General features: G+C 43.1%; 8 protein-coding genes, 1 long non-coding RNA gene and 1 other non-coding gene across 20 annotated transcripts; 6 read left to right on the plus strand and 4 right to left on the minus strand.

Moving 5' to 3' along the window:
• Positions 1–19075: 19075 nt before the first annotated feature.
• On the minus strand, positions 19076–26003 carry LOC127761169 (uncharacterized). Of its 3 annotated transcripts, none has more exons than XM_052285417.1 (8): positions 25469–26003; positions 25239–25319; positions 25083–25142; positions 22389–22432; positions 22168–22210; positions 19648–19670; positions 19419–19540; positions 19076–19345 (listed from the first exon to the last, which is right to left on the minus strand). In XM_052285417.1, the coding sequence occupies exons 1-8, from the start codon at positions 25790–25792 to the stop codon at positions 19281–19283; spliced, it is 762 nt and encodes a 253-aa protein (XP_052141377.1). In that variant the 5' UTR covers positions 25793–26003; the 3' UTR covers positions 19076–19280. The 3 variants fall into 3 exon arrangements, with proteins under 3 accessions (XP_052141377.1, XP_052141375.1, XP_052141376.1); XM_052285415.1 differs by having other exon boundaries at positions 19419–19520; positions 19599–19670; positions 25469–26000; XM_052285416.1 differs by lacking the exon at positions 19648–19670 and having other exon boundaries at positions 19419–19520; positions 25469–26001.
• Positions 26004–26008: 5 nt separating this feature from the next.
• On the plus strand, positions 26009–31753 carry LOC127761170 (uncharacterized). The gene is given in 4 exon segments (XM_052285418.1): positions 26009–26571; positions 28583–28784; positions 31212–31317; positions 31319–31753. Coding segments are annotated over 4 exon segments (810 nt in total). The 5' UTR covers positions 26009–26105; the 3' UTR covers positions 31355–31753.
• Positions 31754–32139: 386 nt separating this feature from the next.
• Positions 32140–35388, plus strand: LOC127761171 (uncharacterized). The gene is made up of 2 exons (XR_008015210.1): positions 32140–32684; positions 33691–35388. It is a non-coding gene; the product is annotated as an uncharacterized LOC127761171 (long non-coding RNA).
• A 3635-nt stretch (positions 35389–39023) lies between these two features.
• On the plus strand, positions 39024–44146 carry LOC127761934 (ARF guanine-nucleotide exchange factor GNOM-like). The gene is made up of 2 exons (XM_052286269.1): positions 39024–39920; positions 40247–44146. Exons 1-2 carry the CDS (start codon positions 39195–39197, stop codon positions 43793–43795), a joined length of 4275 nt encoding a protein of 1424 aa, XP_052142229.1. The 5' UTR covers positions 39024–39194; the 3' UTR covers positions 43796–44146.
• Positions 44147–50786: 6640 nt separating this feature from the next.
• LOC127763579 (RHOMBOID-like protein 9, chloroplastic) lies at positions 50787–57661 on the plus strand. 5 transcript variants are annotated; one of them, XM_052288325.1, is made up of 8 exons: positions 50846–50958; positions 51028–51165; positions 51689–52206; positions 52311–52425; positions 54080–54245; positions 55414–55584; positions 56043–56197; positions 57302–57661. In XM_052288325.1, exons 3-8 carry the CDS (start codon positions 51696–51698, stop codon positions 57504–57506), a joined length of 1323 nt encoding a protein of 440 aa, XP_052144285.1. In that variant the 5' UTR covers positions 50846–50958; positions 51028–51165; positions 51689–51695; the 3' UTR covers positions 57507–57661. The 5 variants fall into 5 exon arrangements, with proteins under 5 accessions (XP_052144287.1, XP_052144283.1, XP_052144286.1 ...); XM_052288323.1 differs by lacking the exon at positions 51028–51165 and having other exon boundaries at positions 50792–50962; XM_052288326.1 differs by lacking the exon at positions 51028–51165 and having other exon boundaries at positions 50827–50958.
• Positions 57662–67597: 9936 nt separating this feature from the next.
• LOC127764696 (GTPase activating protein 1) lies at positions 67598–70163 on the plus strand. Its single transcript, XM_052289609.1, has 3 exons — positions 67598–68029; positions 68364–68459; positions 69492–70163. Exons 1-3 carry the CDS (start codon positions 67916–67918, stop codon positions 69777–69779), a joined length of 498 nt encoding a protein of 165 aa, XP_052145569.1. The 5' UTR covers positions 67598–67915; the 3' UTR covers positions 69780–70163.
• Positions 70164–72887: 2724 nt separating this feature from the next.
• On the minus strand, positions 72888–78574 carry LOC127764181 (ADP-ribosylation factor-like protein 2). 4 transcript variants are annotated; one of them, XM_052289016.1, is made up of 6 exons: positions 77869–78574; positions 77146–77312; positions 76877–76987; positions 75809–75971; positions 75266–75346; positions 72888–73200 (listed from the first exon to the last, which is right to left on the minus strand). In XM_052289016.1, the coding sequence occupies exons 2-6, from the start codon at positions 77208–77210 to the stop codon at positions 73063–73065; spliced, it is 558 nt and encodes a 185-aa protein (XP_052144976.1). In that variant the 5' UTR covers positions 77211–77312; positions 77869–78574; the 3' UTR covers positions 72888–73062. The 4 variants fall into 4 exon arrangements, with proteins under 4 accessions (XP_052144976.1, XP_052144977.1, XP_052144978.1 ...); XM_052289017.1 differs by having other exon boundaries at positions 77146–77315; XM_052289018.1 differs by lacking the exon at positions 77869–78574 and adding an exon at positions 77626–77862.
• A 4383-nt stretch (positions 78575–82957) lies between these two features.
• Positions 82958–93606, plus strand: LOC127761307 (glycosyltransferase BC10-like). The gene is made up of 3 exons (XM_052285579.1): positions 82958–83164; positions 90268–91518; positions 92723–93606. The coding sequence occupies exons 2-3, from the start codon at positions 90850–90852 to the stop codon at positions 93371–93373; spliced, it is 1320 nt and encodes a 439-aa protein (XP_052141539.1). The 5' UTR covers positions 82958–83164; positions 90268–90849; the 3' UTR covers positions 93374–93606.
• A 5969-nt stretch (positions 93607–99575) lies between these two features.
• On the minus strand, positions 99576–99682 carry LOC127764881 (small nucleolar RNA R71). Its single transcript, XR_008016019.1, has one exon. It is a non-coding gene; the product is annotated as a small nucleolar RNA R71 (small nucleolar RNA).
• Positions 99683–112635: 12953 nt separating this feature from the next.
• On the minus strand, positions 112636–116887 carry LOC127763874 (beta-1,2-xylosyltransferase XYXT1-like). Of its 2 annotated transcripts, none has more exons than XM_052288674.1 (7): positions 116560–116887; positions 116361–116438; positions 116203–116262; positions 115991–116086; positions 115838–115882; positions 115676–115738; positions 112636–114028 (listed from the first exon to the last, which is right to left on the minus strand). In XM_052288674.1, the coding sequence occupies exons 1-7, from the start codon at positions 116699–116701 to the stop codon at positions 112848–112850; spliced, it is 1665 nt and encodes a 554-aa protein (XP_052144634.1). In that variant the 5' UTR covers positions 116702–116887; the 3' UTR covers positions 112636–112847. The 2 variants fall into 2 exon arrangements, with proteins under 2 accessions (XP_052144634.1, XP_052144633.1); XM_052288673.1 differs by having other exon boundaries at positions 115991–116092.
• Between the last annotated feature and the right edge of the window lie 26706 nt (positions 116888–143593).

Raw genomic sequence — 143593 nt, forward strand, 5'->3', positions numbered from 1 at the left:
TAGGTCCTCACGGGGGTCCCTTTTATATCGCAGGTCAATTGGTCTCTAAGTAGGACTCGAAGACATCGGACTCGGCACGATACAATGACGACCCAGTCTTGTCCGAGTAGGACTCCTTCCATCTGTGAACTCCATGGCGAATTTCCTTAACGTGTACCGAAGACGTCCGTATATGCGCAAGTATACCATATCGATATGTGACGTATATCGAAGGGTAGAGGGTATACCTTACCCCGTAACCCTGACAGTAGCCCCTGACTTCTGCTTAAATGAACTCGTGTAACCGATCGTGACTTCTGATGTCGAGGTTGTTGTCATTCTCGATGTGAGGACCGAGAGACGAGGAGTAATCGACAACGCCTAGTGAAGCTCAACGGTCATAAGTGAATTTAAATTGAAGTCTGAAAAACTGCCGCGTGTAACGGACCCAGAAATTTCCGGCGGCTATCTCTCTCCTTTCCTTGGAATTCGCACCGTCGGAAGTGCGACTATTTAAGGGAGTTTTGGGGATCTATTTCGAAGTCCGCCTGTTGTGAAAAGACTCTCCAGCCTCCAAGCGTTCCTCGTCTTCTCCGCTCCCGCAAGAAGCCTAGCTAGTTCATCTTGGTCCCTTCTCCGGTGGTCTCCGGTGGCAATGGATCTTGACAAGTCCACCTCTACCAGTGCGTCGCTGAAGAAACTGCAGGAGGATGGCGCCCTTCCCGGTCGCGGGACCATGGAGAGAGAAGCAGGAGGTACTGAACCCTAGCCTATCCTGGGTCGCATGGTTGCGATCGAGGACTTTATTCTCTGTGGTTTTCTTCCTCCGCCTTCTGAATTTCTTCTCTTGGTCTTGAATTTCTACGGCCTTTCCTTGCTCTATTTGAACACCAACTCCATCGCCTTCCTCAGTATCTTTTCGCATCTTTGTGAGGCCTACATTGGGGTAGAGCCGTTTCTTGACCTCTTCCGCTTTTACTATGAGTTACGCTGGATGGAACCTAAAAAGGTGTCCGGATGTGCCGGTTTCCGACTTCGGGATGGCTTGAAGTCGCGATACCTCCCCTTCCAGTGCCCCTCATCTCGCAGCAAGTGGCGAGGGAGGTGGTTCTATCTTCAGATAGAAAATTCGGATCCAGTCTCCATTGTTCCTATGGAGCAACCAGACAAGATTTCATCTTGGACCGCCAAACCCGCCTTTGACCCCGTCCCTCCAATCTTTCATCGATATCATTGATGACCTCTGAGTGCGGGGGTTGTCAGGGTATGAAGTCGCTGCCGACTTCATTGGTAGGCGGATCCAGCCGCTCCAGGCTCGATCCCACCCAGCCTTTGACTATTCTGGGCCAGAGGACGCGACCCGGGTTTCTCCTCGGGGTATTTTTCTTGTATTTGAATTGACTTCCTTGTGTGTATGTTCCTCCTGACTTATCGAATTATGGTTCTCGATCTACAGGTTTGAGCAGTGAAGCCATGGAGCGCCGCGTCGGCCAATTGATGATCAGTGGCCCGACAACAGCGAGCAACGTCCCTGTCCCCCTTTGCGAGAAAGGGGCAGACGAATGCAAAGCTGCCATCAACGTAAGTGTACTCAGCAGCCCTTTTGCATTTTTCTTTCGGGATCGCATTGCAACTTCATGAAGCGTAGGCTTTCCCTCTGACTGATATCATCGGGCCGCTCGTGGATCATCAGGCGACGGCGTCGCTGAAGGAGGACGTCGCCAAGGAGGCGTCCGATGTTGCTGCCGCTGCTGCCACAACAAGTGGCGAAGCGTCCCGAAAAGGGGGAGGAAATTCTCCTCCGTGATCGGAAATAGGCGGAAGACACCCACCCCCTCGGTAAGCTCTCCTGTTCCTTCATCACGTAGTCGGAAAACTTCCACCTCACATCATACCCGTCATACTCCAGGCTTCGGACGCGTCTCCCCCGCCTCCGCGACGGCAGCGGCTTGTGATGCTTGGCGAGAAGTAAGTGGATGAATTTGAGGTTTCGTCACTTCGTCGAACTCTTGCAGCCTGTCTCAGCTGCAGCTTTTCACAGGGCGACACGGGCGAAGGCGGCGCAAGACGGGTCTGGGGGGACCTCCAGCGCGTCTCCTGCTGTGGCCTCGACGGATGTCGTGGTCGTGCCCAGGAGCCGCGAGGCGACACCTAGCGGCCCAGCTAGCGATCTCGCGGCTGGTCGGGGTCCGCCGGCTGTCGTCCTCACCTGGGGAGAGCTCCAGGTCGAGATGGGGCGTCTCCTCGAGGCCGGTTCTCGCGGCATTAGCCGCGAGATTGCGGAGGTGAGGGCGGCGGCGGCATCGTCGGTGAATGAGCGCGCCGACCAGCTAGCGCGCGATTTGGCGGAGGTTCGCGAGGACCTCCAGAAGATGAGGGAGCTGGTGACCGGCAATGAGCGACAACGGCAAGGGCTCAAGCATCGTATGTCGGAGCTTGAAAACCACTTGTCGGAGATCCGTGGCTCGCTGCGGGTCACCTACACTGGTCTGCACCAGCTCGCCGGGGAGTGCAGCGTCAAGCCCACCATCCCGACGAATCCCGACGAGTTCTCGCTGACGTCTTCGCTTGCGGAACTGGCGACGGCGATGGAGGCGATCCCCTCCAAGCACGCGGCTAGGATCGGAGAGGAGACGTCCAACGGGATCTATACCAGGGCGTGCCATGTCGCGTGTGTGAGGCTGGCGCACCCTGAACTTGATCTGCGGAAGATCTTGGATCAGGGGGCGGCTAGCGACGCGCGCAAGGACGTGATGGAGGAAGTCGGCGATCTGGGGGAGTCCGTTCTCCTGCTTTTTGAAGAGTAGGATTTTGGCTCCCTTGTACTCTTTAGTCATGCTTTGTGTGTGTAGTCATCACCTTAGTTTTCTTTAGCATTTTGATCTCGAGTACTTTGTTGTCGTTTGTAGAGATGTTGATGTCGAGGATGTCCAGCAGTGCGGGCAGCCTAAGTTGCCAGTGATCGTTCCGGCACTTGCGTTCGAGACACATGTGCCGGAGGGCGATGTAGATCAAAGTTCGCCTGTGGAAACGAGCATGGCGACGATTCCCTTAGGTTGGTTGTCTTGTTATCATCTCCTTTACTCTTCCGTCTGGATCGACTTGATTTGCTGTATTCTCGAGAGAGAAGAGCAGCTTGACTTAGTTGTTTCCATGCTGAGTAGACCTCGAGAGTGCGCTTGCTGACCAGGATCGTCGCATCCAGTATTGGAGGACGGAGTTTGAGGTCGCGGAACTCGAGAGGACTATGCTGGAAGTAAGGAAGGACCAGGCCGTAGAGACACTCCGGGGTCGCGAGGTGTGGTTCAACTCGTATCTGAAGAGTTGCTGCACCTCCATGTCAAGAGTTTGTAGAGAGCTCCGAGTACCCCGTGGGGATCCCGAGGAATCAGCGGCTGGATACATCTCGTGGCTGAATGGGGCATGCGCCCAGCTCGAAGGCATCGGCCAGCGTATCGATGAAGCCCTGAAGCAGGAGTGTCGTCGATCGAGCCGATATGCCGGGGGGCATGTATTGGCTTGCATACGAGATCATCGTCCGCAGCTGCACCTCGAGTTCCTCCACGAAGGGTTTTCTCGTTCTTGGAGAACTCCTACGGAGATAGATGGCCTGGCGAAGTCGATGGCGCCGCTGGCGGAGAAGGTCTTCCAGTCCATGGACTGGCGTTGGCCTTTCTGGTAGTCTCCGTGTTCTGTGACAAATGTCTTAGGAAAAAGTGTAATATAATTTTGGATTTTTGTGGAATTGTAAGAAGTACTTGTGAAATAGAAAAGAAATCTATCTAACTAAGCTTCCTTACTCTAGATGTAGCGTGTATGAGTGTCTTCTCACTTCGCGACTTCGATCAGTCGTTTGAGTTATACACTCTCCCTAGCCCCCAGCCTTGTCATCGGAGAATTCTTCTCGAAAGATAAGACTCTTAGACCTTTGACCTGCCTCGGTTCAACAAGCACTGATCCTAGCCCCCAGCCATGAAGTTGGAAAGTTAATTTCTGATTACACGGCTGGGTTAATACGCACGGCGAGAACTCTGACATGACCAGATCTTACATGGTCTTTCGTCTCTACAGGATCTGACAAGGCCTTATCGGCTCTGGGCGTCCCTAACCGAAGTTCCCTTAGGTTCCTTGGAGGCCTTGTCAAGACGGCGTAAAGGGACATGAGGATAGGTTTCAACGCTAGGTGTCATCTGGGTAAGGGATCATCAGGAATGAACACTTTGATTGTGATCTGTACTTGAAAACAGGCTTTATTGGAGCTGTAAGATGTCTTACAAGTATGGATACTATTGACTTATACATATAATTTACGTAATTGATCAATGTTCTAGGAATTTGCCAACTCGCGACCATCGTCGTCTGCAATTTTGAATGCGCCTGGCCGCAAGACTTGTGTGATCTTGTACGGTCCTTCCCATTTGGGTGAGAGCTTGTTTCGCCCTGCTTGGCTTTGAACCCGTCGGAGGACGTAGTCACCGATCGAAAGCGTGCGTGCTCGGATGCGCTTCTCGTGGTATCGGCGAAGGGCCTGTTGGTAGCTGGCTGCTCGAACGGCAACTCGTTCGCGATGTTCCTCGAGTATATTCACATCGTCGTTTCGCTGCTCCTCCTGATCCTCATCGGATATTTCTGTACTTGTGTACTTTGATGTCGTAGCTCGGTGGGGAGCATGGCCTCTGAGCCGTACACGAGGAAGAAGGGTGTTTCCTTGTTAGACGTTGTCGGTGTGGTACGCACGGTCCATAGTACTGACGGGAGTTCTTCGACCCACTTCTTGTCATGTGACATGAGCCTGTCGTAGACGCGGGTCTTGATTCCTTGCAGTACTATGCCGTTTGCCCTCTCGACTTGTCCATTGCTCTGAGGGTGAGAAATCGAGGCGAAGCAGATCTTGACTCCCAGCCTGATGCAGTAATCCAAGAAATCGGCACTGATGAACTGGGAGCCGTTGTCCGTTATGATACGGTGAGGCAATCCGAATCTACAAAATATCCCTTTGATGAATTTGATGGCGTTGTCGGCCTTGATTTCCCCCGTGGGTGTCGCTTCAATCCACTTAGTGAATTTGTCGATCGCCACGAGTAGGAACCTGTAGCTGCCCTGTCCTCGTGGGAATGGCCCGAGTATATCTAGCCCCCAGCACGAGAACGGCTAAGTAAGAGGGATAGTCTAGAGTCTTGCGCTGGTAGCTTTGTGTGTTTACTGTGGAATTGACAGGCTTCACACCACTGAACCATGTCGCAAGCGTCTTTGAGGGCGGTTGGCCAGAAAAACCCTTGTCGAAAAGCTTTTACGACTAATGTCCGACCAGCGGCGTGTGACCTACAGATCCCTTCATGTACGTCGAGGAGGAGATGTCTGCCGTCGTCGGACGAGACACATTTTAGGAGTACCCCGGTTGACGTCTTCTTGTATAGATCGTTGCCGATCATACAGTAGACTTTTGCTTTACGGGATATTTTCTCGGCTTCTGCGTCGTCCTCGGGCAACTCTTCGCTACCTATGAATTTAATGAGTGGGGTGCGCCAGTCGTCTGTGGTCTCGATATCGGCAATGGCGCGCTCTGCCTCTGTAGCCCCCGAGTTGTTGTTGAGGGAAACCGGGCTATCTTCGCAGCTTGCGTCTTTCACTGATGGTCTTGTCAGGACATCCAGAAAGGTGCCAGGTTCGAGTGGCTCTCATCTGGACGCACGCCGTGCTAGATCACCCGGTTCGATATTGTCCTTGCAGTATACATGTCGGACCTCGATCCCATCGAACCTTTTTTCCAGCTTCCTGACTTCTGCGAGATACTTAGATAACTCGAGGCTAGAGCACTTGTAATCTTTATGCACCTGGTTCGCGACTAGTTCGGAATCTCCTTTCACGATCAGTCGCCTAACTCCGAGTGCAGCTGCAGCTCTTATCCCGGAGTAGTCCTTCGTACTCGGCTGTGTTATTGGTTGCCCTGAAGTTGAGGTGAATTGCATGCTTGAATTGATCTCCCGAAGGTGATGTCAAGATGAATCCTGCCCCTGCTCCTTGGCTGTTGAGTGCGCCGTCGAACGCCATTGTCCATGTTTTGTTGTCGATTTGGTTGTCTGACCTGTTATCAGGCATAGTCCAATCGGCTACGAAGTCGGCGAGTACCTGGGACTTGATGGTTGTTCGTGGCACGAAGTGGACATCAAATTGGCTTAGCTCGATTACCCATTTCGCAATGCGGCCGACAACGTCTTTGTTTCTCACGACTTCACCGAGAGGGAAGGAGGATACAACTGTGACCCTGTGGGCTTGGAAGTAGTGGCGTAGCTTTCTTGATGTCATGATTACCGCGTAGAGCAGTTTTTGGATCTGTGGATATCTTGTCTTTGCGTCGTGGAGAGCTTCGCTGACGTAGTAAACCGGTTGTTGCACCTTCTCTCTCTCGACAACAATGACAGTGCTAACGGAATATGGCGTGGCGGCAATATAGAGGAATAATTCTTCATTAGGTTGGGGGGCAACAAGTACAGGGGGATTTGATAGGTAGCGCTTGAGTGCAATGAATGCCTCTTCGGCTTCCTGTGTCCATACAAATTTGTCTTGCTTCTTCAGCAGAGCGAAGAAATGTTGTCCTCGTTCTCCCATCCTAGCGCCGAACCTGCTTAGTGCCGCCATGCATCCGGTTAGCTTCTGTACTTCCTTGAGTCTTATAGGCGACTTCATGTTCTCGATTGCCTTGATCTTCTCGGGATTTGCTTCTATTCCTCTACCAGAGACGAGGAAACCGAGCAGCTTGCCCGATGGTACTCCGAACGTGCACTTCTCTGGATTGAGCATGAGGCGATATCGTCGGAGGTTGTCGAACGTTTCCCGCAGATCATCAATCAATGAGTCGCTTGTCTTGGTCTTGACAACAATGTCATCGACGTAGGCCTCGACATTGTTTCCGAGTTGGTTGCTAAGTGCGCCCTGGACCGTGCGCTGGAAAGTGTTTCCTGCGGTTATTAGTCCGAACGGCATCTTAACATAGCAGAATACCCCGAACGACGTGATGAATGATGTCTTCTCCTCGTCCTCTTTCGCCATACTGATTTGGTGGTAGCTGGAGTAAGCGTCGAGAAAGCTCAACAACTCACAACCGGCTGTTGAGTCCACCAGTTGGTCTATTCGAGGGAGAGGGAAGTGATCCTTGGGACACGCCTTGTTGAGGTCGGTGAAATCGACACACATTCTCCATTTCCCGTTGGCCTTCCGCACCATGACTGGGTTGGCTAGCCACTCTGGATGGAGTACCTCTCTGATGAAACCAGCTTTGAGAAGCTTGTTGAGCTCTTCTCGTATGGCTTGTTTTCGGTCTGGTGCAAATCTCCGCAGTTTTTGCTTTACTGGCTTGGCATCGGGTCGTACCATGAGTTTGTGCTCAATCACCTCCCTAGGTACTCCCGGCATGTCGGACGGCTGCCAAGCGAACACTTCAGCATTGTCTCGGAGGAAGGTGATGAGCGCGAGTTCCTATTTCTCGTTTAGTGATGCCCCGATCTTAACGGTCTTGTCGGGGTTGGCACTGGAGAGTGGAACAATCTTAATTGCACCATCCGGTTTCGGCGTCTTGGTTGTTTTGCTCACTTTCTTGGGTGGCTCAGCTGTGGCATAAGGGCTGGGCGTGTGCTCGACCATGTCGAGGCTCCGCTTGTCGCATTGCACTGCCAGCTTAGCATTCCCTTGAATAGTGATTGTTCCTTTCGGTCCCGGCATCTTGAGCACTTGATACGCGTAGTGAGATGCGGATATAAAATTCACGAGTGCAGTTCTCCCAATGATGGCATTGTATGCTGTATTGAATTCAGCGACATCAAAGGTGATCTGCTCCGTTCGGAAGTTATTTGCTTGGCCGAAAGTCACAGGCAACGTAATTTTGCCTAATGGTTTGGACGATGACTGAGGAGTGATTCCATGGAAGGGTTTATCGGTGGGAGTCAACTCGCTTTGTGGAATCCCTATCGCGTCCAAGGTGCTGGCGAAGAGAAGGTTGATTGAGCTGCCGCCGTCGATCAGAACTCGCGCGACCTTGATATTCTGAATAGTGGGTTCGACCACGATCAGATATCGCCCTGAGATGACAGCAGTGTTGGGGTGGTCCTCTTCAGAGAATTCTATCTTCTGTTCAGACCACTTCATCTTGGGCGCAGCTCCTTGCCACGTCGAACAGACTTTGCGTTCCACTTTCTTGTATTCTCGCTTTGAGGAGTATGCCGTGGAACCTCCGAAGATGTGCGAGACATGGAGATCGGAGTCTGGGTATGCTGAGTCCGATTCCTGAGTAGCCGCCTCAGCGTCCTTCTCGACCACGCGTACTCGCTTGCCTTTTTCCAATGCCATGTGTTTTGCGAGCGACTTTTTGAAAACAAGGCAATCTTCTAGAGAGTGTCTGTCCGACTTGTGTATAGGGCACCATGTTTTCTTCGTGTCACTGCCTTGTGGGTCTGGGCGCTTGGGAGGGTCCGCGTATTCTGTTGCGAGCACTTCCGCTTAAGCTTTCCTTTTCCCACTTTTGCGATTTTTCTTCTTGCTTGACTCCGGTGCGTCGTTGGCTGATTTCTTCTCTCCTCCGGTCTTCGGTTTGTCGTTCTTGCGTCTCAGTGCGTCGTCCGCATGGGCGCATCGATCGACAATTTCGAATAATCTCCAAGTAGTCGTGACGCGTCTCGTTGCCAACTCCTGGGTAGTATATCGATCTGTGACACCGGACTTGAAGGCGCGGATTACAGAAGCGTCGGTGATTTCAGGGATTGTATTTCTGCACTCATTAAAGCGCCGAACATAATCCCTCAAGGATTCACCCGGGTTCTGTGTCAACGCATGTAGGTCGTCTTCGATCGCGTGGCGCTTGTAAGTTCCTTGGAAGTTGGCGACGAACTGCTGCCACAGGTCTGCCCACGAAGAAATCGAGTAGGGGGGAGATGCATCAGCCATGAACGCGCAGAGCCCTTCAATGCAGTTGGCAAGTAATTCGCCAATGCGTTGTCGTCCGCTCCGGCAGCGTAGAGTACCGTGGAGTAAACCTGGAGGAATTCTTCTGGGTCGGTACTCCCATCGTACTTCTCTATTGCTTCTGGTCGGAATCTCTCAGGCCATCGGACATCACGCAGCGAACGACCGAAAGCTCTACACCCAGCGCTGGGGGCGGTGGGCTGTCGGCGATCGTACGTCCTTCGTGGATGTCTATCTGATGATGAGGATGAGGAAGACGACGACGATGACGATGGGTCACTTGGTTCCGGTGTACGATTACGAGGACGTCAGCCGGGTTCTCGAGAATCCTGTCGTCGTCTCCCGTTGTTGTCCCGGCGCCGATCCCCATCGTCGTCGTCATTATGGCGGCAGCCTCGACCAGTATCGCCCAGCACCCGCCGTTCGCGATCGTCATGATCGTGGCGATTGTGGCGGTTATCACGGTCTCGGTCTTCGCTCGAACGGCCTCCTCGTTCTTCGTTATCGTGACGCCGTGAAGAGACGCGATGTCGGGAACGGTTCTTGTTGTGTCGTGCGCGTCGCGCCTCTCGGCGGCCATTCAAGTGATCGCGGAGATCGCCGGTGCCGCGAGGTGGAGGGGTGGCTCGATGAGGCGATTCCCGCTGTTCAGGATTTTCACCATTAGCATCGCCAGTTGGTGGCTGTTCTGGGTGCGCTGCAGCAGCGGCCTCTTCAAACACGTTGCTGTGGTTGGTCACTGATTCCCGTAACCGTTCTGTCCATCGTGCGAGATCGTCGCTCAGAACGGGATCGTAGGGGTTTCCCTTAGTATTGCGTTGACGGCCCTGATGTGCTGGGCCGGTGTAGTCACTTGATTCTCCGCTTCCGCATTGGCGCGCGCTGACGTGCCGGTCTCGTCGATGGCCAATACCTCGCGCGGCGTACTCGTTGACGATGAGCCATAGTCTTCGAGCAGGTGCAAGACTGATGGTTCGTGGGGATCGATGTCGATTACCCCAACAAATCGATCTGAAATCAGTGTCGCTCCTTGTTCCTTGTCCTCATCCCTGAGGGGGATGCGTGACTGCTGGACCTTAGGAGGTGACATCTTCATGGCGCTGAGAAAGACCTTGCAGCTTGAGAGGTCGTGATTCTTTGTCTTGTGAATAGGAAAATAGACAACACGGGTTGAGAAGTACGCTGGATTCCACGCTCTTTGCAGGCACGAATTTCAGCGTGGACGTTGAGAAAAACCCAGCAGGCTTGCAAGGTGTGTTTTCTGGTTTTGTGGATAGGACACCAGGACCTTGTCACCTCAGAATTCATCCTCGTCGGCTCGTGATTCTTCTCGGAAAGACAATGTTTGGCTGCACTAGGATCCTTCTCGGGCTCGGATGTCGTCGACGTTTCGTTCTCCGCTTCGGCGGGAGGATCCTTCGACATGGAGTCGTCCTGGGTTGTAGCCACTGCGTTCTCGCTTCCGGTCATTGATGGACCGGCCGAGAGCGGCACCGTGATCTAAACCGGGAAGACGATTTCGCCGACTTGAGTCCACACCAGCATTGTTGAAGTGGGAACTCCTAGGTTGAGGTTGGTGTTGACGCTCTTGTCGACGAAGTTGGATGACATAGTAGTAGAACCTTGAGCACCAAGTCCCCCTACCTGGCGCGCCACTGTCGACGGGGGATACCCGTAGACCAGATATAGAGGGTATTGGGGTACGCTGGTACGAGGATCTACGTAATACGACATCCAGCAGGCAGAAAACAAAGATTATACTGGTTCAGGCCCCTTGATAGGTAATAGCCCTACTCTAGTTGATATGGGATTATATGATGGAAACCACAGATTACAAAGGGAAAGCGGAACTCGATGATACCGCCGAGATCGTAATCGAGAAGGTCCGATTAGATCTCCCGGCGACTTGGCTCCTGTAGGCTTCAACTCCGTAGGTTGTGGTGGATGTGTTGGCTATGAGATTCGATGCCTTAGGTCCTCCCGGGGGGTCCCTTTTATATCGCAGGTCAACTGGTCTCCAAGTAGGACTCGAAGACATCGGACTCGGCACGATACAATGACGACCTAGTCTTGTCCGAGTAGGACTCCTTCCATCTGTGAACTCCATGGCGAATTTCCTTAACGTGTACCGAAGATGTCCATATATGCGCAAGTATACCATATCGATATGTGACGTATATCGAAGGGCAGAGGGTATACCTTACTGTCACGCCCAGAAATTCCCGAATAGAATTCGAAGCAGAATGTGCATTAAAATCCCCGTCCAGGACCGGTTGGGGTACACAAACAACAATGTTGACATTCAGATCCACGTCTTACAAACATCATAAAAGTCTTACATAAATGCGGCGGAAAAACGAAAGATAACTGGCGCTAAGCCTTGACTTGATCTGCAGCGGGAACACCACTCCACAGGCATCCTCGACGGCACGGACGAAGCCTACTCCTCAGAGAAACCACCCTCTAACACATACACGTACTCTGGGGTTGGGGAAAATAGAGCAAGACTGAGTACTACCCACTGTACTCAGCAAGTCATACCGGAATAGGGGTATGATGCAGGGATTTATCAAAGGAGAGCTAGAGTGGTTCATTTGCATAAAGCGAGCATTTATAAACAGAAGTTTAAAGAAGAAAACAGTCGTGATAATTAATCAATATTATTCATCCACTGTCCAACGCTATACCATGTTGCGACAGGCCCAACCATCCACCTATACTATCCAATTTCATTAGACTAAACTAGGGTGAGACTAATCACGGTGAATCTGGTTGACCGCCCATAACCGCGGGCACGGCTATTCGAATAGTTTTACTCTGATCAGAGGTGTACAACTATACCCACAAGACATAGCCCCACGACACGTTTCCGTGCGCCGACATGCCACCACGACATACCGGAAAGAGGCCGTGACAGGACCCTTCACATAACCCCCTCTAGCCAAGCACACCACACCTCAGGTTTCACCCCCGTCCCCAGCGGGCGACGGGCAGTCCCCTCTCGTGCCTAGGTGAATCCGGAAGCGACAGAGGCCGTCGCAGGGCCCGCCCCGCTCCATCACGCCCACCCTTGCCTGGATGCGTCAGCTAGAGAAAAGCTACACTACAAGCCCAGCCGTTGCCCACGCTGGCTTGTGGTAAGTACGCTAAGTTCTTCTAGGGAATCCCGCGAACCGGTCCTTAACTGCCATGGGTGCGACCAGCAAAACCATGCACCCACAGCCCACCATGTGATTCATTTTAATTAACCAACACCAAAGCGGTGGCACTAATCCAACAATACCATTAGAACCAACAGTCTAAACATTAATAGGGTTTTCCCCATTGTGTACTAGTTGAACTAAGCATGGCTAAGCAATCCCTAGTCCAATCTCTAGTCATGTTATAACCCAAGCTAACAAAGGAACATGGTACAACAATAGCATGGCTATGACAATAGGTAAACATCCCATAGTAATATTATAAAACGATGCAGTATTTGAAGAAAAACAATAGAGCATTTGCAATATAGGATCAACATGTTCAAGTGACAAGCATGACTTGCCTTGCTCTGCTGCTGGAGGAACCTCGGCGACTATTTCGAAGTACACCGGAGCGTCGAAAGAACCAGAATCTAAGTGACATACAAAGCAAACAATACAAACAGGCTATAAGACTACTGAAACAGACAACAAAACCATTTTTAATGGATTCTAAACATTTTTCTTGATTTACTGAGACTTGAATGGGCTTAAACGGAGCACGGATGAATTAGATATGAATTTTAGAAGATTCGCTCTATTTATTACTATAACAAAAGTCCTTAAATCATTTATTGCGCAATAAATCCCAGGGCTGACGTCATCAAGGGGGGGCGGCGCCGACAGGCGGGCCCGCATGTCAGTGGCGCATGGGGGCCGGTCTACCGTGGATCGGGACCACGCGGGTGGTCCACCGCCGGTCCACGGGATCGACGGCCCGGATCGGCCCGGGGCCGATCGGACGGTGCGGCGGCGGCCTGGCTCGGCTCGGCTCGGCACAAAGCCGGCCGCCCGGCCATGGCAAGGGCGGCGGCGCGCGCGCGTTTTGCCGGCGACGGCAACCGGCGGCGGGAGGCGGCGGCGCACGACCGGGGCGGCGGCTCGACCCAGCGCGGCTAGGAGGGAGAGAGAGGGGAATAGAGGAGGAGGGATGCCTCACCGAGAGTGGCCGGCGCGGAGGAGAACGACGGTGAACGGCGACGGCGAGCCACGGGAGGACAACGGCGGCGGGCGGACGAGCTCCGGGAGGCCCTAAGAGAGGAAAAGAGAGAGATTAGGGGGACGGAGATGGACCACGGCGATCGGAAACCATGGCCGAAGGCGGCGGACATGGCGGCTCTCATCGTCGCACGGCGGGAATGATGCTCCGGCGGCGAACCTCGACGGAGGAGGGGTGGACGGGGTGGATCTCGGCCACTCGAACCCAACGGCGGCGACGGCACGGTGCGGCGGCGAGCCTAGCAGCGGCTAGAGGCGGCTGGAGTGGCGGGAAAGGCGGCGGCGGGTGGATGCACGGTGCGGGAGCGATGGAGAGCTCAGGAGAGTTCGGCGAAATGGGGAAAAAGAGAGAGGGGGTGGCAGCGGAGCTTAAATAGGGAGAGAGGGGACCGGACGTGGCCGGGAGAGGCGGGAATCGCCGGCCGACGTGGGTGAGTGGGAGAGGAGAGAGAGGCGGGATTCGAAAATCGAATCCCGGCCGTCTCGGGAGCGCGGATGAGCGGGAGAGAGGGGGAAGTGGGCGCGGGAGACGCGGCGCACGATCGGGGCAGCCGACGTGGCCCGGAGGGGGCGGGACGTGGGCGCGACGGCGGTTTCGGCGGTGGTGGCGACATGGGGACGGGCGGCCGGAGGAAGGGGACGACCCCGACAGGTGGGGCCCACCTGTCGGCGTCCCGGGGAGAGAGGGGAGGCGGCCGGCCGGCCCGCGCGGCTTAGCTGGGCCTCGGCCTTCGGCCGGCCCAGCGGGAGGAGGAGGAGAAAAAGGAGGAATGGGCCGGCGGCCCATTCAAGGGAAAAAAAGAAAAGAAAAGAAAGAAAAAGGAAAAAGAAGGAAAAAGGATTTTTCCTAGGATTAAAATTGCATGTGCTCAATTTTAATTGGTTAAAATTATTTCAAGAGCTCTGAAAATTCCACTAAAAATCTTGTTAGCGTATTTCGGCATGTAAAACTCAAGAAAAATTCCACATGCCAATTCCGATTATTATTTGCATTAATTTATTAAGGTTTACTCTTACTTGACACAGGTATTTTCTTGAGACCATTTAAAACTCCAATTTAGGCTTGGGAAAGAACTTCGGGGTGTGACACTTACCCTCACTTAGTTTATATTATTTTTCTCTTCTCTCATTAAATCATATCATATCAATTGTTTTTCTAATTTTTTTATAATTTGATCCTTTTAAAAAACTTATCCGAGAAATAATCCTTTTGAGATGCCAGAGTTGCTAGTGTCGTGGTCTAACGAAACGACACCAGCATCCTTGCCGTCGTACCCCTATCACCATGACACAATGTGGCAGGGGGAGCGTGCAAATGAACCCCCCCTCCCCCCAAAACCCACCCACCCACCCACAGCTCCGTCCCTCCCCGAGCCCGAGCGCTGCGCTTGCTCCTCTCTCCCCACTCCTCAAATCCACTTAAGATATATCGGTAAGAGAACTTTATGTTCTTCATTGTTTTTTTTTCTTATAATCTAAAAAACCAAAAAAAAACTCCCTCCATTCCAAAATATAACAACTTTTCGGTAGCACTAATCCGTGCGCTACAGCGCAGAATATTAGTTCGAGCGTCGCACAACGCACTCTCCTTCTGGTTTTCCCATTTTTTTACCACCCCACCTTTTCTCCGTATCCCACCTTTTCTCGGTTCGTTTTTTTTGTTTTTTTACCACCCCACCTTCCGTATTTCTCTTTTCTCTTTCCATCTCATCCGTGCTTTATCGATAGGCCCAGTAAAATATTAACGATCCATATTTTTCTGTTTTTGTTCCTTCTACGTAGTTTTTCTGTTTTCGCGTTTTAGTAAACTATTTACCGTCTAGTTTTTCTTTCCAAGTTTTCCGTTTCTCTAGTATCTCCGCCCATTACAAAAGTAACGAATTTACTCTGTGGAGTTTTTCATTTACTCCCAGCCTTCCACATCTGCTCATTCAAAAGTAATAAATTTACTCGCATGAATGCCTCCACATCGTATGACGCTATACCTAAATGATCGTAAAAGAATTACTACCAGCTTATAACGCTAATAATTCTTTTACCAATATTATAAATATTGTTTATATTTCGTGGTCTGTGAGTAAAACAATTACTACCTTCCTCTCGATATAGCCCACGATCTCGTAGCCATCGTGTAGTAATATGTTTACTGATGTGTTCAATACACAGTATAAGAGTATAAATTGAGATTTCGTGGTCTGCGAGTAAAACAATTACCACCTTCCTCTCGATATAGCCATGATCTCGTAGCCACCGTGTAGTAATATGTTTACTAATGTGTTCAATATACAGTATAATAGTAAAAACTGGTACTAAGAGTATTGTTGATCTGTATCACAAAATAGCCGTATGAATAAAAAAATTACAGGCTCAATCACACAAGCGATAAAATTACTCACAGGTGAATCAAACTAGAAATGAAAAAAAATGGTTCAGTCAAAAATCTTTCTGGTGGCTTTGCTGGATCTTGCTATAAGGATGAAGAGAGTGGTCTGTGTCTTGTGACTGGTAGTGGAGAGGGCAACCAGGTGGCGAGCAGTAGTCGACGATGGAATCATGGAAGGATGTAGCGGTGTGGTCTAGAGATGAGCTCGACGCTGCGCATTAGCAGCCATCCATCATCTAGCAAGCAAAAAAAAAATGCAAAAACATTCTCGTTCATGTTAATAGAGATGACGAGCAAAAGAAAAATAGCAAACATCCTCCATCACCGGTGGATTCCACCCTATCCTATGTGGCCAGCCACATGGAGCACGATGTGCAAATGTAGGACCTGTGCAGCCCATCAATTAAGATCAGGTAATATTTGAGATTGCACGTTAATTTGATTTGCAAAAAAAATTAGGGCTTCATGCGTGAAGTTGAAGGAAAATATGCAGATGCAAATCATAGTATCATTTCCTTACTTGCTTGTTCTATCAATATCGCCAATGTGGAGCAGCCGTTGGTTGTTGCTATTGGCCTAGGTGAAAACCTCCTTGCTGGTTAAGGTGCTGCCCAGCGTCCGGCAGCGAGGGCTGAAGCAGTGCCGTCGCCTCAACCGCCGCCGGCCACCGCCATCAACCGACACGGTGTCATCGTCCTCCTCCATGGTGTATTGCCGATCCGTGGGCTAGGATGGTGGATTGATTCAGATCCGAAAAAAAAGGAAAAAAATGAAGTGGGGGCGAGAGTGGTTGGTTGGGTATGGAAAAAATAGAATATACACCGGAAGTAGAGAAGTTGTTTTTATCGAAGTAAATCATTTACTCCGATAATGGTAGGAGCACATGCGGAACGTGGGGTGGGATCGGAAGCACGGAAGTTGTTTTTATTATCGAAGTAAATCGTTTACTCGAAAAAAGGTGGGTGGTAGAGGCGCGCGATATGAGTAGATCTTTACTCCGACAACGGTAGGAGTGGGATGACGGGACATGGGGTGAGGTGGGCCTAGGCTAATGTATGTTTGGCGCTCAGAATAAATAGTAGTTCTAACAACTTTTAGCCCTCAGAATTTGTCCTAAAATATTAAAAAAATTGATTATTGAAGGAGGTACTATTTTGGAAAGCGTACTTAAAAATACGAAAGGGAGAGGATGAGAGAAGCGAGAAACGAACGCACCCACGTTGCTAAACAACCTAAAATTCTTAAATTTTGCTAAGGGCCGGTTTAGATCCCTAAAAAAAAATTTTACACCGTCACATCGAACGTTTGAACACCTGCATGAAGTATTAAATATAAACTAAAAAAATAACTAATTACACAGATTACGACTAATTTAGAAGACAAATCTTTTAAGCCTAATTGCGACATGATTTGACAATATGGTGCTACAGTAAACATTTGCTAATGATGGATTAATTAGTATTAATAAATTCGTCTCGCAGTTTACTGACTGATTCTGTAATTAGTTTTTTATATTAGTACCCGAACACCTCATGCGACGTCCTATATAATATCTAATGTGAGACGCTAAAACTTTACACTCGTGGATATAAACACCCCCTAAATGACATGATAGAATCTCCTGTGTTTATGGACGGGTGCAATACTGCTCTGTTTATCGGTCTGAACTCTGGAGCGATGTCCGTTGGCCCTTCGTGGGGGCCAAGAGCCAAGGTTTTAGCATGTAGATTTGGGTCACTTTATATGATGACCAGAACAGAGGATTCGGATGAGTTAAAGTATCAATGTACTCCCTCCGAAAAAAAAAAAAGGCAAACCCTAGGTTTCCGTGCCAAACGTTTGACTGTCCGTTTTATATGAATTTTTTTATAATTAGTATTTTCATTGTTGTTAGATGATAAAACATGATTAATACTTTATGCGTGACTTATGTTTTTAATTTTTTTATAATTTTTTTAAATAAAACGGACGGTCAAACATTGGACACGAAAACCAGGTTTATCTTTTTTTTCTTTTTTTTTTTTGACGGAGCTGAGTATAATACTACTCCAAAGGTGATCAGTCAGGATGCAGGATATCCCAATCTTGATTCTTCGGGTTTGTTGTAGATTTAAGTGCCCGAGGTATCCTCTTTGGCTGATTCCTGCATTGCTCTACCGTTTCTTTAAAGATGCTCGTACTAGGCAATTTCAGGCAAAGAAAATTGGAGGGAAGAAAAAAATCTGGACAACTCAAACTGTGGTTTGTACTTGGAAAAATTGTTCAAGAATACTATTCCCGTACGTTCAAAAAGTACTGGAGTTTTTTTTTCACAAAAATTAGGAAGAAATGTAAAATTGAATAGAAGATTAGAGAAGAAACAGTGATGTGATTATGGAGTCGTGGGTCTATGACTCCATCAATTAGGGTACAATCCTAACTATCATGAATATATATTCACATAATTGGGCCTTTAACATAAATTTAGTGAGATCATAAATGTATCGACGATTTCCGTCTCTTTGAGTGTGCTTTCAAGAGAAACTTATGAGAACAGGCCCTGGTTTTGTCTCTTTAAACATATGTTAGGGGACATATTCGTAGTTATGTGCATGTGGTATCGCGTGTGTAGTGGGTTCGTGTACGTGTTTGTGTCATATAATCAGAAAAATAAATAAGTGACGGATTATTGAGATTAGTTGAGATGGAAAAGTAGATAGAGAAACTAGATAAACATTTTTTTAATGGTTGAAGTAAGTATGAAAAAAGTTGCTATATTTAAACTAAAATTTTAATACTATAAGTTACTATATTATAAGTTACTATATTTTGAAGGGGATGGAGTATTACATTACATAGAAATGCACAAATGGTAAAATAAAAACCGTTATTGTCTTGCTTGTTTTCACGTTAACCTCAACAAGATAACAAATTTCAAGATATCTCAAGAATTTTGACAAATCTAAAACAAAATTCGATACAAACCGAGCGTTCTGGGGGTGGTTCGAGATTTCGGTATTTCGTTCGAATATCAATCGAAAATGTGAAACCCGGTTACCGCTAATCCGCCATTAGGACATTCGAGTTCGATTGGCGAGACCAGAGATTGACCCATTCGGCCTCCATATCGCCATATACTTCTTCCCTTTCATGGAACCAGTGGAACCAGTTAACCAGAGTTGCCTCCGGCCTGGGACGTGCACAATGTATATACGGATCTCCTCTCACGTTATCACTACAATCCCTTCCCTTTGCGTATTTGCTGTAACTCAATGACATGCATGGTGTTCTTTACTGATTAAGACACATTTTACTTGTTTTTCTTAGCTCGCGTTTTACTGTACTAAACGGTGTGTTTCGTACAATATTCTATATATATTTTGCTTTAAAATATCAAACAAATCTATTTTTCAAGTTAGTAAAAATTAAACTCAATTAATCATGTAGTAACAGTGATCTTTCTTGCTTTACGTATCCTAACTTTTAGCTTGATCTTCGTTAGAAAAGAAGACCTACAGATCTAGGATGTACCATGGCCAAAGAAAAAGGACACTAATTATCATTTTGCAGGGGACGAATTCAGCGCTGACACTCTGCGGAATCTACATTAGGAAGCATTGTGACACTGAATGCTCCGGTTTCAGTCAGCGCACAAGGTACAAAGGAGTAAGTTGCCACTCTACCTGTAAACTCAAATTGCTTTGTCCAGCCATCTTGGAGATCTCAATGAAGGCTTTATTCCGAGCTTAGTCAGGAATATTGTATACATTATATGTAGTAGGAAGATAAAGAATCCACAGTTGAGTAGAAGCTGCAACAGAAAACAAAGTTACAACAAGAAAAAAAATGGCTCGCTTAATAAGCACAATTTGTCATAACATTACCAGCGTTCCAAAGAGTACATAAATTGCATCCATGGAAGGAATCGTGTTCACCCCAGCTGCCGCCAGAATGTATGTCAGGGAAGCATGTATATTGACTGTTATCTGAAATTGAGCAAAAGTTACTGAACACAAATATTATCTTTCCGTCAATCTTAATGTTGAATAGATAAGTGAAGATACCAATCCAAGAATATTCTCTCTTATCAGAAATGACGACAATAAAACGTACCCACAAGCCCCTAGAGCCCGGGTCTGCATAACAAAATTGACAGCTTAGATTAAATTCTAATAAAAAATTGACAGCTTAGATTAAATTCTATCCACACAGTAAAAGAATAACAAAGGCATAGGTCATGTCAGCTGAATACTACCTCCCTCCCAAAATATTAGGGATCCTGGCTGTGTAACTGGACAAATACTTGGGACAGAGGTGGTATATCACTAGGAAAATTCCCATCCAGAATTGGATATAGTGCCACTGTCAACCAAAACTACATGTATGTTTATTTCTACTTAATGATCCTGGATCCTGATATTATTTGGACCTTGGATTATCCCCTTCCTCCACAAACACGAGCTGTTGTCACAGCAGCTCTTATCTGTTCTCTCTGTTCTTACACTTGCAAATTTTCTCTTTGTCAAATTAGATACGCATTAAAAAAACAGCGATGTGCTGCTTCAGAACAGATGGTAAATTCAATATGCAAATTCATTCCCTGGAACTAAAAATAACACAAGATTTTCTGTTGCCAGTAGGAATTTGCCCAGTAATTTTGTGCGAAGAACTAGCACCAAGATACTATCTGTTAACTGTGCCAAAAGAGGAAAGCTCTTCAGAAAGATATATTGGAGGTGTGAAATATAGAACAAGATCTGCATTTATATAACAAAGCTTTTTATCTAGACAGTTTGATTTAGCGTAAATGTATAGACTAAAATTAAATTAAGTACTCCATCCCAAAATAAGTGACCACTTTGGATTCAAAATTTGTCCCAAAATAAGTGACCACTTTAGAGTAGTACTAGTCTCATCAACTACTTCTAATTCAAATTTCTTACAATCTTATCCCCAACTACCCTCTCACTCCCAAACAACACTCATTTAATAGGGGCCATCTAGGTCATTTACCTCCCCCTCATAATTTGGCCATAAGTAGTAAAGCGGTCACTTTTTCTGGGACAGAGGAAGTAAAAGTAAAAATAACTAGCAATTTGACCCTATTTTCTAAACTTCGCTTATTTGACCCCGCTTTTCAAAAATGAACATTAGCTATGACCCTATTCTATCAAGCCAACCTAATGGTGTTAACTTAGGGGCCAAATACCGTTTATATCCTTGCTCATTTTGAGTATACTCTCTGAGTTTTTATTTATTTGGTTCAGTTTTGTGTACTCGTTCTATGTGATGAAAGTTTTGACAAATTTGACTTGGAATTGACAAATTGTGTGTGAATTTGAGTTAGATTTGATAGAGTTAAGGAAATATGACTGAATTTTAACTTTGGAAATATATTATCCATAAAATTGCACGCTGAAGAAAAAAAGCATATATGTTATTTCACGTCCAACAATTACCCAAAGCAAATCACGAAGCTCAAATTTGTGTCCACCCCAAAGCAAAAAAAAAAAAAAAAACGTTTGAAATTAGTACATGTAAAACAAGAGAGATTATTAAATTAGATCAGCAAAACAAGAGCAAAGCAGCTTCCAGATCTAGTAGAACAAGGTATAGAGAGGAGGTGTGGGTAGAGTGAGAGAACGAGCAAGGATGTGGGCCGCACGAGCGCCTCACTTAGGATCCACCCCTCTGCGTGCCTCCGACCGAGCCAGGCAAGGACTGCACGCCTCCGTCCACACGGCTGTGCGCTCCATCCACACGGCAAGTGCTGGCCTGTGCGTTTCCCCATCCGCGCCGCACCATCCGCTGCTCATCCACACACCGCCACCACCGCCCCTACACTCGCTGGCGCCGCTGCTCCTCCTCCCTCCGCGCGTCGGCGTCGCCGCTCCTCCTTCCGAGCGCCAGAGCTGGCCCTCCCTCCCTTCCTCCCTCCGCGCGGCAGCAGCCAGTGCCACCAGCCCTCCGTGCGTGGAGCCGCCCATCCCTCCCTCCGTGTGGCAACAGCAGGCGCCGGCCCCACCGCTCCTCCTACCACCACGCGCTGGAGCTGCCCCTCCCTCCCTCTGCGCGGCAACAGCTGGCGCGCTACTCCTCCGCGCACCGGCGCCGCCACCCATCTGCGCGCCGGTGCTGCCCCTTCCTCTCTCCGCGTGGCAGCAGCCGCTGCCGCTGCTCCTCCATGCGCTGGCGCCGACCGTCGTCCCTCTCTTCGCTCGTCAGCGCCGCTGCTGGCCCGCTCCTGGTCCCTCCACGCGCCGGCCAGCCAATAAGATTTGGATGAGGTTATTTATATAATCAGGGGTATTTTGGTCAGTTCATGCAAGTAAATCTATTTTTTTCTTTTTCTAATGGAAACCCTAACCACCTAACGGACTAGTGAAAACAAGGTCAGACGGTGGCTTCGATTTTGAAAACGAGGTCAAATGAGCAAACCTGAAAATGTATGGTCAATTTGGTCGTTAGGCTTCAAAATAAGGTCGAATAAGTAATTATCCCAATCTTTTAATACGTTTATCTTGAGTTGTCAAGTACATATCCAAAGCATATGAGATGGATGATAGATTCCACATATTGGGTCAATAAAACATCTAAAGAGAAGGAAATACCAGTTTAGAAAAGAGAATTTACAATTGAGCAGAGTATGATGGAAACAATCCAGTTGGTCTCCAACCTGAGGATAGAGGAGAAAAAAAATGATTATTCTTAAATGCAATGTAACATTGAGTCATTGTTGTGAAGCAACAGTTGCATACATGTATGTCATATACACAAACATAAGTTGAGATTTCTAGTGAAAAGAGCCCATAATAAAAGAAAGTGCCTCAATCTTTGACCTTCGCATTCCTCACCTCCACATAGTACCCATGGCCAGACCTACTACTCCATGCATGAGCTGCAGAAAACACAAGTGCAAGGGACGAGAGAATGTGTTCAGTCAGGTAATGGATTAAAGAATGCAAATAAAAGCCTAATTTCATAAAAAATGCATAGTCACTTAAATCTTTGAGATCTCATAGATGATAAGCAACCCTATATAAACCATATGAGTGACTCTTATTGAGTACAGGCATTAGTTCTCTCTTGTTGGTGATGACATAGCTATGGATGCATAGTAGAAAGAGCATGTTACTTGGATTACAGTACGCCTAAAAACATGGATTCGAACAAGCATATGCACACATGTTACAACTTTTTGCATGATTATCAAGTGTTAGGTTGTAGCATGAGGTTGCTGGTTATCCCAGCACTCAGTGTCTCAGTTGTTTTTTCACCGGAGTTTCAAAGGTACCACTTGTCAACTGGAGGGGGTGATAGAGAGTAGTGACAAATAAGCCATCACCATCAACTGTTTTATTTACTACGGTACACCTTGGAGTTATGTGTATCTAAAGCCCAGGCTGGCAGCCTCACAAGCCAGATTCACCTTGCACCCAGAGTTAACCATTTTGACATGCTGACATTCTGTAGCAATGTAGACTGTCTCAATTCCTGCACAACTGTGCAGCTGAACCCAGAGCTAACTTCAACCAACACTCTTCTCTTCTCGCAATGTGTGACATCATCCTAATAATTTAAATAGCTACCTCCAAAGTCCTAGATTTGTTCAAATTATCCTAGGTCAAATCTAGAGTCTAAAATCGACACTAGAATGTCAAACATATGTACATCAACTAAAACAGGACTTCTACCATGATTTAAGAACAACAAAGGCACGCAAGTTATGAATCTTTTATGAAAAATCATATATCCTTTTCAGTACCAAACCTGTAAATATCTTTGCGACTTTTCCACAGCTTTTGATCTCCATAATCCCTGCTGTAGGCACATATTGTCTTTATTGGTTTCTTTTCAACTCTTTTTTAAGCTACAGTAAATACATCAAACATGATTTGTACTTCTATCTGATGTTTGTTTGCTGATATTTTGACATAACACACAAATTTAGTTTATAAATTTCCCCTTTTTCTTCTTTTTACGAAGTCCCTTGTTGATGGCTGATAACTCTACCATTGATCACCACAGCCTGTGAACTCTACTAGGAACATTGTTTTCCTTTAGTGACAATCATATGATTGTAGTCCAGGAATACAACACTTCAATATGTTTGAATGGAGTCCACATGACACATACACGATTGACTGTGACAGCCTATTATTTGGCCATTTGCCTGTAGGAGACCTGGTGCTAAATCAGGTAACTTTTAAGTTGAAGCTTAACTGCATATTGATGTAGCCATGCCAGTACTACTATGGTCGCCTTAAGAGTGTGAGAGGGTGTATTGTCAAGGAGCAAATGAGGTAGACTCAGGCACATCAAGCAAAGTATAGGAAGGCTTTACTGCGAAGGGGTAAATCCATGAATTGGTACGATGCAAGCGCAGGGAAAGAATGACTAGCCCTTGACATAGCAAAGATATAGGTAATCGTTTCTAAGAATTATTGATTCAAGCTTGCCCATGATAACACACAAAAGAACTGTGGCATGCCAGTTCATCGAGGATCCGTTGAGAGTGCCCCTTGTCAGAACAGGAAACAGTAAGTATCGTCTTGAAAAAGAATGTTCTTTTTTCTATTGTCCCTATTGTTTGATCCAGCGGCAGAGCCACCTCCTAGGCAGGTCAGGTGGCTGGACACATACACGATTGACTGTGACAGCCTATTATTTGGCCATTTGCCTGTAGGAGACCTGGTGCTAAATCAGGTAACTTTTAAGTTGAAGCTTAACTGCATATTGATGTAGCTATGCCAGTACTACTATGGTTGCCTTAAGAGTGTGAGAGGGTGTATTGTCAAGGAGCAAATGAGGTAGACTCAGGCACATCAAGCAAAGTATAGGAAGGCTTTACTGCGAAGGGGTAAATCCATGAATTGGTACGATGCAAGCGCAGGGAAAGAATGACTAGCCCTTGACATAGCAAAGATATAGGTAATCGTTTCTAAGAATTATTGATTCAAGCTTGCCCATGATAACACACAAAAGAACTGTGGCATGCCAGTTCATCGAGGATCCGTTGAGAGTGCCCCTTGTTAGAACAGGAAACAGTAAGTATCGTCTTGAAAAAGAATGTTCTTTTTTCTATTGTCCCTATTGTTTGATCCAGCGGCAGAGCCACCTCCTAGGCAGGTCAGGTGGCTGCCCGGGCTCCACCGCTGCCGTCTCCTCTTTTGATAGCCATTGACACTTATAAAATTTAGTCGATCACCGGAAAACGCTATTCTAGGCTTGATGATGCCCCTGGCTCCACCACTAGTTTGATCCTTAAACACAGGGCATCAAATATATCACTCTTTTACTTCCTCCAATACATAACTACTTCAAGGTGTAAATATATTCCACTCTTTGCCCTAGCGCTGTCTTAATGACAGAATCGAAATTTCCACTTTGACCTTGTAAGGCAACAAAGTCTCCATGTTAATAGTAACATCAATAGCTGTTAATTTCAAGATAAATATGCAGTTTGATAGGTTTTTGAAGCTTTGAAGAGAAAGATGGAATCGCCTCCCACTGACACATGAATCAAAATGCAGAATAGAGGTACTTGCCAGATAAGTTGATGCTTTTACAGGGCCAGACAATGTGAATAGCAGTAAAACAGTAGCCACCTGGTGAGACAACACAAACAGTAAGTGTATCAGTGATTCAGAATGTAGCAAAAACAGAAGATACTGAGACTAAGTGAACTATTTGAATGGATTTACCGCAGTTTTCCTGCCAGCTTCTAGTCCCCATCTTAAGGAGGAGATAACAATCGGCAATGGAAAAAAGCAGCTAAAGTAATTCTGCATCAAACAAAAAGAGACATTAGCTTATACAGATTATAAATAATTTGGAGGCTTAGAAATTTCCAGTACAAGAAGGAAAAAATGGATAATACACCCCAATATACTTATTATTGTATTTGGGTACAGAATGGCAGAAGGCAGCGGACCTCGATGGCGAGGGAGTTGCTGAGGAAGTACGCGAGGCCAGCGACGGATGCGAACATCGCGCACTCGACAAGTTGCCGCGTTCTCTCGAGAGCCTGTCCCAAGTCCTCTTCCTCTTCATCATAATCGTCACCCACGCGCCGTCGCTCGGCTCCACCGACGGCGGCCAGACGCGGAGGGTTTCTAGCTCGAGCCGCGGCGGCGCCGGATCGGAAGGAGGATTTCGGGATCGAATAGACGGCCAGCTGGCGGCGGAGATGTGGGTGCGGTGGCGGCGGCGGAAAGAGGAGAGGGCAGGGATGAAGGCGAAGAAGCATAGCCGCCATGGCTATCCAAAGTTACGCCCCGATCGAGTAGCATGTGAGCCCTGGTTCCCCTCGTGCTACCACAGGGGAGGCGGCGACGGAGTTGGCACCTCACAGCGGCGGGGATGAGGGAGAAGGGCGCGGGGCGACGGCGGCAGCGGCGGCGCGGCCGGCGGCGTGGGGAAGAGGAGGCAGAGGACGCGATGCTGTTTTGATAAGGATCGAACGGACGGTGGCAGTTCACTCTCCCTCCCTCTCGATGATAAAATAGGACCGTCACCGAAGTTTTTTTTAAAAAAGAAAAGGGGAAAAAAAGGCAAAAAGGGAACACGAAATGCCACTGCTGCTGCTACTGTCGCCGCCGACCGCCGCGGCGGCTGGGCCGGCACCGGCGCCAGCGCCAGCGCCCGTCGCCGTCTCGCTGCCCCCGCCTTCTCGGCTACGCGCGTCCCACCTCCTCTTCGCCTTCCCTCGCCTGCGGAAATACGGCCGCCGGGACCGCGAACCCGTGGCGACCAGCTTGGGCGAGTTAGAGGAGGAGGATGAGGATGACGAGGAGGAGGAGGAGGAGGAGGAAGACGATGAGGAAGTGGAGGTGGAGGTGGAGGTTGATGAGGATGAATTTCTGAAGAACCGGCCGAAGCCGGTTGGATTCGGCGCCGGGAAGACGTACTCCACCGACATCGAGGAGCAGCTTCTCCGGGAGATGGGTTTGGGCGGCAGGCGGCGCAGCAGCGGAAGCGGGCCGACGCCGGCGAAGAACCGCGCGGCGGCCAACTCGGCCAAGGGAACGGGTGAAGGTTAGCGCTTGTTTTTTTTTTTCTTTTCATTTCCCTTATCTATAATTTGTATATAGTTGGTACCCACTAACTGACTAACTTCTTAAGCTCAACATGCAAGTGTGCCACATCATCATCCACTAGCAATTATTATCTAGAGTATTTTAGATCTCATGCAAATATGATATATCATTTATAATTTAGTTGTATTTTTATAACTTAGCACACAAGCAATGTTAAATCACCATCTCTGAATTATTTAAACATATGTCTATCATTTTTATAATATATAACATACATTCATCTACATATCTCGCAGCAAAGCACGGGGTATCAACTAGTTTGTTTAGGAATCATCAACCATAATACTACTAGTAATTCTCTGTTGCTGCACATTACATGAAGTTCGGAGATTCCACTATGACTTAGTATCCTTAGTGAATTGGAATATTGGATGCAGCGAGCTAGCAAAATACAGTACTTATGTCAGATGAATATCCAATTATCCATTTGTGTCCTTGTGGGTACTGAGTAAATCGATAAAGAAGGAATTTTCGCTCAACAATATATCGCAAAGAAGCAAAAAAAAAAAAGATAAATAACATTCCACAAATCCAGCTGCTTATGACTTGTCCTCTGCCCAGTGCCCACTCCTCAACACTTTGACGTTATCTACCACCACTAATGCACCGGAGACTCATATAGTCTCTGCTCCTCAGTCGTTGTTTCTTTGATAATCTGCAGCAGCGTAGTAGATCAAAAATATCATCGCTGCCTATCTCCACAATATTTATATAGTACATTTAGGGGCTGAGCCAGGAATTATCAAAGCCTAGGGTTCAGCGAGGGCTCAACTGATGGGTTATTTGTTTTCTCCAAAATTTTCATGGTGATTAGAGGATCTAAGCATGATTATGGAGGCAAGCCTAGGACTCAAAGCTTCAGCTGCCCTACGCTTACCTCTGCCCCTGAGTACATAGTTGATTAGTTCTTGCAATGTAGTATGGCAGTTGAGCTCCATTGTTATGTTATTTCTCTAGTTTCAGTCGTTGCAGTGTTGCTAAAAGTCTATTTCTCACAAGAAGATGTCATCCTTATGTGGTGATCTATCAACAGAATGAAAAAAGAGAAGTAATTCATTGTGATGCAAATTTATTCAATTTACACATAGCATACTATTTTAACTGCTTTACTCTTTTCCTTACCAAACCTGTTTTCTAAGATGTTTCTACATTCTCACGGTGATGTATACCATTTGAATATTCTTTTTTATATCTAAACATTTGAATGATGAATACAGCCAAAATTATGCTGTTTATCCCATAATGATGCAATGGTTTATACAACAGAAGTCCATTTGTCAGACATGGTATGCTGTGGAATTATTTTACTCAAGATAAAATTCATACTAGAAGAATTATTAGTAAAAATCCATGCTATCAACCAAACATAAATTCCCCCATGATCAGTACCCCTTTTTCAAAGTAGAAACATGGATAAATTAAATAAAGGGCCAACATGAATTTTGATAGTTATTTACAGGGGCCAAAGACATGGGTTGACCAAATAAACACAGTGTGAGGTAGCAAATGCAATTATCCTGGATGGAACAACAAACTGGTCATTCTTAGAATTTAGAATTCAGATTGCTCAGTCCCTACAAAATACGAACAACTGGCCATTCTTAGAATTCAGATTGCTCACTTGTTCATTTTCAATGCCAATCAATTAATTCTCATGGTGTTTGGTTTGAACATGAACCAAATTAGATGTCCCTATGGTGTTACCTTCAATAGATATGATCTTTCCAAACTTTTTATAAATAATATCCCACTTGGAAGGGCAATAAACATCTGCAAGAATTTAACTAATAGAATTTCAGAAACTCTCAATATACACGTGTTACAATTTGTAGGTTTCTTTCACACGTCAGTAGTAGATGTCTCAGCTGCCTCATGTTCTTCTTTGGTTTTAAGAAATGATTACTAGACATAAGCATTCCTCTTGATGAATTCTCTCTATGTTGCCACAGATCTCAATGATGGCGGTGTTTGTGTTCGTGTTTGGAATCTCCCAAAAAAGAAAAACATACACAAGGACCTGAATCTTGCTTTCAAGGGATTTCCAGGCCTTGTAAATATTGAGCCAGCGGTTTCTGCAAACAAGAAGACTCGTGATCCTATATGCAAGGGTTTTGCCTATCTTAAACTGGAATCTGTGGAGGCTGCTACCAGGTAATTTATTTTAGTACAAAGTACAAACTTTGCTAACTTCCAACTTCTATGTATAATCAATTTTCAGAATTTTCTATTTTGCTGTGATTTATGTATAATCAATCTGGACTTAAAATTTTATATATGTGTATAGTAAGATTAGAAGTACATGTAGATCATTTTTTTGGAATTTTGGTGGCATATGTTGGTGTGACCATGAGTGCACCTGAAGCTTGTGTGCATATGATATGTTGCCTATTTATTATATCCATCAAACTTACGTTTGCTTTACACAATTGCACCAATAGAATTTTGTATCCTACCATTTTCTAGCTCATGTAACTCTTATGGTAAATAATATGACCAGAAGCTTTAGCACAGTATAATTGAAGATACAGCTGCGACTTTTGAAGATCACTACAATAAGAGTGCTAAAAATGTGTGCGCTACTGTGCCCAGGGCTGTTATAGAGCCTCACCGGATCTTTGACTATAGAAATTTAGAATGCTTCATGCTACCACTGCCAGTAGAAAAGCACCATTACCAATCCTTCAAAATATGTGTCTTTTGATAGTAGCGCTGTATGTGTCTATGCCTTTTATGTCAAAGAGTTCTGGACTTCAGTTTACTCTCTGAAGTTGGTGTTTGGATGGTACCTTACTTTGATCATCCTTACAAATATGGGCTGAGGTTTACTGCCGCTCTAGCTTTGCCAATAGTAACATGTGGAACACATTTAGCTCTTTGAATACAACATACCCAGGACCCCTTGCAGTTGTCTTTATATTGGTACCCCCTCTATCCAATCAGAAATTGCTCAGCAAGTTACCCAGTCTGGTTAGTATATTGTTAGTCTGCAAGACATAATGCGTGGCCATGCTCATGCGGGGATAAAAGCCCTTAGGACTATTCGAGGTGTCCTTGAACCCCAAATGGCGTGACAGCGTCATGGCGGCCACCGCACCACTAGTGTAGGCAGAAGAGGGAGACTAAAGATTTTTTTTTTCTTGCCTAATGAACAGAGATAGAACTCAATCTTTATGTAGATCGGATGACTTGACCCTTAACACATGATTTGGCCAAATAATGAGGCAAGATCTTTGATTCTCACAAGCTGAATTCTTGCTAAATTCCTGTTATTGTATTAACAAGCCCGAGTACTTCTCTTTCATAAACTGCACCAGCTTGTGATATCCTTTTTGGCATCTACCACTTGACCATTGTGATGCCTGAATGGTATTCATACGCAAGTTTGCTTTTGTTTCATATTCTCAATCCAGCTTAGTCGTTAATTTGTAAATTTGGCTTATGCTTGCTTCGCATATATATTGGACTTTCTGGAAGTTGTGGTCATTTGCTTTATCCGTGTACATTCTTTTATATTATTTCTAAGTGTTTTCATTTAGGTCATGGTAGTTTTATTACTTGCTTTAGCTGTGAAAAAAGACAACTTATCAGTTGTGATATACCTTTACAATGTATCTGTAACACCCAACTTCAGCATGGGCCCCTAATCAGCACGATTAAATTTGGACAAAGCATACTTTAAAATTGAACTTCAAACTCAACGTAAGTTTGTTGAGTATGAATGGTTTCCCTACTTATCTATGGATGTCCAAGGCTGCATGCACTATCCTACAAGCTAAATGTTCTTTTAGGTTGGCACCGACATTTAACTTCATAAATACATTGGCATCCATAAATATATTGAGTTGCTTCTCCCATTTGAATGTTTACATTTTTTCTTTTTTTTTTCCTTTTCCTTTTAGTTAATCATTCGTTTGAATTTTCTCGTTTTTGTTACACATAATATATATACAATGAATCTGAAAATGAAATTCCATAAATAGCTAGACTAAAATTTGAAAAGTTCACGTAGATTTTTGTGTCATAGTTTTTCAGTTGATTTATTGCCCCATGTTAAGCTAGATACACGTGTGCACTTTACACCGTAATGTCATATTGTACTTAATATATGCCCATGGAATACATGTTTGAGGCCTCCTCTAGGAAGCAATATACTTGACCTGTTATCTTTATTGTCTTTTTATATCGTTCAGGCCTTCAATCACACAGACTGCAGCATACATAACTTGATGTGCAAATTCTTCGTGCTTCTTCACCGTTGTTGTGTGTTTGCTTTCAGCTCCTTTTAAACCAACCTTAAACACTCCATAGCCACTCTACGGATTCTGAGACTGTCAAGTTCATTTTCTGGTCACATAATATGTTTTTCATTTTCTTTATTTAAAACACAATTTACACGAGCTCAGTATCTCTCCAATTGTTTTCAGTCCAATTTGCTTTTAGACTAGTGCCGTGGTTTCTGGATAAAATTCCAGAGAGGACCATGCATTTGTATCCGTCGTGCAACTTCTTTTAGCCTTTTACTCCATATCTTTATTTCTACTTTTATACTCAAAACGTTTTTTTATTTTATATATGCAGGTTTGTTGAACTATACTCCCAGAAAGCTGTGTCATTCGGCAAGGTTCAGAAGCCAATCAGGTGCTGTGTTGTTGATTCACAAAGCTCTGTTGACTCCCAAAATCAACCATCCAGTGGTCAGGCAATCCGTCAACCCGGGTTGATGGCCAAAAATTTGGTGGCAGCAAGCTGAATGACAAATTGATCTGTCAGTAACAACCTCTGAGATAGAGAACTTCATGTATATGGTGTGCTATGAACACATTGGCAATCCTATGTCTTGATTCTTTAAGTGGCTTAGAAATAGCATGGAATGATAGGCTAGGCTCTGGTCTTCTTTTATTTTTCTTCCACATATATACATTTCAAGAGGAAGAACCGAAGAATACACAAAGCTCAGTTACATTGGCATTCCTGCTTGAGCAAAGCTGTAGCTAGTACTGATGGTAGACGATTGATGATTTCCAGGTAAGTAGCGTAGCAAAATGTTGAGCTATACCGCTGTATGCATTGAATTTAACTCTTTCGTCGCCATGCTATTTTTCCTTTTCTTTATTTTTAAAGCTATCGCCAAACCTATTTCTATAAATTGATCATTTGGGCACTCAATTGTTTCTAGACCAGAAAGTGTTTCTTGGAATTCTTCCTCTAGGGCTAGAATTTTATACATTTGTTGAACCTTTTTAATATATATATAATCTACCCTGTAATTCAATAAATGGTTTTACTCATTCATCATATCACACCAACGATCCAAATTATTCCTATGACTTAGATCCGACGGCTCCCTCCCATCCATCTCTCGCCGAAAACAGCGCCGATCCCCTCCCCCCGCTCCTATCCTCTCGCAGAAAACAACGCCGTCCGCCATCGCCGCCCATCGCTCTCCACCGCGTCGCCGTGCCTCCGCCCTCCCTCTTTCAGGTCGCCGACCCAACATCAGGTCGCCGCCCGCGCCGATTTGTTCCATTCCCCCTCGCGATTCCCAACCCTAACCTCCGCCGCCCCGCAGGTCACCGTCGCTCACGGCGCGCTTGCCTCGCAGGTCGTCGTCGCTCCGCCGCCACCCGGTCCCCATCGACCGTCGCCCACGGCGCCTCCACACCATCCCCGCATCTCCGTCCGCATCGCCTCCCTCAGCACTCGGCCCTCGCACATCCCCGCGCTCTGCGGCTCCGTATCGCCGCCCTCGCCGCATCTCCCTCATATTCTGGTTTTGTTCACTGCCGCCGCCTTGCAAGTCGCTGTCAATCCGCCGCCATTCAGTCTTCATCGTCGAGTCCCCTTCGCCGCGCACATCCGTCGTTGGAGCGAGCATCATCGTCAGAATGATGTCTTCAACCATCCTCCCTCCACCGCCGTCGCATCAGTGCCACGTCTAGCCGCCTTCGCAAGTCGCTGTCGATCCGCCGCCATTCAGTGTTCGTTGCCAAGTCCAACTGCGTCGCCGCTGTCACCATCTTCACCTTCACCTTCACTGACCTCTCCTCTCAGGTTTGATTGCTCGAACATGTTGATTGGATGTTTGAACAATGTAATATGAAAAAAGAAACACTGAACCTTGGTCTGAGCTCCCATATTCAATTTGTGTTGAAGATAATAGGATGAAAATTACCCTGTGATAGTTGACTGAGGAATTGTATTCTTTCTCACTTCTTTGCACGGAAGGCTTGTTTTTGTGCAGCTGGATTGCTGGACATCAATCCTGTTTGAGGCCTGCACTGTGGATATAGCCATGTAACCTGTAAATGAATCTAAAAGCGGCATGACGTACGAGACCTGAAACCATTTTTTCCCATAGAAAAGCTACCCATAATATACTTATGCCCTCTCCTTTACATAACTGGAATATATAGAAAGCATGGGAATGCATATATTTGTCAAATTTACTATCTGATGCTCTCTAGGTTTAACATGAATAATGTTATTTGGTACTCCAAAGCAGCAAAAAAAAAATTCAATAGAAGGTAGATGGATATGCATATAGGACACTAGAACAGAGGGAAATTGGCACATGATACAATCAGGTAGCCACTGCTCTTTTCTACTTAACTAAATTTTGTGGTTATGCAAAGGCATAATATGCCCATACGTCCATGGATTTAGGAGTATAACCTCTACTGCCAACAATTATGCTAGGTTCCTATACCTTCTCACTCGGTCGCCAGTAAAAATCCATAAATTTTTTCCCTCTCTGTTATTGCCTGGAGGCTGGAACTCACCACAGATCGCTTTCTCATGTTAGCACCCTTTGTTATTATTTTTAGAATGTGTGCATTTCTCCAGTTTTGTTAATATACACATTTTTCTCAGCTTGTGTGTGGGCATTCAGTTCCATGTAAAGACCTGATGTGCTGAACTGCTGATTGCCAACAAAATTTTGCCTGCACTTGTACAGAATTGTTGTTTTTCTTTCCGTGATGCTCATATTTGTATTTGAAAATAGGGGACATCTGAACGGTAAGCGTTTTGACATATTGCAATTTTGTGCACAATGCAGGAGGATGCAGCAACTGCATTAAAAAGAAGACCTTATGCTAACAAAGCCAAAGGAACCTGAGTTTCAGACCTCCCACAGGGTCCGTGCAGTCAAGAGTGAAAAGCTCTGCTGAGCTAGAGGAGGAGATGCTGGCCAACATCCCAAAATTCAGAGCACGGCCATTTAACAAAAAAGTGAGAATTCGTTTACCTTAGTTTGATCGTTACTAACTGCTCAATCCAGGATCTGAAGACTATTAACTAAATGTTTGCTTCTGCATTTTGCTTCAGGACATAAACTCTGAACATCGTTTCTTGCAGATTCTTGAGATATTGACACTGGCCATTTCTAGAGAGTAGGGAAGGAAGAAATGAGTAGTGATCACAAGCAACAGCTATTGACATTACACCATTGGCATCATTTCTTTTCATGGGGAAAATCATCAAAAGATGCCTTAGAACAGAACAGAAACTAAATATTCCAGATATTTTATCCATATTTTCACCTATCCTTGTCTTTGCCTTTCCAGTGCTATTTTTCTGGTACCAAAAGATCTCTGGTGCTATATTCTTTTTATTTGTAAAATTATTAGATGCCTCATTCTAATATGAAGATCATTCACATCTTAATCATACTGCAGAGGATATCATCAAGAATTTGTGAATGGCTTATCTTCCTTTCTCCATTTCCCATTTATTGCACATTGCATCATCACATCTTTTTGTTATGTATAATCATGTGGTAGTTGATTTTGCTCTGATTGATTTTTGTACAGGTTTTTGCCATTTCACCTGACGGATAAAGACAATGGCTATTTATCTTTAACAATAGATATCATAGACTGCAAAATTATTTCTACGCTTGGCTGAAAGGAGGACACCTCACTGCAGGTATGTCCATACACTATACATTTATATGAATCAACACAATTTAATGTTTGCTTGTGTCACAAAAACAAAATATTTCTCTGATTTAATTTGAGAATGCATCTTACAACAATTTAGCTGGCTTTCGAGCTTCTTAACCTGATGCATTCATATGTGATGCTCCTGAGGAATCCTAATATGTTTCTTGTTTTCAACTGTTTGATGAGATAGTTAATTCTATAACTGAATAATCTTCTCAATGCCTATTCAGGACAATGTGTATTTACTAATGACCTATTTCTTATTTATGTACCTTTATGCACATGTTGTTTCCTAATTCAGATTATTATAGATCCTATTGTTTCCTGTCAAAAATTTATAGCAATCTAGCTCCTATGAGTTTCCATATACATGTTATAAGAATGCACCCTGTAATATTTATGGGATCTAGAATTCAAGAATTACATACACAAAATATCCTTTCAATCTAGCTAATTATCTGCATGGTGCTGCTGATATTACTAGCTCACTTGGATATGCCACACATTAGTCCATTCATGCTACACATGCACGGATCAACAATATGCAATGGTTTGAGTTCACCTCTTGTATCTGTAATTCATTTTCTTATCTAGATAATATATGGCGTTTAGGCAGGAATGTACATATAAGTCATAGTTATGGCTATGTGAGGGATTCACTGGATTTGTGTTCAACCCTTAAGACATGTCAGCCATGTTAGGCTTAAGACATTACGAATTTTAATTTCTATTTTTTGGTACAAGAATCTCCATGTGAATTTAGGTGTATGCCTGTTTGTCAGCATCTATGATATTTTATTTAAGTTGTAAAATCTGCTCGTGTAAGTTTTGTCCATATTCAGCCAATACAGTAAGTGAACCACCCAGATTGCCTTATGTTTGGTTTGATCTCTTCTCCCTTACCCTTCACTGTGTGATATATTTTTGTCCTGTATTGATATATAAGTGATGTGTGAACCAATTTAGATTTTTGTTATTTGATTACTGGTATGATATGATGCAATTGGTTGAACTATTTTGTCATGTGCGGAAACCTGAGGAGGATTTGTTGGTCTGTATTTTATACATGCTTATAAAATTTAATTGTGAATTGAGATTGTAAATATGGTCTGTATTATATTAGATGGATGAAATATGGTGGTCTAGGGAAAAAAGAAGCTACAGTTAGCTAAAATTGACTGAATTCAGATTGCACATCAATAATGAATGTGATAATTGAATGTCAATGTGAAAATTTGAGAGTCCAGATAGTAACTGGGTCAATTTATTGATACCAATTTAGTATGGCAACAGAGGTTGAGAGTTCGAGACTGCAGTACTGTGAGATGCTTGGACAGTCAGCATTGATCATTATAATGTGATGATGATGCTTCACAGAATATGTGATGGCTGATTTATACATATTTGGTCCTATAATTTAATTGTCCAATTATATATAGTTTGAGACGGCAAGATGGCAAAATAAAGCTACAAATTATGTACATCGTTAAGTGCTGTCCTTTTGAGAGCAAAATTGAACACGTACTAGGGTTTCCCAAACCAAAAAAAACCAAGTTCTTGCTTGCTCACAACCTCGCTGGGCTCAGAACATTCGATATTATTTATTTTCGAAAAAGTCCAATTTAGGTCCTACCCATTAAAACCAGCATAAATCGAGTTTCTCGATGATTTTTTATGACGGTTTCATCTTATGAGGCGTGTTTGACTTAGTGTTCAATTGACGTGGTACTTACGTATAATTATAGTCAGTGAAAATATATAATAGGACCCACATGTCAATGCTAATTGCACCTTAAAAATTAAAATAATTTTTGGGGACCTATATGCCAGTCAAATGAAAAGAAAAAAAAATCTGCCAACCTTACCTTGTCCCCCAATCTTGTCGCTCGCCTATTGTTTTGCCGCTCGATGTCCCGATCGTGGCCACTAGAAACCGCCGGTTGCCACCATCATTAATAGTTGAAGATTGCGGCTGATTCTGGACACCAATGGTTGTTGTAACCATTGTTGCCAAGGTTATAGTTGCCGGATTTGGAATCGCAAGACCGCAATGAGGCCAAATCTGGTGGATCTGATGGCAAAATGATTTGCCCTACTCCTTCCTAGAATCACAGGTTCACTACCTAGCACCAATGACAGTTGTCGGTTGGAGCTTGGAGCTCGATGCCTCGTGAAATCTCTGCCTTGCCCTTGGAATTTTTTACGTGTCGCTGCCTTTAGCTCCCACTGCCGCATATAGCTTCCAGATGTGAAATAGAGAAATCAAAATGGAGAAATGATAACAGCGGCGCGTTGTTGTTGGAGAAGTACTACATGTACTTTGTTGAGGCCTTGTGGGAGAAAGCGGTTGTCGGATGCGATTGAAGCTCGACTCTAATATGAGACACTTCAACTTTTAAGTAGGTTAGATTAAACAAATATCATGGCATCGTAACGTTAGTAGGGGTATATTACTAGTATATTAAAATAAACTTTTGTTAAGTCATTTCTAAAACTGAACCCTCCCCCCACCCCCGGAAAACACTAATTAGCGCGCGACTGGACACGTGTCGTGCGTAGAGAGGAGCGGTAGACGGCGCGTGTACGTATGGTTTTCCTTTTTTTTTTTCTGTTTTCTTCTGGGGACGCGTGTGTACGGTTTCCTTTTTTTCGTTTTTTCTGTTTTCTTCCGTATTTTCGGTTTCTTCTTTTTCTTTTCGTATCTTTTTCAGTTTTTAATACATACGTATGCAAACTTTATATACGTGTAAAATATAAACTTTGTATACACGTATATAAACTTTTGTATACGTGTATACAAACTTCATATGCATGTATTTTTTTAGATTTTTGTATGTACGTATACAAAGTTTGTATACGTGGTGTTTTTTGTTTTTTCTTGGTTTTTGGTTTTTTAAATATGTATGTATTTACGTATACAAAGTTCGTATACGCGTACACAAAGTTTGTATACAACAGTGTAGTAGTACTACTTGTAGTAGTAGAGGTAGTAGGTAGTACTAGTAGTATACTGTAGCACAGGAGAGGTGATTGCGCGGGCGGTTGGGCGCGTGCCCTGTCGCCCATTAGCAGCCCCCCCTCCTGATCTTTCTCTCTATGCCCTCTTGGCTGAGCAATATAGCTTGGTGAGTTGAGGGAGCGGGCGGCCACCTCACCCTCTCCTCCCTTCTTCCGGCGAGCAAAGGGCACATGCATCAAAGAGCGGAGAGGCCCACGGATGACACCTCCATATGTTCTAGTTGTTATCACAGGCTCCTTCCCAATCCTCACCGTTGTTGTTGAGAAAGGTGGCAATGGAGGCATGTCTCCACCACGAAAGCCCAACGAGATATCGCCAGCTCTACATTTCCCCTGTTGTAACCTGATATTAGCTCGACGCCAGCATATAGTTTTCGTTCGCTTTGGAGAAAAACGAATACGGATACTTTTCGAATCGGATAATTCTCAGATAGTTCATATACTGATACGAATACGGATATTTTCTCTCGGATACAAATACGAATATGGTATTGGGGTTTCTGTCGGATACGTATAATAATTCGGATATCTGGTGAACAATGTTATTCGGATATCCACAGAAGTCATGAGACATGCCATATTTATTTATAATTCTATGACCTTCAAAATAACTTTCTAGATTTTAATAGTAGTTCATCTCTTAACACTAGTCCACACTATTAATATTATTTAAATTTTCAAAAATATTTATAAATTATACTACATTTTATATAAAATGAGCTAATTATATATGTCGATATATGTTTCTATTTGAAGTTGAGTTGGTTTTCGTGTTTCGATAAAAAAATGTTTCCGTATTCGTGTCCAATCATATTTGATTCTTATTCGTATTTAAGATAGTCCATATTTGTTTCAGTATCCAGCAAAAAAAATATGAAAACGAATATGGTATGAGCATTATCCGTCCGTATCCGCTCCATTTTCATCCCTAGTTGAGAGGTGGGGGAGGGGTAATTCATCTATTGCAAGGGAATAGAATGTCCGATATAAGAGTTGAGGGGGATAATTCATACTTTTGTGATAATTTATGGGGGTAAATCGGACTTAATCCAAATTAGAATGATTTCTAAGTTTGTGAATGAAGGGCAAAAAAATTCCTACCAAAATTTTGAATCACAAAAAATTTAGCATGGTAACAATATGAACCTTGCATAAAATAGCTTCCACTACCGAGACTTGGTAATGGTATATTCTCGCTCTCATAAAAGTTAGACAAAGGTAGTAAACCAAATTCATTTTACACATCTCAATCTTACCAAGTGTTGGCAATGTTAAATTTAGAACTGTAAAATTTAGTAGGGTTGATTTTGGCATTCCAAATAAAAGAAGAAATCAAGTCAAGGGAATCTAAAGCAAAACAAAAATCGCCCGAAAGGATAAAAACCAATTTTTGTACAAACAAGAGAATTGAATTATGGAACAGCACAGAGTAAACAAGACTACTGCAAGGAGTTCTCTCAGATCCAAGCCCGTGCAAGACACCAAACCAGATCTCACCATCCCCCCTACCCCCTCTCTCTCAGATCCCAATTGCCAAATGCCCTCGTAGTCGTAGCTGCTCGCCGCCGCGTAGTCTCTCCCACCCCGCGCGCCCAGATCCATGGGCGGCCTGAGGGCAGCGTCGCCGTCGTCGGGCGCAGGCGCAGGCGCCGGGGCGGGATCGGATCCCACGCCGCGCGTGGCGATGGCATGCGTGCTGGCGTCGGAGGTCGCCACGGTGCTCGCCATCATGCGCCGCAACGTCCGCTGGGCCGGCGTCCGCTACGGCGGCGACGACGGCGCGGACGACGAGCACCTCGACCACCCGCTCATCGCGGGGCTCAAGTCCCTGCGCCGCCGCGCCGCCTCGTGGGACACGCGCCAGTGGCGGGACGTCGAGCCGCTCCTCTACCTCCGCCCCTTCCTCGACGTCGTCCGCTCCGACGAGACCGGCGCGCCTATCACGGGCGCCGCGCTCTCGTCCTTGCACAAGATACTCACGCTCGACCTCGTCGGCCCCGACGCGCCCAACGTCGCCGAGGCCATGGGCGCCGTCGTGGAGGCCGTCACGGGGTGCCGCTTCGAGGTCACTGACCCGGCGTCCGAGGAGACGGTGCTGGCTCGGGTCCTCCAAGTGCTTCTCGCGTGCGTGCGTGGCCGCGCTGCGCCAGCTCTGGCCAACCGCCATGTCTGCAACATCGTCAGCACTTGCTTCCGCGTCGTGCAGCAAGCCGGCACTAAGGGGGAGCTGCTGCAGCGCGTCTCCCGCCAGACCATGCAGGAGGTTATCCGCTGTGTCTTCGCTCGCCTGCCTGATGTTGATGCCACCGTGGTTGCCGACGGGCAGGTGTGATTCCTTCCTGTAAAGATTTCGAACCTTAGTTACTTGTGCGTTGGAAACATGATGAGAAATGCTGCGATTGTCTTCCACTAAACATGATAAATTTAACTTGCAATGCTCATCTAGGTGAGTTTAAAGAAATGTATATTATGTGAATTTTTTTTGTTAAAGATGTTCATGGTATATTGTCTCGCTAGTTCAAATAGCTGCCATTCTAAATTTAACTTGCATCACATTAGTTCTGGAAAGAGCATGTTGCAGTAAGAAGGCTCATTCATATATCCCTGTACTAAGTTAAATGCATTAATACTGGTGATAGCATTTTTCTGCAGACTGCTGGTAGCAAGAACCAAGGTTTGAGTGATGGAGAGATAGGGAACGGGAAGAGTGATTTTGTGTGCTTGAATAGCTCTGGAGATGAGGTGGGAGGTGGATTTGGTGTTGTTCAAGACCAGGCTATGAGTGAGCTGTTTGGGGTTCCTTGCATGGTAGAGATATTGCAATTCTTGTGCTCCCTTTTGAACATAGCAGAAGACATTGAGGTGAATCCAAGGATTAATCCAATTGACTTTGATGAGGATGTGCCACTATTTGCCCTCGGGTTGATTAGTTCTGCTATTGAGTTGTCAGCTTCATCCATAAACAAACACCCCAAATTGCTGGCATTTGTACAAGATGAACTGTTCCGCAATCTAATGCAATTTGGCTTGTCAATGAGCCCTTTGATTCTGTCAACCGTGTGCAGCATTGTTTTTACTCTCTTCTACCATTTGCGTCAGGAACTTAAGCTACAACTTGAGGCTTTCTTCTCATGTGTTATCATAAGACTTGGGCAGAGTAGATATGGTGCTAGTTATCAGCAACAGGAAGTTGCTCTGGAGGCTCTAGTGGATTTCTGTCGGCAGAAAGAGTTTATGGCGGAGATGTATGCGAATATGGATTGTGATTTACAGTCCAGTAATATTTTTGAAGACCTTGCTAACCTTCTGTCTAAAAGTGCATTTCCTGTGAAAAGTCCTTTGTCCACCCTGAATGTGCTTGCTCTAGATGGTTTGGTTTCGGTCATTCAGGCAATAGCAGAGAGGACTGATAATGCACCTCAGCATCATGAACAAACAGTGCCTGAAATAAGTGAATATTTTCCTTTTTGGCAGTTGAAATGTGAGAACACTAATGATCCTGATCAATGGGTTAGATTTGTTCACCAGCAAAAGAGCATCAAGAGAAAGCTAATGGTTGGTGTTGAACATTTCAACAGGGACAAAAAGAAGGGCTTTGAGTACCTGCAAGGGGCTCATCTCCTGCCTGAAAGACTTGATCCACGCAGTGTGGCGTTGTTTTTCCGGTACACACCTGGGTTAGATAAGAATCTTCTTGGGGACTACCTGGGAAATCATGATGAGTTTTCCATTCTGGTCCTTCATGAGTTTGCTAAAACCTTTGACTTCAAGGAGATGAATTTGGATGCTGCCTTAAGGCTCTTCTTGGAAACTTTTCGGCTGCCTGGTGAGTCACAGAAGATTCAAAGGATTCTTGAGGCCTTTTCTGAGAGATATTATGAACAATCACCACAAATGTTTGTTAACCGGGATGCTGCTCTGGTGTTGTCATATTCAGTAATCATGCTCAACACAGATCAGCACAATATAAGGGTTAAGAAGAAGATGACGGAAGAAGACTTTATTAAGAACAATCGCCGTATCAATGGTGGGAACGATCTTCCAAGGGAATTCTTGTCGGAATTGTATTATTCTATTTGTCGGAATGAAATCAGAACCATTCCGGAGCAAGGAGCTGGATGCTCTGAGATGTCTTTCAGCCGGTGGGTTGATCTGATGTGGAAGTCAAAGAGGACATCAGCATACATTGCTTGTGACTCCTTCCCTTTTCTTGATCATGACATGTTTACTATCATGGCTGGACCAACGGTTGCTGCTATCTCAGTGGTTTTTGATAATGTTGAGCATGAAGAGTTCCTTACAGGATGCATTAATGGTTTTCTATCAGTGGCGAAGTTGGCGGCATTCTATCATCTTGATGATGTGTTGAATGATCTTGTTGTGGCACTATGTAAGTTCACCACCTTGCTGAACACTTCCTATATTAATGATCCTGTAACAACTTTCGGTGAGGACACCAAGGCTAGAATGGCAACCGAGGCTGTTTTTACTATAGCAACTACTCATGGTGATCACATACGCAGTGGGTGGAGGAACATAGTAGATTGCATTTTAAGATTGCATAAAATAAGCCTACTTCCTGGTTGCCTCACCGGTGACACAGCTGATGATCAGGAGTCCTCATCAGATATGTTGCCTAGCAAGCTTGCCTCATCTCGAGCTGCACCTCAAGTTGTGCCAATCAGCACTCCTAAAAAATCATATGGGCTCATGGGGAGGTTTAGTCAGCTATTGTATTTAGATGCTGAAGAATCTAGGTTCCAGCCAACTGAGGAGCAACTTGCTGCTCAGAGGAATGCTTCAGAGACCATAAAGAAGTGCCAAATAGGTACCATCTTCACTGAGAGCAAATTCTTACAAGCTGACTCTCTCTTAAATCTGGCAAGAGCCCTCACCCAGGCGGCAGGTCGACCACAAAGGATCACCAGCTCACTTGATGATGAAAGCACATCAGTCTTTTGCTTAGAGCTTCTAATTACTGTCACTTTAAACAACAGAGACAGGATTGTCCTTTTGTGGCAGGGTGTTTTTGAGCACATAACTCATATTGTTCAGTCTACAGTGATGCCCTGTAATCTGGTGGAGAAGGCTGTTTTTGGGCTGCTGCACATCTGTCAGCGCTTGCTTCCTTATAAGGAGAATCTTGTGGATGATTTACTGAGGTCTCTTCAGTTAATTTTGAAGCTCGATGCTCGTGTGGCTGATGCTTATTGTGAGAACATTACCCAGGAGGTTACGCGCCTGGTGAAGGGCAATGCAACTCATATAAAGTCCCAGATGGGTTGGCGAACTATCATTTCATTACTCTGCATCACTGCTCGTCATCCAGATGCTTCTGATGTTGGTTTTGAAGCCCTAGTTTTTATCATGTCTGAGGGAGCACACCTCTCCCCTGCTAACTTTGTCCTTTCTGTGGAGGCCTCAAGGCAGTTTGCAGAGTCTCGGCTTGGCTCTGCAGAAAGATCTATCCATGCTTTGAACCTTATGGCAGAATCAGTGAATTGTCTTACACGCTGGTCACGTGAGGTTAAGGAAGCTGGTGGGGAGGCTGACAGGATATTGGAAGGAATTGCTGAGATGTGGCTGCGACTAGTGCAGGCACTACGGAAGGTGTGCACAGACCAGAGGGAGGAAGTAAGGAATCATGCGCTATTATCATTGCACAGATGCTTAGTAGTTGATGGGATATCAGTGCCATCTTCAGCATGGTTGATGTCATTTGATATTATTTTCCAGTTGCTTGATGAATTACTGGAGATTGCACAAAATTACTCACCGAAGGATTTCAGAAACATGGAGGTGTCCCTCTTGCATGCTGTAAAACTTCTATGCAAAGTGTTCTTGCAGTCACTTAATGACCTTTCATCACAGAGCAGCTTCAGTAAGCTGTGGTTGGAAGTACTTGACATGATAGAGAAGCTTATGAAAGTCAAAGTGAGAGGGAGGAGGACTGAGAAGCTACAAGAGGCTATCCCAGAGCTACTGAAGAACATACTGCTGGTGCTAAAAGCAAATCGGGTTTTATCAAAGACAAGCACCAGTGAAGAGAACAGTTTGTGGGAAGCAACATGGCTTCAAGTTAACAAGATTGCACCTTCACTGCAGCCAGAAGTTTTTCCTGACAGTGAGGGTGATGTAGCAACACAAAGTGCAAAAAACAAGTCAGATAGTCCAGCACAATCTGAAGGCGTGAATGTTTAGCTCAACATAATAACTCCAGTAAATTGGTTATATTATGCCAGAACTTCCTAAAATTTGAAATGTGGATGTATATTGTGTCCTTACATTCTTTAGCTGCCACTCTTTGAGAAACAAAACATACAACTTCCGTGCATGTGTAATTTCCATTGATCTAAATGGTGAAATTAAACATTAGAATGTGATACCATTAGCTTGTTCTTCTGGGATATGTGGTAGTGGTTTTCCTGTTGCTTTATATACATATGTTATGAACCATTTGTTTAAAATTTCCCTAGTTTTTCTGGGACATGTGTACAATAGCAGTCAGTAGAAAGTGACTGAAAAAAATGATAATGAAACAAGTTTGCTTTAGATGGTTGTGATGCACTACAATTTACAATTCAATGTTGCTTATTGTCATTAGGTACAGTTATTGTTTATTTGCTAGTGGTACACCGTTACTTTTCCTATTATATTTATGAGTATCATACTTGGCACCATTTGCAAAAATCTCAGAGTTGAAAAATGCCATCATGTGTCATTGACATGCGGATCCGCATGTCATTCTCACATATGATGATAGTTTGCAACTCATGTATCTCTACAATGGTATTTTTCAAACTTTCTCATACAGTATACCACCTGTTATGCTGTCATGTGTCGTGAAAGCTGTTAACTTACATAAAAGTTGAGGAAACTGCAAAACGGGTAGCATTTCTTGTTTGGAATGATGATTCCACTGGTGCCTGTCTGCCTGATTGGAAAGTTAAAGATTACCAGAGTGGAGAACGTGCACCAATATTACATCATATGCTGTACTGCCTGGCCTTATTCCTTTCTAATTAGAATATACATTATTGGAAATGCATTCAAAACCACATATAAAGCAAGGGCATTATTTCCTACATTGGAGAGGGAACAAGCTGCTGGACCATGAACATGAAGGCCTACTTATAGTGGCAGACTGGTGGTATATTATAGTGAAGGTGAAATACATTAATTGTTTATCATTATCAAATTATTAATAATAAACAAAGCAACAAAAAACTATATATCTCATATTTGCTATCTTTATAGCCCATGTTGAAATTATCTTATTTTCAGGATTGCGGGTGCCTAGAAACCGGAGGCAGCTGCATTTTTATCAATTCCTGGACAATTTGAGGGAAGATTGAAAGTATTTCCTTCTGGAGATGGGGCACAAAATTTACTGATTATGCTGGTACGTGTGGTTTTTTTGATGTACTGATATTTATTTTGAGTTATAGCATTCTATTTGTTGTCTCAGGTAGTCAAGTTTACACTATTGAAGGGACTTATAATACCAGGAATTTCTATAGTGCTCAATTGCTAAATGTGTTACCATTTGCTCAGGTGTCATAAAAACACTCCAGTATTCCAAGGCAACCATTTCATGCGGTTTGATCCATTTCCCATAGCCCAATCAAAATATGCCTTAACATTTGGACCTAAGGTCTTAGCACCTAGGGATATCACTAATCTGGCTATTCTTGTTGCTGTCTTTGGTAACTATAAAAAAATGAGTAAATTGCACATTGGTCTAGTTATATTTACCAAAGTTCTAGTTTGGACCATCCTATAGACAATGTTTTCACTTTAGGCTAGGTCTTACAGCAAAAAAATTCAGTTTGGACCGGTGGCTCACTTGTCAGCGAGATTAGGAGATAAATGGGCAAGCTGGGAGCCTCCTCTCTCCTTCCAACTCTGGAGCGCAGCTTCTCCACCGTTTGCTATGCCCTGCCCCTAATTCAACTGGATATGTCAATCACACGCAAAACGAGCTTCATGTCAATCCCATGCTAGAGCTGGGGAAGAAGAACAAGCACTTGTCCCCTAATGTTGTTTCATTGACCTTGATTCTGCCACCGTCAGCTTCATGGCCATGGCCGTCGTCCCCAACTCTAACGCCTTTCCTTCCAATAACCACTCCGCCACTCACTTCGCCGCCGCGCTTAATCTCTATCCTCTAGCCAATCTCGTCAGCCCCTTGAGCTACTGGACAGCAATGGAAAACAACAACAGAGCAGTGCCTGCTGCATCGCCCTTCTCCTTGGCTAACCCCCATCGCGTCCCCTTGCGCTCAACTCCCGACCAGCGACAGAAGTGGCGGCGGCGAGGTTGCGCATGCCCTTGTGGGAGGGAGAAGATGTCTGCTCATCCAGATGGGCTCAAATCCTGGAGCCTAGCCCAAAGTGCAACTCTTGGCAAATATATATGGTGTTAAGTGAAAATTTTGACCTAACCCTAGCCCAATGTAAAACATTGGTAAGAAAAGGCAGACCATTGTGAAATTTACTCTTATAAAATTGATGAGAGTTCCATCATATTTTCCTTTTCCAAAACCCCGTAAAAAAATAGACTAAGCTGTATAACTTCAAGAGGTGCTATTAGTGCTTTCTAGCGTCAACTCATCAATTTCTTGCTCTACAAGACCACTGGTGTTCAGGTGACACATGTGCCACCTGTTCGGTATAATGCCTCAATTAACAAGAAACTTGCTGGCATTTCTCTATAAAATATTCCATGAGTAGATCCTCCACCACCTACCTGCTTGTTGAGAAGGTCAGGTTGATTGATTTATCCCTCCTTTAATATAAATCATTTTCTGGTTAATGATGGAGTATATAATTTCCTCAGATTTTAAAAATCATCTCTGTGCCTCTAACTGCCACTGTGGACATTTCTTATCTGACTGCAACTATTTATGCATCATAATCAATATTTTGGTTTTATCCATGCTATTTATTATACTGGATTGCTAGTTTTGGTAAAGCATCCTTTGCCAATTTATTCCAGTTTCTGTTACTCTTGCACCAATGGGATTGCCAAGTCTAAGTTTTGCATATTTCAGTAATCCATCCTATTATATACTCATTTAGTGATTGTAATGTGTACTTTGATTAGTATGCTACAGAACTCAGAAGAACAATGTTACACCATTGCACTTTTCGGGTTCAGATTTCTCTTATCATACTGTTTGTTTTACTGCATTTTGCTGGGCAGTATTTATGCATGTACGTGGTACAACATGGTTGTTACATAAATGATAATTGATAAGCATATCTGCAGCCACAAGTTTACCTTTTTTATATTGAGCATATATTTGGCAAAGATTCTTCAGGTTGACCTGGTAGCCAATTTCTAGCTGTTGCCGAGTGGGATATTTTGTTAACCAGTTGCTTTTCCTTTCTATTTCCTTTCCCACTTGTGTATTCAAGCTCTGAGCCTATGAAAATGAGCTATTCTCAAAACTTTGGTGAGAAAAATGTTCAATATCACTTTGCTGGATATGTGGGCACTTTGGTAGAGTTTTACATTCTTTTTGTTGAGGAGAAGTTATTACTGCAACATCTATTTCTTGAGTCCTATTGCTACTATGTCTCTTTCATGGTTTGGCATAACCACACAATGTTATTTGCGCAGACCCTTTTCAGGGGTTGTTTCGTATGCCTCTAAAACAGGCCATAACAGAGTTCTTGGAGATACAAGGTAAGTGTGCAATGCAAAAAGCTCTCTTGAACAATAAGGTATTCCCTTTGTCCCAAAATATAAGCATTTCTAGTTGTCCTAAGTCAAACTATCCTAACTTAGATGGTTTGACCAATTTTATAGAGAAGACTATTAATAACTACCATGTCAAATAAGTAAACTATGAAAATATAATTTATAATGGATCTAATGATACTCATTTTATGTCATATTTTGTCATGTTATTATTGTTTTTCTATAAACTTCGTGAAACTTAGGATAGTCTGACTTAGGACAAAACCAAAAATGCTTATATTTTGGGAAGGAGGGAGCAAGTGTCAGTTTCACTACCTTATGTCTGCTTCTTTTCTTTTTTCTTTTTTTTTTTTTTGTGGAGAAGCTATCTCTCACTTGAGACCTTGTTTGGATAGGCTGAAATCCTGAGTTCCTGACCTATCCATGTGTATGGGCCCGGGATTTTAGTTCAAAATCCTGGCGCATACTCATGGATGGGCCAGTATTGAGCCCCATCCAAACAAGACCTGTAAGTTGGTATTAGCAATTGAATTAATATTGCTTTTGTCCTTTCAGTGAAAGGTAGAGCTCCTGCAACTTTTCCTCAAAAAGAGGAAAAAATCTGTCTTCATATAATCTTTACTAGTAAGTTGAACTTATTCAGTTTAGTTATTGTAGGCTTTTGCCGTTTCCAGTGACACAGGAACTGAGCACAACCGGTGCGTATAAAAGGGTAAGTGCCTTACTTACATTACAGATTGTGCTACTTTCAATTGTCGCGCTTCGACAGGCATGACTTGGAGGGTGTGTGCGTGCTTGCATCCATCGTTGTTAAGTCATAAAGTTGAGAGTTTCCCCTCTATCAACTTGGGAGACGAGTTGCTGAGTTAACTGGTCTATCAGACTATTACAGTATTAGTACATATACCAGTTGCTTCTACTGCTAGTCAGCTCATCTCCTTTATACTCAGTAATAATGGGCCTGGTAGACCAGGCCTCCCAACCAAGGCCAATTTGCTCCCTAGTGATGGATCGTTGCTACTTTGCTGGTCTTACTCCACTGCTTCTGCTGCCAATTAGTCCAGTCTGCTCCCTGGCCAACTTGCACTCGCATGACTTGATAACAGCACTTGCGTCACAGAATGTGATACCGTATAACCTGAACAAGACTAATAATGCTCAACGAGCACACAGTATGGGTCCATTTAAATATCGATTTCATCGAAGGGAATTATATACTATGACCTTTGGATATATATAATCCGATGCACACAAGCTTGAGATGTAGAGTTAAATGACTTTGGGAGAGTTTGGTATCAGTGACATCTTATCCCAGGCATGTATTAGCTAAATTCCTTTTTTCTTTATAGGGGGTTGTCATCAACAACGGTACCTAACTAGTTGTGATTATTAAATTGCTACTTGTGTGGCTAGCACATATTTATGTAGTTCTCAAACAAGAGATAATGATGATTTCATTTACATTGCTTACAAAACTTTGATTATGAATTATTCTAATGAATCTTTGTTCTTTAATTTGGTTTTGTATCAAGTTGTTGCCAATTTTTGCATGTATGAATTACCCTTGTAAAATTATTCCATCGCTTAATAGTTTCCACTGCTAAGGAGGCTGACAGTTTCACTTTCCATGTCTTCTATTAGTCAGCATGAAGAAATTTGCAATATTTTGCATCCCATTTCTTGATTGCTACACCTCCCATGTTGCTGAGAATCTCGGGGAGCCTATTTCTCTTGAATGGTCCTAACGGTTTCTACCAAGCAGAATGTGGGGCTTAGTTTGGTTTGTGACATAAATTGGCCTTGCCAATATTTGGCAATTTTAACAGTGTTTAGTATATATTTTGATTTAAAGCTAAATTTTAGCATGCCTAAAGAAATAGGCCATTTCAATAGTGAAATTATGTTGTTTTGGCTTCAATCCAAACACAACTTTACCTTGCCAAGATTAGCTATGCTAAAACTTACCAAAATTTGACATTGACAAAAATTTGACAAAAATTGGTAAGGTCTATTTAGGTCACAAAGCAAACCAGCCCGTGAGGCAACTAAGATAAAATGTAGTTTACCTCGGAGGCCAATGATAATTACATCCTTGGGTGTTGCAACAGGTATAAGAGCAGATACAATAGCAGACTATAAACCAGCTATAAACACATTTCAATGAGATAAAAGAGGAGAGAGAAGGGCAGTTGGCTACAGATTTGTAGCCAGTTGCATCACGGACTTTAAGGTGCATATGTGTATGACAGGTGAGACAAGATATTAATTATACAGTATATGTTTATAGGTAAATATTGTATGAATTGGTTATTAAGTTGACTATAGATGACCTGGAGCTAGTAGTTGGCTATACTATTAAACTTGCTCTAATTATCATATGTGGAAGTCCTCACTCTAAGCCTTCCTAATCTCAGCAACTAGAACTTATTAAAGTACTTGAAGTACACAAAGGCCGTCGCCGTACTTTCGCTCGTTCCCCGTCAACGCCCCAGCCGCCAGGTGTTGGAGGTGGCAGAAAGGCCCCGCCGTCCTTGCTGCCATCCGGCTTTGCCGGCGGGTGTTGGAGGGGGTAGAAAGGCCCCGTCGTCTTTGCTGCCATACGGCTTTGCCGACGGCTGCTCGGGCGGTAGCGAGGCGGAGGCGGGGCTACTTCGAGTCACCGCTCATGTTGCCCTAGAGCAGAGGGACATCGGGGCTACAAGTGGTATCTGTTTAATATGCGATGTTTTTTTGATAGTGCCACATATATGAGCTTCTATTTTCTACTTCTATGGAAACATATTTTCTTTTAAGACCCATCGGTGGACCCCATATGATTATGTACTAAAACAACTTATTAGTTAAAAACAAATAATTTATAGTTAAAAACTTTTATATATTTTCTTTAGCGTTCTAAAAGCAAATGTTGGTGAGATACCCTAAAATTAGTTCTAAAGTTTTAAAATTAAAATTTTGGTAGCGGCGGATTTTTTAAGGCAAACGATGAGGCTCTTTATTTTGAGTAAAGCATTTTTCATGTGCACTGTTGGATGTTGATCGGACGGCTGACACACAAGCCGTCCCAAATAAAGATCTTCTCTCAAACCCCACATCCCGACAACCACAGGTATTTTCCTCCATTCTCTTTTCCATCAAGTGAAAAAGAAATTCTAGAGGCAAACGGCAACATTGTGTTACATCAGATTACGCCATGAGCCCATGACAAAGCCGCGGCCATTTGGGCAAAGCTAGTCGTTGTATCGTCGTCCACATGACATGAACCCCAAAGCTAAGCCAAAGCCCACAGGAGTCGCGCTAGACTGGTCCACTGGTGACGTGAGACGGAGGTTTTCCCTCCGACTGCCGCTTTCCCTTGCACAGGCCGGGCCCCACGAGCGCCCGCGCGCGGCGCGCCATTGGTCCGCCCGCCGATAAGGCGGGTCCGTGCCGCGCGGCCGCCGTCGCTCTCCTACAGCGAGGCGCTGCCGCTGCGGCAGCCACAGTTTCATCGGTTCGCAATGTACAAAGCAGCTGAGGAGCGAGGAGGGGGCCGGACCACCGGATGGCCACCACACCACTTGCTTCCTCCAGCTTTCGCTGCCTTCTGCTGCTGCTAGCTAGGCGTGCGTACGACTGTTGCACAAAGCAGCTAGCGCCCTCTGCTGTAAAGCTGCAGGCTGGTACGTAAGTGTTCCATGCAGGCTGGTACGTAAGTGTTCCGTGCATGAATTCGACCTTTGATTTTTCAGAGAACGACGATTGCGCATCGATCTGGCTTGTGTGCTTAATTGCTGCTTCCTGGTTTCTTCTCTCTCTCATCAATTAGTTGCGGCATGCGCATGTGATTTGTTTCTGCTTTGTTCTGACTTCTGAGGAGCATACGCTGGGTAGTTTATCGATCCTACTTCTGTATTTTATCGCATTAAACTCGATCGAAAATTCAACTGCACCAGTGCATTGATGTATCCAATTATCAATTTTTGACCATTGACTCTACAAAGTTCTTTTTAACTATCAACACCACAACTGAACGTGGTTTAAATAAATAAATTCATAGGTTGCAACAAGTTTCTGTTATGTTACTACTCATCCTTGCTCTAGATATTTGTGTGGTTGTAAATATATAGGCATCTCTATTATTTGAAAGCTTTTCATAGAAAAGTATTGCATCTTCCCTGACTTCCCATATGAACATACCCTGGTGGTAATTGGTCTCGTATGTATAACCATACATACAAGTTTTAGATTTGAGATACTTGGTTATTTATTGTGTTCTTTAATTTGGACTTACAGCACATATATTCAATTGGGACCCGTTGCAACACACGGATACGATGCTAGTTAGCTCAAACAAATGAGTTGGTGTTGTGCCCTTGGTATACTAACACTCCAAACACTTGAACATTTCAGGTATCTAATGGCTGGGGTCATAAAATGGAAAATGATGTCATGTGAACAAAGTGGGAGGAGAAGTGCCGAAATTGCACGAGAATGCTTATCACTGACACCTAATAGATACAAGTGTCACAGCTACCAACATATTGGCTATTTGGGTGACTCTGCAGAGGGTTTCATTTGCCATCCATTGAAGTCAAAACTAAGAAGCAACGTTGGACTACATGTGGCTGCGAAGGTACACAATAAGGACGATGAAGGAAGCTGCAGCTCCAGAATTTCTGATGAGGACAACGAGACATTGTCTAATGCCTCGCGAAAAATGGAAGTAAACCATCTGGGGGCACTGAGATGCTATTTTTCTAAACTAAACACTGAGGACGCCCAGAAGCCATATTCTTTTCATCAGACGAACAAGCAGAGAACTGGCCCATTATCCACAAACATAGAAGAAGCAAACATGGCTACTGATTATGGCGATTTCAGGAATACGCTGGAATCATTCGAGATCAACTTCAACAGACGAAAAAAAGGTAACTTCAGTTTACTAAGAACAGAAGCATAGCGATCACAAACTTCACGGAAATTTTTCTTCGGGAACATAAGAAACTTCATGAAAACAGTAACGCTGATTTAGGTACAAAGGGTTATCTAAATACTGCCGTGGAGGACTACACAAATTATTTGATATTTGATGAGAAGAACTTCCTGGACATGCAGCAAGATGATCAAACATCCAGTTTCTGTTTGACGTAAGTACCGAAACGATCTTTTTTTTTAGAGAAGGGTATTTTTACCCGGCTTCTACATCCAACCGGATATATACGTCCATTGAAATAGGGAACTTAGCCCCGCAAACAACCCAATTCGAGATCAACCGAATCGATCTTTTGTGGTTTAATTTTAATATTTTGTTCTCAACACAAATTGCACTATATACACAATATTTTGCGTCCTCCCACCGTTCCAAAATAAGTTGATTTCTATCATTGTACATACATTTGGTTCACAAATCAAGAAGTTTTATCCTTTCAATACCCTTTTACTACCCAAGTTACTAATACCACTCACATATTTTTTCCCAATACTACTACACAAGAGAGTTGTGTATCATTTCGTTAATAGAAGGAGAAGGTGTTAAAAAAACATGACAAAACAACAAGTAAAAAACTCACTTGCACCACCAAAAGAAAAACCCCACAAGCTACCACCAGAACGATTACACGACAAAAAAACAAAAGACAAGAAACCTAGCCGTGATCCAAAATAAGGAGAGCCAAATTCCATAGACGGGCTTCCTCTCTTGCTAGTACCAAAGAGGTTGATAGGCTAGGAGACACTCTTGAAGACACTATAGTCCAGTTCCAAGAATCACCAAGCTATTCAAGCCCTTCCTTCCTGATATTGCCGTCAACCAAACCATTGATTCCGGTCCAATATTTATCAAAATTCACATATGAGGGTTACGACGTAAGAACCCCAAGCACCACTTGCTCAAAGAGGGAAACCAAACTTGTCTAGCAAATAAATACACAAGAAACAAGAAAATTGGTCTTATCCTCTTGCTCACAAAGAGGGCATTTACTAGGATGCGAGAGGCGTCGATGTGCTTGGTGGTCCGCTGTCCAACACCAATTGTGTGCCACTAACTACATGAATAAATGACATTTTCCAGGGAATCAAGATTTTTAGATGTGTTCCCAAGGGCCAAAATAAATAGCCCCTTGAAAGAGAGCGTCATATGCAGATCTGGCCGAATAAACTCTACTTTTGTGTTAATAAGGGAGACTTCAATCCCCTTTTTTCCTAGTAATAACTTTTTCATTTTTTTTTCTTCTTGAGATATACTAACTTTTTCTTAGGATGCTAGGAATGGATTTATGTTGCGACATAGGGAGTGTAGTTTTCTGCCAAGATACACTAACATATGCAATTTTTTTTTTTGGTGAAACAAAGGGTGCAAGTTGGGATTGCAAGACTACTCATAGTCTTCTGATGAAAGATACAAATTTCCTTGAGCTGCATGCAAGCATGCAATTCTCTTTCTTTTCTGGATACAAAATGTGATTTTGTGAAACTTTTTTACTTTAGTGCGCAGGGTTATGTGCCACATGCGAAAATCTCTGTAGTTTTGTGTAACTTGGATCATAATATTTTTCTAGATAACGGATTAAAACCCGGCCTCTACATCCAAACATATCCCATACAACTAACATTTATGTGTGGAAGTGCTTGAGTTGTTCTGTGCTTGGTGGTAGTGGTAGATGAAAGGAAGGATAGGGTGTGGGCAAAATGGACGAGACAAGAGTAATCACTTATATTTTTTCCATAGCTATGTTGTTACAACTAATTCCTTTGTTGGCATATTTTGGTCTCTTGACCCTTTGAACTTGTATATGAATGCAGAAATTTACTAGCTGCGATCAATATTGCAGTTTTGTTGTTCGAAATAGCAAGTCCGGTGAGAAATTCTGATATTGAAAATCTCTCTCTCCCTTTGATGTATGGAGCCAAGATAAATGACCTAATACTATCGGGGGAATGGTGGAGACTACTAACACCAATGTGTTTGGTAAGACTGCTATTTTTATGCTAGATTATAGAATTTCAGGCTTATTTGTCCTTAACATAGAAATTTTCCTCTCTTTTTGTTCCTATCTATTAGTTTTGGAAGAGAGAAGCTGTTAACATTCCAACAATATTGTTTTAAGCAGAATATGCATTTCAGATTTGCTTATACAAGGCAAGCTTCGTGTGCAATGCGCAAGAGCCCTGTGAGATATATAATTAGAGGGATTACGTGGAGGATTACAGACAAGACAAGAGCACAGGGGATCGCAGTATCCCAAAGAGTACACATAGATTTGCTAAAAGGATTAATAGCAAGAAGAACATGTTTGATGATTATTGGATGCAAATCTGTAGTTATTGAGGTGACATGTGGATAGTGGATTAGGTAAAGGATTGGGAAATATAAATGAATGGAGGATTAGGATGAAATGGTGAGAAAATGGATGGCTAAGATTAAAACTTGCTTTTTGGATGGTGAGGGTATCAATATATCATATCTTAAACTCATTTGCCAAATATGCCCTGAAAAGTACTCCGTCCCTAAATATTTGACGCCATTAACTTTTTTAAACATGTTTGACTGTTCGTCTTATTTAAAAAATTTAAGTAATTATTAATTCTTTTCCTATCATTTGATTCATTGTTAAATATACTTTTAGGTAAACATATAGTTTTACATATTTCACAAAAGTTTTTGAATAAGATGAACGGTCAAACATGTTTAAAAAAGTCAACAACGTCAAATATTCAGGGATGGAGGGAGTATAATCTCATGCTCAGATTGCCCTTATAATAGGTGTTCAGGGAGTTGAGAGACATCAGATAGTAAAATGTAGGTTCAGAGAGGAAAATGAGACAATACTGCAATTTTTAGGACCCTCACTACATTTTTTGTATGTTAAGGTAACCTTGAAATACAAAATCTTCTACTTTGTAACCAAAACCGCTCAAAGCTAGATGCTTAATCGCATGAAAAAAATTATAAAAACATGACGGGCCAACTGGATTTGAGTGTAAAAAACACTGCCACCTTAGTGAAAAAAATGGTGGTTTTATGTCGAATGGTGTATTTAGACGACTCTGCTAGTTTTGGGTTGTAAAGTAGACACATGTATGTTCAAGTAAGTATTTTTCTCTTGTGACTTATTCTTGTGATTTGAGTTTTGCAGCACTCTGGGTTCTTGCACATAGCACTTGGATGTTGGGTATTACTTATCTTTGGACCTCGCGTGTCTAGAGCATATGGTCAAACGACATTTTTGCTGATGTACATACTTGGGGGAGTTTGCGGGAACTTGACAAGCTATCTTCACACGTCTGAGCTAACCGTCTGTGGCACAGTAAGTGACTTGGTGACCTGTAATATTAATTGGAATTATCATTATTTCAATCTCAATTTCGTCTTTAAGAAATAAGCACGCTTTATTGGGATTTGCATCTCAGATTTGGTTATGTAATTGATAGCTAAGAAGAAATGATCATATATACATATAGCTGTGGCTGCCATCAAAATTGGTTTCATTATGAGACTGTCACGAACTACATGGCAAACTAGAATATATGAATGTAAATGCTAATAAATTCTATATGAAAGGAATTTGAATTGCAAATGTAGTGACCGTCTTGCAACCTTCAGAGAAGAGTATATATAGCTTATGTATTGCAGATCCATCATAATGAAATGGACCCATCTTATTATGGTATTTCAAATTTGTCTTGTTAGAGAAAAGTCATTCTAGACGGCATGTTTGTATATAATGGTGTGTACATTAATGCTGCTTCCTAAAACTCAGAACAGGGACCAGTATTTGCTTTAATTGGAGCATGGCTTGTCTATCAAAGCCAAAACAAGGATGCTATTGATAAGAACGTTTCAGAAACTATGTTCAGCCAGGCTGTTGTGGCAACAACTTTAAGCTTCTTATTGAGCAGTTTCGGGAGAATCGACAACTGGTAAACTGATTATTTTTTTTACTAGAAAAGGATGCACCATAAGCATATCTCTAATGACTTCTGTACAAACTCAACTACGTAATATAAACTTTTGCTAATATGCGCCCTTTCTACTGTTATTTTTTTTGGAAGTTTAAGGATATTTTATTAATTTCAGCATCTTTGCTATTTATTTTCTGTAACAATCATGATTTTTTTAAGAAACTTTAAGAATAATTCTAACCAAACCTGTACTGGTAGATATGGCTGGGGAATAAAAAGCTGACAAGAAATCCAACCACCATAATTAAAATGCTATTGTATGAATTTGTTAAATTATCCATGGCAAGCACTGACTCATGATTTTAGTTGTATCGTGTTTGTTATTGCCATATGTACAAACAAGTAATAAGTAGGTGGTTGGGTTGAATTATGGAATATTTTTGTTCAAGCAAATGCACTTATAAGCTAAGGTTATGTATGAAAAATGTATGAAAGAAACATTTTTTTTATCATTCTGTCCGTCAGATTCCAAATTATGCTATAAGGATTACATCTTCAAGCAACCACCATGACAACTGATTTCTATGTGCTCCTGCACATCACAAAGAACATTTTCAAGAATTTATTCATAGTGAATTATACCAATTTCATTTTTTTTTTGCATAGTCATAGTCAAACATCAAAACGTTAGTAGCCAGCTTCTCAGAATCTGGAAAAACTGGTTTCCCAGCTTCTGACTTCTAGTTCATTTTCTGGATTCTATAACTACAGCTTCTCAGAATCTATATCAAAAGCTGGATTGTTTGGGGGAGCTTCTGATTCTGGGAGAAGCTGCAGCAGCTAGAAGCTCCCCCAAACAGGCCCATAGGCATAAAAAAAATATAGGCATGGATTCTGTGGAAACTTATATTTGCCATTGGACAGCATAAAAAAATCAGCGAAATCCTGATTAATCTCAAGTTTCAGCAATGCTAAAGTCAATGACAAGAAATTATAAAATATTACTTTTACTGCATAAATAAAGCAGAGCAATAAACTTTATAGAATATTTTACCTTCAGCATATTGCTGCTTTTATCAAGGATATATATATACCCTCAAACTAATGTCTGTTAAACTGTAGGACACATCTTGGGGCAACAATTTGTGGACTACTTTTCGGCTATTTAACCTGCCCAAGTGTGCAGGTCGACAATGCTGCTAAGAAAGGTCAAAAGGCTGTGGTTCTTGTTAGGCGACAGGCCAGTCCATGGAAATCCATTGCCATCTTCGTCATAAGCATAATTGTGCTTGCTCTTTTCGCCTTTGCTTATGGAACACAAGCCTAGATTTTTCACATGGTTCTGTTTGCATATATAGTAGGTATGGCATGGCCATGAGATATGGAATGTAACATAATCACCTTTTTTTTCTTCTTGGGTTTAATGAATATACACTGGCATTTATCGAAATGACACTCCACAAGATGGGAATTTTTAAGCTAGATGCCGCAATCTAGTGGAAGGATATAACTCAAGTAATAATTTGTATTTAAATTTTAAATATAATTATTCCAGTGGTTACCTAGCTGTAACCAACTTAGATACTTTCTCCGTTCCAAAATACTCCCTCCATTCCCAACTGATCATCGTATAACTTTTTTGAGGTTATTCGTAAATGCTCATCATATTAGTATCCATTCCCTAAGTATATTCCTTTTTGTGCATTGGAGTAAATGTAAATTGGTGCACATAACTTTTTACAACCAACATGAATGTCTTTGGTTTATTGTTGGCTAGGAAATAGTGGGAATGGTGTATGGTTAAGTTTGTTACCAGAGTAAATGTAGCATGAAAGATTTATTAATGAACTTTCTGTGGTCTTGGTGCACTCCTATAATATGATGATCAATTGGGAGCAGAGGAAGTATAAACATAAATGGGCAGGGGTGGGGTTTAGGGTGGGCCACAACCCATTGCTACCCTAGGTCTAGGTAGTCGGGTGTATTCCATAGTAGGGTTTATCCCTTTCTTTGTTTGTTCGTGTAGTGCAAGAGGTTGCTGGCATTGCATCCTCTTGTCTTGGTGCCAAGCCATGGATTCTGGTCTTCTATGGCTGAAGCTCTGAGTTTGTCGAAGATGTCATCAACTGGAAGAGCAGCAGGTTCTTCTTGTAGCGGGTTGTGCCGGCTATCGTCTTCTTCTCCAGCGATACATCCACAAGAACGTTGACCTCCTTTGTCATCGGAGGTGGATCTTTAGAGAGCGGTTGAGAAATCTAAGCATCGTCAAAGAAATCTCAACTTCCAACTATCGAGGCCCCATTTGGGTTTGCTTCATAGCGTCCTTCTGCATCTGCTTGTGGTCTTGGAATCACCGTCACTATCGCCATAGTTGTCCTCGTTCAGGTGGAGAAGCATCGAAGTACCTGATTGCCTTTTCTATTTCTTTTCAATTCCCTCTTTGCAAATTTCAGGAGTCTAAGGTTATTTGGCCATCTGTTAGGGGTCTTTCTATAAAACGGTTTGTATTTGTAGTTGTGTCATCAATAAACTAATCTATGCCGAGGCTTTAGCCTCGGTGTTTAGTCTTAAAAAAAAGTATGTGTTCGTTCAATAAGCATTCCTCATGAACTGTAAGGTGGTGTTTGGATCCAGGGACTAAATTTTAGTCCCTTTCATATCGGATAAATGTGGAGTATTAAACATAGACTACTTATAAAACTAATTACATAAACGAGAGCTAATTCGCGTGATAAATTTTTTAAGCCTAATTAATCCATAATTAGCACATGTTTACTGTAGCATCACATAGGCTAATCATGGATTAATTAGGTTCAATAGATTCGTCTCGCGAATTAGTCCAAGATTATGGATGGGTTTTATTAATAGTCTATGTTTAATATTTATAATTAGTATCCAAACATCCGATGTGATATGGACTTAACAGTTTTAGTCCCACTTAATTAAACAGGGCCTAAGTAGGGCTAGCTGGAAATTTAGCTTGGGCTCAACTTGGCTCGCATGCCCAATGACCCAAGCACGAGCCTACTTTGTAGTTTGAGTTGGCTTGCAAGGAGCTTGTTTGGTTTGTTGGCTCATTTAGTCTATTAGTATTGTCTAAATAATGATAGTTTTGTTTAACTTGCTACATATGAATAATGATGATGCTTAACAGTATAACACAATAAATGTCATTGTTTTTGGCGGCAGCTTGACAAGTATTTAGTATGCATATGCGATAGTGATTAGGAGGAGGAAGGGATTGAGGAGATTGGGAAGATACGCAAAACGAGGTGAGCCATTAGCTCATGATTAATTGATTATTAACTATTTTAAATTTTAAAAATGGATTAATGTGATTTTTTAAAAGAACTTTCCTATAAAAAACTTTTGTAAAAAACGCATCGTTTAGTAGTTTGGGAAGCGTGCACGCGGAAAACGATGTGCTTTCTCCCACAAACTCACTGGAACTAACGCTGCCTAAGTGTCAATGTCTATAGTCTATATGGAGAGAATCCCTTATATGCCACTCGAAATTGATCAGTTCTCTTATATACCACTCAAAATTTAAGTTTTTCCACCCTTTTAAACTACTCCCAACACTATAGTGTTTGTTGACTGTTAGTTAAATGTTAGTTTTTTTCATAAATGACCAATATGCCCTCTCAATTAAAAAATGTGTAAACTTCAAAAAATCATAACTAATTTATTTTAAATCCTTTTTGAGTGACAAAATTTTGTCAGAACCAATGGAAAATGCTCTTTTTATTAAAAATATTGTTGGAAAGCTGCATGTTTCATACTTATATTGAAAATTTATTTGTGATGGTGATGGCTAAAATTGCACGTGATTGAAAAAAAAATCAATTTTCATAGGTTATATCCAGTAGATATATTAGTACTAAAATACCTATCATTGGTTGTATACCAACTCTCAAGGGCAAATGCATCTTTTTACTACAAAGTTAACGGTCAACTGACGGTGGAGTAACGACAATGGCATAAAAGGGAGGACAAACTTAAACAGGTGGCATAGAAGGGAGGAGCCAATTTGAACAATTTGAAGTGGCATATAAGGAAACCGGTTAATTTGGAGTTGCATATAAGGGATTCTCTCCTATATAATAGGCTGAATGAAGCCTCCCCAAACTAATATCCCCCACTCCATGCCAAAATGATAGTGTACATTCACGCCACCCTAAACTTTTTCAGCCAAGCCAAACGACGTATTTGTAAATAAAAAATAATTTGTGAATAAAACTTTTATATACGCACTAGTAGAGAAAAAATAGAGGTTGGTATTATAGGTGCCACAGCAATTAAAACTGGTACATATAGACATGTTCCCACCTTTGTGCGGTGGAAAAAATAAAGAATTGGCACCTTTCAGGAATTATAGGCGTCAGTTCTAAAGAAAAACCGTCACCTATACTATAAATACCGGTTTTTTAAAAGAACCGACACCTATAATATATTATTGGTGTCGGTATGTAGAAAACCAACACCAAAAAAACGAGCCAAGCCAAGCATGACACCCCTATACTCCATCCTTATCCACCCCCATCCACATTTCTCTCGCTCTCCCCTGCCACTCCTCTCCCTCTGCCCCTCTCACCGGTGGCGGCTCCCTCCGCCCCCTCTCGCCTCGCTTTCCCCCTCCATCTCTCCCTCCGCCCCCTTCTCCTCTCCCTCTCGCCTCCCTCCCGCAGCAGATCCGGCGGCCGCTGGTGGATCCAGCAGTGGTGGCGGCGTCGGCAGCAATGGTGGTTGCCAGGGCGGTTCCGACGGTGGTGAGAGTGAAGTTCTTGGAAGTTATGTGATGTTTTTACATGTTGTTGTGATTCTATGATTCCTTTTGTGGTTTTGTGATGATGATTGTGGTTGATTTTGGGGGGCAAATTGTTGTGGATTCAATTCCAAGAAGTAATCGGTATGTGACTAGTGACTTAGTGTTCTCTGTGTTCTTGGATTGGATTGTTGGATTGTTGGATGCATTCGAGTCGATGCATCCAGCAAGATTTATTTTGATTCATGAAACTTGTGCCGGTTCTAAACCGACATAGAAATCGACACCTATTTGATTTTCACATCAATACCGCTTTCTAGGTGTATGTTGGGAAAACCAGTATCTTTGTGGGGTTCCCAACCGGGGCACCTATTGCCTTTTATGTAGTAGTGACGTGTTCTTAACGATCTAGAAGCAAATACTGAAAAATAAACTATGATGAAAAAAAACCAAAATCAACTCCAAATTTACGATTGAAAATTCAAATTTTGCCTGATAAGTATAAGCATAAGAGAAAAGATGAGACCGTTTCACTCCCACGAACGTTGGTGTTTATATGTTGAGTTTGATTCCATTACATCGATTTTGCTAGAAAGATTATCGAGTCGGTACTCGCCACTCGGTGCCTAGACTTAAAAATATCATGGGGCAATTGCATATGTGCCTCCACTTTTAAACCCAATTGTTGTTTTACCCTCACTTTTTAGGGTTTGCAGTTTTACCCTCACTTTTTGAATCTGAATCAGCCGGCTACCCCTACTTCTAACAAAAGGTATAACGGTGTTAGTTGTACAACAAAAGGACATTTATACCATCAACATCCAACAACATCGCGTAGGGGAGGACCTGGAGCAAGGGACGGGGAGGAGGGCGACGTTGGCGCTAACGTCGACGTCGAGCAGGATGGGATCGTCGTCGGCCACGGGAGCAGTAGCAGTGACGACGGTGAGGGGAGGCGGAGGCGGAGGCGGACACAACGTCTCAGCGTGGAAACCAGCGGCCATGGGAGCAGCAGCAGTAGCCAGTGAGGCGCCCGCCGCCGTCGCCAGCGCCCGCCCTCGCAGCGGCCGCCGCCGTCGCCCGCACGCCTTCGCCGCGGCTGCCGCCGCCGCCGTCGCCCGCATGCCCTCGCCGCGACTGCCGCCCCCGCGCGCACGCCCTCACCGCAGCCGCCGCCGTCGCCCGCACGCCCTCACCACGACTGCCGCCGCCGCCGTCGCCCGCACGCCCTCGCCGCGACTGCCGCCCCGCACGCACGCCGTCGCCGTCACCGCGCCTTCCGCCAGAGCCATTGCCGTCGCCGCGCCTCCCGCCGGAGCCGCCGTCGTCGCCGTGCATAAGGCTGCAGTGGCGCGGCTGCGGCGTGCCTGCCCCGCGGCCGCTATGCCCGCAACAAGTTAGTGGCGCCGAGCAGTCCGTGTGCAAGCCCGCAAACTTCTGGCGGCCTTGCCCGCCTGCCCGCTGGTTCTACTTTGCCCACATTAAAAGAACATGCATGATCAGATAATCAACTTGCTATTTCTGTGCTAGTGTTTGTAAGTAGTAGTAAACCACAGTGGCATCAATTACAAGAAATGTTTGAGAAGAATTCAGACTAAGCACTCAATCCCAAACAACGAAATTTCCTCCAAGATTTTGAAGATGGCAAACAGAATGACATAAGTCACAGAACCGTTGCATTGCTCACTGAATTTACAATATTAATGTGAGTGGAATAATAGGACATTATGAATATCCTAATGAAGATCAAACTAACGATTGTATCAATAACACAAGACTGTTCATTGCAGCTGCTCTACTTCAATGCCTGATGGTGTTGACGCTTGCAAATCTTCAGGTTCTGCATATTGACAAATCATGATTATATATGAGTTTTTCATCAGGAAGCACTACTTCGTGAATATTTGAAAGAACAAAGGATGCATGTTGCTTGCACTAGTTCAGACGAAAATTTGGTACTGCCAGCAAAAAAAAAAACAGGATCCCAGGATATTAGCAAGCAACCTGCTAACCATAAAGAATCAGAAGAATCTGCAGGCACCAAAGAGAGAAAACAACCTGCAATTTCTGCATAATTGAGTTCTGCATAGGAAGTATAGAATGGTATAACCAAAACTTGGTAAAAAAAATGTGGGCAATTCATGGCAAAGAATATAATTTTTTTTTGACGCTGGCAAAGAATATAAAATAAATCAACATTCAGACAATTTGGAGGCTACATTCAGCACAGAACCTCAATGTTCAGACTTTCTTAAGGAACTTCTCAGGAACCCTGCATATACTGACAGAATTGCATAACATCGAATTCCATGAAAATATAATCCACTTAACGCAAAGAAAGAAATACACCACCATCTGTCTGTCAGTAAAGGTGTGCTCCCGTCTAAGCAAAATGTAAGCACACAGTCATATGCACATCTCCATACTGAATATCAGTGGCAACACAAGGATGGATATGATGTATTATCAAGTGTCAACTACTTCCAAGTCTTGAATCATCCAAAAGGGAAACAAAAAAGGGAACAAAGCTGATTTGACATCTAAATTCAGTGAAATAGCAGATCAAACCTAATAATTCTTTTCTTCAATTTCCATTTATCATCTATGAAGTGACACGTGATGCATAAATAACCCAATTTTTGCTTTGATGTCCACATGTCGGCAGTGAGAGAAAGCCTAGAATTCGAGCCACTCAAAACCACTTGTAAGTCTACCTTCTGATTTTGATACTCACTAATGCAATCAGCCTTTATGGTATTCCTTGAAATATGGTTGAAACATGGATTTAAACTAGCCACAAAAGTTCTAAACTTAGAGTATTCCACAAAGCTAAAGGGTAGCTCGTGAGCAACTATTAACTCCAAAAGCTTTCTCCGAGACACATGCTGATCAAATGTCCAATTTGTGAGGGCGTCAGCACATGATGTATCAGATGATACACCCATCAGTTGAGAATACATTTGATCCATTCTAGCTTTGCCCTTATATTTTAGTAAATGTCTATGACAACTACTAGTCCCTGCATCTCGTGTAGCCTTTAACATTTTGCCACAATGAACACATTGAGCTCCTGTAAGCACCTCTCCTTCATATATCGGATCAAAGTCTTTCCAAACAGTTGACCTTAATTGCGTTTTGATTTGCTTCTAGATGAACCTAATTATTTAAATCAATCATATATTATGATTTATGAAAATATCAAACATAATATTCAATGTACAGTAAATGCATCAATTGCCTAAATAAATAGCAGTAAAATTGAAAATCTATTTTTTCCTGACAATTGAAGGTTTTATTGGAAAAAAAATGCTTACGATGTTGAAGTGTAGTTGCTTCCTCAGGGGAAGAAGATGGTGACCTCTCGTGTGTTGGAGGTGGGGACAATGCACGTGGTATTGGGGACCTTAGCATGGGTGACATCATAATACGAATCCCCGGAGACCTTACCATTGTTACCATAGTTGGTTTTTACCGCTTTGTTGTTGAATGCTTTAGTTGTTTCGATGTTGGGGCATTACGCTTTGCTTTGGCCCTCGAGGTATTTGAAGCCAGTACCCCTCCCTCTCGAGTCACCTACAGCAGTAAAAAGGAAAAATAAAAAGGTAAACATGGGTTGGCAACCTGAAACTGTCTTCTGAAATTGTCCTTAGTCGGCGCAATGCTACACTTTGTTTGATTCTTAAACTGTCTTCTGACATAAAAGGAATTTGATAGCCAAGCGACTGCATTATATAATTGACATAGCTTAAAATCTAGGGGGCTCTGAAACTCATGAACAAAACAGATAATGATTTTAGTGCTGAAACTTATCTATCCAAGGCTAATCTTGTGTGTTCAGGCTAAACTTAGCTTAAAATCTAAGGCATCGACTGACCATTGGAGCTAACCATAAGGCTTGTCAGAATTGGGGACTTACTGTAAGCAAATTATTTTTTTAACTTGTTTTCATGTGTGTTGTTACATGTAAATTGTTGTTTAATCACTAACTTTAGAGAAAAAAGAAGCAGGCATATCACATATTTACATCCCAGGTGACCATCAAGCATGTTATGTAAAGGCAAGCCATCAAAACTGCACATTGTTATGTCACGGAAGCAACTAATCACAGACAAGCAGGAACTAGATAATCTTCTTTTTTTTAGGTGAAGTGATGCGTATATCCTTACAAAATTAAATATGGTTTGAATCTGAAAATTACATCCTTGCTACTGGATTCAACCTACTCAAATTCACTACATCTGCATCTCCTTTTCACTGCATCTGCATCAAGGGAAAGAATTCAAGAACTCACCTGTGTAGATGTCGACGGGATTGAAGCAGAAGCTAGTATAGCACCACCCACAGAAAATGACAGAACGGGCGGAGTGGGTGCGACGAGCAACGATGAATGCGCCACCATGATCGGCGATGACCACGAAGGTCCCTTGAAGGGCGCATTGGAAGCGGCAGTGCTGGCGGAGGTCTGTGAGATCACTGGGAACGGCGGCGGAGGCGGCGGTGAAGGCGGCGGCGGAGGCGGCGGTGGAGGAGGCGGCATCGAATCCATGGCGGTAGCAGCTAGGGTTCAAGCTGCAACAACGACGAACTTGTTCCAATCCTCTTTCACTCCTCGTTCCTCCTCTTTCTGATGCTCCTCGATGTGGGCTGTGGCGGCGCCGCTGGACGTGGTGGGCTTGCCGCATTAGCCCACTTACTCCTAAGTGGTTTGGCCTAAGTGGGTAAGTGGGTAAGTGGTGTGAGCCTACCCAGCGGCTGCATCAGCCCACACACGCCACTGCCAGCCTTAGCCGTGCACGCCGCTGCACTGAATCGGTGCTTGACCTGAGCAGAGCTGTGCTTGCGTGCTTGCTTGGATCCTTATCCATTCGCTGAAGGGTACAACAGTAAATTAATATTTCATAAAAAGAAATTTCTATTTCTCTTTGTATATTTTTAACCCAAAACCGTGGGACCCATCTAACGGGGTTAAAAGTGAGGGCAAACGGTGGGTTCGTGTTAAAAAAGATAGGGCAAAAATACAAACCCTAAAAAGTAGGGGTAAAACAGCAGTTGAGGTTTAAAGTGAGGGCATGGATACAATTACCCCAAATATCATCGTATAAAGTTCCGCGATTGTTAAAATCCTCTAGAACAGCTTAAAAATTCGTAACCATAGATACACACTATGACGCGCATGAATCTTCTGCGCAATGTAGAATATCATCGAAAGATCTGAGGTCTTATTAGGGAGTGCGTGCGGGAGCTATCACACTTTAATGCACACGTTTAAGCCTGCTAAACAATACTCAGATTATTTAGTACACTACACAACGGCATAGACTCGGCAAGCTCGGTCTACCTACTCAACGTCATTGCTTTAGTATTTTTACTCAAATTATTTAGTTATTATTAGTACAGTACAATAGTAGTGAATAGTCTAAAGACTCGGCATGGTCAGTCTACTCTAACGTCATTGCTTAGTATTTTTGCTTAACATTGTTAACAAACACTTGGGAAAAGGAGCTCTGCCCAACGGAAGGGAAGGTATCCCCATGTGCTTGTGTCATTGGAGTAGCACTGTGTTAATTATTAGTGTGGACGCTGATGATGATGTCCGATGTTGAGACAATTTTCGATCATCTAGAGACTACCAACTCTTTTTTCTTCTTTTCCTTCGGTGCTACGAAATCAAAGACGAATGTCTCCGTGACACATGGGCCCACTCTACCATCCGCAAGGGTTCCAAAATCCAACCGCAAAGTCATCTGGAATGTTATGTAGGCCGACGCAACAAAAGGAAAGGCGCGTCACGGCGTCAGACGAGACGACGACGGGGCTCGCTTTCTTCGAAAATCTGCCGCACCCGACGACGCGCATCCCTCACGACCACGAGGAGGAAACTACGGCCGCGAATGGCTCCGCTATCAGTAGGCCGTTTCTACTTGCCAAACAGGGGTGTACTATGGGCATGTTTGGATTAAAGCCAATTCTTGCCCTACCAATTATTTAGTAGTTTTAAATAGTACTTGTTAGCTATTTGCATTGAGGCCAAATCTTACCAATTCAATAGAGTTAGAAACAACATAACCCTATTAAAATTTTGGTAGTGCCAAAATTTATCTAATATTTGACATTACCAAAATTTTGGTAGGGCTTCAAACCAAAACAACCCTATGTCCCTGTGCTGTGACGGGAGAAATAGGGAACATAGGAGGGGAGCGTGCGGGATCCAGTCAGCGCCGCCGCCGTCCCGCCCGGTTGCTTCTCCCGTCCAAAACAAGCGGACGGCGACCCGATCAAACAAACCTTGTACCGGTAGCGCGTAAGCAAGGCCAAATCGCACAAGGCCGGGTTTGGATTGTAGGCTCCCATCGGATGGCCTAATCAGCCAAAGAAAAAACCAAATTTTAAATTTTCAAGCTTAATTTTGAGATTGATTTTGAGATATTTTCAACGTAGTTTCTTTTACAAAATTGGCTTTAAGTCACGAATAACACATTTATAAAAGTTTTACCTATAAATTCATTTTTATTTTCTAATAAGCCGTTTTGGCTTATTAGGAAATAAGCCAAACGATGGGGACCGTAGTGGAGTGGACTGTGCAGACCTACTCGACTATACTACTACTATATAACAGGAAGAGGACCGAACGGAGAGGCGATAAGGAGTAGCGAGTCCACTTTCTCAAGCGCTAATCTAATCTACTTGGGGCAGTGGTAACAGGGGGAGGCCAACGCGGGGGAAACAGCTGACGCGCTCCGCTCCGTTCCGCTGCCGCCGTTGGCCGGCCGGGCGGTCGCTGTTGCTGACTTGACCAGAGACGAGCAGCAAGGGGGCAGTTGGATTGGATTAGAGGGTGCTTTTATATAGAGGAGCACGAGGAGGAGGAGGAGGGCCATCAAGCATATCCATCTCCGATTCACAGATTCTTTCTGGAGATCCATCATCCAGCGAGAGCGAGAGGGAGAGGGAGAGGGAAAGCCGCCACCGCCATGTTGGGGCATCTGGTTGGGCTGGTGAAGGTGCGGGTGGTGAGGGGCGTCAACCTCGCCGTCCGCGACCTCCGCTCCAGCGACCCCTACGTCATCGTCCGCATGGGCAAGCAGGTCGGGACTTGCACCCGCTCTTTCTTCTTCTTCCCCTTTTCACCGCTGTGTTGTGTTATTTTGGTCCAGAGGTTTATCGTGTTCAGGCGATGTCTGATTTGTGAATTTCATTTTTTTTTTATTATTTTTGGCTGGAAAGAGGTGAACAAAAAGGGATCTTGTTGAATTTCAATCTCTCTCTCTCTCTCTCTCTCTCTCTCTCTCTCTCTCTCTCTCTCTCTCTCGCCATTTTTCTTTCTACCCTGGTTAATTGTTCATGTATTGTGTACCTTTTGCTGCTTGTTTTTTTTTTGTTCGCCTGCTAACTATGATGATATTTGCTAACATTTCGCAGAAGTTGAAGACACGAGTCATAAAAAAGACTACCAATCCGGAGTGGAACGATGAACTCACCCTCTCGATTGAAGATCCAGCAGTTCCTGTTAGACTGGTATATATCCCCTTTCCTTTTCACTTCGCCCTTTTCTTTCTTGTTGTGCTACACAAACAAATAAAAATGAAAACTTCACGAGTATTTTCTTACTATGCCATTTCTCGGGAAACAATGGATAATAAACATTTTGGTATTTAAAGTGGATTGTCAGTTGGATTGTTATACTGATTGGCAAGCGTAATCAACTAGACGGCCACATCACTTCAAATGCTAAAACCAAGTAGGAGGAGTTGTAATTTTTATAGCTAGCTCTCTATCGGACGCCATTCTAATCGGACTAAATTATCTGTTCTGCATACAAGCACCAAATCTTGTCTAAGTAATATTCTTACTTCTTATTTGCTTGAGTAACTGTTAAGCAAGGGACTAAATCTGATGTTTTCTTGTTGGTGAATTGAAATATAGCAAACATTTATTTATATATATCTTCTTGAGTTGAGTATACTCCTACCTGCCTCCATGGCTGAATTTAGAATATTAATTTTCTGAATAAAGACTAATTAGCACTCCATCAGAGTAGTACAAGGCTCATTAATATTTACCAGAACAAGTAGATACTAAAGAATATTCTGATCTGTTGGAGATATAGTGGCTGGTCAGAGGCCGCTAAGTGGCTTACCAATACCATGGTCAGGCTAACGCCGTCCTCTCTAAGGACTGTTTTGGATTGCTACTGAAATGTGCCCTACCAATATTTTGGTAGCTTGAATAGGAGTATATTAGTATCTATAATAATTCATTTAATTTGAAGCCAACTATTTGATAATATCTATACTAAATTTGGTAGCAATCTAGAATATTCTCCACTATAGTATCACAATTTAGCTCTACGTTTGGTAGCAAACCAAACTTGGCCAATATAAACTTACCCTACCAAATTATTGGTAGTGCCAAAACTTGTCTAGATTTTGGTGCTACCAAAGAATTGGTAGGATAGTGAACCAAATAGGCCCAAATAATATGATTTGATAAATAATTCTTTGACCAAAGAGTGGTTCTGATATATAGTTATATTTTGGTCCTGAACAGGAAGTGTATGACAAAGACACATTCATCGATGATGCAATGGGCAATGCGGAGCTGGACATCCGCCCATTGGTGGAGGTTGTCAAGATGAAGATTGAGGGTGTTGCTGACAACACGGTTGTGAAGAAAGTGGTACCCAATAGACAGAACTGCCTAGCTGAAGAGAGCACGATATATATCTCTGAGGGGAAGGTGAAGCAAGACGTGGTTCTCAGACTAAGGGATGTGGAATGCGGGGAAATTGAGCTCCAGCTTCAGTGGGTCGACATCCCAGGTTCTAAGGGTGTATGAACTCTGTACTCTGCCTATTGCTTACAGTCTTGCATAGCTCGCAAGTCCAACTCTAAGTTTACCAGTGGACAATCAAATAAGCAACAGCTTATATTGATGAGATTCTTTTACTGTCCTTGAGGAGGCAGATACCTCCCAGTGCCTCCTCAATGGCTGTAAAATCATTCTTATGTTGACACAGCAAGTGTCTCGAAGATCCCCCACTAGGTGTTTGGGCAGAGCAAAGTTGTACAATATGTCTGCAAAGTATAGTTTGGTGTTACCCTGTCTGTAGAAAAATAATCAGTGGCAGGGGTTGTAACTATTGAAACTTTGTCTGTCTTTCTTCTTGTACGCCAAAGACCAATGCTATGTGCGATTAATCTTCCTAGCTTTCATGCAAAATTTGATTGTGGATGGTCAGCCAGTTTACATGCAATTTTGCCAGCAATCATGTCATGTTATGTGGAGAACATGTTAGTGCTATTGGTCTCAGCATTGGAATAACTGCAGTCAAGATACACTACAGGACGACCATTTTACTAGTGGTAAATTTAGAGTTTTGAACTAGGAACATCCGAACAGACGAGTATAAGACAGTATGACACTTAACTACTGCAGACACCCTTCACAATATCAAACCCGGGTCAACACATGAGACGGCAGGACAATAAAATCAGTGGTAATACTTAGAAAGTTACCTTCTGTTTCATACGTATCATATCATACAAATTTTAAGACTGGCCAAATTGTATAAAAAGTTAGTAAATATCTATAACAAACGGTGGCGCTAATTAGCGCGTTGGGCGCTACTAGGGCCGTGGCGCGCCTCATCTGTCCCTCCGGTCCCTTTTTGTCACCTTTGATGCACCTCCCACATACGGGTTAAAAATTTACCACCAAATATCCACGAGTAGAAGAGTTATTATCACTCTCTCACAATTACAAAATTCCCTTCTTTGTACCTCCCACCTATGGGTAAAAAAAAAACCCACCTTCTCATTTCAATAAGTAAAAGAATTACCAGCTTATCACGAGTAGAAAATTGTTTCTTCCCTTTGATCTAGAGTAAAAGAATTACCATAAATGTCAAGCAAACGTGTGGTTCAGTTCGTTTCATATGCAACAGTAATTAATAGTAATTTATTTACTCCATTTTTAGCTCTATGTCAGCACAATATTTGCATTAGTAACTCATATTACCACGATAACTTCTGGATAGTATCTTTTTTACCCTAATTACATGTCAAACACAGTACTTTTTGAATCTTTGAATTATAAAAATAAAAAATAAAAAAATCGGCAGCAATATGAAAGTTAAATATGAAAGCGTGTCATAGGATTGCATAATGATTAGATAGTTTTGACTTCCAAATTAGTTCTTTCCAAGTTCACAATTCTAATTTGAGGTAGGCATCAAGTAATAATTGTTCATAAATTGTTTCTCCTCTATGTATCATGTTCAACATTTTTGTATGCAACTATCTGTTCCTAAAAATGCTTGTAGTACATGATTTAAGAAATTAACATGTTTTTTTCTAGATAAGGGGGATGCCATCAGATTTCCTTCATGAAGTACTTACAGAGCTATTTATTTATCAGTTGAATTTACTAAAAAAGAAACAGGTTGAATTCAGAGTGTTAATAGATACTCCCTCATTCCAAAAGTCTTAGACCTATTTCATTCTTTAATTTTTCCAAAAGTCTAAATCCTATTTGTAGTCACCATGTGCTAAATTAAATTGTTTATTGGAACCCAAGTAGTCATTGTAGTACTTAGGGCAGTCCCAACCCTCTATCTAGGATGGTGTCTATGGTATTAACTATATTGCCATGTAGGACTTTTAGCTTATGTGGCACTATATTAATTAAGAGATAGAGTGAAGAGAGGAAGAAACTGGGTCTCATGCAAGATACAGCTTCAACACGAGAACCTATGCACTAGACACTATCAAGTTTTGCATTGGGAGAGAATAGTGTCTTCATAATAGATGAAGAATAAATATGATTGGTAGAGAAGAGAGATGATGTATTTATTAATGGCCCACTTTAAGAAATCATGGGTTGTGGAGTGTAGTTTCTATTGGGATGTTTTATTGACATGGCACCATAGACACTACTTATGGACACTATGGGTTGGGACTGCCCTTATTGGTTGCATGTTCATTGATTTTATCATATAGTGAATGAATTAATTGCTCATTGGTCTTGGTGCATAAAGAAATAGGAGTATGTCTTAGACTTTTGGATGGAGGAAGTACATGATTTATTGATATATGCTGTTGTATTGTACAGGTTGAGTTACCCATAAACATTGTAGTATTCTGCTGAACTGTTATTGCTTGAATTCTGAGGTTGCAACTTCTCAATTGATTCTCCGAAGCTGAAAATTCTTACCTTTCGACTAATTGGAGAACCTTTTGTATTTCTTTAGTGTACAATCAAATCACATGATATTAGCATCGGACAAACGATGGCTTTTGGCGGCGAGAAAGGGTGCCAACGCAAGTGCTGGCTTGATTGTTGAACATGGCCAGTGCCTCCGTAGGGGAGATAGATATATGTATTTGTTGATTTGGAGAGAGGAAAAATGTGTGTGTGTGTGAGAGAGAGAGAGAGAGAGAGAGAGAGAGAGAGAGATTGTTGTGCTTTTGCAATAGAAGGAACATTATGTGTGGTGGCAAGTGTATAGCAATAGCTATCTTTTATGGTTTATATATTGTAAACCTGAATTTAGCAGATTATGAAGTTGTACATTAGGATTTAGGAATAAGATTGTTTCCAAAGATTGAGAAGTCACGGTGTTATTTTACTTACCTGGTTATGTAATTAATAATATAGTAACTTGCTCTATCGTTGTTTTTAAAAATATTAAACCTACCTCATTTAATGCTTTTGATTGTTTAATTTGCACTTTAAAATATTGTCGTAGTGTTAGCACGGGCTAATTACTAGTGCAATTAAATTTTATTTCTGTTATTCCTTGAAGAAAATATTTCAGTTCTATTGTCTCTCTAGCCACCCGCGGCGAAGCGCGGGGTCCCATCTAGTTTTATCTTTTTGATATTTTCCCTTTGCCACAACATTACTGCAATGGTTCGCTCTCTTCACAATGCAAACGCACGAATCAACAGTTCGATAAGGAATGAAACTTTTCAGATGGTCATGGTGCACAAAACAGAACCATCATGCTCAAAAATCATGATGCCAATAGTTCACCGTTACAGAACAAGACGAAGAGGTTGATAAGAAATGAGGTTCAATCGTTCCAGCACATAAATACTACAGAGAAACGAGGTTCACATCATTCTAGCACGTAGATCCGAGATGCAATGTCTTGGACGAGCCAATCGAAACCTTGAAGAAGGCCCTCCCCGGTGTGCGCGCTGCAGCCTACGATCTGCCAGTGCCGGCTTCCGTCCATCGCTTCCAAATTGAGTACCTGAAAACAGCGAACCCAAGTTGTAGATCAGCCTTGGAGAAAGCCACAACTTCAAGCCAAAAATCCTCTGCTAGTATGAGGTACAACTAGTGGTATACTGCTAGTATGAGTTACAACTAGTGGTATACAGTATACGGTTTTCAGAGTTTCCAATGTTTCCAAGATCCCATACTGTGAGTATTTCCAAGCCAATTCAATCCTTTATATATCCACTCAGTTTTTATACTTTCGAGCTATGGAATACAGACTAATCAAAGTTCTAAATCGTGGTAGATCATGAGTTGGGACTTAGTCTTGCCTAGCGCCCAGTGGTCAAAACTGTTCATGGTAGTCGGCTGGCTCTTAGAACAGTGCAGAGGCTTTTATCTACATCTGAAAATGTTTGGCCACACTAACACTAAAGGGCGTACTACACAGTACAGGAGCATGTTACCACACCAACACATTCATTTCCAGATAGAAGAGTCAGCGTTCAACCCTGACAAAAGCTATACTTTCAACTTTCAGAACATCGTATCAGCAGCGAGATGCACAGGCAGTGGTTTTGCTGATCACTTGCTACCAGAGCAATACTGTAAGATTACAAATTGAGATGCTCATATAAAATTTTTACCACTCATATAAAACAAATGAAGCTGAAAGGGTAACGAATGATGGAGCAGACATGATATTACAAACCCCTTCTAGTATCATCTAATTTAGTTCAAGTAAATTTTGAAAATCTATGACTTTCAAGTCATAAAGAATAACAGTCATTGTAAATTTTGAAAACCTATGATTCATATATTCCGTATTGTGACTTGATCAACTTAAGAATAACAGTAATCAAGAAATGTATGCTACATATCATTTATATATATGATGTTTCATAGTTCATTTTTGAAGTAACCAACGTCATACAGAAGTGGAAGGAGAGTGTTACACAGGTTTATGATATTTTGCTCACCAGCAACACTATTCCTCAGTTCAGTCATTTCACGATGGATTATGCTATAAGAATTTGAATGCACTAGAATTTCATGGGCTCTTATTTTAGTTTTTATAGGCTCTGAATTCTTAGATAACAGAAATGAAGAAGGATCATTAATGGACAGCTACAATAACCCAGAAAATGGCAGAGTTAAGGCATACATATGTGAAGGTATCATGGTTATTAAGGCGGTATGGCGAGCTAAGGCGCTGCACACCCGCCTCAACGCTATTGCGGTATAGTGGTATGGCGTGGCGACGCCCTAAGAATAACTCTGCTAGCGATCAGAGGAAAAATAGGGAATAATCTGGTATGGAAAATATAAAAAATGGCAAAACAGCCCATCAAACCAACCCTCATACCGGCCCACAAAGCCCAATAACCTATTAGGTTAAACATCTATACCCTAAAAGCATCGTGCATCAGATGTCCACAGCCGCCGCCACATGAGAAAACCAAGCGAAGAAAAGAGGAAGGAAACAGGAGCCAAGCCGAGCAGAGGAAGGAAGAGGTGAATGGAGCAGTGAGGATGGCAGCAGGGAGGTGAGGGAAACAGATCTGCCGCATCCAGAGCTGATGGTTATGGGAGTCGTGGATACTGAGACGTCGTCGCTGCTGCTAGGGTTCCAGATAAGATGGAATCCTCTCTCCCTCTCTCTTTCTTTCTTTTGGTGATGTTTTGGGTCACCATAACCCCCTCTTCTCTCCTGGCATGGGATTGGGGTCGCCATAATCCCCCTATTCTCTCCTGGCATGAGATTGGGGTCGCCAGACACTGGCTGGTATGGCGTCAGGACGCCCTGGAGCCAGCAGAGCGCCATGCGCCTTCGCGACGCTATGGCGACGCCTTAAAAACAATGGAAGGTATTACTGAGGATCCCAAATGAACTTTAGTGTCAAAATTAAGTATCTTTTGCTAACTGTACAACAATTTTCTTAGGGCAAGAATTACAAACCATGTGACTGTCAACTAATATTGAAAAATCAATATACCAGAAACAACTATATTTGTCTAAGCTTATGTTGCAGAAAAAACCTGTAAGATAAAGAATGAATGATAGATCTTATTATAAAGGATGAATAAAATCTGCTTACCTTAGCAATTTCAGAAGGTTTGAGAGCGCCTTGAATATCTTGCTTATTTGCAAACACCAGCAATGAAGCTCCTGCTAGTCTCTGACAAATAAAAGTATAAAGCATTTTTCAATGATAGTGCAGTTTGAAAAGGGTGAAATTGTGAGGCCAAATGCCAAATGGATGTTTATTCAGTGATGCATTTCAGCTGTGAGCATAACGGTCAAGGTACACATTGCACATCCACTTAGTGTTATATTGGTAACCACTTAGTAAAATACAAAGCTAATGAGAATAAGTTGAAAAAGAGAGGTCTGAAACCAATGTAGAAGCTGAGCAACATAAATTTTGCTCAAATGCTTTGAGTTCAGTGTCCAATTGGAGAGAACCAAACTGCTTTCTGATATAAACATAGACCGCTCCTAAAACTAAAGAAAAGGGACATCTATATGCCATACTAATTCGTTTTCTGTACTTATTAGAAAACATCCTTGCGACAACAATCAGCTGCAATCAATGAAGGACATAATTAGATCCTGTCATTTGGTGGCCTAGAAATAGTACCTCTTCTTTCAAGAGATTGTGGAGTTCAGCACGGCAATCATCAAGCCTCCTAATGTCTGAACTATCAACCACCCAAACTAGTCCATCAGTTTGCTCAAAGTAATTCCTCCAGTAAGATCGGATAGTCTTCTGTCCACCGATATCCCATATGTTCAATGAGTACCTGCCACAATGACAAAACAAACATTATTCATTAATTTCCACCCTGAAGTAATACAAATGGAATTGCTATGCCTAGTGTTTTGGCTGATGCAATGATCAGTGAGTGGCTGCATTGAACATGAGACTTTTGTATCTACCTTTGTGTTGTTTGTTGACAACAATGTGACTAACATCATCGGAATGCACTAAAACAGGGGCACTTCAGATTGAAGAAATGCAAGCCTGAGGGGAAAAAAATCAGGTACTTAACCAAAAACCGTGAACTCACTCTAATTTAGCTCTAGCACCTGAGTTAAGTTTTTTCTGTGGTGAGGTCCCTAGCTCCCTACATGTAATCTTTTGTATATTCTTCCCCAATTAATGTGAATGGTCATGCGATATATTACAAAAGAACACATAAGATTCACATTTCGAATGAAGCAACTGGCAAAACTGATCTATCAGACCACTAGCCTATGCCTTTTTATTTCACGATTTAACAAGCTTTAAAATTACGTGGTATAGATGAATTATCGAATTTCTCCCTTGCTGCAAGGTTTTGTCCTAAATAGGATCTGTACACCATTTTGATGGTCCTAAATAGGATCTGTACACCATTTTGATGGAAAAAAAAATAGGAACACTCCAACATCACATGATTCCCTTTGAGAAAAAAAAAACCATTGTCAGGTGGGTGCTCACTGGATCATATCAGGTGAAAGTTCATCTAACTTGAAAATGAAGACATGTCAAATTCAGCATATAGAAGATGCAACTAAATTATATCAACGATGAAATGTGTCACCTTGTATCCATTTAATGGTTATGCCCATCATTTCACATGAAAAAATCACCTTACCGAAAGCAAGTTTACATCATAATAATGCAGCAGTAAGAGCAACAGAAGAGGACCGATGGGACTCATACTTGTGGTACTTGATGGTCTTGATGTTGAAGCCGAGGGTGGGGCTGATGACGCCGGTATCCTCCCCATTGATCTTGAGCACGATCGTCGTCTTCCCCGAGTTATCCAGCCCCCTGCGGGTGAACCCATAGATTCCCCAGACAGCATCAGGCACAAAAAATCAAGAAATCTACAGAGGAACGAACCGCTCAAGCGCCAGATCCGGAATGGAGAGAGAAGGATTGCCCACAGAATCGCAAAAGAAACTCTGGGGGTGGAGGGGGGCACCTACACCATGAGGATGCGCATCTCCTTCTCCTTGCGCTTGATCTTCCGGATGATGCTGAGCAGCCCCATCTAGGAGGCGCTCACGGGACTCTTCGCCGCCGCCGCCGCCGCCGCGCCTCTGGCAATGGGCAGGAGGCAGTGGCGTAGCTAGGAATTTTTCGTTTAGTAGTCCTACTTCACAAATCACAAGTTCATATTACATACCAAAATTTTTCGAACACCATAAATCCCATATACATGTTGATAAATCTGCGTTGGATACCACACATGCTAATTTTATCACTATGACTTTAGATAGAAATAGAAACAACCTATACCAAAGCCCTCAAAAAAAATTCAACATGATTATAATTTTTTTCTCAAAAAGAAACATGATTATCAAATTTTGCATTGATAGAACTTAATTGTGAAAGGGTGCATTGCTCCGATTACTATTTTAATTCAAATGAAAGCAATGTTGTATGGCATTAAAATTAGAGCTCACCTGTCATGTATGATGCGCAAGAAATGTATTTGCAGACAATTAGTTCTTGTACCACTGAAATTAAAATTGGAAACGCAAAGCCAGATCCCAACACAGCAGTAAACAATATTTGCAGAATACATTTTTGATTGATGTGGCAGTCCTAATACAGCAGTGACTCTGAAAGAGTGCATATATCTCTAGAATTGAATCACTCTTACTAATTCCTGAATCAAAATTTTTGGAGTAGCGAAAGAAGATTACCGAGTTTTCGAGAGCACAAAATTAATTAAGCTGGCTGGTCAGGGGTCATGGGATCCCGGTGCCAGCGGCCGATGGCGCCTCGGCGTCTGCCTTGCGGTGGCCGTGGTGCCTTGTCGCGGCGGTTCCTCGACCCTCTGCCGCTCCGTGGATTGAGCAGCCGGGAGGGCAAATGACGGCAGTGGCTCGGCACCTCGGTTGGCGACGGACAACGGGAAGTCGGGGAGACTGAGGCGGAAGCTGCGAGACCGAGGCGATGGAGAGGTGAGCGGAAGAGGCCGGGAGGGGAGGAACAGCGACGGCGTGGGGTGGGGTGGGGGAAGGTGGCGCTGGGGAGGGGGAAGTGGGGGATCGGGTTTGGAGAGAGGACCTAGGAGGCGGCGGACCGGCGGTGGGTGGCGGACAAGGGCGGGCGGCGAGGCGGCGCCGTGGGGTCGGCCGCGGGCGGTGGGCCGGTGATGGTAGCGGGAGCAAAGCGAGGCAAAGGGGAGGAGGCCGGCCGGCCGGGGCCGCGCCGGCACGTTGATGCCTTTCGGCGCCGGTGATGCCGGGGCGGCGGCACGGGGGGGGGGGGGGGGAACCTGTTACCGGAGGGAGGAGGAGAGGACTCTTTGGAGGAAGGAGGAGCGGGCTCGCCGGAGCCAGCGCTGGAGGGGAGCCGCCTGTCGTCGCCGCTCCTCTCCCTCGGACTGGAAACAGCGATGGGAAATTGGGAAGAGATAGAGAGAGAGAAAAAACCGAAGGAAAGAGAAGAGAGAGCGCTAGGGGAGAGTGGGCCGGGCCCACGTGCGCGACTTGGCCTCCTGGCGCGCGGGCGCGAGATAGGAAGCCCCAGAACCAAATAGCTAGCATCACTAGAAGACCCACAACCATAACTCAGTGGAATAAGTTCATCTGAGGTCCCTTAATTTTACACCAAATCCAATTTTCGTCCTTTAACCCCAAAACCAGATACAACCGGTCCCCGAACTATCAAAACCGGTACAAACGAGGTCCCTCGGTGGTTTTGAAGGCGGTTTTGGCTGACGTGGCGCCTACGTAGCTGGTTCGACTAGGTCTCCGTCCCACGTGGCATTGATGTAGCAATTATATCTCGGAAAAATAATTAAAATCGTGGGCCCACATGTCAGCAACATAAAAAATAATTTTAAAATGGTGGGGCCCACATATCAGCTAAAAAATAAATATGGTGGGCCCCACGTGTCATCTCCCTCTTCCCATTCGGCTCTCCCTCTCCTTCCTCATCATGCCGCAACATGCCAACGACGATGGCGGCGGCCGAAGCATCGGCGGAGCGGTGGCTGCAGCAGGCCGCGAGCGAAGGGGCCCACGAGGAGCGGAGGGCGTGGGCGGAGCAGCGGCGGCGGCAGGGCGCGGGCGGCGGAGGTGGCTGGAGGAGGAGGAGGGAGAGGAGTAGGTCGCCGCCGAGTTTCGCTGCCTAGAGGACGGCAACGAGGTCGACCTCTTCGCCGTGTTTGACGGCCACTCCGACACCGACGTCGCCACCTACATCCGGCGCCACAAGTCATCTCCCTCTCCCCACATGTTCTCTTGTGCGGCCGCCGTCCTCCGCCTCCACCGGCCTTCGCCCCAAGCCATGCAGCCTTATACGACGACGCCGCCTCCTCTCGCCCTCCCATGGCTCGCCGCCTCGGCCGGCTGTTCCTTCTATCTCCATGGAGTTGGAGAAGGCGACGAGGTTGAGGAGGTCGCCGCGGGGCTGGGCGAACCACGGCGCGGAGGAGGCGACCACGCGACCGACGCTCGACCCAGCGAGGCGGCGGCTGTGGCGGCGGTATGGCTGGCGAAGGCTGAGGCGGCGGTGGGGGATGGCGGCGCTAATGGCGAGCCGGCCCTGGAAGGATGGCGCGACGACGACGGCCGATGCGGGGGTCGGCGTCCAAGAGGCAGCCACGCGAGGAGGCGGCGCCCTACGCAGCGCGGCGGTGGTGGCCTCGGTGGAAGGGGAGGTCAGCGTGGCGGCGCGGGTACCCAGCGGCTTGGCCACGCTCTGCCGGGCGCCGGCCGTGAGTGAGGCGGAAGCAGCTGCAGCAGATTCGGCTGTGCGCGGAGGCGGCGCCCATGTAGCGTGGAGGCGTTTTTTGCTTGGTGCTGCAGGTGGCTTAGAGGAGATGACATGTGGGGGCCCACCATATTTTTTACCTGGCATGTGGGTCCCACCATTTTTAAATTATTTTTTTGTGTGGCTGACATGTGGGCCCACGATTTTTATTATTTTTTTAGATATAATTGCCACGCCATTGCCACGTCAATGCCACGTGGGATAGAGACCTAGTCAAACCAGCCACGTAGGCACCACGTCAGCCAAATCCGCTTTCAAAACCGCCAAGGGACCTCGTTTGCACCGGTTTTAATAGTTCGAGGACCGGTTGTATCTGGTTTTGGGGTTCAAGGACGAAAATTGAATTCGGTGTAAAATTAAGGGACCTCATATGAACTTATTCCTAACTCAGTATAAGGAAAGAAAGGTGCACCACACCTGTACAACACGTTAGGAATTAAGATGGGGGAAGAAGGGATGGGGAGTTCGAGGAGAGGACCACTGCCGCTGGAGTTGTGCAGTGCTCGGCACCGGTCATCTCCACCATGACGGCACAGCGGCAGCACCACGTGTTGAGGGACAGGGTTGACCTCTATCGTCACCTCCTACCTACTAGATCTTCCTGCCGATGATCAAGGAAGCCAAATATATAGATCTAGCAGGTAGGAGGTGACGACAGAGGTAAAAGCTGGTGGGGGATGAGAACTCATATATATATATATATATATATATATATATATATATATATATATATATATATATATATATATATATATATATATATATGTATGTATGTATGTATGTATGTATGTATGTATGTATGTATGTATGTATGTATGTATGTATGTATGTATGTATGTATGTATGTGCACGGTGGAGTGCACCTGCCCCGCTCATTGTAGGGAATGGCCTCTTTGATCGCCTCCGACTCTGAACTCCGAGTCCAATGGTGGTCTTCGTTCGTGCGTTGCGTGTCCACTAGTATCTCTACCAAATTAGTTTCATTAAATCCAATATTAAATATATTTTGAAAATCTATTATTTTGACTTTAAAATGTTGCTATTTTTTTTCTATTACCTTAGTTAAACTTGAAGAAGTTTAACTTTAAGAAAAAAATAAAAAACATTTTCCTCCCCGTCCAAAAATATAGCTATATAGTATTATGAACCTAGAATAAAGGAAGTATAATATGAAGTGAAGGGAGTGTCATGCAAGCGCCGTAGCGATCGTGTCAACCACATGACATGGAATGGGACAGGCTGTGGTGAACCCTGAGTTCCTTTTGACACTCAAGGCAGTTGTTTGGCCCGATCTTTCAGTGAGTTGATGATAACTACGATTTGGAAGAAACGTTGACGACCCGACTACAACCGTACAAGACGTTGTGTTGCGCCTTTGCGATCGATACACCTCTCCGTGGGTTGTTGATCTTGCCAGTGCGGATCAACCTTATTCCTGCAAGCAAATCGAAGAAACAAGCAAGAACAAGATAAAAGCAATCTAAATTGCAAATAGGAATGAATACACACGATAAGTTGGGGTTTCGAATAAAAATAGACGGACGGTCTAGCCGACACGCACGCTGCAAGGAAGTAACAATGGCTAAATTTTCATCTAAACAAAACCCAAGAAACCGTGAAGGGGTACCTAGCTATTTATAGGGGTGGATGGACGACCAAGGGTGCTCTAGGGTCGTTGTCCACCAGGTTGGGGCGCACCCCACATGGGCCCCACTTGGGCCGGGGTCCCAAACAAAGTTACAAGCCTAGAAGCCCAAGACAGGTGATGCAACACTTTGTTTATGTGATTGCAGCCAAACGACATAGAATTTGGCGATGAGGCTGGATCCGTTGGAAAGAGGGCCCCGAGTGCTTTCCATCAAGTACTCACAGGCCGAAAACGGAGGTCGTATGCAGATTCGGCGGCCGTTTGAAGTTAGCAGTGTAGTAGGTGGCCGAATCAGATTCCAGCACTTGGAGGACTTGATCTTGATATCTTCTTGGTTGTATCCGTAGTAGCCATGGTCACATCAGGCTGGCTTAGTAGTTCTTCCTTAATGACTTTATCCTACGGGCTTAAGGACTTCTGCGAACCTCGTGAGCTTGGTCTAGCAATGAGGGTTGTTGTTGTTGTTGTTGTTGTTGTTGTTGTTATAGGACCCGATTTGATGATGTGGATCGCTATTGTTGCAAGATCTGATGGTTTGCCGTTGTTGCAGGAATCACCCGCATAGATAATTGATAAATGAGATTGATGAAAAGTTTGTGACCTTAGCCTTGCCGGCATACACCATAAAGTGTGCTTCAAGCACCGACGGGCGTGGGCATTAAAAGGTTTAAGGCGTCTGTGGGTACAACGATGCACCTCTGCAGAGTGTGTGAATTGTGACATGTCACTCCTTGTTTCGGGTAGAAACTACGAACGCGACAGGAAATGAACCTATCGGAGGTTCTAATACATGTGGTGCCTTATATATAATAGGTTTTATAATTACTTTATATAATCTTTTGCAACACTATGTTTATGGACATGCATAAGATTCCTTGTTGATTTATGGGGCTTTGGAGATATATGTATATGCAGTGGATTATGGGCATATACTTATTGGATTACTATAGTTGGACTTGTTGAGTACCATTGGTGCTCATCCCCTATATATATTATCCATTGTAGTGTTGAGCTAACACTTAGGTGGAGAAAAGCTTTTATATAATTGATCAAGAGTTTTAGAGCAAGTTTAGTATATAATAGGTGTGTATATGAACAAAAAAGAGGAGAGAAAAAAAGCTATCACACCTTCTTGGGCAAACTGTCACAAATCTGTCTCTAATGGGCCAGCCCCACAGTCCATCACGTTCCAAAGTCCACAGCCCAAAATGGAACGATGTGTATTTGCATTCACAGTTCATCGAGGCCTGAAGCCTGAAGGCTGAAGGCCAGCCGGCTGGCCAGCCGGTAGCAGCCCATCGATTCCGATCGATCGACTTGATCGATCAAGTTCACTCGAAGCAACAATTCCGATTACCCTCGATCCGCGCCACCGATTGGCGAGAAGCCGGACGCCGGGACCCAAGAGAGGAGGGAGAGCCTCCGATCGCCGTGCGACCACGACTTCTCGACCGATTGATCGGTGCGTCGTTCTCGACCTCAACTGACCTTGGCGGCTCGGGGTCACCGGAACACGCGGCTGCATACCTACATCGCCCAAATCCCTATTCCCCTGCGAAACTATGAAGGTAAACGCTAGCTTTCTCTTTACCTGGTCCTAGACCCTTGTCGTCTCAGCGGCTCAGTCGGTTGACATTAGAGATGTGCAGTGACGATGATTGTGTGGTTCCAACCCTAAAATGTCGTTTTTAATCTCCAACATGCTTCCAATTTCTTCTTAAAATATATTTGGTGAGGCCTTTTTTCTTCCGGCCGGTTAGCTTCGATTCCCCATAGTCTCCTTGCGAGTTAGATCCTCTCCATCCCGTGGGCAGGGGCACTGATCTCCATCCCACAATTGGTTAGGAACTGAGAGACCTACCTTATCATTTTACCATTTTCCATCCTCTTTTCATGTTTCGTATGTTGCCACTTTGATATGTTAAGTAATCATTAGTACTTCTATATATGTTAATCAATTAAACACTAAGGTCAGATCAATTCTATCAATATATAAACCAATTATTAGCACAAATTGATATTATATCTACTATATGTTATACTATCACTAATGTGTGATATTATATATACAAGTCAATTATTAAGCTTTTGAGTGTAAAAAGAATTTTTTATCTTTTCCTATTTTGAATATGCAATCTCTAAATCCTGGAACATGGGACTCAATTTCTCACTTCAGTCCAATATCATACATCCCCTGCCAAGAAGGGATCGAATCGTAAATCTAGCCACAATAAAAATTGAACGACGAGATGTTCTTCAGTTTCATCATTAGATTTGCCGATTTTCTTCTCCTTTCGTTCCACACTGTAAGATATATGGCTTCTCCATTCCTCATTTAGATTTACTAACATACATATATATACAACTACACATACATTTATCTATGCATTAATCTATTCAAAACTAAAAATGTCTTATAATTTAAAACAAAAGAGAGTATGAAATCAAGCTCCAGTAAATTATAACTCTATTCTTTGAATGAAGCTTATTGAGGATCTCAAAATAACTGCTAAGGACAAGGTTGAGTTTTCAGAATTTCTTGATGATAATCCTGAACAGGAACACTTTCATAATTTCCTTCATGTCACAGGTTAACAAACTTTCTGCTAAAGAGTAAAAGACTTTCTGCTAAAGAGTAAAAGTCGGTTACAATGTAAGACTTCAAAGTTACTACTTCTTTGAAGGTAAACACAGGCGGTCAAAAATAAGTATTTTCAGATAATCAATGACTAAAGACCAGTGAAAATAGTGTATTCTTCCCAGGCAGTCGCAGGCGATCTGGCTTACAACGGCCACTTGTGAAAAATAAATCTTCCTAGGCGGCAAGGTTAATTAAACTGACAGCCTAGATAAGGATTTTCGGGGTAGAAAAAATTACATCCAAAATCACCAAATCCACACTCGCATTTACCAAAAAAAAAAACTCCAACGTAATGGTCAAATCACCAACACAAATTCCTTGTGCCTGCGATGATGCCTGTTGTCATCGCAGAAGCCGTTGTTGTCAACCGCCCACCATCATTGCCGAGATGAAAAACATCATGAAAGAGTAATCTAATCGCACCAGCTGCCTAGTCTAAATAAACCAGGTCGAGCAGCCTGCTATATACTCTCTTCGTCTAAAAAAATCAACTTTGTATTAGAATATGACATATCCTCCTAGTATAATAAATTTGGACATACGCATGTTCATATTTATCATACTAGGATGAGACAAAGGAAGTATGTATGGTCTGATCAGCCACTCTCTAGAACTTCTGCGATCAGACTATTTGCTCTTTCAGTATGTTTTTTAGGCCAACAATTAGGGTGAGTTTGAACCTATGGATTCAAAACCCTTATCTCCTAGCCTGCAAACGAAGCATTGAATTAGCACACCATTAATTATGTATTAGCTAACGAAATTTAAAAATTTATATTAATACGATTTTTAGAACATTTTTATTGATTTTTTTAGTTTGGGATGCGTGCGAGTAGAAGCTAGAAAACGGGAGTGTAGAACACAACCGTGTGCTGGGTCAAGACGGTCCTGGTAGCATTGTCATATTACATGTGTCTTTTGTGTTTTCAAGATGGAGGTGATCACCTTCTGGACTTTTTAGGTCTAAATTCAATTCACACATTGAGATATAAAAAAACAAATTTAGCATATAAATAGTAGTGGTACTGTTCATCTGATGAATTTTTTCCCCCTCAATGTATGGTTGAATTTGGAATTGATTTTTTGTAGAGTGCTAGATGCCACTATACTCTACATTATCATTCTTTTTCAATTTTGTTATATATTAGAATTGAATTTGGAAGAAAAAGGTGCACGACGAGACATTCCCTCGAGGGATTAGAATCCATTCTTGGTGTTGACTTCAGTTACCATTCAGCCCGATCTAATAGCTGACCTTTTAATTTTAGTGTTATTGTGTTCTTACCCCTATTTTCAATTGCAATTCTAATTTTACCCCTCCTTTTCAAACTTTGTAATTTTGCCCTTACTTTTTTAACTAATGCTGACGTTTTACCACTGTTTTGTTAACTCCCCCTCACGGGGTTAACTTTAGTGGTAAAAGACATGAATGTCCATATTTGCCAATAGTTAGATCAGTTCCCTTATCGGTAAAGAATCATTATTCTATGATGATTAGAACATTTCCTACAACTAACCATCAAAATTAATCAGGCCACAATTATCGGAACATAATTTGAAGGCCACAAAGTCTCCAGATCAAGAGGAAGAAAACAAAAGGGTGAAAACATCACCTAGAGGCCACAATCTCCATATCAACAGAAAGGAAAACAAATGTGAAGAGGAGAGATTGAAACTGGAGTCTTCGGGCAGATGCGAAGTACCTAGAGCAGACGATGCAGCCTCATTTTCCTAAGGTAGAGCGGCAGCAAGCAGAACACGCACTTGCCTCCACGACCGGAGACGTCGTCACTCCCCCTACTATAGCGCCACGGCCTTGCATTGCCCCATCCCCTGTTATAGTGACTACCGTCTCAGGCCGCCCCACCAGCTGCACGCCTCAAGCCTCATGTCGGCCATCCCCTATGTGAAGTGCTGCTTTCTCACTATGTCACCGTTGCCTCTACTTGGTTAGGGTTTGAGAGGGGGAACGGGTTAGCACTTAGCAGGGGTGAAAGTGCCCCTCTCTCACAAGCTCCGCCTCGCCCCACGCGTTGCCTACGCCATTGCCACTTGCCGCCGGGTTCAGGAGGCGATCAGGAAGACTGAGGGATGTGAGGGGATAGAGAGTGGACAGCGGATTTGGTTGAATAGATGTGGGTAGAAATGTCCTTTAACATTTTCTTGGACAATTTTATCTTTTCTTTAATTCACTTAATTTGGGCCCACTGAACATACCTCAAAACCAAGGACAAACAGACTGATCAGTCTGAAAAGTAGCAAGGGCAAAATCATAATCTAAAAAATAGGGGCAAAATCACAATCACAATTTAAAACAAGGGTAAGAATACAATTGTTCCTTTTCATTTTGGAAACTTTTGCTATTAAACATCTCGTCTTCGTGGTTTTAGCTTCTCGACACAACAAAAATCAGAGAGAAAAATAGTGTGCAAGGTCAAATATGTCCTTGGCTCCGCTTCCTCCCTCTTTCCCCTTTCTGTATTTAGGCTCTAGCCAGGTCAATGATCGTGCCAGCATTCAAGGGGCCAAGGCCCAAGCAGCCCCTCAAGTTCTACCAAATAATACGATATGTTACGAAACTTTAAAAATGCATAAAAAATCACATATTAATGTGGGGAAAAAAGCAGATAAGTATAACACTATGACATGTAGTACCACATAAAATTCAATGTACACGTGGAGAAATAAAAAAGACAAATTCATGTTTCAAATAGTGCTCAAACAGTCTTTGTGCATGTGGTCACGCTCGATCGAATGTATACAAATGGAGCAATTGCAGTTCAGCTTTTGGTTGGATCTAGTTCTTTGCTGGAAATGGAAGACAAAAAAGGTGCAATACTACAGGTGGTCCGGGGCATGCAGTAGTATTCTGTCCAGCTCATCGGTTGCTTCCTCCCTATTGTTCTCATAGAAGAAAGAGGCGCATATCATACTTGAATCCAATGCAGTACAGAAAGGTTATTAGGACACTCAAAGTGCATATGCACGAATCATCCTTTACTTTACGTGGTGGGTAATTAAAAGTGAAATGCATTATCGGTACTTAAGTTTGTAGGCTGGTATCAATTAGATCTCTAAACTTAAAAATTACATGTTTAGATCCATAGACTTGGTTTAATATACCGCTTCTATTGCAATTGCCCTTTGACCACCAACGTGGCACTTCACGCAAGAAACACTTTTGCGCTCAGCCCCCTCCACATCACATCGCGTCGCATATACCTTCTTGTAGCTATAATGACACCCGAATCCACCCCCCCCCCCAAAAAAAAATCCCCAAATCCTTCCTCCCTCTCATTTTTCTCTTAATTTGTACGTTTAGAAAATGCATCCCCGATTAGCAACTACCATTGGTCTACGCTCCACGATGACCTTATCCTTGCACAACGGACACTTGATCAATGGTACCTTCTTCCGACGACTACAAGATGAGGATGAGCTTAGAGAATCCATGAGGATGCTGAGCATGGAAGCCACACTACGCCGCCTCCCGCCGCTAACCGGACCGCACCGCGCCACCGCTAACCTCGCCGCACTGCGCCGCTTCCTGCCGCTAATCTCGCCGCCTAGGCCGCCACAACCACTCCGCCTCTCGCCACTAACATCATTGTCGAAATCCTAGCCAATGTGGAGATATTTTGGGGGATTCGGGTTGGAATGCATTGGTTAGGGTAAGTTATGTGAGAAGTTATATGCAAAGAGGGCCGAGCGCAAAAGGGTTACCTGCGTGACGCGCCACGTTAGTGGTTAAATGCAGTCAAATAACGATTGGACTAGGGGTAGTACATTAAACCAAGTTCACTAATATAAACGTGCAATTCTCAAAGTTTGCAGAACTAAGTGACATCACCACACAAATTTTGGGACTAGCCACATTTCTTTCGATGATGTCCTATTATAAGATGTCCATTAAGTATTGAAAAAGTTTTGAAGACTATGTTAAAGTTTAGAACCAGAGCATATATTTTTTTAAAAAAAAAATTCAGGAAGCTTAAAAAAAACCAGACCATATATTTTCAGGAAGTATTTTTTTCCTTTATTAGGCATTCATCATGCCTGAACGGCTTGTTTTTAAGCAAATTAAGAATACTAGATAAAAATATTCATGATGGCTTTATAGTATGGAAAATGTTCGATTCAACCCACATGAGGCATGTTTTAAAGCAAATTAAGAATACTAGATAAAAATATTCATGATAGCTTTATAGTATGGAAAATGTTCGATTCAACCATCCATCTCACACCCATGTGGATGCCATCGTTTGTCCTAGCACACGTCTATGTAAGATTAGAGGCCTAGCCTCGTAAAGACGTTTTGACCACCATTAAACACACGTACATATACATGCACCACCTCACGGGATTAATACCTCCGTCTCATATTACTTGTTATTTTAGATTGTTTGGCATATGCTAAGATTTAGTAATGCATGGTTGATAATAGATTGTTTGGCATATGCTAAGGTTTGGAGTAAAAGACTATAATATTTTTATCAAATAATGCAAGATACAATAAGTAGTATTTTAGAATAATAACTATTGTGAGACAAAATTTAAATGGTAAAGAGACAACTAATTTAGGATAGAGGGAGTGCATAGCTATTATATATGAGCACCCATGACAATTGAACCCAAGCTGGGGAAGTTAAGGGCCGTATCAACTGATAATTAACTGTCACAGTTGGCTACTATTAAACTTGCCTATAAGAATAATTATATGTAGTGTTAACTTGTACTCACTTTGTTTAAAATATAACAGTCTGATAACATAGCCTAGTACTCCCTCCGTTCGTAAATATAAGGGATTTTGACTTTTTGATTGCACCGTTTAACCATTCGTCTTATTAAAAAAATTTGGAATTATTATTATTTTTAATTAAGCACAACTTTTCGTTTTTTATATTTGCATAAATTTTTTGAATAAGACGAGTGGTCAAACCGTTGCACGTGAATAGTGAAAATCCCTTATATTCATGGACGGAGGGAGTATTACGAATCTTAACAAAATCTGTCTAGATTCGTAGTACTAGATTATGTCTAATCGAGTACTAAGTTGGTATTACCTTCGTCTCAATATAAATGCAACCTAAAAAATTATGGCATATTCTAAAACTACGAATCTAGACAGCTGACTATCCAGATTTATAATCTTAGTATATATCATATTTATAATAAGTTGTACTCATATTAGGATGGATGTAATATATTTTAGGAGGGAAAAGTGTAAGAATCGTCTTCCCCACGGTATCCCTTGATCAAAATACTTGGAGCTTGACCAGTTAACTCATCATCTCTTTCCTTCTGCATCCTTTTATATCACAGCAAAATAGTACCGTGTGGCATTGCCTAGAGGCAGCATATATTATCATGTTTCATGAAAATGCCATTTGGGGTTTGTTCATTTTGATGCCAAAAAAAAACCTTACTAAATTTTGGCGTTGCCAAAATTTTGGCAGAATTTTTTATATAGTTACTAAAATATGGCAGCAAACTAAATATAGCTATTTTTTTTTAACTTTATCAAAATTTGGTAAGATTGAAAATGGAATCAAAAGTGAATAGTCCCTTGGATTGCAAAGTACAAGTGGGCTGGCGTGGAGTTGGGGGCCTTGCAAGTTGTGTATGTGAGCGGAGAGGGGATTAGGGATATGCATGTTTCGTAGTTGCAGCAGTTCGCAACAAACTTCAGATACAATGAGAGAGGAAGAAAAAGAAAAGGTCAACCGATTCTTACAAGTTACTTAATCCGTTCTAAAATATAATAACTTTTAACTCTCAGAATTTATCCTAAAATATAACAACTTCTCCACCAACATTCTCTTCCCAACCAACCATAACATTCCACCACTTACTTCTACCTACTTTCTTAATAATTATGTCCAATCCTAAAACTTCTTGTAGTCGGAGGGAGTACCATTAAGAATAAAGTAGTACTAATTGGCAACATTAAACCCTTGAGATTCTCCTCTACGGATGAGCACGATTGCCGTCTCGAGTTTTCAAGACTTTTGATATCCTCATTAACTGCAGGATTCCTCTACGCACACGGACCCCTCTTGAGTCTTCTGACCAACGGCAAACGGGACGGGAGGCCGACAAACGCGACCAGAAAGTCATCAGAACCTCTGCTGACCGCGTGTGTGCAACTTGGCACTTGGCAAAGCCTGCATCTCTCCAGAGACGGGAGACGAATCCAACCGCAGAACGGAGCGGAGCCAGCCGGGGAAGTCCCGATTCCCGGTCCAATCACACGCGCGGCCGCCCGCCCCGCGCCCCGCTTCCTTCCGCTTTCGTTATGTCCACCTAACGTGCCCACGTCTCATCTACGATTAGCACACTGGATTATCTACGCCCATGTCCCCTTCCCCAAATATTGTAAATAAATATGGATCTATATATAATTCCCCATGATTAGTAGCAACTAGCAAGCGCGCGCCCAGATGCCGCCCACACCGGTTGCCTTTCCATGCCTTGCAGGTGCAGCTCCCTAATAGGTTCCTCGTCTTCAAAACCGATGTGAGATGTGAGATTAGATATATCGCACAAGATTATATATATATAAAAAAAAACAGAGGAGAGAATTGAACACCAGCATCGATCGGTGCAGCCGGCATGGTCACCAAGAATGTTCAGCAGCAGCAGCAGCATCGTGTAGATGTAGTGGTGCCTGTTCCTGCTATGGTAGTGGCAGCCATGGCGAGCCCCTGCCCCGCCAATAAGCTCCTCCGCGGCGCAATCCAGCTCGCCTTCGGGTTCGCGCTCGGCATCGCCGTCGCCATCTACCTCATTGGGTCAGCGACGCCTGCCGCCGTCCCCGGAGGATCATCCCTCGAGCTCTTCTTCCCTCTCACGCCGCCGGCCGCCGCGTCGACGGCGAACCTGTCGGCGGTCCGGCAGAAGCAGCCGCCGACTCCATCGCCGGAGGCGGAGAAGACGACGACGGCGATCAAGTCCCAGTCGTGGCCGGCGGACGACGCTTCAGGCGGCAACAGCACCGCCGATCAGGCAGGCGGAGGATTCGTGGATATTAGCGACGAGGAGCTGATGAAGCTGGCGGCAGCGGCGCCGAGGGAGGTGAGGACGGGCGGCGGCGGCGGCCCGAGGCCGAAGGTGGCGTTCCTGTTCCTGACGAGGTGGGACCTTCCGATGGCGCCGCTGTGGGAGAAGTTCTTCGAGGGGCACCGCGGGCTCTACTCCGTCTACGTGCACACCGACCCGGCGTTCAACGGCTCCGACCCCGGCGAGGCCTCCGTCTTCTACCGCCGCACTATCCCCAGCAAGGTACGTCTACCTAACCATACACATTGCTTAATTATCATGTACATTCCAATATAATTACCTGATCATAAGCACCTGATTAACCAAACTACACCCATTGCTTTGCATATATATTCCACGTAATTACGCAAGTACTCCATCTCATTATTCTCATATCCACCTGATATTTACCAACTTAATTACTGCATGCATGCTACCAAAACTCGATAATTTTTGGGAACGAATTGTATATACGTCATCGTCGTCATCATTGTGGTCTTGATGGTTACTGTAATTTTTTGTTCAATGTCTTCGATGCAAGATCTCGGCCAGGACCTCAGGCAATTCGTGCGTGCATTTTTCACGCATCAGCTACATGCATGTACGTAGGCCCTGCGAGTGAATTTAAAAAAGATTGTAGGTCCTGTGGAATGCCGAATGCGTGCGTGGGTGGCTTATTCATCGTGTGATGGATTCTCCAATCAATTAATGGAGCTCAATCCGGATATACATACACGAAAAGCATCCAACTGTAGTACTAGATCAAGCTAGGTGTCACAGCCGTCGCTGCCTGATTAGTTGTTTGACTAGTTAAGCATGCGTCTTGGCGAGGTAAAGGTCTAAAGCGATGTGTGCCAGTTGTTGATTGGCCTAAGCTGGAAGTTTCTTTAGTTTTTCCAGACAAGCGAAGGGCGGAAATTCCAAAACTGTATCCGAGTGCGATGCGTGTCCTGAGAAACTAGACAAGTGGTTTTGATCGTTTTCTTTGTTTGGACATACGACTAGTCTACTAGTACTGCCTTGAAAAAAAAAAGGACAATTATTAGCAATATTATTTTTCCAATAAAATACGTTGTTTCTGTGCATCCTGTTTGTCGTTGTCCCATACTCTCCAGCATTTCTCACGTGGAGTTCATTGGGCGGTTCGTAGATCCTGTTTGCATTGCCTCCTAGCTGTCATCGGCCGGGCGGCTAGTGGCGTCCTGTTCGTGCTGAGCACTTGCTAAATCTTGCAGCTAGCTGGGCCGCCGTGCTATGCTACTGCTATTTAGATTTAATAAAGATATATAATTCTTTCGTCGTCATGCATATACTACAAAAGAAGGAACCTTAATTACTTTGCCACCATAACGTACTTATTTTATTTCCGTTTAATTTGTTGTTACATCGATACATTTGTTATATATGTATATGTACAATAATATACATAATATATATGTATATACAGGAAGTTAAATGGGGCGAGATAAGCATGGTGGAAGCCGAGCGGCGTCTCCTGGCGCACGCGCTGCTGGACCAGGCCAACGCCCGGTTCATCCTCCTGTCGGAGTCGCACGTCCCGCTCTTCGACTTCCCCACGGTCTACTCGTACCTCATCAACTCCACCACCAAGGTATACCTCGAGTCCTACGACTTGCCAGGCGTGACGGGGCGCGGCCGGTACAAGCGCAGCATGAGCCCCGTCGTCACTGCCGCACAGTGGCGCAAGGGCTCGCAGTGGTTCGAGGTGGACAGGGGCCTCGCCGCCGACGTCATCACCGACGATGTCTACTTCCCTGTGTTCGCGAGGCACTGCAGCCGTAATTGCTACGCCGACGAGCACTACCTGCCCACGTTCCTGGGCATCCGCCACCCGTCGCGCGTCACCAACCGGAGCGTGACGTGGGTCGACTGGTCCCACGGGGGCCCGCACCCGGCGAGGTTCACGAGGATGGAGGTCACGCCGGACTTCCTCCGGTGGCTTAGGGCCGGGGCCGGGACTACGTGCGACTACAATGGCGCCACCACGACGGTCTGCTTCCTGTTCGCGAGGAAGTTCCTGCCCAACTCGCTCACCAGGTTCCTCAGATTCGCTCCAAAGGTCATGGGCTTTGGATGATGATGTGCAGCGAACGTTTTAATATTTAGCTAGGATATACAACTTTTCACATTCTTTGGTTTGTTTTATTCGCCTATTCCACAGACCCAACGTATACATGTACGTAAATTTCATTTTCCTTTTCTTTCTTCCTGATTTCCTTATGTAAAGACCAAAGGAATGTAAAGAGCACAAGGAACTATATTTTTTATACCAACCACACATGGAATATAGAGTTTATTACACGCCCTCAATTATTAGGTCTGTCTAAAAAACCACTCGTCAAATATAAAACCGCATATTTTCTTACCACTGTAGAAGATGATCACATCTCAACAGTACAATCATATGAATGACGTATCCTCGTCAATCATATGAATGACGTATACTGAAATGCCATCTTGGAGTGTCGTGAATACATGTACACTCCTCAACTTACAAAGACAGGTGATGTGGATCCAAAAGCTGAACCCTAAGGCCCTGTTTAGATTCAAGGGTGAAAAGTTTTAGCGTGTCACATTGAATATACGGACACACATTTAAATATCAAACGTAGACTAGTAACAAAACAAATTACAAATTCCGCCTGTAAACCACGAGATAAATTTATTAAGCCTAATTAATCTGTCATTAGCAAATGTTTATTGTAGCACCACATTATCAAATCATGGAGCAATTAGGCTTAAAAGATTCATCTCACAATTTACATGTAATCTGTGCAATTAGTTTTTTTTTCTATATTTAATACTCTATGTATGTGTCCAAACATTCGATATAACATGGTAAAAAGTTTTTGTGTGGGAATTAAATAGGGTCTAACATGAGAAACTAGGTTGTTAAACCCACCTATCACCTCAAAGAAAAATGTCGACAAACGGTAAGAAATTCAGCTAAAATCACGTAAACTTGGGGTGTTGTCCAACATTCCCGATCACCCGATGAAACTATATACGAAAAAATCAAAGTATGAGGTAAGCAATTAATTTCTACGTGAGAACTCGCATTTTTTTTATTGAAAAATACTAACTGCTACTGTACAAGACGAGCGTTGGTGATCCACCCCAACCCATCGGCCAAACATGGCACATAATTAAATTGAATATACATATATATATATATATATATATATATATATATATATATATATATATATATATATATATATATATATATATCTATCTTTTATTTTGTTTTCTTGTCTTTTTTTATCCTTCTCTACGACTACTGGAGCTGCAGGAATGCTGAACCACTACTCTCTTAACCTTCTGGTCCACCTTTCTGTGCTTGCTCTCCTTGGTGGGGAGTGGTTCGTGAATGCCTCCAGAAACATCATCAGGACAAGCAACCTTGTGGGCACGAATGCAAGGCACAGAGCCATCACTACCAGCGCAAGTATAGCTCTATCAATGGCCTGTGAAATATGACAACCAAAATAATGTAGGTAAGCGAAGGGACACGCACATCTGCAAGGTTAGAACAACATATTGGGGATATTGCTATAATATCTATAAATCGCAAGATAGCATTTGCTAGCAAATTTGGCAATGGCAAGATTTGCAATTGCCACAGCATAGCTTTTCATCATACTTTTTGAAACGTACCGTGTGCGCTAGAACGGCACAACACATCGTTTGATCAAATAGTCACACATTTATTAAAGCTTTTATGTTTCTTTTTTTCCTTTTGTCTTTGATTTAGAGGCATGGCTAGGAAAGAAACATCGCAGGTTGATGCATTTTTTAAGATTGTTTCAGGTGTCACTGAGACAAAGGGTGCTATGTTTATCTTTTACAAACCACTAGATACTGATAGAACGGAAAAAAAACCCATAACATTTCCTATAATAAATAAAAGCATATCTCTATAAGTGAATGGTGAATCCCAAAAATCAACTAGGATGAGCCACATAATCAACAAAATAATAGCCATTGGATTTACATGAGGACAAAATAGAAAGAAGAAATATGAGCCATTGGATTCATTGGATTCACTTTGTCTAGAAGATTCCTTAACCTACTGAGAAAAAAATAGTAAGGTTATGGATATAATTTTACAATGTACACTTTTAATTAAAAAAACTATTTTGCAAACATACCCTCTTACTCTATCTATGTAACTTCCCATTGGGAAAAAAATTACAAATAGATCATTGAATTATATTTTGAAAGATCCAACAGTGAATTAAAGAGTAAAGTGAGGAAAAGGTAGTAATGTTGTGCATATAATTTTACAATTCTCATAGTTTACAAATAAACCTAATCTTTTAAGAAAGATTAATATGATCTGACTAAGCTTTATATCATTTGAAGTTATATATATTAGTGATGAGCATATATATGTGTGTGATACTAATGTAATAATCAGCTATGCACCCGTTTGTTATGAGTAATCATCATTGCAAATTTAAGCTTATTATTAATACCACAATCTATAGACGCATTTAGGCCCTGTTTATTTCAGCTTAAGATTATTGTAATCTAGATTATAGAATTAGATTACTATAAGCTAGATTATAATAAGTCGACATAGAATAAGCTGCTAGCTGTTTGTTTTTCTCTGGATTATTAGCTGTTTGTTAGTTGTTAGCCACCCAATAATCTAAAAGAAGCACCTTTAGAGTGGCTTACCAGATTATAGTAATCTGGCTTATAGATAGCAATAATCTATCATAATAAGCTATCTGTTTATTTCAGCTTACTCTTAATAATCCAGATTATAATAATCCTAAGCTGAATCAAATAGGGCCTTAGAAGAGATAGAGTTTATAGTTGCGCAAATCCGCAACTTAATATACTACTCAAAGTCCGAGGAAGAACATGAGCAGCATCTTTGGTTAGTACTTGAGAAGCTGAAGGAGCACTAGCAGTATGCCAAGTTCAGCAAGTGTGACTTCTGGCTTGAGGAAGTCAAATTCGTCGGTCACATCATAAATGCTCAAGGAGTGGTAGTAGACATAACTAATGTGGAGTCAGTCACCAAGTGGACCCTACTGAATACAATCTCTCAGATCCAAAGTTTTCATGGACTCGCCGGTTATTACCGTTGGTTCGTTGAGAATTTCTCCAAGATTGCTAAGCCAATGATCCAACTATTGTTGAAAGATGAAAAATTCAAATGGTCAGTGAAATGCAATATGCTTAATAGTGGGCTGTTGGTTCATGGTTTTGATAGACGCACCCATGGAAATTAAGGACTAGTTCGTGGCAAATCCTGGGAGACTTACCATGTGTACAACAAGCCAACATGGGCAATGACTGGGCTTGTAGTATAGCTTTTCCCTTTCTGATGTACCTAGGTGAGGTTGGGTGCGATGGAGATTGGATGGACCGGGTGGCGGTATATGCGGCTTCCGGATTCACCTTGGCACAAGAGGGGGCTCCCTACCTTGGTTTTAAGGTTATGGTTGAAACCTGCAGTGTGGTGCTTTTGGTTAGAGGGAGTTATGCGAAGGATCCTGTCAGAGTTCCTTTCTGGTATGTCGTGGTGCCATGTCGGCGCACGGAAACATGTTGTGCGGTTATGTATTGTGGATACAGTTGTACACCTTTGGCTAGAGTAGAACTATTCGAATAGCCATGCCCGCGATTATGGGCGATAAACTATCTTCACTGTGATTAGCCCCATCATTAATAATTTGAGTTAATGGAACTTGTGCAATTTAGGTGGATGGTTGGGCTTATCACAATGTGGTTTAGCGTTGGGCAAGAATGATTAATATTGCATAATTTACTTCAATAGTTTTTCTGCTTTCAACTATTGCTTTATAACTATTTTATGCAAAAGAACCCCTAGCCTCCTTGGAAATCCTTGTGTCATACCTCCTTTTGGTACTACTCAGTCTTGCTCTACTCCCCCCACCCCCACCTCAGGGCTGGACTACTACTCGGAGGAGTAAGCTTCGCTGCTACCATCGAGGATGCATGTGGAGTGGAGTCGCCACGTTGCTAGCAACAGTTATCCTAACTTTAACTAGCTTTACCTTTGTGCTGAATTTGTAAGACTTTTATAATGTTTGTAACACGTGGATCTGTATGTCAATTTTGTCGTTTGTCTAGCCGAGCTAATCCCGGCTAAGGCTTTAATACACATTCTGCTTGGAATTCTGGTTCATAAATTTCTGGGCATGACAAGTTGGTATTAGAGCTGACCTTGAACGTAGGACAAGCCAAATGGAAACCCTAAGAGTCCTCTAAAACCTTTTCATCTTCATATGCTCTTTGCACGTGGATTTGTTTCGAGAAAATTTTGGATTTCGTTTCCTTGGTTCATGGGGAAAATCTTGGTCGCTTATTCAAGTGGAGTTTCTCGACTAGAGTTAGTCTAGGGTATTAGTAACTTTTCGGTCAATTAATTTAGGAATTGTTGGTATTTCTTAACGACATTACTAGAAATATAATTCCCAGCAATGGCGCAGAAATACTTCTGGTATATTATTGTTACAGAGTTCATCCGCAAGTGCACGGATATACCATTGTAGCATTTCACCCGAGAGTATTCCAAGGGTATCATATTTAGTTTATCCCGTGGGAAGATCATGTAGAGAGAGCTTTGACTAATAATTTATATATTACTTGTGATAATCATATTCTAAGCAGGGGTTAAAATAATCCAAGGGTAGAGTGACACACAAGCATTAACTACTCATTCTCATAATAAATTATCTAAGCTAAGTGGAAACAAAAGAGGAAGAAAATCTATTCCTATACTTCTAATATACATAGTATACATACATTCTAGTTAACCAATATACTAGCTAATACCCTCTATCCGATGCCCTCCTGGTACTTCGAGAAGCCACCCCTGACTACCGAGTTCCTTACGACAACCCGTCATGGCCATACAACCGGGGCTAAATAGGGAGGAATACCCTCCCCAGGGAATTAACTTAGGATTTTATACCGGCGTGGAGGAATACCCGTACTGAGCTGTCACCATCAGTGGCCCACCTCTCATCCGCAATATATAACCCTAAATAATGATATCCCGTAATCTAGACACCACGCCTAAACTACCAGATACTACTCTAATATCATCGTCATGACATAGAGTAATTGCATAAGCAAACATTATACCCGCACCAAAGCATCTCCCAGATAAGTTAGCCGTATATTCAGTATAACATGAATATAATGTAAAGTAGGTACTCATATACTCGGAAAGTATTTCAATACCATAAAGCTTACAAAATAGAAAAGAAAAGCTACTAGAGTCATACCTGAACTCTTCCGAAGGCTTCTGGACTCCTGATTTCTACTCTATTCCTATTCCACCAGCTAGATACTACTAAACTAAACTTGAGAGAAATGAGAGAGCTATTGCTTGAGGTGTGTGAGTGAAGTGAGGATGAGAGCTCCTTTTATAGCCTCCCAATGATGGTTGTGACGGTTGGAAAGGTCGGTAATACCCACCAACCGTCATTGGGGAGCCATCTCAGCCGTCCAGGAGAACCCTGGATCAAACGGAGCTGTGGGGAGTTCGGCTGAACCATGGGCTGGCCCAACCCAGCCCATCTTCGACTGGCGGCCTCCTTTGTTGTCCTCCTTCGTAGACTTATGAATTTTGGCCCAGTGTGTCATGTCATTTCTGAGTTCTTGGCCCATTCATGCATAAGTCTGGTTCTCGACATCGTCCGATTGATTTATCGTCTGTGTTGATGTCGATTCTCCTCCACTTTAGTGTCATTCTCTACAAAAGGTTAGTATACCTAATACTAGTGGAATATTATTATTCTAACATATTTATGCATTGCAAGCATCACTAGTTCTCCTCTATTTTGGTAACATTGATGGTTGAAACTGATCGATAACGACCGTCAACAGAGATACCAGCCGTACCAGCGCCACCGACCTTCAAGACTATGGCAAGCAAGACTCTCTGCGAATTTGCTGCTCCCTCTGCTGACAATGTGGCCATTGGGCCGCAAATCAACATGGGAGATGTGGATTTCGACTTGAAGTCCAGCCTCATCACGATGGCGCAGGCTAGCCTGTTCTGTGGCAAGCCTAACGAGGATGCCAATGCTCATCTGCAACAGTTCTTGGAGATCTGTAGCACGTACACCATCAAGGGCGTTAGTCCAGACGCCATCAGGCTAAGGCGGTTTCCATTCTCCCTTCTCGGGAGAGCGAAGCAGTGGTTCTATGCCAATCGTGCTGCTGTCAATACCTAGGACAGATGCTCTATGGCATTCCTCTCGAAATTATTTCCGATGGGCAAAACCAATGCCCTTCGTGGAAGGATTTCCAGTTTCCAGCAGACAAGGGACGAGTCCATTCTGGAAGCATGGGAACGACTGCAGGAGTACGTAGCCGCCTGTCCTCATCATGGGATGGACGACTGGCTAATCCTGCATAATTTTTACAATGGGCTGACCCCAATGTCCCGTAATCACCTGGACGTGGCAGCTGGAGGAGCTTTCTTCTCTAAAACGGTTCAAGGAGCCGTTGATTTAATAAAGAAGATGCTCTCCAACATGGGTTGGAGCGAGGAACAACTCCAGACCCGTCAGCGAGGCATGCACACTGTCAAGGAAACGGAACTGCTTGTTGCCAAGCTGGACCTCCTCATGAAGCGATTGGACGACCACGAGAAACGGCCACAAGGCACCGTCAAGGCCTTGGACTCACACGCTACGTGTGAGGTCTGCGGCAACACGGGTCATTCTAGGAATGACTGCCCGGAAACCCGTGAGGAGGCGATGTACATGGGCAACAACAACAACGGGTACCGTCCACAAGAAGGTCAGGGGTGGAACCTACCACGCCCATATTATCAAGGAGATAACAACAACGGTAACTTTTCTAACCTACCCTCCTTGAAGGATCTAGTTTTTGCACAAGCTAAAACCACTGATGCGCTAAGCAAAAAGCTTGCCGCCAATGACAAGATCCTAGAGAACATTAATGTCAAGTTAGATGGCTTTGCTTCTGCTTTTCAAAACCAGCTGAGCTTTAACAAAATGATAGAAACCCAGCTAGCTCAGTTGTCATCCTTAGTTCCTGCAAATGAAACTGGGAGAATTCTGGGGCAACCCGACTCCTCCGTTGAGCATGTGAAGGCGATCATGACGAGGGGAGGTAAGTCCACTCGTGATCCGATGTATCCTAACCCTGCAGGAATTGACGGGACTGCAAAAGAAGCACCATCTAACGACTCGGCTGACAAGGAAGTTCAGCCAGAAAAGACCGGGCCGCAAGAGTACTGCGACACAAGATTGCTGCCGTTTCCAAAACGGAGTAGGAAACCGTCAGTGGATGAGTAATTCGCTCGTTTTGTTGAAGTAATCCAGAAAATCCACATCAACGTGCCGCTGTTGGATGCTATGCAAGTGCCAACATATGCCCATTATCTCAAGGACATACGCAACAACAAGAGACCGCTCTCAATAACGGAGGTGGTCAAGCTGACGGAGCAATGCAGCAACGTCATACTCCACAAGCTCCCGGAAAAGAAGAAAGATCCGGGGTGTCCTATGATCACCTGCTCGATCGGGGCACAACAGTTCGACCATGCCTTATGCGACCTTGGAGCTAGTGTCAGCGTCATGCCAAAGGACGCCTTTGACAAGCTCAACTTCATGGTGTTGGCACCAACACCGATGCGCCTACAACTGGCTGACTCGTTAGTCCATTACCCGGCAGGGATAGCGGTGGATGTGCCAGTTAAGATACGGGATTTCTTCATCCCGGTTGACTTCATGGTGTTGGACATGGACACGGGAAAATAGACGCCACTCATCTTGAGGCGTCCGTTCCTTAGCACCGCGGGAGCCAACATTGACGCGGGAACGGGGAGTATCCGTTTCCATATCAACGGGAAGGAGGAGAAGTTTGAGTTTCAGCCGAGGACAGAACAATGCTCCATGGTCAGGATCAAGTATGGGCCGAACTCGCAGAATATTCAAGTGGTCAAAGTGGAGCCACCCAAAACGGAGAGCCTGGTAAAATTTATGCAGAATTTCCTGGAGAAGGAAACAACAATGCCCAGGAATCGTTATTGGAGGACGCTAGTAAAACCAACCATACCACCCAAGAAGCTAGAGTAGCCGGCTCAGAGGAAGCCGTCTTCCGCACTAAAGCCAAGGAAGGTGTGGAAGGAAAAGCCAAAGACGCCCGCTTCATCACCTCTGGCGACAGGTGGAAAATCCACGAACTAAATCGGAAGGAGGTACGGTCTTGCACGTCGGACCTAAAATGACGCGACCTTCGCCAACAGGTAAATTGGTATGTATCTGCATATTTGCTTTCACCAATTTGAATTTTTGCATCATCACATGTTTGAATTTCAAAATTGCATTTAGGATTTATTTTGAATTTTGAGGAAATTCTTCAAATAAATTTTTCAGAGCAAACCAAAATAAAATTTTCAACGAAAATTCACTGTGCCACGACCACACTGACCGTTCGAATCCAACAGCCGAAAGTGGGGCTGGTTGGGCCCACCAGGGGTTCGGCCGAACCAACCAGGCAACGGTCGGCTGCCTCCCTTTTTGAGGTAACGGCTAGTGGGCCCCACAGGTTAGTTTTGATCGTTGTGGGTGCACTACTTAAGCCAACCGGCCGGGAGAGCGAATTCCACCCCATTTCAACACATTTCCATTCCCTCTCCAAAGTTTGCTCTCAAGTTCATTCAAGTTTTGATAGTTTCCCTCAATTTTCAAACATTAGTTGCATATATACAAGTTGCTTTGGTGAAACAAACCGGCGGGTGAAACTTTTGCTATTCTAACCCCCGCCGAGTTAGTCTGTTCTTGCTCCATTGTGCAGAATGGGGAGGCGATTGTCTCATCTGTTCAAGGGGTCCGACTCTTCATCAAGTCGTCATGAGGAGTCTAGTACTCGTTCATCAACTGACGTCTCGATGGAAGACGCCGAAGCTCCGTTACGACTCTTGAACGACACCAACCTCGACCTTGTCAGTGATCGGGAGAGACAAGCCTACTACATGCTGAGCGACCGGGAGTATGCTCACACGCGAGAATACTCACCGGAGCTGCTAAAAAAAAGGTATGGATGTTGAATTTCGTGCTATTTGGAAAGCTGTTGGTTGGCAGAGATTTGCTGTGGTAGATGAGCATGGTTCTCGTTTGCTTACTTTGCAATTCCTGTGCACTTTGAAAGAAATAGAAGATGGAATTTCCTTTCGCTTTTTCCATAAAGAGTACACACTTACATGGAAAGGCTTAAGTACACTTATTGGTTTTCACGATTCCTGTAAGATCGATCTCCAGAAAGGAATTTCTGGGTTCGAGAAAAATAGGTTTTGGGAAGATATTTCTGGTGCTCCAATTTGCAAGAAACCTAGGACGAATGATATCCATAATCCTACACTTAGGCTCATGCACAAATGGATTGCTATGACTTTGTTTCCTAGAGGTGATCTTAGACCCATTAGGGGGGATGAATTGATTATCATGTTTGCCATGGTTAGAAAGATCAAAATTGCTCCTGTGAAAAATGTATGATAAGGCAATGGTTAGAAAGTATAAAGTTCTCTGCTCCTGTTGAGTGCACTTCTCTGATTACTCGGATAGCAAAAGGGCTAGGGGTCGTTAGCGACCAAATTGCTTTTATCTCAGCCGCTCGTCCGTGTGTTGATGAGACTTATCTAGTGCAAGGGCATATTCTGAAACATGGAGTAGATGGGTCTTTGATTTACTTTTTTCCCGGTTGTACAAATGAAATCCCGTTGCCAAATGCGTGGTATCATTTGTACAACTGCCGTGAACTAATCATTCCCCTGCAGACCATAGAAGAATCTCGTGCAGGTGGAGCATACAAGGAGACGCAAAACATGACAAGGAACGAACGAGAAAGTTCATCATCCTCAACACCCGTGCAAATGTATGAGGCATGTTGGGAGCCAACTGGGGATGCACCCGGATGGACCCAAGCTCCATGCCACAGCATCGGAGTCTCAAGCTGGGCAAGTGCTAGTGAGGATCGGTGGCGTGCGCCTCATGACATATATTGGGGGGACGACCAACCTTCTAGATCAAGTGGTATGCCTCCATCTCCAAGTGAATGGCGCTCAAGTTCCTCTCGTAGGGACTTGGGTGAAATCACTAGGAGAATGGACACCCTTGATATGCAGACGGGAGAGATCCAGTACAACCTGACGGAACACATAGCACAAACGCAAGAATGGCAACAATCTGCTGATACTCAGTTCGCCAACTTCAACAACATGATGCAGCAACAGCACGATGACCTTCAAGCGTACTTTCGCTTTCAGGGGTTCAATCCTTATCAAGGACCCTGAGTGAAAGCCAAGCTTGGGGGGAGACATTTCTCCCCCCCACTGAGGTAACTTGTATCACATTGCATATTTCCCTTTCCAATTGCATATTTGCTTTCCAATTGCATCTTATAAACTAAAAACAACATAAAAATTTGCAAAATAGAAAATACCAAAATAATATGATAGGTTTGAGTCATGCTAAGTAAGACAAGCTAGTTCTCTTTGTTGAAATGATGAATAGTTGCTCTGTTTTATATCTCTAATATATGGGTTCATGGTAAGTGCTCTCTCAAAGGTTAAATATAAGTAGCCAACAATTATCTGGGAAGCTGAGGTAAATGAGCTGTACTTGCTGATCTGAGTCTAATAAGTTGTAAGATATGAGATGGTAAATAAGAGTTGCTATGATCCTGATACTAGTTTTGTTTGAATTCCGGATGTTTGTTTTTCAAAATGATAAAATTAAGAGTTCCTCATTTGATGAAAATTCCTACCAAAGCAAAAAATGTGCCGTCATGATTAAACCATATACATTTTGGTTGCTTGCATTCCATTGAACTTTGTCAAACTCTTGAGACTTGTGTAGATACTTCTCAGGCTCTATGATCAAGATCATACACCCACATATATGCACTTGCTAAACTCCTACACTGGGAGCTATGCAAATATTCCATGCCACTCCATCTCCATATTACCACCAAAATAAATTCTCCATACTTTCATGTGCTTTCTTCTCTTGAAAAAAAGGTCATTTCGAAAAAAAAGATGGAGGAAAAGGCATGGTGATGAAAAAAAAAGTTATGCTCTCACAAGCATGAGCATGATGTTGAAAAAAAATGTGTAACCATGTCCTCTCCTAATCAATAAAAGAAGGATTTTTGGGAGAAGAAAGTAAGCACAAAGGAGAAGCATTTTCTTTATTTTTCCTCATGTACCACTTTTCATCATATACCACACACACATTGCACGATCTTGATCTTGAGTATGATTAGTTATTTGCTTTAGTCTAAGTTTTTGACTTAGTAATAAATATGAATGCAAGTATGCCATGTTTGGTCCCTACTGAGCTCCACATATCAAACTTTAGAGTAGGAATAAAAAAGGCAACATTTGGTGAGGAATTCAAATTGATACACTTGGAGAGACTGAGTGAATCATTTGAGGGACTTGGGTTTCTTTTGCAAAAATCATTTGAAAACTTCCGGAATAAGAGTTGAATAAATATTGGGTGATTAGTGCTCTAAATTATTGTTCTGTCTTTCAACCGCCCAAGGCAAGGAGAAGCAGTGTCTCGTGGGAATCATGGGTAAGGGTAAGCCACCGTGCCAAAGATTATTTAATCTGAGAGAAAGTACATATACCTTGCACCTGTATCTTTGAGATATGCAGCATAGTAGCAACTCCTGATCAACAACCAAGTCTTTGTTTCCTTTCGTCCTTCACTCGGGACGAGCAAAGGTTCAAGCTTGGGGGGTTTTGTTGACGGTTGTTATCGATCAGTTTCGACCATCAATATTACCGAAATAGAGAAGAACTAGTGATGCTTGCAATGCATATAAATGTTAGAATAATAATATTCCACTAGTATTAGGTATACTAACCTTTCGTAGAGAATAATCATAAAGTGGAGGAGAATCGACATCAACACAGACGATAAATCAATCGGATGATGTCGAGAACCAAACTTATGTAGCGAATAGGCCACGAACTCAAAATTGACACGATGAATTGGGCAAAAATTCACAAGTCTACAAAGTGAAGCAATAGAGGGGGTCGCCAACTGAAGATGGGCTGGTTTAGGCCAGCCCATGGTTCGGCCGAACCCCCATCTCCACCGTTGAGGCTAGGGTTTGGCGTGGACGTCCAGGATTGCATCCCAATGACGGTTGGAGGGCACTTCGGACAATTCCCCTTCCACAACCGTCATACATACCTCTATATAAAGACTTCACCTTCTCACTTCACACACATACCTCAAGCAAGAGCTTTCTCATTTCTCTCAAGTTTAATTTTGTAGTATCTAGCTGGTGGAATAGGAAAAGAGTAGAAATCAGGAGTCTGGAAGCCTTCGGAAGATTTCGGGTATGGCTCTAATAGCTTTCCTTTCCTCTTTTGTAAGCTTTGTACTTTTATTAGAATACTCTTCTATATACATTTATGGTATTAAAATACTTTCCAAGTATATGAATGCCTACTCTACAATATGTTCATGTTATACTGAATATACGGCTAGCTTATCTGGGAGATGCTTTGGTGCGGTATAATGTTTGCATATGCAATTACTCTATGTCATGACGATGATATTAGTGTAGTATCTGGTAGTTTAGACGTGGTGTCTGGATTACGGGATATCATTATTTGGGGTTATATGCTGCGGATGAGAGGTGGGACGCTGATGGTGACAGCTCAGTACGGGTATTCCTTCGCGCCTGTATATAATCCTAAGTTAATTTTCTGGGGAGGGTATTCCTCTGTATTTAGCCCCAGTTGTATGGTCATGACGGGTTGTCATAAGGAACTCGACAGTCAGGGGTGGCTTCTCGAAGTACCAGGAGGGCATCGGATAGAGGGTATTAGCTAGTATATCAGTTAACTAGAATCTATGTATACTATGTATATTAGAAGTATAGGAATAGATTTTCTCTCTTTTCTTTCCACTTAGCTTAGATGATATATCATGAGAATGAGTAATTAATGCTTGTGTGTCACTCTACCCTTGGATTATCTTAACCCCTGCTTAGAATATGATTATCACAAGTAATATATAAATTATTAGTCAAGTTTTCTCTACATGATCTTCCCACGGGATAAAATAAATACGATACCCTTGGAATACTCTCAGGTGAAATGCTACAATGGTATATCCATGCGCTTGCGGATGATCTCTGTGACCATAATATACCAGAAGTATTTATGTGCCATTGCTGGGAATTAATTTTCTAGTAATGTCGTTAAGAAATACCAACAGAGGCAAAGAAGAGGATATCATCGGCTGCGTAAACACTGATCTGGACGATGACTTTGATGATCGAAAAAGCACAAGCGATATGGCACTCTACATCAACGATTGCCTGGTTTCATGGAACTTGCAGAAGTAGAAGGCCGTTTCTTTTTCATGGCGGTGACTGCGATAGCGTGCTATGAACTTTGGCTCAAGGCATTAATGGCCGAGCTGGTCAGGATAGAATTGAGGTCGGAGAAGTCCACCATCGCATTCTTGTAGATACATTGAAACAAGGTATCACTTCATCTATGAATGTGTTGAAGGTAGATAGATCGCCATTGAGTCCATTACCACAGATGAGCAATGGGTGGATGCACTGACGAAGGTGCTACCATCAGCGAGGGCGGCGGCTATGTGGTTCCTGCTTGGGGTTCGTGATCTTGGACCACAATAGGACTGTTGGTATTTCTTTTGTAATTCTTAACAACATTACTAGAAATATGAATTCCTAGCAATGGCGCAGAAATTGCTCTGTCATTTAAATAATTGTAGACTATGTGGAAGAAGAAATAGAAAGGTAATCATTCCTATACTTTTTATATACACTCAACTTTAGCTTACATTTGCTAGTATACACTTATGTTAACCAATACCCCTTAACAGTGCCCTCCTGGTGTTTCGAGAGACCACCCCAGGATGCCGGGTTTCTTACAACAACCTGTCATGGCCATCCAACCGGGGCTAAATACGGAGGAGTAACCTCCTAGGAAAGTGTCTTAGGAATATATACTAACGTCGAGGAATACCTGTGCTGAGCTGTCACCATCAGCGGCTCACCTCTACCGTCCTGTAGCATATATGCCTAATTAATGATATCTAACAATCTAAGTACCACGCTTACATTATCAAATACTACTCTATACCCTCGAGAAAAATATAGAGCAATCATTTGCATGAACATTAAACTCACACCACTGCACCTCTCTGGTAGGCTAGTCACACAACTATATCGGCACAAATATAAAGTAAAACCAGTACTCAGATAAAGTAAAGTACTGAAAGTATATAAAGAAGGATATTCTATTAATTCCGAAAGTCTTACAAAAGAAGAAAGGAAAGCTACTAGAGACATACCCGGAACCTTCCAAAGACTCGAGGAATTCGAGAACTATTATATTCTACTCCACTTACCTCTAGAGCACTAAACTAAACTTGAGAGAGAGATCAAAGCTTCTTGCTTGAGTGTGTGTGTGTGTGAAGTGAAGCACTCCTTAAATAAGCATGTATGACGGTTGTAGAGCATGCGAAATGTCGGAAATGCCCCGCAACCGCCATCAGCAAGCAATCCTAGACGTCCATATGTAAGGCCGAGCTGAACGGCCGCTGCCAGGGTTTGGCTGAACATGGGCCAGCCCAGCAGGGCTCCAAATTCGGCAGAGAGACTAATATGTGGGTCCTATTGACAGTTGTGGTACTTATGGCGGTTTTCAGGACGGTTACACCTGACATGTGGGTCCCTCTATCCTTGAGCTTGCTTAGGAGTGAGTTTTCCTTCATTTCTTCTTCATTTATGTGCTAATCTCTGCAAACAAATAGTACTCCAAGTACAAGTAGAAATATATTATTCTAAAACAAATATGCATAGCAAGTATAGCTAAACTGATCTATAACGACCATCAACAATTACTCCTGGTTGTGGACTTGTGGCCACATGGCATTCCTATTGGTGGGTGGTTGCAAGTGGCCACATGGCATTCTGTAACACCCTAGAAAACTACATAAGCCTGGGATACCACTAAAGAACATTACTAAAGTGCCAAAATGAAGAAATTTCGACATCATCTCTTTTAAAACAAAAAGATGATATAGTGCAAGCATCAATATATAGGTTATGGTTATGATACAACAACTGACCGACATGTAGGGATGGCCTAAAAAAAGTTAGATAATCCATGATCAACAACTCTAGTATTTAATTAACTCATTATGTCTAAACACAAGTAATCTTGTCAGTATACTACAACATTCATAACTAAGTGAGATCATGTCGTGCGATAGTGCAGTTAATACCATCCCTTCATGCAAACATATCTGACCAAGTACTTGAAAAGGCTATAAGGTGGTGAGAATGAATCTCAACAAGCAAATTGTTTTAACAAGTTATTTAAACCACAAGTACATTATGTAATGGGTTAGATATAGGGCTAAGATGTGATATAAAGACAAGGTAACATCCAAGAGCAAAAATCTCATATCATCATCAATGAAAGTAGATTCACTTTCTCTCAAATTATACAGATGCAGACACTCCTCAATGACAACTTCGATCACTTCCATAGCAATATGCAATGTGTGCATATGCGATGCAATGATATGTATTCCTGCCTTCACACCCAATAAGGTGTGAAGCTGCATCATATTATGTCAATATACGATGTTGTACCGGTACATTCGCAACTATAGGTTCGCGAGATAACTCCAAATGCAATGCAAATATAGGTTGAATTCTAGAGTAATAATATGAAAACTACATTCCTTCATAGGAAAACAATATATCATTATTCTCACCAAAAGCATAAAACATAACCATAAACAATGTAAAATCAATAATTATGATTCAGATAGGTAAATCCTATGTCTAACATATAATAATATCTTGGTTGATGATATATAATTTCAAAGTGGATGTAGAACAAAATAACATGTCAAAGTTGTAGCAAATCACCGCTACGTTTACTTGCATCTAACAACGAAGAGATGATACCAAGCATGATCCTAAGCACCACCACCTATCCACAAGTCGACCTCAGCATACGCACTCAAACATGCATATAAAACAATGAAAAAAAATGCACATGCGGCCCCGTCTCATCAAAACGTAATCACAAGGAGCACTGCTTGGACTATAAATAATAGTGTTGCTTCAAAGCTTTATATCTTGAAATATAAAAAGGCTATGACTGCAAATAAATATATTTTGGAAAACTACATAATAAGACCTAAAACTTTTACATAGAAAGCATATTTTTATTTTGCCATTTAAATAGTGTAATTCGTGCTTGAAAGCAGACTTCAGAATCTGCCTACAAAAATCTGACAGCCACATTAAAATAGTTATATCTAACGTTCTACTCAACCAAACAACATATATTTTACCAATATGGAAACGGAACATATCCTCTGCACACAAGGTTCCCATACACACTCTGTGCACACCAACTAACAAATATCACAGAAAATTCTAGAAAAAAATTAGACACATACTTCCAATAGTATTACACCAACATGTGAAATCTTATCTTCAAATTCATTACATTTTAGCAGTAACAAAAAAGACAAAATTCTTATAGACTTTTACCCTAAAAATTGTCAATTTTTTCACTTTTTTGTTACGGCTAAAATATAATGAATTTGAATATGAGACTTTGCAAATACGTGTAATACTATTAGAAGTAAATGTCCAATTTTTTCATAGAATTTTTCGTGGCATTTGCTTGGTGGTGTGCACGGAGTGTGCACGAGAAGCTTGTGTCCATGGATATGTTCCCATATGGAAATACTAAGAAAAATCTCTATAACTTTATCTATAGGCGGCCTGACTGATTCCACTGTTTAACCCCTCCAAAAACAGTTTAATCTACTGCTATCCAAATTATGACATAAAAAGCAACAATCATACTAAAAAATTCATATCGCCTAAACAAAATGAGATAAAATCGCGCCCTTTGGTCAGAAGATAGGTTTATGCATTACCTACAACTTCCTAGTTATACAATACTTTTGTAGAAAATACTATTTAGACCCCCAAAACATCAAAAAATGGAAACACTGTAAATTTGCCCACGTGGAGCACTACCAAACCGAACCACCACAATCAAAACCCCTTCTCTAACCTTCACATACCATGAATTAAAGCACTATAAACACCCTAGGGTTTCCTTCAAGATTCCAAGGGAAAAAACAGCGGGGAGCACTGATCTAATTTTCCTCTTGATCCAAAATACCGTGGTGGAGATCTAGGGAGAGCAAGGTTTGATGCAGAGAAGAGGGAGACCAAAGTACGAGGGGGGGGGGGGGGGGGGAGGGAGGGAATCCGGTACCTCCTCCTCTAGGGTTTTAGATGGGGGTGGAGGAAGTGGGTTGGACTTCTTGGGCTTTGGCCCAGGTTGGTTGGGCCCATGACTTAAAGGTATTTTATTTATTTATTTATTTTGATGCTATTATATTGCAAAGCAATCCGAAACCAATAAATCAAACAATTTCGATTTATTTTTTGTGAGGGTATTACACATTCCACTTATGAGATTCTTTTGCATGCATTCTTGAGTGGATGCATTAGTGAGTATGTTTCACATGCATTTATGAATGTGTGTGTGTGTGTGTTTTGCATGCATGGTTGAATATGTATGCGTTGTCCCTGCACGGGTGAGTGTGTTATGCACAGATACTTAACTTCCATGCATACTACAAATAGTAGCAACTTCCATGCTATAGCATGTATTAAAGAGTCATGGAGTTGTTTCCAAGAAGGAATAGAAACCAGAAAATTGTTCAAAAAATTCGAATGCTGTTTCTTTGTTTTGTTGTTGTGCGCTACTAAGAATTTCTTCTCACTCTATTGCGATTGTTGTGACTTTGGGTGTGCGATCCTGTGCCAATTGCCAGCGAGTTTGCATATCCTTGGCAAGTATATGGAGAGGCATATGCACGAGTTACTTGTTGATCACCAACTATATCCTAGGTTACTTATCCGTGGAGAAGAAATTCTTGTTTGCCACAGAGTTTGTTATTTGTGGAGAAGAAAAATATACGTCCGCACCTCCATATACTATCAAGATTTTGCTACATGGAGATTTGTTCAACTAGATGCTCAAAGGATTGAATAGAAATAGTAGAAAGCCAAGGATTAGTTCAACTATACGCATAGGCATCTTTTGTAGTAAAAAGAAAGAAAAGAGAGAGGACAAGTCGAGGTGACATGCGTGTAGTTGTGATCGGGGCATCGCGCCTAGGATAGGGCAACGACCACGACGTGCACCAGCAACCTGCTACTTGGCCTTCTCTTGCTCGCGTTCTGGGCTTGCTTTTTTCTCTCTTGTTTTAATGCATTATGGGTTAAAGATGGTGCACTATCTTGGACCAAGGGGTACATCTAGTTAATATTTCACGTATCATTTCCTGCATCTATCTTTGTTTTTCTCGCTGCTAGTTACCCATGCATGCATGCATCCCATGCTTTGCATACTATTATATATCTATGTCCTTTTTACTTCTTAAACTATTTATCTAATTTACAATCCAATTAAATCGTCGTATTCATTTCAATTAAACATTTATAACAAGATCTTGCAAGGTTATATTTCAATTGTATTTTTAATTGAAACATTTTTGTATGATACGTGAAATATGGAGTTGTAACTATTGAAACACCATAACATACTTGCTGAAACAATACAAGAACATCGCTTGCAACATTTGCAAATGAACTAATGACACATTATGAGATGCCAGTTGAAATATCCAAAAGCACCATATGCACCATTGAAAGAAGATTTTCTGCAACACAAACCTAATATGTACTTATTATGTTTCATATTATAAGACTTTCTGGCATTGCCCACACATATATGTTAATGAATCTCGACATATATGTGTGCTTAGATTCATTAACATCTATATGAATGTGGGCAATGCTAGAAAGTCTTATAATCTGAAATGGAGGTAGTACAACAAAGTCAAATCGCTAGTTGAAACATTTTCTTTAAACGTATTATACATCGAATATCAAAGGCGAAAACATATATATTGTTTTCATTAAAATATACGAGATTTAATTATAATAAATACAACGGTATGATCAGGTTATAGATTAGGTATGCAATTTTGGAGAAAAAGTTTTTGAAAAAAATATAGCCTACGAGAGTAGGAGAGAGAAAAGAGGAAGTAGTGCAGACGTGCAGTCACATTAGTGGCACCCTTTTTTTTTTGCCACATCGAGCACCCGATCCTAAGCGTTTCTCCCAGATATTTGGTAGGACATGTTTTTGGCAACAAACCAAAACAGCCCTCGTTTCCAAGCAACCAATATATGGACTTGGGGTTTGGTTCTAAGAAAACTCAGCACACAGGTTTATTGTCATCTTTCCTGTAACAGTTGATCATGGTTATTCAAATCTAACACCGACAATCCTATACAGAAGCAGCACTAAAACAACAATACCTATTCCACCTATGGCCAACAAAAAAGTGTATTTTTTTCGTGACTGTAGAATGCTGTAGCTAAAACAAACACAAAAACCTCATTTCACAAACTTACATAATGAACTCTATTGCATTCAACAGGCTAGGTCCAAACCTTGTCATATTGAGCACAATGTCCTGTTTGGACATGTAGAACTCCGCAACCTTCTCCCATCCGCCCTTCCTGATGGTTTCAGGATCATTGATAACAGTATGGTTCCAACCGTATTTCTCCAGAAGTGTGCTCTCTTCTGGACTGATGCTGTACTCGACATGTCTCAGACCCATGTCCCGTGCAGGTGCACCATAGAACCCATCAGCCATGAATTTGATCCCGTATGGCACAATGTGCACCACCACTCCCCCGGACCGCAGGAACACCATGTTAGTCAAGCCCGCACCATGCACGCCCATGATTGCATCGCAGGAGTCAACAAGGCGAACAAATTCATCAAGGTTAGAATCGATCTTTGGATCGGCCTTGACCACCTCAAAACCAAACCAATCCAGCCCTTGTACAACATGTGCCACGTTGACAAATCTCCTGGATTTGCCCCTGTCAATCAGCATTATCCGGGGCTTCTTGTCAGGGTCATCTTTGTCAGCCTTATAGGGTATGTCCACTTCAGCTGCAGGCAGTCCATAGGCTTCTCGGACAAACAACCGGAAGTCTACCATTGTATAGTTCTGGGGAGAAGAACTTGGGTCGATGCCAAGGTCTCGGTGGCTCCTGAGACCAACAATGACATGTGGGTAACACCTGATCTGGCCATCTGAATCAAAATCAATAATCTCATGCCGCGTGAGGCGGCTAAAGATTGCAGAATACTTCTTGATGAACCAGGGCTGGTTGTTGGTGATGATAAGCTGGACATCTCTGTTGAATTGACGGGCAGTAAGGAACAGTGGGACAAGGACATCACTGAAGTCATGCCAGACATTTGCTGTTAGCCCACCTAGTGCGAAGACAATGGCTGGGATGTGATGCTTGGAGGTACATATTGGTTCTGGTTCTGAGGAATTCACAGATTTGATGGTCACCTTCTTGATCCAGGGAAGGTGCTTTCGGGACTGTGCTCGGATAATCCACTCTTCACCATTGGAAGCACGGTTCTGTGGGACATACACAACAGTGGAGGACTGTCCAATGGTGCGAGCATCGCCGCACAGCTCACAGATGTCAAACCGGGGGTTGGAGAGGTCACAGATCTTTATGTCAGATTGAGCCGTACACTTGATGTACGGTTCTGCACCTGTTTAGCAAAAACTGGAGGTTATATATTTGAATTGTCAAGAAATATCAGCATGTAAAAATAACTCTCAAATTTCTCATTTTTGTGGTGTCAAATTTTGAATGCACTGGAGGAGATTTCTATTTTGTGTCTGCTAGCAAATAAAATATTCAAATATGACAACAGGGTTTCTACAAATGATGTTTCCACAAATTACAAAACAAGACTGGCTAATCCTTGCCATGCCACAATATTTTCTCTGTTCCTGCCATGCCCCTGACATTGCTCTGGGCAATTCAAGAAAACAACGCAATAAAAATACTTAGGTGTATATCATTCTCTTTTTCTTGACTTTGTGCAATTCAAAAGTGTGGCGTAATGTTATTTTCCTGAGCGGTCTAAAAATACTGAAATATGGATGGCATAACAAGCTCTCAATAAGGCTAATTTAATAACACGACGAAAATAGACAGGCTTGCTCACAGGGCCCGTGTATCCTAGCGGACTTATACCCATTTTATTCCAGAGAACTCCCCACCAAAAAAATGTTATGTTGAAGTAGTAGCCTCCTAATGTTTAGAGTTCGAACTGCAATATTACCTAGGACAGTGAAAATTATTCTTTAATTTTCACAGTTTAGCACTACACAGTGGCGGAGCCAGGATTTCAAAGTTGGGTATTCCCGTCTAACAAAAAAAAGTTCATAGTAGAAAAAATCAATGGTTCACAGTATGTCAATACCGATAATCGAAGAAATAAAACTACAAATTATTACATGGTACCTCTAATTTTCTATTTCGGTTCCTTCATGGCTTGGAAGAGTAGCTTTAATTCTACGTTCCTTCATGGTTTGAAAGCGGTTTATAATATCACAGTCCTTGACTTTCAAAAACACCTCACGCTCAATAAATGTGACCAAGCAATGATTCAAGTATTGATCCCTTAGCCTGTTTCTCAATTTATTCTTCGCATAATTCATGGCAGAAAAGATTATTTCAACACTAGCTGTTGCTACTGGAAGTACTAGAATCAATTTGAGAAGCTTGTAAACAATCTCATGTCTATTGTGCAACTTTGTTTCAACAATCATAATGGAAAGATCAGGAAGATTTTTCACTTTTCTAAACCTTTCATCTTTACGCATCTTAGTGAGGAAGAGTACTTGGCTAACTAATACGTGTACATGTGCATATATTGAAGTATACTTGTTTCTTGATAAAAAAAACTTGGGTATTCCTGGAAATACGTAGGAATCATGGTAGCTCCGCCCATGGCACTACAGCCCTGTTCCCCCAACAACACAAACAGCTTTTATCTACTTGCTGCACAAGCCTTCCTAACATGGACCACCAGCATGAATAATTAGCTCCTACTTGCTAGAAAAGTCTATAAACAATGCATTTCTATGTGGTGCATCTAAAGCATATGGCTCACTGGTAGCTTTAGTCCACCGCAAGGATCAACTTTACTACTACCAATACAACTTTTCCCCTTTAACCTCCCTCTTGAATAACTCTCTTTGCTCTATTAGTCCTTGATTGTGCAGGTGAAGTTGGAACACTATCCGTGCTGCTGTACTAGTTCCAGGAAAGCTAGTCTGTTTATCGTCAGTAGTGTATGAAAAACATACAAACAGACAGCTACATTAAGCATGTATCTGTACAGTACCTGACTCTGCTGTGCCTCCGTCTCCTTCCTGACTTTGTGGAGGAGATTCCTTGCCCAATGAGTCTATTAAGGAGCCAAAGAAAAAGTAAAAAATAAGATATAGCATGCTAAAGAAATAGTAGTACTGACCACCTTGGTCGCAATGAAAATAGCTCCACTTACCAGATCCTCCTGCGCTCCTTTCATCTCCAGAAGCTTGTTTAAGCCCTACATTTTGTCACAATTCAGAAGTCAGAATTCCAAAAAAAAAAAAAGAAAAGAAAATCGCCACTAAATTGGGACATGTGAAACAGTATAGCAAGAATCACATCGCACCAGGATTTAAGGTATTGTCATCCTGATCAATAGCAGCCGCCTGGGATGGTTTCTGCTCTTCGATTGCTGCCTCTTTGTTGGGAGACTGTCCATCCTCTGCATCTCCGAACCCAAACCATAAAATTCGACTAATCCGGCTTGGAATGTCATAAAAGATCAACGAGCTCCAATAATTTAAAAGAAAAATCCCCATTTTCTATATCTAACCTTACCAAGTCTAATTTGCTCAGTGTCCTCCCCTTCTAGCTTTGAAGAAACCGTTCTCTCCAAGTCTGAACAGCAATCATGCAAAATAACCTCAAGAATTAGGAATTAGGAATGGGAAATAGGACTTAAAAATCCTTGAGGCTTTAAGGTTTGTTCTTCTTGCCTTGATCTGCGGAGACCGGCTTATCGCGCGTGGGCCGCAGGGTGTTGTCAACTTGTACCGGAGCAAATTGCGAGGAAGCTATAAGAGGGAGGACTCGAAATTTAAGTACGCACGCATATCGCACTGGGGAAGGAGCATATCTGTAGTCTATATAGAGAGTTGGAGCACTAAGACGAAATAGGAATCCGGGCAGACTGACCGTTGGGGCCCTTGGCGAACTGGCCGGAGAAGACGACTACGGCGAGGACAGCGGCGACGAGGACGGCGGCGAAGGGCGCGCCGATCCTCCGGCGCCAGATGCCCTGCTTCATCGCGCTCTTGGCCATCTTGGGGGATCCCATCCTCCTGCCTCTTCCCCCCTTCCTTGGACTTGCCTCAAGCTAGCGGCTTCTGTTGGAGCTTGGCGCTAGGCAGGTGGTGTGGTGCTGTGCGGGTGCGGCACCATGGAGGAGGGAAGAGGAGGACGAGGAGGCAGACAGTACTAACAAAAGTCGTCTCGTCTTTGGGAATTGGAGGGCTAGACCTGACACCATTCTTATGCCCTTCTCTGCAGCTCTGTTTTTTCTGTACGCCATGCGGACTGCTCTTTCACAAATCTCGGCCGTCAGATTGGTATCATCATTCCCATCAAGCTTTGCATCGCTGGATCGAGAGAAAGAAAGAAAAGGAAAAAAAAAAGCAAGTTGCGCCGAACAGTGAAATGTTGTTCTAAATTGCGGGAGAGCACCCAACGGAACAGTTATATGCAAATGAAAAGGTATTTACATCGACAGACGTACAAGACCATCTACAACAAAATGAATTTAACAATAAAAAGAGAAAAACATCCTCCAACAAACTTGCAACTCTAGCTACTCTGGCTGCAGGCTAAAACGAACCCTCGGCCCACCAAGTTTTCCCTCTTTCACGCGTAGCAACGGCCGCATCCCCTCGGCCTTTCCTCTCGCTCATGGCCACCCGCCATCCTCACCGTCATTGTATTCGGTCGCCCCTCCTCTCTCGGCACGAGAAACATTGGCAGGCTTCTCCGACGAGCAGCTGCCTCCCTTCCCATTCCCTTGGCCATGGGGACAATCCATCGTCGAGGATATAATGCGTGCCAAAGCGTTGAATCTGACGCCTTAGACCTGATCTCAACGAGGCTGGTGAGGAACCAGATAGAGCTCCGATAGCCTTTCACATCGAGCTCCACCCGACGCTCGTGCCAAGCTTCGGTTGTCGTTCTCGACCCGATCTCGTTGAGGCCAGCGAGGAGTAGATTGGCGTCCACACCAAGTGTCGACCTCTCCACACTCCTCCATCAAGATTGCGACCTCGTTACCGCTATCCGCTGCCCGTGATAACACCTAGAGGTCACCTAGTGAAGGAGCGCTCCGGCCTCCCAGCCGTCACCGCCTCCCACCCGCGTCATCATCACTGCCTGGATCCACCGGCCCCCATCTAGATCCGTGTGCGGGCGAAAGGGGAGAGCTGACAGTAGAGGGAGCAACGCAATAGCGAGGGAGGAGAAAGGAACAGTGCGATGGCGACGGTGAGCTTGGGTCAGCCATGACACCCCCGATCTGCGCACAGGAGGAAGGCTCGCAGCCACGGATGGTCGCGGCGGTGGCAGGATGGCTCAACTGCAAGGGAGGAAGGGAGTAGCGACGACGGCCAGTCATGGAGTCTAGCATAGGTATGGGTGGTGGGTGGGGAAAAATCTAGAGTGAGGGAGAAGGAAGAATTAAAGAGAAGTTGATATACATGACCCACTGTCATATTGGAGAGTGGTAGAGAGGCGGTTGGAGTGAAATGCAAATTTGACTATCTATTTTTTTTGGGCAAGCTGTTGATGGTACTCAAATACCAAATTTGACAAGTTCCTGCACAAAAGTGAATGAAATAAAATATCAAACTTAGTGGTTGTGTTTATTACTAATCATTTCCATAAGTGTTAGTGAATATTTGTATGCAGGTAATTATGTATGAAAAACACATCCGTTGTGCAAAGAAACACACCTTTGGCCAATCAGACGCATGTACATGGATTGGAGGGCTCACAAGTCAGAGCAAACCGACATATTTGAGGGCAATTCACCGTGCACCGTCATTAAGGCCCACAAAACAGTTAATCAGGCGGAAATAGTGGAGAAAGGCAGTGAAAGTGGTTCGGCCGAACCACTAGTTCGACCCATCGCCCCAAGCTTCCATGTGCCACTTTCTCAGGCCTCCCCAATGGTGGTTATACCTGACTCCCGGTAAGTTACCGACTTAAACCACCATCATTGGAGCTCTAAAAAGGAGGAAAAGCCCTCACTCTCGAGACACAACAAAGTGGAATACAACTCACTTTCATATTTGGGCTAGTTAGAATATAAGAGGAGAGTGAGGGGAAAATCCGAAACGAGTGCCCCAAATGTCATAGTTCTCTCCGTGGGAGTTCTAGAGGAGTGCTGGAGATGTTGATGTTCTCTACATGGGGAGTCTCGGAGGAGTGCCGGAGATGTCAACACTCTCTCCGATTTTGTACCTCGACGGATGCTTTCTTATTTAAGTGAGATATATTCTCATCATTGCAGGTTTGTCCCTTAGTATTTATATTAAATGCTCTAGTACTAAGACTCTGGATAAAGGAGGAAGTTCTTGGTCAAGGCTAGAGTAGTAATCGACAATGCAGACGTAGTGTCTAGGTTAGAGGTTTCCTTTGTTTGCTGTGTGCTCCACGGAATGTAAAGGTAGGTGGGAGGTGGTGACAGCCTTGTCCGTCTTTCGTAATCCTCCACGTTCGGGTACATCATAAAGCTACAGGCCGAACTCAACTTGCAGACCAGGGTAGAGCTGGTGCCTGAAGCAATTGATAGAATTTACCTTAACTTAATTAAGATTATTAACTCATAGGAATTTTCTCTATCCTAAGCCTACCATTTAGTTGTTATCCTTGGATGAATCCTTCTTAGATTCTACACACATGTTCCTTGTGATTCGATACTCTTGGAATACTCTAAGGTGAAGTGCTAAAGTAGTATCTGTGCACTTGTGGATTTATCTGTGACCATAACAAATACCAACACAAGCTAACCGAATAGACACATTTGTGTTGAATAGTAGAAGAGGGAGAGAATACTACGAAACTGTATAGATAGAGATAACATGGGTAGAGATAAGGAAGGATTAGAGAAAAGAAAAGCTATGGTACAAATCAATCCTATCCTAACACATCTCTAACTACCATATATTCTAACATACCCCGTAGTCTAAGCGTGAGCAACGCGTACGCTTAGACTGGAGAAAAAACCCTCAAGAGTGCTCAACACGGATGATAGCCCCATTGTGCAATAGTCGATGTAGTCAAAGCGAAGGAGCTGTGGTCGATGAAGCCGTGTGTAGAGTAGCCATGGTTGATGTAGGTAAAGTTGGGAAGCCGATGTCGAGGAAGCTGAGCCACAGGTGCACAAGGAGTGCAAGTAGTGGTCACATGCACGCGGGAGGGCATCATGGACCAAGGTGCACGAGGACGCGTTGAGGATGAAGATGTTGACGCAATCATGGTAGTTATGATGGAAGATGACGCCGAAGAGCCATGCAGTCGAACTGTGTAGGACGAGATGTCATGCCGGGTTTGCCAGTGATGAAGCCATGCTTAGGAGGGCGCCTCTTAGCACTGCCATAACTAGTGAATAAAGACCACATGTAGCGACACTGCGGCCCGAAGGGGTGATGCAGCGATCGGCCGAAGCTTGATGGCATAGACGTGTACTTGAAGACGATCGGTAGTAGGGTGTCATTGTAGCTAGGTGCTTGAACAGGTGATCAAGCCAAAGTTGCGTAGGGTGGGGAGTTGTAGAGGAAGTTGAAGTCGATGCCAATGTTGGAGACGCGCATATGCCAATGAAGCAGTGAGCGACGCAAACCCGATCGATGACCGGGAAAGAAAAAAAATATAGGCAGCAAATAGTGGTCCACAGTAGCAATCCATCACTGCTCCTCTCATGCCTCAATGGTCCATACACGTGGTCCATAGACCACTGGCCAGACTGCCTAAAATCTCCTTTCTCTCCCTGCTCTCAAAGAGAGCTAGCAAAGAGGAGTTCGAGCAGGCCAGCCACAAGGTCAACTTAGGAGAGGTGCAGCAAGGGCTAAGGGGCTCCACGAGGTGAGTGGCATAAAGGTCGACCGGCCCTGAGGCGAGCATCGGTGGCACCGGTGGCATCGGTGGAATCCGGGTTGCGTCAGGAGCAGCCCATTGGAGGAGACTTGGTGGCCGACAGTGGAGCCAAAGAGGTACGTCGGCGTGGAGAGGAGCTAGAGATGGATGAGTCATCGGGGCCAGAGCTCACTGAGGAAAGCAATCGCTCTAAGGATGGAGGCAGTGGAGAGGGATGGCGGGCGTAGAGGTCGCAGCGTTGATGGTGAACAAGTGGCCTGTCACCGCAGTGATAGATCTGCGCATCGAGGCCGCGGCAATGGGCACAACCACGTGGAGAGTTTCCCCGAAGCGGTGGCGGGGTCGAGGCAGCTGCTGACCTGTGGATCTAGAGGAACGGGAGGCGGCCACTATGTCGATGACAAAGACGGGGTCACAGGGTGATGGGGCCAGCGGCAGAGAGCCGAGCGTTCCGCGAGGACCGTGGACCAGAGTCCCGGCGGCTTGGGCGGAGCAGATCAGCGTGGTCGGTGGCGGGTCCCCTTGGAACAGTGCTGGCGACCGAGATTTGGAGAGGACGACACGGCTGGAGTAGAGGCGGTGGCCAAGCTGAGCCTGGATGGCGTGGAGAGTGGGAAGGATGGAGTTGGCGATGAGCTGGAGACGCGAAGGATGGCACCGGCAATGGTGTTGGGTAGTCCCCCTGGTAGGATGGCATCGGCGACGGCGTTGGGCGGTCTCACTGGTTGACGATGAACTGTTGGTTGCTGCTTTACATGAAGACGATGACGTGAAGAACTAGGCTCGCCAGAGGAGATCAAGGTCGATCCTCATGGGCTAAGCACAACGAAAAAAATGAAAACGGATGCTGCCCCAAGAAGTTCGCTACTCCTGGGGGCAGCGGAGGCGGATGTGTGAGATGGATGCTAGATCAACCGCTCTGATACTATGTTGAACAGTAGAAGAGGGAGAGAATATTGCGTAACTATAGACACGTTGTATTGAGTCTCAGGGGCCATGTATACTAGAGAATGCATGGATAAGGATAAGGAAGGATTAGAGATAAGGAGAGCTACAATACAAATCAATCTTACCGTAACTGCCATATACTTTAACAATTCAGAGAGCTAAAAACAAGAATTCTTTTGCATATGCTCTTAGCTTCGCAACTCTACTGGGCAAGTGAACATTTCTATCTTGCCTTCTTGGATTTTTTTTTTTGAAACAGATGCCTTCTTGGATATGTCATTTTTGAATGTTTCAATTCAGTATCGTTTCAAAGTTTACAATTGACACATGAAAATCATGAGTATAAATTTCTTTCGACAAGAACCTTCATAATACAATGGTTTTCATCATCTTTTGTAAATTTATAAAAAAATTACAAGAAACATGACGACTACCCTATAAGGGCTCCTTTGGAACAAACGAATTTAAATTTTAAAGTATTGGATTCCTATGAAAAGATTTCCTATTAGTCTTTTGGAATAAACGTTTGAAATTCCTTAGGATTGTCTCGAATCACAGGAATTTCTTAGGATTTTTAACATAAGGTTCAACATCTTCTTAGAAAAAATTCTTTTGTGTCTATCTATATTATCTAATTCATGTTTTTTTTTTCTGCGTTCCATCCAAACGATTATTTCTACCGTTTTCTTGTGTTTTTCTATCCATAGGAATTAAGATGTCAACACACTTGAATCCTACGTTTTTCTTATCATTTTGAAAGTCCTACGAACGAAAGGAGCCTTATTATTCAAAATTTTTGAACTGGCCGGATCATTTTCTCTCTACTGCCAATAGGATTGCCTACAGGTGGCTTTGTTGCGTGCGTGGGCAGGTAGACAGAGCTACGATCCAAATGATTCAGATCGGATGTGCAGGGATTAGTTAACAAAACACAAGTAGTACATACATTATCTGAAAAAACAAAGCACAGGTACGACAGATGGATGGATCATGGATGGGGTCATGTGAACTAAAGTGTTGAGTGAGAGTGAGACCCCCCAGTGGTGTTGTACTGGACTACTGGTGTTGGTGGATCAGGTAGTGGGAGTGGGAGCGGGAGTGGCTGGCTCACATGCAGGCGCTTTCATTAGCTCGATCGAGATTGCTAGTGGGGCGCTTTGGATCTAAATGAGAGATGCTGACGCACTCGTCAAGGAGCAACATGGTGGTTGCTTAATTAATTCAGGAGAGTGATTAAGGGGAGCCAAATTAACAGCTAGGAGTAGCATCATGACCTTAATTATCTAGGAGTAGCATCTCCGGTCCAAGGCACTAGCACTGTAGCACAACAACCCATCGCCTGTCAGGTTTAGCTTTAAATTATCAAGTTTTGATCAATTGCGTTACAAAAATGTCTACCGTATAGGAGAGGTATCATTAGATTTGATCTGTACTTATTGACAGTTATATTTTTACTGTAGTCGGTAGTACGCTATAGGTGCTGTTTGGTTCGGTAAAATTCAGCCCGCACCCGATTCCAGCGCAAACAGATCTGGTTCCGTTGTTTGTTTGAGACGCTCCGTAATTGAATACCATGGAACCTATTACGGGCCTAGTTCAGAGGCGATACCACTCGATCAGGAGCGATAAGCGTTAACGATACGGAGAGGCAACACGAGAAAGAATCAAGCGTCGCCTCGGCCGCTCCCCTCGACCCACGTGTGAGAACCAAACAAAATCTAAGTTTGCCGTAATCTGATTACAATCACAGTGCTATCTGATGCCCTTACCGTTTACGTTTGCAATCCCCAACCAAACAGCAGTAGCATTAAAAGTGCGTACTAGGTGATTTAAGTACACAGACTCAATACGCATCATCTGTGATCGAGATGCATAGGAGCGTAGCGTAGCCGCGTAGGTGTGTCTGGCCGCCACTGCACGCACCAAAAATGGGTCTGTTCGGTGGCACTGGCTGCAGCAGTGCTGCAGCTGCGCTGCTGCAGCACCTACAGTGGCTGCAGCAGCCAGCCAACAGCTGTTGTAAGATTCTCTCCATCGTTACAGGCTTAGAGGGGAGTGGCTGCAGCTGTTTTCACAGCCGAACGGCTGGGCTGTCCATCACAGCCAAACAGCTGTAAAAAAGTGCTACCGAACAGGCCGAATTTCTATAGCCTTAACCGTCTTTCACTTTCTTTTATCATTGTGGGGGGAATCATTGCAAACCTTAACGGCTGGGGGTCCCGATGCTATTCTTTCATTGTAGTATACTCAATCCAGCTTTAATTTGCCTGAATAAATAATAAAGAGAGAAGCCAATTAGGACAAGAGGAGGAAGGAACACGTATGAGGCCTTCAAAAAGGTTACCGTTCCAGCTCGTTAACGTATTTATATTATACCTTTATCTCTACTATTATTGTTATGAAAATAGATACACAACGGAGACACGAATTTTTACGTGGAAAACTCTTGCGGGAAAAACCACGGGCGCCGACCGGCAATGATCACTATAGAGGAGATGATTACAAACGTAGGGGAATTACAATGGGAACGTCACCCCTTCCCGTATGGCTTACAAGAGTATATATAGGGGATAAAAAAAAGACACCTAATATGAACTCCTACTAGGAAACTAATCCGAATATATTATGGGCCCAAAATTCGGATCACATATTTAACAATCTCCACCTTGAGACGAATTTTCTCTTGTAGCATAAAAAACATCAATCACAAAAAATACCTCATGTAGGTAAAATCACCGCGCGCCAAATAGTCTCTAGGACTATACTGTAACACCTACCAAGCTTGAGCAAAGCTCAAACTTAGTAGTGGGAACTGGCTTTGTCATCATATCAGCTGGGTTATCATGAGTACTTATCTTGCATACCTTGACATCACCTTCAGCAATTACACCTCGAATAAAGTGATATCTCACATCAATGTGCTTTGTTCTCTCATGGAACATTTGATCCTTTGTAAGGCATATTACACTTTGACTATCACAAAATATATTAATGCAAGACATAACTCCACAAAGATCAGTGTACAAACCTCTAAGCCAAATAGCTTCTTTACAAGCTTCAGAAATAGCCATATACTCTGCTTCAATAGTAGATAAGGCAACAGTTTCTTGCAAACTTGCCTTCCAACTAACAGCACATCCTCCAATAGTGAAAACATAACCTGTGAGCGATCTTCTCCTATCCAAATCTCTAGCAAAATCTGAATCCACATAACCAACAAGTCCATCTCTAGATCTCCCAAACTGCAAACAAGCACTAGATGTACCACGTAGGTATCTGAAAATCCATTGAACAGCTTTCCAATGCTCTTTGCCAGGATTAGCCATGTATCTACTGACAACACTCAATGCATGTGATAAGTCAGGACGAGAACATACTATGGCATACATAAGTGAACCAACTACACTTGAATAAGGAACTCTAGACATGTACTCAACATCATAATCTGACTGTTGACATAAATCTGAAGATAATCTGAAATGTGCAGCTAAAGGAGTACTCACTGGTTTTGCATCATGCATATTGAAACGACGAAGAACTTTTTCAATATAACCTTTCTGACTAAGATATAACTTGCCAGAATGTCTTTCTCTAGTAATTTCCATACCGAGAATTTTCTTCGCTGCACTCAAATCCTTCATCTCAAATTCACTACTCAATTGTACCTTCAACTTTGCTATTTCTGATTTGTCTTTTGCAGCAATCAGCATATCATCGACATAAAGAAGCAAATATATAGCTAAACCATCAACAACTTTGAGATAAATACAGCTATCATAATTGGATCTTCTAAACTTCTGAGAAAGCATGAAAGAGTCAAATCTCTTATACCACTATCTAGGTGACTACTTCAACCAATAAAGAGATTTCTTCAACCTACAGACTAGGTTCTCTTTTCCAGGAACAACAAAACCTTCAGGTTGCTCCATATAAATGTCCTCTTCTAACTCCCCATGTAAAAATGCAGTCTTAACATCCATTTGCTCTAGTTCATAATCATGCATTGCAACAATACTGAGTAAAGTGCGAATTGAACTATGCTTCACAATAGGGGAAAAGACATCATTGAAATCAATACCTGGAATCTGGCTATAACCTTTAGCAACTAACCTTGCTTTGTACCTTGCCTCATCACTTGGAGATAAACCTTCCTTTCTTTTGAAGATCCACTTGCAACGGATATGTTTCTTCTCCTTTGGCAACTTCACCAATTCCCAAGTATGATTCTTTTCAAGTGACTCCATCTCATCATGCATAGCTGTAATCCATCTATTGCAATCATCAGAAACAATAGCCTCAGAATATGTAGAAGGTTCTGCATTACCTTCAATTTCTTCTACCACACTCAAAGCATAAGCAACTATGTTCGCTTCTTCAATATATCTTTGAGGTGGTTTAGTATTTCTTTTGGGCTTATCTTTTGCAATAGAACGTTTTGGAGACTGCTGAACAGTAGAAGAATTTGAATCTTCAATAACAGGTGCATCTTGGTCAATAGCAACAACTTCTTTTTCTGGTGCATGCCCTAAACTGATTAAGTGCTCCACCTGCACACTTGCTTTCTCCTGACTCTCAACAGGAACATTAGTAGAAGGTTTGTCATGTAACATAACTGATTCATGGAAGACAACATTTCTACTAATCACAACCTTTTTGGTTTCAGGACACCATAACTTATAGCCTTTCACACCAGACGGATAACCAAGAAAAATGCACTTAATAGCTCTAGGCTCCAATTTACCATTATCAACATGAGCATAAGCAGTACAACCAAATACTTTTAAGTCTGAATAATTTGCTGGGGAACCAGACCATACCTCAATTAGAGTCTTCTTATCAATGGCATAACTAGGTGATCGATTGATAAGATAACAAGCAGTGGAAACGGCTTCTGCCCAAAACTGTTTAGGCAAACCTGCATTAGACAACATACAACGGGCCTTTGATATAATTGTTCTGTTCATACGCTCAGCTACACCGTTTTGTTGAGGTGTGTGAGGAACGGTGTAGTGACGCACAATGCCTTCAGACTTGCAATATGATTTAAATATCTTAGAACAGAACTCCATCCCATTGTCAGTACGGAGGATTTTCACCTTTCTTTCAGTTTGTCTTTCAACCATAGTTTTCCACTCTTTAAACGCATCAAAAGCTTGATATTTGTGCTTCAAGAAATAAGGCCAAACTTTTCGCGAATAATCATCAACGATAGTCATCATGTAACGAGCACCTCCAAAGGATGTCTTACGAGCAGGCCGCCATAAATCAGAATGCATATAATCAAGAATACCTTCAGTAGTATGTGTAGATGTGTTGAACTTCACCCTCTTATGCTTGCCAAAAATGCAATGCTCACGAAATTTGAGCTTCCCGACGCTTTGTCCATCTAGCAATCCTCGCTTGCTCAGTTCTGCCAAACCAATTTCACTCATATGCCCAAGACGCATATGCCAAAGATTAGTAGCATCGGAATTAGATAATAAATCAGAAACTGTTGCAACATTACCTAATATAGTTGTACCTCGCAGATGTTACAGGTTGGCAGATTTAATATCAGCTTTCATCACAACAAGAGAGTCTTTAGTTACCTTCAAAATTCCGTCTCCACCGGAATATTTGTACCCTTTGCGATCAAGAGTACATAAAGAGATGAGACTTCTCTTCAAATTTGGAATATGCCGCACATCTGACAATGTTCTGATACAACCATCAAACATCTTGATCTGAACTGTTCCAATACCTGCAACCTCGCATGGTGTATCATTACCCATCAAAATAGTACCACCTTGGACAGCTTTATAGGTGGCAAACCAATCCCTATTTGGGCACATGTGATAGGTGCATGCAGTATTAAGAATCCACTGGTCACTAGTTTGTGCACAACCAGCATAAGCAACAAGCAATTCTGCATCAGACTTCTCATCAGTAACAACCGCGGCTTTACTTTCCTCTTCTTTCTTACCTTTTGGTATATATTTTCCGGTTCTCTTGTCTTTATCCTGTAGCTTCCAACACTCAGAGATATCATGTCCATCTCTCTTGCAGTATTTGCATGACTTATACCTGCCTTTGGACTTTGATCTCCTACGGTAGCTACTTGAACTTTTATCTCTTGATTTGCTGTTTGTGTTCTTCTCATGTTGCCTGCCCCGAACAACCAAGCCTTCTGCTTGTGAATTTGAACCTTCAGAGGGTACCATCTTCTTCATCTTTTCTTTGGCATGCAAAGCATCATAAACTTCTTTCAAAGTTAGAGTATCACGGCTATAAAGTATAGTATCCCTGAAGTTTGCATATGAGCTAGGCAATGAACACAATAAAATAAGGCCTAAATCCTCTTCATCATACTTTACCTCCATAGACTCAAGGTCAGCAACAATTTCCTTGAAAGCGGAGAGATGGTCCATCACAGACCCATCATCTTGCAACTTGTGCAAAAATAACTTTTGCTTTAGGTGCATCTTACTGGTCAGATCCTTAGTCATGCATATCTGTTCCAGCTTCAACCACAGTCCAACGGCTGTCTCCTCCTTAAGCACCTCCTACAAAATATTGTTAGATAGATGAAGATGAATATATGACATAGCCTTACGATCCCTTTTCTTCTCATCGTTGGACCAATCCTGTGTCCTCTTGTCAAATCCAGAAAGCGCATCATCGAGGTATTATTGTGCAAGAACGGCTCGCATCTTCACTTGCCAAAGTGAGAATCTTGTGTCTCGGTCCAGGAGCGGTAGATCATACTTCAAACTCGCCATGGAAATTAATCCTGAATTTGCTAGTAAGAATTAGGGTAAACCTAGCAAAAACAGGAAACTGGTACACTTCTCGTGTGCACGTAGCGTAGATCTGAAACTTCCTGGTACACAAGCTTGGTGCGTGTAGCAATTTTCCCTGGAAAAATCAGCACGCACAGAACAAAACAGCCGATCTCTCTCTCGGCTGATTTTTTATTCCTCAGGAACCGTGCGCTGACTAGATTGGTTCCTGCTTTGCGCAGACGAGGGCGCTGCTGCTGCTGCGTGCGTCGCTGCTGCGGGGCTGCGGGGAGGACACGATCCAATCTTGGTGACAGAACAACTCCACTCGACGCGACGTCCAACGACGTGCGCTGCCGTTGACGAGATCGATTTCTTCGATCGGGAAAAACACCGGTGGCCAGAAATAGTTGATCAATCTCCAAAACTCTCATACCACTTCTTATGAAAATAGATATACAACGGAGACACGAATTTTTACCTAAAAAACCTTTACAGAAAAAAACTACGGGCGCTGACCGGCAATGATCACTGTAGAGGAGATGATTACAAACGTAGGGGAATTACAATGGGAACGTCACCCCTTCCCGTACGGCTTACAAGAGTATATATAGGGGATAAAAGAAAGACACCTAATAGGAACTCCTACTAGGAAACTAATCCGAATATATTGTGGGCCCAAAATTCGGATAACATATTTAATAATTATCAAAATTAAAGATGTTTTTTTCCGGTATTTTGGTACATCATCCGTGTATAAGTCGGTTTTTAAGTTCGTTTGTTTTAGGAAATACATATTTGAGTCGGTTTTTAAGATCGTTCACTTTTGATAATATCTTAACTAAACCATATAACAATAATAAGATTAAAGTCGACTTCACATGTTGCAACGCACGAGCATTTTTCTAGTAATTTTATAAATTTACCATTGCATAAAAATAAACAAATAATTTGAAAAGGAACTCTCTAAATACAGATAATTTGGATATAATTAAAGAAGTGCTAAGAACTCCCTAAATTAATGAATGGAAGGAGCACATAGATGTTCTAGGCCAAAGTGTCCGAACACAATATTTGATGTAAATTTCACAAAACTACATATACTACAGCTAAACTATAGCAAAACTACATATTTAAGGGGGTGTATCGTACAACTATATATTTAGCACCAATTTTATCACATACTTATATCTTTTATAACTCTAGTAGAACATTAGCTATAGAGATCTAACCATTTAAATATGTAGTCACTACGCCAAAACCGCTCACCTTGCACAGCCCACCAGCCACCAGTGACAGGCCGAAGTGCTCATCATGGATGGCCTCACCTTTTGATGGGTCCATCGGGAGGCCATAACAGGTGAGGCCTCAGGCCACGGCCCATCAGAGACATTAGATCACCTATGACGGCATAGAACTATCACCCATCAGAGGGACATCTTTGTCGGATGCTAGTTTTGGACCGTCATAGGTGAACTAATACCTGTAATGGGCCACGCGGTTCTAGCCCAGTTCCAGCCCATCAGTGACAAGATTTATTCATCTCTACCAGGCTCTAGCCCTAGCTGGTCTGAGGTGAGTTGCGGCCTATATATACCCCCAACCGCCAACTGCTTTCCGTTCCAACCTAGTGTGTTGTTCACATTTTGGGTGGGAGAGCAAGGGAGTGAATTTTTGCTAGAAATTGGAGGTAAAAAAACTATGATAATTATTTTGTAACGTATATTACATATTGTGTCTTATATTTGTTATCTTATTAATTGCAGATGGACTGAAGTTGGATGTACTGTATTCAGTGTTCGACCCCAGAGTATAGGGAGGGGGTCACAAAATTCGTATATTTTGCAGATAATGATAGGAAAATTAGGATGAGTAAATATATGTTGTGTCCATCTGCGGACTATAAAAATGAGAAGATATTCGATGAGAGTTCATGGGTACATTCTCATTTGATCCATAGAGGATTCGTGGACCACTACAGATGCTGGAGCAAGCATGGAGAGCAAAAGACACTAGATGTTGCAACTAATGAGGTGCCAGATGTAGTGAACAACCCAGTAGGTTGAGATGGTATTTTCATCCCTTCGCCATTAGGCGGAGATGCCATAGATTTCGAGCCACAAACTCTATCAGAAATGTTGCATGATATTGAAGACCCAGATCATAATGAGAGGGATTTGAGAAGTTCAATAAGTCGGTGGCAGATTCTGAAATGCCATTGTGTCTCGGGAGTAAGCCAAAGCACTCCAAGTTATCCCTTTGTTAGAACTCATGAAGCTTAAGACAAGTAATGACTAGTTAGACAAGAGTTTCACATAACTTCTTGAGTTCTTGAAGGAGTTGTTGTCAAAGGGGAACCAAATTCTGTAGACAACATATGAAGCAAAACAAGTCTTATGCTCATTGGGTCTGGAGGTCAAAAGAATTTATGCTTGTCGGAACAACTGCATATTGTATTAGAAATAGTATTCTGATTTGGACGCTTGCCCTGTTTGTGGGGCTTCTACATACAAGCGAGACATAAGTGAAGATGAAAGTCATAAGTCAAAGAGGGGTGACCCAACAAAAGTGGTGTGGTATTTCCCTATTGCCGACCGCATTAAGAGAATGTTTGTGAATCCTAAGCAAGCTAAGTTAGTATGCTACACGCGCGCTGAAAAACAGAAGGTTGATGCTAAGCTGAGGCATCCAACAAACTTAGTGCAGTGGAGGATAATCGATATGTTTCGCCATGTGCACTGATGGCATTAATACATTTGGTGATTTGAGCAATCGTCGTAGAACATGGTCTATTGTTAAACATCAGCTCCCTATAAAACCAGGATATCGGTCGTTCAACCAACCTCTAAGACAATTCAAGCCTTAGATGTATGATGCTAATCAAGGCTGAGATAAGTAGGCTTTAAGATGCAAAATTCATCAGACCATGCCGATCTGCTGAGTGGGTTTCAAATATAGTACCAGTGATCAAATGTAACGGAAAACTTGGAGTATGCGTGGATTTAAGATATTTAAATAAGTCTACTCCTAAGGATGAATACCCCATGCCGATTGCAAGATTTACTAGTTGATACAACTTCTGGACACAAGATTATAAGCTTCATGGATGGTAATGCAGGATATAATCAAATTTTTATGGCTGAAGAAGACATCCATAATACTGCTTTTCAGGTGTCCTGGTGCCATCGGCCTGTATGAGTTGGTTGTTGTTGATGGCTATTAAATACCAAATTCACACAGTCAATACCTGCATAAATCTGAAAGTATAAAACATCCAACATAGTGGTAGGGTTTATTTCTAACAATACATTCTCAACCATCAAAGTTGAGAAGAAATATACATAAAGGAGAGGAAGAATTACATTCATATCCAAGCCTATGGAGTCTTGGGCCCATAAATCCAACGAAATACATGTGGGCCCAATCACTATGCCACTAGATTAAGGGCCTTCCTGCCATGATCCTGGAGAAAATTCAGGGCCAAATGGCCCAGCAAGGGTTCAGCCGAACCCAAAACTGGCCTGTTCGGCCCCAAATTTCATCGGTAGTTACTACCGACGTCCCAATGACGATTGTCACAGTTTTCGGTGCTCCAACCATCATTAGGAGGACGGATTGCAAGAGGGGAGTGAAGATGTCGTCAGGATTCCATGGAGGATCTCCATACTCCCAAGGCACCTACACCTATAAATACCCCTCACCTCCTTCATTCCAACACACACCAAGTATGAACTGAATTATAAGATGCACTATTGTATCTTTTATGTACATTAGAATAAGGAGAGAGTAAGTGAGAAAGAGTTGGAGGAATTTCGGAGTTGTCCGTAATTTCCTCTTACTTTTGTACCTTGTCAATTACTCTGCTTTAATTGATAATATCTTTATTGAGTAATTGAGATTCACTTTGTGAGGATTATCTCTTAGTTCCTATTAGCGTACTGGAATATTGTTCACTAGAAATAGTGTTTACTTTAATGTTTGATCGGCATTAGAGTAGTATTAAATAGTGTAGACGTGGTGTATATGCTATTGAGTACCTGTATTTGCTGCTTATTCCACAGTTCGGTATAGAGGTGGGTATAGAGGTGGTGATAACCCTCAAGATTAATAGGGAGGGACTTGTATAGATCCATGACATGCCATCTAATAGGACCACAAAGACTCAGCTAATGCAATATGCCACTTTTAGGTTGTTCAATAATCTTCCTTTTCACCATCTTGATCAAACTCTTGTTACATGCCTCTGTCTGTCCATTAGCTTGTGTATAATCAGGAGAAGAATTCAACAACTTTATGCCCATGCTCTCAGCAAATTGAACAATTTCATCAACACAAAGATAGATCCTTGATATGTGGTGATTGTTTGTGGTATCCCAAATCTATATATAACATGTTCCTTGACAAACTCAATAGCATCTTGTAACACCCTGGAAATTCGACCGACAAAAATCTAAACTCTAAAAATATGGGCCTTCAAAAACTTTTTAAAATAAATTGCATCATGCCGATTTTATTCGCCTATTTCATTGGATTTTGAATTCGGAGTTTGTTGATCGTGAATAAAGAATAATTAATTAGGAATAAAACCTAAAATTAAATGAACAAAATAAATAACTGAAATATAATTTAAAATAAAGGTTGAGGTGGGGATAGAAACGAATAAAATATTATCGCGATCATATTTGTATTAATTAAATCTAAATACGACGGAATGAGAATTAACTCTAATTAAAATCAAGTAAATTATATAAAAATAAAATATGGGTACAATTAATCTAGAGTGGATCCATTGGTTGGGATAATACACGTATTGAGTAAACTTCATTTATGCAAGATTTAGAAATTATAGAATCAAATTTATATAGGAAATAAACTAAAATCGGGATAAATAGGAAAATACACTGTTCATTATGGCGTAGGTGTTCGATGCGGTCCCTAGCCTCCCCCCTCCTCTCCCACCTCTGCGCCCTAGCCGGCCTTGAGCCCCGCGTCGCCGCCGCCCGTCGCGTCGCCGCCCTGCGCCGTCGCCGTCTGCCGCCGCGTGCCGTCGCCATCGCCGCTGTCGCCGTCGCCGTCGTGTCGCCGCACCTCGCGCCCCGAGCCGCCGTCGCCATCCTTCGCCGTCGACGTCCCATCGCCGCGTGCCCGCCACCTCGCGCCCCACGTGCCGCGCGCCGTCGCTTCGCTGCTGCCGCGCCGCGCCGCCATCCCGTTGCCCCGTGCGACCACGCGCCCCGTCACCGCCCGTCCCATCACCGTGCGCGTGTCGCCATCACCGCCTACCGCCGCGCGCCGTCGCCCCGCGCCTCGAGCCGCGCTGCCGTCACGTCGCCGCCCGTCGCGTCACTGCCGTCGTGTCGCCGCCTTGAGCCCCGCGCCGCCGTCGCGTCGCCGCCCCGAGCCCCACGCCGCCGTCACGTCAGGCCGGCCACCCCTCCCCCTCTCTTTCTTCCCCCTCTCCCCTATAAATACCCCTTCCCCCTTCTCCACCCCACTCCATTCCCTCCTCCTCTCCATCTCTCCCTTCTCCACGCGCCGCCGTCGTCGTGCCGCCGCGCCGCCGCCTTCGAAGCCGCCGCGCCGCCGCCGCGAGGCCGCCGCGCCGTGCCGCGACTTGCGCCGCCGTCGCCATCGTCGCCGCCGCCACCGCCGGTGCGCCGTCTTCCTGGTGAGCAAGAGCCGAGAGAGAGAGGAAAGAGAAGCCGAGGGAGAAAAAGAGAAGGAAAAAGAAAAGAAAAGAGAGAAAGAGAAGGAAAAAGAAAAGAAAAGAGAGAAAGGGAAGGAAAAAGAAAAGAAAAGAGAGAAAGGGAAGGAAAAAGAAAAGAAAAGAGAGAAAGAGAAGGAAAAAGAAAATAGAAAAGAAGAAAAGGAGAAAATAGAAGAGAAATTAGGGGAGAGATTAGGAGGATTTAGGAAATAAAAAAAATGGTCGGGGTTAATCATAGATTATTTTTGGAAATTCCTAGAGTGTAATAGTATTTCGATCGAAATTCTGGGTTAATTATAGAAATAGGTTTCTTGATCGGATTAGATTAAAATTGGTAGTAATTTAGATGTAATTAATAACTAAACAATTAGATGAATTCTTATAGATTATTATAGATTATTTTTGGTAATCTCTATAAGTCATCGATTCACGGTAGAAATTCGGATTTAATTACTAGGATTTTAGCCATGTATTATATTTAATCGTTTAGTCATAGACTAAATTAAATCGTACAATATTATAAGATAATTTTAGGATTTTGTCCGATATTTAGCTCGCGATAGAAATTTCTAACCTATTATATGGATGTAATACCCAGGCGGATTAAATTAAAAACTTGTGCTAATAAAATAATTATGCCACAAAATAGTTTGGGGATGGATAGAGTTAAACAAACGGAGTAGCTCTATTTCACGAACGAAAATAGATAATGTAAGAAACCGACTTCCGCGCTTGGTATCTTCTTGGATTTACTTGGATCTTTATTTTGAATTCTCGAATTCAAATCGTTTCTTCGCACGTAATTATAGAGCCCGAGGGAGTTACAGATCCAAGCGAAGGTCAAGACCCGCAAGACTTTGAGCATGGCAAGTGATCACTATCCCTTGAACTTGTTGATCCCAATTGCGAAATTATTTTTATCTACAAATAAGAATGCATGCAATGATGAACATCCTATTTGTGAATATGCCATACCTTGATTATTGTTTACCCTTATTCCCTTGTAACCATGATTACGTATGAGTCCCTAGCCAACTATGACAAATGCTTAGAGATGTTACTCTAGAATCATGCATACTCATATTTATCAAATGCTATATGCTTGGGCAATTACCTTTGGAAAAGTAATTGAGATGCGGCATGTGGAGACATGAGCGCCACATTGCCATGATGTTGATGACATGAGTTGTGAAAGGAGAAATAAAATTAAACAAATGTTTTCGACTGGGGCGGACGGAAGATTTGGGTGGTATCCGGAAAAGGCTAGTACCATCCCCGGTCAATTAAGGACCGAGCCATGAAGTTAAGCATGAAACGTCCTCCGTACAACCGCACTTCTCGTATGCGTATAGACCTAGCGGAGTAGATAGCTGAGCGGAGGCAGTATCCATGCATAGTGGTTTCTTGATGTGTGAGGCAAGGGCTTTACGGTGGGGCAGCCATTGGTAGGACCGTGAGGCGGGTGTCTACAGTGGTGTCGCCATCGGTAGGACTGCCATGTGAGAATCTAAACATAATTATAACTTAATGCATGTGTGAGTCTTCCCTTCCCGGGTGCGCCAGAACTCCTCTCACTGCTAGAAACCGTGTACGCCTAGAGTGCATGAGGATGTAAAGTTCATGGAGCGGGTACTGCCAATGCAAGGTTATCGAAAAGCTTTGCCCTGACGTGTCTCATGTGTTGGGACGAGGCTCATGTGTTGGGCAATCACGGAGTGCGGGTAAAGTGTACATCCACTGTAGTGTGAGTAAACCAAATCTATTCGAATAGCCGTGCTCGCGGTTATTGAGCACCGGGACATGTATTACACTTGGCTAGACTCTAAATTCTTAACTTGTGTGGGATGGGATATTGCATGATGATTTCTATACTGATGGAGCCACTTCTTGAGAGGCGGGAATGTGGACGTCCTCAGAAAACCATGATGACTCAATCGCGGGAAGCTATCCTTGGGATCACAATGGATGGTGGACAGAACCGTCATTGTTTAATATGAACACTGGTACTAAAATTTGATCAGTCTGTGCTAGGTCTTAGGTTTGTGAAAAGAATTATAAAACTTGCTTTGCACAAAAGAACCATAGCCATCCTTTGAATACCCCTGTCATGTGCATTGTTGTTGTGGTGGCTTGTTGAGTACGGTTGGTACTCACCCTTGCAATATACAAACTTAATCAGAGGTCGGAGATGAAGCTTCGGAGGATCCCTACTCTTACTACCAGGAGGGTGATGAAGACAATGGCGCTCAGTAGGTCTTAGTTACGGTCGTTGCCTGTGGCAATGGCGTGCCGCTGCCTTAACTCCGCTGCCTTATCTACTTCTGTTTTTGGAATGTATTCCGGACCGCTCGGTCCGAGGATTTAAGACTATGCCTGAGGGCTTTTGATGTAATAATTCATACTAGACTTTCGTGTATGTGCATTTGGTATTTCAGCTATGAACTCGTGTGTACCAGACTACTTGATCCAGGGAAATGGTACTGTTTACACGATTGATTCTTGTTATAAAAACGGGGGTCCACACATCTCTAGAATCAACCTTCTTTAATGGAATTGCTTCAACCCACTTGGTAAGTAATCTGTAGCCACCAAAATAAATTTATGCCCTTTGCTTGATGGTGGATTTATCTGGACGATCATATCAATTCCCCATCCTCTGAGCGGCCATGGCTTGATTATTGAGTTCATAGCCGATGCAGGTGCCCTCTGAATTGACCCAAATTTCTGATAATCTTGACATCCTTTGTAATATCTGAAACAATCCTCTAGCATTGTCGGACAAAAATACCCAACTCTCCTAATCGACCACTTCATCTTATGAGCCGATTGATGAGTTCCACAAATTCCTTCATGTACCTCACACACAACAACTTTGGCTTCTAATTTGAAGCACTTGAGCAAAACTCCATCAATCATCTGATAAAACAAATCATCATCCAATATCACATATTTGAGAGCCTTGTATTTCAATTTCCTTGAAGCTTATTGAGAAGGATTTTTTAAATACTCAAAAATTTCGTACCTCCAATCATCGACTTGTATAGCAGCAATTTCAATCTCTATATCTTTTAACATCGCTTGTATGCAGATGCACTTGAGCTAGATCATTGGCTTCAACATTATGTTCCTTGGGAATATGCTTCATAGAAACCATCTTGAACTCCTTCATCAACTCATGATATTTCACATTATAAACTCTCAAGACATCATTCTTGCATTCATACTCTCATAATTGATTGATCACCAATAATGAATCACCCATAATTTCAATAGCATCACCTTCAACTTCCTTCAACAACTGTAATCCCTTCAAAATTGCCTCATATTCTGCTTGATTGTTAGTATAATATGGTATAATTGTGAAAGCAAACTCCAAACTTGCCCTCCCCCCCCTCCCCCGAGGCAGTATAATTACTAAGCCGATAACACAACCATGAGTGCGAACTAATCTATCAAGAAATAAAGTCGAAGGCACTAACTTAATGTACCAATTGAATCATTTCACTGCTCCACAATGAAATCGGCTATTGCCCATCCTTTTACAGCTTTGGCCGATTCATATATTAGATCAAATTCTGTCAAAGCTAAAATCCACTTTCCAATCCTTCCCTTCCACACAGGAGCCGATAGCATATATATGACAACATTGGCTTTGCAAACCACCGTGCACTCATTTGAATGTAGATAATGCCTCTACTTTTTACATGAAAAATACAAACTTAAGCATAATTTTTCCACTGGGGTATACCTTGTTTCAGCATCCAAAATCCTTCTACTAAGATAAAATATAGCTCTTTCCTTGCCTTCAAACTCCTGGATTAACACTGAGCCGATTGTTTTTTCATCAGCTGATAAATACAGCTAGTAGGTTACTCCTTTCTGTGGTGGAATCAAGACTAGAGAAGAACTCAAATATTCCTTAGTACTATCTAAAGCTCTCTGTCGCACTTCTCCCCCCAAACAAATTCTTGATCGGCTTTAATCCTCAACAATGTAGTAAATGGTTCTAATTTCCTTGATAAATTGGAGATGAATCTTCTTACAAAATTGATCTTGCCGATCAAGGATTGTAGTTTCTTCTTATTCACTGGAGGTTCGATATTTTTGATAGCTTTCAAGCTTCTTTGAGTTATCTCTATTCCCCTCCCATGAACCAAAAATCCAAGAAATTGTCCATACGATACACCAAATGCACATTTATTTCGATTCATCTTCAAACCATATTTCCTTGTTCTCTCCAACACTTGGCGCAAATGGGCTAGATGTGCAACAATCTGCTTTGATTTCACAACCACATCATCGATATAAATTTCAACCAGCAAGTCGATCAGAACATGAAATATATAATTCATTGCACGTTGATATGCAGTAGTTGCACTCTTTAGACGAAAAGTCATCACAACCCACTCATACAAGCCGATTGCACCAGGACACCTGAAAGCAGTCTTGTGAATGTCTTCTTCTGCCATAAAATTTTGATTATATCCTGCATTACCATCCATAAAACTTATAATCTTATATCCTGAAGCTGCATCAACTAGTAAATTTGCAATCGGCATGGGGTATTCATCCTTAGGAGTAGCTTTGTTCAAATCTCTGAAATCAACACATACCCTAAGTTTCCCATTTTTCTTGATCATTGGCACTATATTGGAAATCTATTCAGCATATCAGCATGGCCTAATGAATTTGGCATCATAAAGTCTTGTTATTTCAGCCCTGATAGGATCATACATGTCAGACTCAAATCGTCTCTAGGGTTGTTTGAATGGTCGATATCCTGGTTTAATAGACAACTGATGTTCAACTATAGATCGGCTAAGTCCTGTGATGTGACCAATACTAGGGATGGCAGTATTGCCCGTGGGTTCGGGTATCCGCAGATACCCGGCCCGATGGGCACAGGCATGGGCACCTTTTTTTGCCCGTGGGCACGTCTGACCCGATACCCGTGAACTTAGTGGGCACGTGTGGGTTTTATATTTCGTCCGTGGATAATTCATGCCCGACCCGAAAATCTTTTAGCCCATGTATATCCTTCATGCGGTCATGCCTCATTGACAAGTTCAGGGATCTCAGATGAACTTATTCCTCAATAGTTTAACCTCCCCTCATGGCCCAATAGCCCGTTTGGCCCATTTGTATACAACAATATATACATTCACTCAAAACCCTAGCATTATCCTTCTCCCAAACCCAACCTCTCAATCTTCTATCGGTTCTACGCGGCGGCGGTGCAGGGGAAATAACCAGGAGGCGGTTGGCAGCGTGGCGTGGCGGTGCGGCGATGGCTGGCGACGAGGCGGCTGGCGGCGGGGCAGTGGCTAGCGACGAGGCGGCTGGCGGCTGGGCAGTGGCTAGCGACATGGTGGTGCACGAGCGTGGGCGGCGGCTGGGGCGAGGCGGGTGGCGGGGCAGTGGTTGGCGATGAGGCGGTGCACGAGGGCGGGAGGCGGCTGGCGCGCGGCTGGCTCCGCAGCGGCCCACGAGCGCGGACGGCGGCGCGGGCGGCGGCCAGCAACGCGGCGGCCCGAGCGGTGACCGGCGACGCGGCGGCGCACGAGCGGCGGCCGGCGGCACGGCAGAGCATGGCAGGCAAGCCCAGTGGGTATCCGTCGGGCATGCCCGTGCCCGACAGGCATGGGCATGGGTATGGGATTTTTCCCGATATGCTTTGCGGGCGTGGGTCGGGCACGGGCACGTGGGTCTCGGGCCGGGCCTGGTTTCTCTCTGCCCGTGCCCGACTCGACCCGTTGCCATCCCTAACCAAGACCACTGCTGGTTCTATGCTGTTCTTGTGAAGCAAGATAAAACAGAGAATAATGAAAGTAAACAGTTGAAGCTGAATCGAATTGTTAAAATTGGCTCTAGCTGGTTGAGATAAAGCTGGCATAGGTTTCATATTTATTTCTTATCAGTGTGGGCTCCTATTAGGTGTTAGCTAATTACTGTCATTAGTGGCATCATTACCTAGTTGCATTAATTAGATTAATTATACTGGGTTTATTTTGGTTTGTTTGGGCTTTGATCGAGCAAGCCCGGAGTGCATGTTCATGGGCTTCGATTAGGACTAGTCCAGTATGCCCTTGTGCATATAAATAGGCCAAGTGGTCATGTAATTTAGATTAGATTGGTTATTGTTTTGGTTGGTCTAGGGTTTAACCCCTGCTGAAGGTATAGACAGCGCTCCCATATGTTTCCTACTGAAGATCTTGCCGCTGGTTGGTTTGGAAGAAGAGCGAGTCCAGGTGATTCTTTCGTCCCTGGTTGCACTACTCGGTACCACAGGTTCCTCTCCTTTCTGATCGTGTTTATTCAAGCACGGGTAGATGGAATATTTATCTAGGGTTTGGAACATTGTAAGCTGAAGCCAGTTATCTATTATTGAATTTTTGTTGCCACTTGAATTATATTTTGTTTGCTGATTGGTACCGTGAAAGAGGGAAAAATCAGGGCGTTCACAGCCGGGTGCTCATCACCCTGGCATCTCATATTATTACCAAGCAAAACAATCTCTGTATTCTTTCAATAATTCCACTACTTCTTTTTAAATACATCTAATAATTTTGCACTAATATATGTCGGCCTAGGCCTATCACCTGGTCTAATATCAACTTCCTCTAACTCATTGGCCAACATAAACCCTTAACCTAGCTTGCCATCTAAATCATCTCCTCTGTCCTTGGTGTAGAAATTTGATCCCTCCACGATGCCTTCAAAGTAAAAACTGGGGCTCTCCATCTCCAACTGGTTGTATACCACAACCAGACACTTTTAGATAATCTCCTTCCCAAAGCTTTCCTAACAAGAAATCAACTCCTTCCATCTCCCAAACAGATAGATCAACATTAGCAACAGTTACTGACCTGTTGGCTGGCACAATCTCTATTTGGTCTCCCTGCCATTAAATCAAACTCTGGTGCATAGTATAAGGAATGCAACAATTAGCATGGATCCAATCTCTCCCCAGCAACACGCTATATGAACCCTTCCTATCAATGACAAAAAAATGTGGTTGAAATTGTCTTGCTGCCGATGGTCAACTCCATATTCAAAACTCCCTTTGTTTCTAAAGAATTCCCCCAAAGTCCTTCAACACCATATTTTTTTGATCAAGTCCTCTGGAGCTTTACCCAGTTTTCTGAAAGTTGTATATGGCACCAAGTTTACAGCTGCTCCTCCATCAATCAGCATCTTGGACATGGGTTTCCCATTAACAAAAGCCTTAACATATAATGGCTTAAGATGCCGATCCTCTGTGCCTTCAGGTTTCTCAAAAACAACTTGTTGTGGTGACAATATCAATTAGCCATGAATCGAAGTACCGGAAAGGTACCCGAAAAAGTCAAGATCATGGCATAACCCACCGTTTAGTACCGTCCTAAACAAAGAAGACCGACATAGACTTCCACGGCCAGTAGACGCTGGATAAGTATTTCTTAACGATATTACTAGAAATATAATTCCCAGCAATGGCACAGAAATATTCCTGGTATAATACGATTACAGATATGAACCGCAAGCGCATAGATATACCATTGTAGCATTTCACCCGAAAGTATTCCAATGTATCGTATTTATTTAATCCCAAGGGAAGATTGATAAGAGAAAACTATGCTAATAGTTTATATATTACTTGTATAAGTCAGAGTCAAAACAGGGGTGAAGCATCTAGGCCCCTGGTGTTAATTTTTGGTAATTAATGACAAGCGCTAATTGTGGACTAACCGTTCTATTGAGCTATATATTTTAAGTTAGGTTCACATTATGTGTGCGCATGGATGTCTACCGATGGATTAAAATTGATGGCGCAAAGCAAAAGGAAGAGAAGACGGTAAACTAGTGCTTTCATTTTAATTTGATCAAGGCGTTGGGTGATCAAAATTATGCTAGTTTATTTATAGCTTTACTGTACTATTAAGAGGGGTAATGACCTAGCAAAGAGATAATTTAAATTGCCACATTAAGTCATTGTGCATTTAGACTAGTGCTAAAACTCACTTTCATACTCTTGTATGTGATCAGCCTGACCAGGGGCGGTCAGACCGGCCACATAGTGGCGGTCTGACTGGCATGCCCTAGCCGGTCTGACCGGCCAACAAATTACTGTGCTCCGCAGGTTAGATTAGTGTGGTCCATAATAGTGTAGTTAAAGATTATCTCATTGCATAATTTTACAATAAATAATTCTAAGTCACGGTTGAACTACAATTGTGTGAGGTCAAGATTTATAATTAGTATTTATCTACTATACACGTTTATCATAGACTCCTTAGTTTAATATATGAAAAAGGTAGGTTATTGTTCTTGTGTATGATTTAAATGGACTGTACAGTAGTTGTGAGTGCAATGACATACTAATATTAGATCATTTACTGAGCATGAGCTATTTACTGGAAGCTATACAGTATATGTGATGTAGGTGGATTTGGCGAGTTGGTACTGTTTATTAACTTGAGATTGATTACCAACTTAAAAGATACTACTCCATGGGACGTGACATTAAGTAATTAATTCCGTATAGATGATTTAATCACACTAGCTCTGTTATCATTTCGCATAAACAAGTCAAAGACTCATCTATGTGTATTCATATTTTATTTACATAATCACAAGGCTAAACTTGCTTTAAATAACCTATAAGTCATGGGTTTAATTATATGGCCATTGAATATTAAATAAGTACTAATATTGTCCTATACATCCATTCATTTGAGACATCACTTATACTTAATTTACATGGTTGCTACTGTGACAAAACATGCTAGAAACAAATATTATTACATTTACTCTATTGTACAATACCAATTCTATTTATTAGCATATTTTTAAGTTGACCATAACCTAATCATATGATATTAATTATTTATAATTATAAATATATTTTATTAAATAGTGAGTTACTTCCTCCGTTTCACAATGTAAGTCATTCTAACATTTCCCATATTCATATATATGTCTAGATTCATTAGTATCAATATGAATGTGAGAAATGCTAGAATGACTTACATTGTGAAACGGATTGGAAAGCTTATGAATTTAGGTTCAAGTTTCACTCAAATCTGAGTTAAAATGAATAAGTTATGCTAGGTAAAGATTCAAATTTGAATTAATCCGAGAAATTGTAAAAAGGCACTGTTCATAATTCATTTATTTTTAATCCAAAATATATCCTTATCCCTAACAGCTGTTGACATGTGGGGTCAAAGCTTTGATTTTCTTTTTCACATAATTAATTTTCCAAAGGAAATAGGAGGAGTGGAGACGGCTCGTCAGTGGCTCGGCTGGAGGTCGTCTTCAACCTCCCGACTGAGCGGAAGTAGCGAGGGAGGATGCGGCTGGGCGCGGCCAGGTTGGCGCGAGGCCGGCACGGCGGCAGCCGAGGAAGGTGCGGCGAGCTTGAGCGACCCACCGACTGCGGCAGCGGCGCGCGGCGGAGAGAGGGCGAGTGGCGCAGCATGGACACGCCATGGCCCGAGCTCGGGTTGCAAGGGGATAGGGTGCTAGGGCTAGGATCCAACAAAATTGATGGGAGCGTGAGCATCTACGGGGTATGGGGATTCGATTTCACCAGCTAGATGGAGAGGGGAGTTCCCGGGATGGCTTGTCACGGCGACGTCACCGACGGCGCAATGGTGGCCAGGCCGGCACGGCCACAGGTACTAGTTGGCAAAAT

This window comes from Oryza glaberrima, chromosome 2 (assembly GCF_000147395.1).
Source record: "Oryza glaberrima chromosome 2, OglaRS2, whole genome shotgun sequence".
NCBI classification, from domain to species: domain Eukaryota; kingdom Viridiplantae; phylum Streptophyta; class Magnoliopsida; order Poales; family Poaceae; genus Oryza; species Oryza glaberrima.

Excerpts from the sequence above, each read along its gene's own strand:
- LOC127761169 (XM_052285415.1), bottom strand. The coding sequence starts at position 25,792 with ATGGCGGCTATGCTTCTTCGCCTTCATCCCTGCCCTCTCCTCTTTCCG. Across the intron at positions 22,211-22,388 it reads GCCATGGGTACTATGTGGAG|GTTGGAGACCAACTGGATTG; the intron begins GTGAGGAATGCG and ends CTCTATCCTCAG. Across the intron at positions 19,671-22,167 it reads CCATCATACTCTGCTCAATT|ACCCGGGCTCTAGGGGCTTG; the intron begins GTAAATTCTCTT and ends TTTGTTATGCAG.
- LOC127761934 (XM_052286269.1), top strand. The coding sequence starts at position 39,195 with ATGGGCGGCCTGAGGGCAGCGTCGCCGTCGTCGGGCGCAGGCGCAGGC. Across the intron at positions 39,921-40,246 it reads CCGTGGTTGCCGACGGGCAG|ACTGCTGGTAGCAAGAACCA; the intron begins GTGTGATTCCTT and ends ATTTTTCTGCAG.
- LOC127763579 (XM_052288323.1), top strand. The coding sequence starts at position 50,841 with ATGGCCACCACACCACTTGCTTCCTCCAGCTTTCGCTGCCTTCTGCTG. Across the intron at positions 52,426-54,079 it reads ACATCCAGTTTCTGTTTGAC|AAATTTACTAGCTGCGATCA; the intron begins GTAAGTACCGAA and ends ATATGAATGCAG. Across the intron at positions 54,246-55,413 it reads TACTAACACCAATGTGTTTG|CACTCTGGGTTCTTGCACAT; the intron begins GTAAGACTGCTA and ends TGAGTTTTGCAG.
- LOC127764696 (XM_052289609.1), top strand. The coding sequence starts at position 67,916 with ATGTTGGGGCATCTGGTTGGGCTGGTGAAGGTGCGGGTGGTGAGGGGC. Across the intron at positions 68,030-68,363 it reads TCGTCCGCATGGGCAAGCAG|AAGTTGAAGACACGAGTCAT; the intron begins GTCGGGACTTGC and ends AACATTTCGCAG. Across the intron at positions 68,460-69,491 it reads CAGCAGTTCCTGTTAGACTG|GAAGTGTATGACAAAGACAC; the intron begins GTATATATCCCC and ends GGTCCTGAACAG.
- LOC127761307 (XM_052285579.1), top strand. The coding sequence starts at position 90,850 with ATGGTCACCAAGAATGTTCAGCAGCAGCAGCAGCATCGTGTAGATGTA. Across the intron at positions 91,519-92,722 it reads GCCGCACTATCCCCAGCAAG|GAAGTTAAATGGGGCGAGAT; the intron begins GTACGTCTACCT and ends ATGTATATACAG.
- LOC127764181 (XM_052289016.1), bottom strand. The coding sequence starts at position 77,210 with ATGGGGCTGCTCAGCATCATCCGGAAGATCAAGCGCAAGGAGAAGGAG. Across the intron at positions 75,347-75,808 it reads ACAATCTCTTGAAAGAAGAG|AGACTAGCAGGAGCTTCATT; the intron begins GTACTATTTCTA and ends TTTATTTGTCAG. Across the intron at positions 73,201-75,265 it reads AACCTTCTGAAATTGCTAAG|GTACTCAATTTGGAAGCGAT; the intron begins GTAAGCAGATTT and ends CGCTGTTTTCAG.
- LOC127763874 (XM_052288673.1), bottom strand. The coding sequence starts at position 116,701 with ATGGGATCCCCCAAGATGGCCAAGAGCGCGATGAAGCAGGGCATCTGG. Across the intron at positions 115,883-115,990 it reads TGACAATACCTTAAATCCTG|GGCTTAAACAAGCTTCTGGA; the intron begins GTGCGATGTGAT and ends GACAAAATGTAG. Across the intron at positions 115,739-115,837 it reads AAGGAGCGCAGGAGGATCTG|ACTCATTGGGCAAGGAATCT; the intron begins GTAAGTGGAGCT and ends GCTCCTTAATAG.